Genomic DNA, 144179 nt, shown 5'->3' with positions numbered 1-144179 from the left:
TGGAAGCTCACATAAAAACTGGATGATTTGGACTTTGTAGATGACATAACACTACTATCCTCGACAAAACAACAAATTCAGAATAAAACAACACGGTTGGATGAAGAGGCCAGGCAAGTATGTCTTAAGATCAACACACACAAAAAACCCCAATGAGGATTAACGCAAGCAACCAGGAAAGAATTCAGATCAATGGAAAAGACATTGAAGCGGTAGAGCAGTTCACATACTTGAGAGCCACAGTTTGTAAAGAGGGAGGCAGAATGAAGGACCTGAAGAACTGATTATCAAAAGCAAGAGGTGGAGCTCTAACAGCATCACATGAAAAACAAAACTAAGACTTTCCAAGAAACTACTGGTGCCAGTCTTGCTATATGGATGTGAAACATGGAAAATAAACAAACAAACAAACAAACAAACAAACAAACAAACAAACACAGTGAACGTGTTCCATAATAGATACCGACACAAAATACTCTGTATACATTGGCAAGATCACGTCAGAACTCAAAACCTGCTAGAAAGAGCTGAGATGAAGGCTCTGAGTGAAGAAGTGAAGCTACATAGATGGAAAATTACTGGAGACATACAACTCCAATATAGCACTGACCTGGGCACCAGAAGGGAAAAGAAGAAAAGGAAGACCTGGAGATGTACTGTGGAGAAAGAAAGAAAAGCAGTAGGATGGACATCATGGGCTGAAGTGAGGACTGCAGCAGCTGTGGAAGTGCTCTGTGAAAGCCTTATGTGCCAGAAGGCACCAAATGGATAGGTAACAGGATTAATTCCCCTCTTTTGTCTGGAAACGGTTACGGCATCTTTTCCAAACAAGTATCTGAGGATCAACTATCAATCCCTACTCATCAACCCCAAATGCAAAGTACCTCAAATGCAAGATACGTGACTTTTTTGGCATTTTTTATCTCAACTAATGGAGACAATGCCAATGCACATGCCACTGCCATGGTGCATGCATTGAGAGCACATGTAGCAGGGTAGCACGTCATCAGACGGCGCATGGGTTTCCAGAAAACCGTTCATTTAGACCCCTAAAAACAAAACAAATATTTCACGTGCTGGACTAGGCCTTGATTTCGACATTGCTGCAACCTGTCAGATGGGTCAGTAATGTGGCCCAGTTTGAACAGGACCAGATACCATTTGGACCCTTGCTAAAAACAGAGTGGACAGTCAGCCTTAAAAATCTGATTTGAAGAGGAATGTGATTGGAATCAGATATGCCTGCAGTCTGAACGCAGCCATAGGGTCTGTTGTGATGGTTAGTGACGTCGTTTCTGGATGTATCAGTTGTTATGAAGTTGCTGATCCTTTATGCTTCGTCCTTTTATTATAAGTTCATTCTGTCATAAGCCTGATTCCATAAAGTATCAGTTGCTATACAGTTGCCGTTTCCCTGATATGCTTTGTCCTGTTATGTCAGTCTTTATTCTATCATATAGACCTGATCTCTTACAGTAGGGGTGTCCAAACTACGGCCCGCGGGCCAACCGCGGCCCGCGGTCCAGTTTTTATTGGCCCGCAGCAAATTCTGAAAACATAATTGAATGTGGCCCGCACAACAGCTTGAGCACTTCTCAGTTTCCACACTAGATGGAGCCCGCCACACAAAGCGCTTGACGTCCGATTAGCCCCCCCCCCCCCGGAAGAGAAGCGAACGCGCAGCGTTTGATTTGACGTCACACTAGCCGCCCCCCCCCCCCCCCCCCCGGGAGAGAAGCGAACGCGCTGCGCTTGACGTCCGATTAGCCCCCCCCCCGGAAGAGAAGGGAACGCGCAGCGTTGGACGTCCCACTAGCACCCCCCCGGAAGAGAAGGGAACGCGCAGCGTTGGACGTCCCACTAGCACCCCCCCCCCCCGGGAGAAATTGGCCCCCGGGCCCCTTCACGTTACTAAATATGGCCCTCCTTGCAAAAAGTTTGGACACCCCTATCTTACAGTATATAAGCTTGGGTTACTCTGTGAGAAGTTGTCGGAGCGTCGAGCTTTCTTCCAGGTAGAACATCTAATTTCCTTGAGTGCCCAGCCCTGCTTTCTGTTAATACTTGATAAAGACTTTTACTTTTCAACTTTGTTCTCATGTCTGCTTCTGGGTCCCTATTCTGCTCCACACGTGACAGGGTCATCGACACCGATATCTCGATTTTACTCACTTTGATCCGACATGACTTTTTGTTTAACGAGGTTTGGTCATGGACCCCAATATTTTTTTTCATAAATACAATTTCAAGTAATATTTTAAATAGATGATATAAGGACCATACGAAGCTAAATGACTAGCGCGTAAACCTTAGCACTAGTGATTCGATGAATTTCCCTGACCAATTTAAAGGCGTTAGATAATAAGAAGTCTGGCTGTTTAATCTTTATGACTGCTTTATTAGTGTTGCGGATAGATTGTTTTTGATTCGGAAAGAGGGAAGTTTGTGGAAACACCTCATCCACGCAGTCGCTCCAAAGTCAAGGAGAGTGGCCGGACACAGGAGTAGAATAAGTGGCTGCTTTACTCTCTCTTCCATCCAATTCACATAGCATCAAAATCCGCCTAATATTGTCATTCATGTATTGCTTCTCTTTTAATGAAATATCACAGACTTCGATGTGTGAAGAGCAAACGGACACCTTCTGCTGCCGAACAACATGGCAGACCTCAATTAACACAACAAAGGACCCTTTTGGCTGTCTAAAAACACGTCTTTCTAAAAAAGACCTCAATTAACACAACAAAGGACCCTTTTTGGCTGCCTAAATATATGCCTTTCTGAAAAAAAAAAGACTTTTTGGTATACAACGCGCTTTGCGGTTAACACGATTCGCAAATTCTGGACCCCAAAGTCAGCGGAAAATAGAGATTTAGGTGTAATTTGTCTCAAAAGCAAATACAAAACACAAGCTTAACCCTTTTTTTAATTGACTTTTAGTCTAGTCAATTTCTAAAAAATTTTCATGGTCCACAATGAGGACCATGAATATTCTCGGAATTCTGAATGAAAGTTTGAAGTCTTTATGATCATTTTCTACTTGCTGTCTACAGTAGTTCTGAAACAAATAGGCGAGTGAGATAACAGTGACTCATACGTAAATACATGGCTTTTGCAGGTGGCAGTAGCAGAGAACATCAAATTGTTTTCAGAAGATAATTGTCCATGAAGCCATGCGTCTTTTAAACTTGAAATCTTACACATTGAAAATGTTTCAATATATAGATATATATTAATTTAAAACTGCCATCAGCTGAGTCTTGTCAAGAAACTACCAAATTCAGGAAAACTTGCAACTTAAAGAATCTATTTGGCATGGCAACAGTACATGCCATTCAAACTAAAGTGCTTTGACAGCAAACATAGGAAAGCCAAGACTTTGGTTTCTCTGACATGTTTGCTGTCACTTGAGGTTTTAAAACACTGTTATAGCTCTGAGAGGGAAGGAAAATTATCTGGAGCTCAAATATAGAAAGTTTAACTTTGCAATATACAATCTAGCTTCTCTGTGGAATTTCAACACTTTGTAGTGCTACCAAGGGTCGTTATTATCACCTTGTTACATTGACACACAGCTGACTTTGCAATGTTGTTATATTTTTGTTGGTATCAACTTAGTCCGTACTGTAGGCATATTTATTGTGCACTTTCCTATAGGGCAGTTAGTTTATTTGTAGTCAGCGAGTTTATTTGTTGTCAGCACCGGCGCGCCCGATACGCGCACTACGCAGTTAGCGTTCGGCCTCGCGACTCACGTGACGTCATCATTCTGTCACGTGTTGTAACTTGTCTAGACGAGTAGCGCTGTATGCAGGGGTGGCCAACCAGTCAGAGACTAAGAGCCACATTTTTTACTGTGTCATCGCAAAGAGCCACATCATACACATGAGCACACACGCACACAAACACGCACGCACACGCACGCACACACACGCACACACACCCCTCTGCTCTCTGCCAAATTTATTGTGTGACATTATTATGTCACGCACCAACATGATAATGACAAATTGACTCCTACAGTACTAAAACCACAGACCAAAGACCACATTTTCAACAATGAGCATTGTGTGCATTGTCTCACACAGACAAACTCTCAGTTCAACAAATTCCACAAACAAAAATATAATAAGTTTTTTCACTTACTATGTGTGGCGGGACATTTCGGGACCATTCGTTTTAGTTTGTCGTTTTCAGGAGACAAGATTTCAATAACGTCACTGAGGCATATTTTAACGAACACTTCATTGTATGGCTTTTTAGCCCGTGCAATGTTCCAAGCCAGTTGAAACAATGCAAGTGTGACAGTCTCTGAGTGCTTCGTAATTTTTTTGAAAAACTGTACCTGTTTTTCTGCCTGACTTTTCAAAGTCTCCAAACTTGTGCTTGCGAAATTCAGTCCCTTTTGCAAAGTCCTTATCGATATTGGCATGAAGTGAGCTGAAGTGGCGCTGACCATTTGAAGCTTTTAAATGCGCCAATGACGTCCGACATATCAGGCAGAATGGCTTGCCATAGCGTTCAACAAAAAACAACTTTAACTCTGTTAAAAACGTCCTGTGTTCGTCGTCATATATTCGTTTAGCTGTGCATTTTTTCCTTGCCATTTTGGCAAGCGTCTTGTCAGCCTTTCTGGACCTAATGGGCCCCCGTAGTCACAGTCGCCATTCATAAAAAAAGCGGGCAAAACCAATTCACCTCACGCGCATGCGCGTTTGACCAAAATACCATATTGAACTCAAGCGAAGCAAATACGCACGAAAAATAAACACAAATGTTGATATGAACGTAAAAGAGCCGCATGAAACTAGCCAAAGAGCCGCATGCGGCTCGCGAGCCCCGGGTTGGCCACCGCTGGCTGTATGTCTTGCAGCAGCGTGTTGTGGTAGAGTATAGACTCGTAGCCTCAAAGATGTCGTGGCATTTTAAATCAGGTAATGACAAAAGAAAGAGGCGTCTTCATGACAATGAGCAAAGACTACAGCAGTCAGGTAAGCAAGGCAACGTAACCCCTCTCTTTTTATGGTTAGGCTACCCATTGCCATTAATTAATTTTACATATTGACTTCTTAACATATTAATTGATATAAAAAGCGTTTTAGACCAGTTTACTAAAAAGCAAGTTACTATTAGGGGCAGTCTATAAACTGAGGAAATAATGATAAATTAAGTGTAGCCAATTTGTTACCTGTCGTTGCGCAAACCGACAGATGGAGACCATGAGGGATGTATTTTGTGCTGATTCTTTGAGTCTTATTCCCTTCCGTCTTCCATGAGGGTGATGAAGAAGAAGCGCTGCCTCGGATGTACTTGCGACACTTTTGCTTTGAACAATAAAATTAACAAGGTGCTCTTTAAACCACTGGGATTGCACCTGTGGCTAAAGATGTTGAATTACAGTTAAGGTAAACTGTCTCAAGACAAACTCACAAAAACTACAAGTTATTTGTTGATGTTTCGTCGTCCTTATACTGTGGTGGGTGCTCCCGTCCCATCCCCCTGAATGCAACTGTTATCTGGCTTATTATCCCTCGCCAGACTGACTGGCACAAAGGCACATTTGAATCACGTTCAAATTTTCCCAACAGAATGACACCTAAACAAAAGTATTCGGAAAACAGCGAGGCCACAAAAGGTGAACCGCGATATAGCAAGGGAACACTGCAAAAGACTGTCCGTAAAGCAATGACCAGAGTTTAACCTCTGATGTGAGAGGTCAGACTCAGACTCTTAGTTTCTCTATTTTTAAGGCTTCAGTCATTGTAGTATTCAGACTGGATAAATACCGGATGCTTCTTCACATTACTCTATTTTCAGGAACTATTTTGTCTTTCAAGAAGCAAAAGATCAAAGATGCCTTTCCCAAAGTGAACTAAACAGTTGCATCCTCTTAAGCCTTTAAACCATCCTCTTTCACTGTCCAGCAGGTTGGACAAAGAGACTGACGAGACATCCATCGAGACAATCTGATGTGACCTGAAAGCTCAGGTTCAGGTATGACATGGTGAATGGAGAGAGGTAGTGTTGGACCTCAGTGACTAACAGACGGAAAAGGATTGAGTGTGTACAAGGCCTGTCCCCGATCTGAACTTCACTTGATCAATTAACTCCATTATGTTTATCTGGGATGCACTCCATGTTCCTGTTGGCTCTGAGTTCACATAGAAACCCTGAAGATGAGCCAGCACAAGGGACAGAAGGATGAGTTCATTTCCTGCCCATCATTGAATCGGGTCAAATACGGAGCCCGTGGCTAACCGTCCTCGGGTGAGCTCACATCTTTCTGTACGGCTAAAACATGCAAGATAACCACTTCAATATCTGTAAAGCAATATCAATTGATTTGATCAGCCACGATTTAGTTTTTTTCTTTCATTTTCCAAGACATTCATGGGCCCCAGCTTCCTTCCGTAACATGTAAACCAAGTGCACTGGAGGGCACACTAAAATACACAATTTAGGCAGTTTGATTCCACCCTATCCAAGTGGGGAATAAGGAGCTTTAAGATGAATTAAACAAAAACGTGTGTGTGTGTGTGTGTGTATGTGCGCGTGTGCGTGTGCATGTGCGTGCATGCGTGTGTGTGCGCACGCATGCATGCGTGCTGCCTGCTTACCTGTGCAGTTTGCGTGTACATGCCCGCAACGACAGGACCTGAGACTTCAGGACCCAGACTTCATTTCTTGGACTTGGCAAACACCTGAAGACCATTTCAATGACCAAGCGGTGTGACTAAATATAACCTGGCATAAGGTCCAAGAAGTAACATGGCATGAATGGCGAGGAATGATTTACTGCTGCGAGATGCCATGATAACTACACATCTAGTTGGATTACAGTGTGGGTTGTGTGTGCAAATTGGTACCAGCTGTGTGGTATTTAGTTGTACTGTAGACAGAAAAGATGTTGATGAATCATATTGTCTTATAGGTCTTCCGATCCATGGTAACTGAACATTGAAGGAAGCAAAATGTCAACTTGACATGTTCAAGTGGATTTGAAAATTCCAAGATTTATTTAGTAGACAGATCCTCAAGAAGAAAACAGAGCCCTTAGAGTTAATTTGAATTACATGGCTATTTGGTTGTTTAATTCACCATACTTTGTTGAACAAAATTTGAAAATTATTATCCTGTTCATTGAAGTCAATTCGATTAAAGGGCTAGAAACATCACGCACAGATTTTGCTTTGCACTAACAATAGTTCTAATGGGAGCAGGGAGTGCATGTTGGCACACAACATATTTGTGGCCTTTGTAATCATCGAAGGAAACCATTTGTTGTAGATTGAAAGCTTGGTGAAGAAATTGCCTTAGAAGGAATTTTCTCAAAACATGTCCTCAAGTGCACCTCTCTATTATATTACAACCTTATCCAGTGACCGCCCAGAGGAGTCTATCTGTTTTCAAGCCACTTTTGTGGAGAGGCACACTTTTGGGTTTCACTTGCATTCCTGGAATTAAGTATTGACTACTATTGGAAGAAACATATATTCTGGCAAATGCCTATTTAGGCAATGTTCCACAATACACCTAAACCTTGATTTCTACATGACAATATTAGGCGAACTGAGTCAGTCATTTTGATGCTATGTGAATTGGATGGAAGAAAGAATAAAGCAACCACTCACTACTACTACTGCGTATGGCCACGCTCTTTGATTTGTGAGTGACTGAGTGGATGAGGTGCTTCGGCAAACTTCCACCTTTCTGAATCAAAAACATTCCTGGCTTTCCGTAACACTGTAATAAGGCATTCATAAAGATCAAACAGCCCGACTTCTTATTTTTAAACTCCTTTAAATTGGTCACGGAAATTCATCAAATCACTAGCGCTAAGGTTTACGCGCTAGTCATTTAGCTTCGCTACATCATCCATTTAAATACTACTTAAAAATATATTTATGACAAAAAAATGGGGTCTGTGACCAAACCGTGTTAGATAGAAAGTCGCATGGCATCGAAGCGTGTGAAATCCAGGTTCAGGTGTAGTTCAAAGAACTACTATGTTTTTGCGGGGATGTGACAGTTGATATGAGATGAGATGATATTGTAATTTAAAGTAGTGTGAGGTTTGGCTAACAAATGAGGTTCACTGCTTTGGAAGTGCAGTCACCACTGCTTGTGTATGCTTTTCACATTCTGGATGTGTAACACTGTCTGCCAGGTCGTACAAAGGCTCTCATAGAGCCAATTTGATAATTAAACTTTTTGCACCACGATTACCCCCAACTCATTAGGTCTTTGCCTAGACCCTGTTGCGCGATAAAGGCACGATCAATTATAGTACTGTTTTTACTGGTATGTAGTATATTACCACTCTGCTCTTGCCACATCTGTCAGGCTTCGGGGTGGAGTAATGGAGCGAGGCGACCAAGTGCAGCTTGGACCAGGGTTTATTGTGGAAACCAAAGGACTCGGCAAACTGACGTGACGTAACAACAAACTAACAGGACTGACCGACCAAAACGTGAAACAAAAGACAGGAACCAAACAAACTCATGACAGTGAGACATGCATTGTCCGCACATCTCAAGCAATGCTCCGACATAGAGTGACACGCAAACAGAACTTAAATACAACACAGGTAATGAGAGGCAGGTGCGTGTGATCACACAAATCAAGGGCACACAGGAAGGGAGGGGCGAGCACACAGACACACTGACAAACTATGGACATGATCAGGGACACATACCAAAAGGGGGACGAGACATGACAGAACCCGGACAGAAACCATGGCAACCTGAACACCTAACAAAACTGGGGACGAGACATGACAACATCTGAACCAGCTGGTTTGTCATGAAGGGCTGAGAGGAATAAGAGCTAATGCTGTGGCTTAGGAATCTTCCTATAAAAACACACGCCTTTGACTCTATGACAGACCACACCACTGCTTGGACCTGATCTGTTTTATACTTAAACAGTTTGCATGGGACCCCTGCTGGGGTTACTGACAGTCCTGTCTGGCGTGTTGCCATCCACAGTTCCCGTGAGTGGGTAAGGTAAATCAATCAATCATTCAGTATGACTCTATTTTAATAACACCTGTCATTTGGATAAGTGCAGTGTAAAGGGATTCACAAATGACTGACAAGCAGGTCATGTTTTGTATGTTTAAAAATGTGAGATTTATAATCTGGTGAAAGACTATAAAATTAACATGACAGTTTTTAAAAAACAATATAAAGTCTGACCTTCAACATGGTTGTTACAGTATGCGTTCTCGCCTACTCTTAATGGGCACTTTGACTGACGTGAGCTGAAGTGCCCATAACATGTTGGTGCATATTTGAAGATAATGAACCAAAATAACCGCATCTCTTATTTTTTGTTGCCATTAACTTTCAGTGAAACTGTCAATCCACCCTCCTAATAATGCATATGGTATGGTCTCTTTCACACTATACCAGAATATATCACTGCCATGCTGCTTGTAGTAAGGAATAATTTGTTTTCTACTGTACCTGTATATCATGAGGAAAAGCTGCATAATATTGAGGAAACATATGAAACAGTTTTCCTCTCAACACAAGCTACTCGCGACAGGCCACATCATAAGCGGAAGTGACGCAGTGCTACCGCGGCATGCTGTGGCATAAGCGGAAGTGATGAAGTACATACAGCGACAACCCATCCGGCTGCCGCAAAATGCACAAGCTCTTACTGCCGTAAGCAGGTCTGTAACTGTCAGATTAGCGCTAACAATATAACGGCAGATGCAGTGACGTCACACCATCTCATCCGAGTGCGCAAATAGTTCTGAAAGTGAATTTCAATCGGTTGGCAGCTCTGTCGCGTTCTTCCCCCAATCGCACAGAAATGAACAAATGCTTCTGTGTGTCTCAATAGATGAGTTTTCATTGTCGCCAGAAATGAAATGCACACTGCGCAATCGGAAACTGGTAATGAAAAGAGACATTTTCAAAAACTTCTCAAATATCGCAAAAATAATTTTTCCGCTTTTATGTGGTCGTTTTTGAGACGTGTCTATAAAGAAGTATATCGCAAAAGTAAAATGGAAACACATTTTTCCCATTTCCACTAATCATGTGACAACACCTCCAAAAGCCACAGCGTTGAGCATTGCTTTGACTGAGGACTGGCAAGGGGTTTACCACACCCAAGCGGCGGGAGTTGCGAGCACAAGGTTGCGGAGGAAATTGAAGCCCCCCCAGGCCTCCCTGCACCACGGTTGTGCCAAGCCTTTGAAGGCCGTTGCTCAGCTGGGGGCCACTGTGCCCCGAGCTGTGGGTCACCGCAAAAGGTGACCTCGATCGCCGCTGCACCCGCCAGGTTGAATCCCCAGTGCAGATTGCTGAGTGCCTGAGGCCCACCTGTTTACCTCCCAACGGTTTCATGCTGTCACAAATATTGCTAGAACATTTAACAAGAATTAACGAGAATCACGCCTCGGAAACAAAACACTCTTCAATGAAAATACCTACACGTTGCAATTACTTTATCAACATTTTACAAATATCGCTTTAATGTTGTGAAAAATTGTAATTGAAACTGGTCAGGGTGAGAAGCTGAGTTCGAGTGAGAAGCTCAGTCATCCAAGAGGGATTCATGGGCAAGCCGCTGCTCCTCCGCATTGAGAGGAGCCAGATGAGGTTGTTCGGGCATCTGATTAGGATGGACGTCTCCCTATTGAGGTGTTCCGGGCATGTCCCACTTGACAGGAGACCCCAGGGACGACGGACACGCTGGAGAGACAGTCTCTCAGTTAGCTTGGGAACGCCTTGGGATCCTCCTGGATGCAGATGACTGGGGACAGGGAGGTCTGGGCTTCCCTGCTGAAGCTGCTGCCCCTGCGACCTGACTCATGATAAGCGGTAGAAAATGGATGGATAGATGGAATTAAAACCCAGCTAATTACAGTGATGGATTGTCTATGCAACAATTTCCCCTCTTCCACCGTGTAACCCCAGTAATCTGATGTATTTGAGATGTAACAGTGGAGATGGGATTTAATGACTTCTACATTTCCGACAGAGCTCGCCATTTCCTGAAATGTGTGTTCACACTGCTGAAGCGTGCTTCCCGTCGTACCAATCAGATGCATGGCAAAATAAGCCCAACAGTGATAATCACAACAAAGAGACATGGACAGCAAATATTATTCAATATACAAAGGTTCAACTGTAGACTAAATCGTTTACATTACAGGTTCACAGCTCGTTCATTGCTTGCCGTTTGTCATCTTGAACTCTTGTCTGGCAGTTTAATTTGCGTTGAGAAATTTGTATTCAATTACTAATTTTCAAGTGGCCTGATGCTTAAACATTGAGATAAGCTGGAACTCAGTTTACAGTTAATAGTTAATATATTCACCAAAATTCTCGTTCAAAACTATCAATGAAACCCGTTCAATGGATCATCGTTCAATGGATCACCACTTAAATGACTTTGGGTTGAAATGACCACTAGAATGACTTCAGGCTGAGGCACAGTAACAAGTAGGAGGGAAACAAATGTCATTATGCAACCGCATTCATTTACTTATGACGGCAAACCATCACAAAACTCAACTTTGCTCAATTGGCTATTCATAACATTCAAAGCCAAGTATAAACTGCTCCTGCAGCTCATGCATCATAACGGGAAGGCTATGGGTGGAACGTTTGAATTAAACATAGGCATAAACCTCAAGATTCCTTTTTGTGTCCATTCAAAAAATTTAATGTAAATACCTCTAAGCGCTAAATGGAATCCGTGAAGGAGATATAAACTACGGTGATGCAGGAATGGACTGAGTTGAAGTTCATGGAAGAAGGCCTTGGGCACAGAAAGTAGTTTACACAGCAAATGCATGGATGTATTTAGCGTTCACGCACGCACGCACGCACGCACGCACGCACGCACGCACGCACGCACGCACGCACGCACGCACGCACGCACGCACGCACACACACACACACACACACACACACACACACACACAGTCATCCTTACCACCAATCCAGGAGGAGGAATGCAAGTCCAGTAAAATCTCTGGAAGAAGAGAGATGACAGATCGGAGTCAAAAACACAATAATTACCACATACTTCCCACCACTGTGCATGTCTGCAACATCCACAGCTCCTCAGGCCAGAAAAAATCAGTCCAAAAAAGGTCCCATAGCCACTTGATGGCCCACAAAGAAGCCTTACATTACATTAAAGATTACATCCAACAGGGAGTGAAATGCCCAACAGGTAATTCAGCTGTATTGGTTTAAAATGACCCAAGTTATGTGATTCATCAAAGGTCAGACAAATCAGGAGGAAGAAATATGTGTATCAGGAAGTGGTCTCTCTTCATCAAGCCCACACGGACAGACTCCAATAGGGCGGTACTAGACACGGGTGCAACTCCTAATGACTCAACTTCAATTCTCAAGCATTCAACTCCCATCCAACCCACAGGTATGACCACAAATGTTGAAAAGGCCAGGACAGTATAATCATCAGATCGGTGTTTGAACCCATGCTGATAAGTGGCACCCACCATCCTGACAACTAAGCTACATCTCTCTGGCTCTTAAAAATGTCTCTATTATGCCATTCCTTTTGGCCAAACTAGAACTCGAGACTTGTTGCAGCAGAGCTTCGAAAGTTTACATCCAACTTTGGAGTTGAGATGATATGCAACAGTTTGCATAGTTGCACAGTTTTCTAGGAAAGCAGGCACGTCCAAGGAGCTTTGTCAAATGGATGTGCGATGTCTTAGAATTGCTTGAAAATAAATTTAGATAAAAACAAACTGTAATTTCACATACTCAAATATCTTTCTAATTACTTAACAGCATGTAAATGCAGTCATTAGAATTGTGTAAACTAAAAGCCTGCAGTTGAGGTTCTTGGAATAGAAGTACAGTGACAATGTGAAAAAAAATATACATAAAAACCACGGATGATTTAGACAATTTGGTAAGAAAAACTTACTTCCAGCGCTAAAAAAAATCAGTGTAATAATCTAGGGGCACATTTTAACGTGGCAATAATTAGTCTTCCTTAAAAACAAGCAATCATCTGTGGTAAACAGGAATTTGGTCTGGAAACTGGCCATTCCAAAATTTAAATCTCCTGTTGAATACACTTTGTTGCACTTACTTAGAGTTTTACAGTTACTTCAATCTCCTCGAAGGTTGTCAAAACCCTTTCTAGGGTTTTTAAATTAATATACAACACATGATTCCTGATAATGTGCAAAGAGACACAAAGAAAAAATAAAATAATAATTTGTGTGTGCGTGGATGTGTGCTCGTGTTAGTCGTTTCCAGATGTTTTAGGGCACACCAAGCGATACTTTCAAATCCAGCAAAGACCCAGCCGTCTCAAATATTGACTGTTGGCCATTCACCCTCAAAATTTAGGCTATTTAGCAGATTCCTTGCAATGGGAAGTGTGCAAGTCTTTCTGAGGGTTGCTGCTGTTTGGGCAATTTGTTTTACTGGCTGTATCTACCACAGAATGTTGCCGAACCCCATGTTGTGTGTTGGGTTCTTATCATGAACGAGAAAGCAGGCAAATTGGAGTGTTTGGATACCGTTTTTCCCCGGACTATAAGTTGCAGTTTGTTTCATAGTTTGGGTGCGACCTACTCAGGAGCAATTTATGTGTGAAATTATGAACACATATCATTTCACATGTTATTTTCACACTAAAGCCCCAAGAGGACACTCTAGCCTGTGGAATAATTGGAACTGCAACTGATGATGAGTCTGATGTAAGCAACGTAGAAGAGTAAGCGCCGCATCTTCTACTTACGGAGTTAGCGGAGTTGTTTAAAAGTGACATAGAGGATGAAGATTTCATTGGATTTAGTGATTTGGAGTGACACGGATGGTTTGGTAAAATTGTTAGCATGTTATTTATGCTATAGTTATTTGAATAACTCTTAATATGTTATGTTAACATACCAGGCATGTTCTCAGTTCGTTGTTTATGTGTCATATAATGTTAGCATACCGTACAATTATTCAGCCTGTTGTTGTCTCCATTCTATTTTTATTTTAAATTGCCTTTCAAGATGACATGTCTGTTCTTGGTGTTGGATTTTATCAAATAAATGTCCCCCAAAGATGCGACTTATACTCCAGTGCGACTTGTATATGTCTTTTTCTTCTTTATTGTGCATTTTATGGCTGGAGCGATTTATAGTCCAGAAAATACGATAATTACAGACCAATCGCCATGGTCAGTGTTTTGTCCATTCTGTGACAAACAAGGCGGAGCAACCAAGTGCGGCACAAACTTGTTCATTGAAAAAAGTGGAAAGGGGAGTGGGCGATTAGAACGCCGGCAGAGCTGGTGCAGCAAGGAGGCAGCGCTGACGGAGCAGGACGGCAGGTGTCGGGGCTTGGCAGAGAGCTCACGGAATGAGAGCAGGCAGGTGAGCAGACAGATAACAGATGGGTCAACTGGCAGATGAGCAGACAGGCGGGCAGGAGCAAAACGGGGAATGAGGTCGAGCTTCGCCGAGCTATTGCCAAGGGTCAGGCAATAGGTCAAGCAGAGTTGAGGAACGGGCGGTCAAACAGACAGGCAGGCAAGGTGGACAATGGGAGTCAGTTGGGGAACAGCCGGTGAGCGTGAACGGGTAGCAACACAGACAAACTGACACGCGTAGGGCAGGAGAGTTGCGCTTAAGTGGGCATCTTGATGAGCGGCTATGGAGGAACAGATGGCATGCTATGAGCGCTGATTACTGCAGGGTGTAGCTGAGAGCGATGTGTGTCAATGGGAAGTGGCTGTGAACAATGTGCGTCAGGGAAATGTACTGACCAGGGTGCAGGTAGAGCGGACACGTGACAGTCCTAGAAAATAATTTACTGGACAGACTGATTTTTTTTCATGGTACCACTGAGAACAAGTTTGGCTTCAAAGCTAAGCATGATTTATGCATCAATGCACTGAAGGGGTCGACATGTATAAAAGTCAGACCTCTTCTGCATTAATTGGTTTTATTGATGCCTCGAAAGCTTTTCATCAAGTCAACCTTAATAAGCCGTTCTAAAACTGTACTTTATATTTGTAAAGGGACTGTACATATTAATGAACATATCTCCATCCATCCATTTTTAACACCGCTTATCCTGTTCAGGGATGAACATATGTGTTGAGTTATTTGTGCTCTCATTATATTATTATTATATACGTATGTCATTGTGTTATTTGTTCGGTGTCTTATGCCGTATTTTGTGTTTACTGTAGTGACGTGGTGTTTTCTCTTTTATGTACTGTGGACACTTTACGTTGGTTTTTACCTTGTTTGCGGCAACGGGAAGTAAGAAGTGAATATAAGGAAGCGCGCCAAGAAGCGCAGGTAAAACAAATGAGAGTGTGCGAGGAACAATAAAGAAGTGAATAGCAAACGTCACCATCGTATCATGTTGTGTCTGAAGGGAAATGGACTATGAAGTTGCAAACCCAACAGGTTATGGGCCCAGACACAGCAACCAAGTGGGGAGATGGCAGCGGTTCGTTTTCGACGGAGACGAAAACAACTACGAACTTTGGGAGGTAAAATCCCTCGGCCACTTAAGAATGCTTGGATTGAAAGACACTATACTATCCACCACCGCACCGGACCCAGGGAAGAATGAAGAGTGCTACGCGGAGCTAATTCAGTTCCTCGATGACACAAGCTTGACCCTGGTAATGAGAGAAGCGGCAGACGACAACAAGAAGGTGCTGGAAATACTCCGCGGCCATTACGCGAGTCAGGGTAAGCCCAGAATTATCACCCTGTACACGGAACTGACTTCCCTAAAGAAAGAGCCGGAAGAAACTATCACTGAATATATAATTCGTGCTGAAAAAGCAGTAACATCACTGAGAAATGCAAGAGAGATAATAAGTGATGGGCTGATAATAGCTATGATTCTGAATGGGACTCCTGGAGTCACACAAGCCTTTCAGCATTCACACAACGCAAAGCAGCTTTCCCAGTTTAAGAGTGTACTGCGAAGCTTTGAGGAGACAGGGAAATTTGACTCTAATATCAAAACGGACAATGTGATGAAAGTGGATGTGTCATCAGTGACCTGCTATGGATGTGGAAATCGTGGACATATTGTGAGAGATTGCCCCCAAAAAGGGCTTAAGGAGTGGTGCAACTATCACAAAAGTGCCTCACACAGTGATGAGACATGCAGGCAAAACGTTAAGTGGAGAGACGATGCAAAACAAATAGCGAGGCGGAAAAGACATTTGTCTTCAAGATCAATCTGAAACACCTTCCAGAGGACATCAAAAGAAAAGGATTACCGTTTTTTTCCATGTATAATGCGCAAAATTTAACGAATTTATTGTCCTAAAATTTGGGGTGCGCATTATACATGGATACATTTTTTTTTTTTTGAAGAAGAAGAAAATCTCCCTCGAAATAAAACTTGAAATCACCTTTCTTCTTGTTTGTTGTCAATCGCGCATCGCATTCAGCCATCCTGCCCAACACACTTAGTAAAATTCATAATTGACGACACATCGTTTGATGCGATGATGCAATCCTTGATGGTGTGTTATTGTCAAATATTATTTGTTTTTTAATCTCCATCGCAAACCGGATATCATACGGAGGCCGCCATTACAGATGCGCAGAACGGATGCGCAAGACACGTCAGCTATATAAAGAGCGAGACTTCAGTTCTCTACCTAAATGCGTATTACAGGTAATATTTTATTTCACAACACTTTGCCTTGTTCCTTTCTTCTCTGCTGTTCACTTCAAACACGCTCCATACGAACACAATGCTCTCGTATCAGACGCTTGCTCGATCACCTGCTCGTTTGCTGTCACAATGTACCCTACACAAATCCGAAACATTTCTTCGCTATCGAGTTTGCTAGCGCATGCGCAGTGATACTGACCGGCAGAATAACATCCGGTTGTTCCCAAAGATGATCTTTTTTCTGAAATAATTTTACGTTTACGGACTTAAGTAGGAGTCAAAATTTGGGTGCATATTATACATGGGTACAGGCTTTTTTCCAGCATCGACATGCCATTTTAGGGTGCGTATTATACATGGGGGCGCATTATACATGAAAAAAGACGGTAATGGTTGATTGTGGAGCCACATCACATATCATGAATGAAGAAGACAAATTCACATTTGACGAGACTTTTAACCCAGCAAAGCACTACATGGAACTAGCTGATGGAACCAGGGAAAACAACGTGGCATTGAGGAGAGGAGATGCCAAGGTATTCCTTAAGGACAAGAAAGGAGCACGGTAAATCCAAAAGAACAATGTTTTGATGAATCAATCAGTGACATGACGACCAAAGACGATGTGATGTTAACTTGTGATATCAAAACATGGCATGAGATTTTGGGACATTGTAATGTTGATGATGTGTTGAAATTGCCAAGTGTGGTAAAGGGTATGAAAATTACCGGTATAACAAGAGGAGATTGTAATGTGTGCGCAGAGGGAAAATTCATAAACACGAGAAATAAGAAATCAGATGCAAAAGCGAATGCTCCTCTTGAGATGGTACACACTGACTTGTCAGGTCCCATTGAGCCAACTAGTCGAGATGGTTATAGGTATACCATATCATTCACAGATGATTTTTCAGGAACTGTGTCTGTCTATTTCCTCAAAAAAATAAGTGATGTATTATTAGCAACCGAAATATTTCTAGCTGACAGCGCCCCATATGGTAGTGTCAAACATATGCGGTCAGATAATGGCACAGAGTGCACCAGTAATGCCTTTCAGTCGCTCTTGAGGAATAGACGAATTAGACACGAAACATCATCACCAATGCTTTCCGCACCAAAATGGTACCGCTGAACGACAGTAGAGAAACTTTTCGAAATGACTGGCTGTATGTTACTAGAAAAGGGGTTACCAAAAGTGCTGTGGCCTTATGAGGTCCAAAATGCTGCCCATATCCGTAACAGATGTTACAATGACAGGACCAAAAACACCCCATATTATATGCGGGAAGAATGCCAGATCTTTCCAAAATGTGGGTGTTTGGATCAGAATGCTATACGTACAAGCAGGGCTGTGGACTCGGTCGGATTTTTGCACCGAGTCCGAGTCCGGCCTCTTGACCACGAGTCCGAGTCCGGCTGTCCATTTTTTCTGTTAATTCATGTGACTGCTTAGTCTTTATTCAAGGCTAATTTAGATCAAAATGTAAATAATTACAACAGTTTTGTGATGGCTTTGTCTTTATTAAACATATAAACGAATACAATAAACAGATACTTTCAAGTTTTAATCATTAGACTTAGACTTAGACAAACTTTATTGTCATTTTGTCAACACTAGGTGTACACAAAACGAAATTTCGTTGCATACGGCTTTCAACAATGTAGTGGTATTGCGGCTGGTTAAAAAGTGACATTCTATATAAAAATATGAAATAAGATAAGTATAAAGTACAAAGTGCAGCAGTGATAAAGTATGTAAACAGTGCAGGAGACAAAAGCAGTATTTACAAGTGTGCAGAGGAATGCTACGTTTGAATGTTCAACAGTCTGACGACAGCAGGGAAAAAACTATTGCAGAACCTGGTGGACCTGCAGCGGATGCTGCGAAACCTCTTCCCAGAGGGCAGCAGGGAGAACAGTCCATGGTGGGGGTGTGATGGGTCACTGATAATATTACGGGCTCGGGACACGCAGCGCTGGGATGACAAGTCCTGAATGGAGGGAAGAGGAGCCCCGATGATCCTCTCTGCTGTCCTCACCACTCTCCTCAGGTTCTTCCAATCGGAGGCGCTGCAACCTCCACACCACACCGAGAGACAGCTTGTCAGAATGCTCTCTATGGTGCTTCGGTAGAACGTCCTCATGATGGGTGGGGGCAGGTGGGCTCTCCTCATCCTCCGCAGGAAGTACAAGCGCTTCTGTGCCCTCTTGACCAGTGTTGTGGCGTTCACAGTCCAGGTGAGGTCGTCTGTGATGTGGACTCCCAGGAATTTAGTGCTGCTGACCACCTCCACAGCTGAGCTGTTGATGATCAGTGGAGCGTGGTGAGGCTGGTTCTTCCTGAAGTCGACGATGATCTCCTTCGTCTTCTCCACATTCAGGATCAGGCTATTTTCTCTGCACCAGCCCACCAACTGCTCCACCTCCTCTCTGTAGTCCAGGTCGTTGTTGTCCCTGATGAGGCCCACCACCGTTGTGTCGTCTGCAAACTTCACGATGTGATTGGTGGTGAACCTGGGGGCGCAGTCGTGTGTCATCAGGGTGAACAGCAGGGGGCTCAGGACGCAGCCCTGAGGGGAGCCTGTGCTGAGGGTGATGACATCTGAGGTGTTCTGTCCGACCCGGACTGACTGAGGTCTGTTGGTGAGGAAGTCTAGCAGCCAGTTTCGAAGGGGGGTGCTGAAGCCCAGGTGTTCCAGTTTTTCCACCAGATGTTGTGGAATGATGGTGTTAAACGCTGAGCTGAAGTCCAGGAACAGCAACCGCACGTGGGTGTTCCTCTCCTCCAGGTGAGCCAGGCTCAGGTGAAGAACGGAGGAGATGGCATCCTCAGTAGAGCGGTTCTGCCGGTAGGCAAACTGGAACGGATCGAATGTTGGGGGGAGTCTGGAGACGATGTGTTCTTTGAGCAGCCTTTCGAAGCACTTCATCATGATGGGAGTCAGTGCCACAGGTCTGTAGTCATTCAATGAGGTGATTTGAGGTTTCTTCGGCACCGGAATGATGGAGGCAGCCTTGAAGCATACTGGCACTTTGGCTTGGTCCAGCGAGATGTTAAAAATGTCTGTGATGACACCAGCCAGCTGGCCTGCACATTCCTTGAACACCCGCCCAGGTATGTTGTCGGGGCCTGGGGCCTTACGTGGGTTGACTCTTCTCAGAGTCTTCCACACGTCGGCTGAGTCAAGGCAGAGGGCCTCCTCTTCCTGGTGGGGAACAGTTTTAACTGCAGGAGTGCTGTTTAGTGCCTCAAAACGCCCAAAGAAGTTATTTAGACCATTTAGGAAGTCAGCATCAACCTCACCCACCGGGGGGGAGGGTAAGTTGTAGTCCGTGATCGCCCGTATGCCTTGCCACATACTCCTGGTGTTATTGGCGTCGTGGAAAAAATCCTGAATTTTTCGACTGTGGCTTCGCTTCGCTAGCCTGATGGCACGGTTCAAGTTGGCTCTCGCTGTCCTCAGTGCCTCCTTGTCGCCAGACTTGAAGGCTGAGTTCCGTGCTCGTAGCGTATGACGTACCTCCTCAGTCATCCAGGGTCGTTGGTTGGCTCGGGTGATGATGTTCTTAGTGGTGCTGACGTCCTCGGAGCACTTGTTGATGTAGGCTGACACAGTCATGGCGTACTCATCAATGTCGATCTGATTGTCATATGTTGCTGCTGATTTGATCATGTCCCAGTCAGAGCACTCAAAGCAGTCCTGGAGTGCCTCGATGGCCCCCTCAGACCACACCCTCACCTGCTTCACTGTGGGTTTTGCTCTGATCAGCAGGGGCCTGTATGCAGGGATTAGCATAACAGATAGGTGGTCTGAAGAGCCGAGGTGGGGGCGGGGGGGCTGCTCTGAATGCATCCTTTATATTGGTGTAAACCAAGTCCAGAGTGTTCTCTCCCCGAGTTGGAAAATCCACGTGTTGGTAAAAATGAGGGAGAATAGTCTTCGTTAGCCTGGTTGAAGTCCCCAGCAATGATGAAAACCCCCTCTGTGTGCGTGGATTGCAGCTCACTGATTGTCCGATAGAGAACCCTCATGGCCTCTTTAGTATTAGCGCTAGGAGGCACATACACAGCCGTGATGCTAACAACAGTAAACTCTCTGGGCAGGTAGAAGGGTCTGCAGTTAACAGTCAAAAGCTCGATGTCCGAAGAGCAGAAGCTGGCGACAGATCTAGCATTTTTGCACCAGTTGTTGTTGATGTAGACACACAGCCCACCTCCTCGGGATTTACCGCTTAGCTCGCTGTTTCTGTCGGCGCGGAATGTAGCGAGCCCCTCCAGGCTAACGGCGTTGTCCGGTATTGATGAGTTCAGCCATGTCTCCGTCAGGATGAGAGCGCAGCAGTTTCTAACCTCCCTCTTTGAAGAGAGTTCCAGTTGTAGATGGTCCATTTTATTATCCAGTGAGCGGACGTTGGAGAGGAAGATGGATGGAAGCGGCGGTTTGTAGGGGTTAGCTTTAAGCTTAGCCGTTAGCCCACCTCGACAGCCGCGCTTTCGCCGCCGGTCACACCGCCTACGCTTACTCCTCCTCCGGCGTGTGCTGCCCGGCGAGCCCGCTGCATCGTGAGCTTCTGGGGCTAGCGCCCTAAGCACTCCGAGGCTACGTAAACAGACTAGGGTAGTTGTGGCTACGAGTCCGAAAACACTTGATGACCGTACCTCCAGCAGGCGCTGGCGATCATACACTAATCTACTGGATGGATAAACTAAACTTTGTGTTGTTTGTAGTGTCCTAGGCGACATATTTTGTGAAAATACTCGTCGGTTGTTGAGCGCCGGGCGGCCGCGGCCAACTGGGGCGCCGCCATCTTGGATTAATTACACCATTATAGCTCAGACATTTATCTAAACACAAATAATTAGTGACGACCCCACAACTATCGAAACACATCAATGATATAAGCTGGGTGACATAATCGTCCTTGACATTGGTACATAATGTAAACATTAGCCTAAGTGCAACTCAACGTGGCCGCATTGATCGTAACTTACGCTCCGTTTCCCCCCCAAATCTAGAGGCAAAACATTGTTCTCTCGCTGCTCCCGGGTTCTTCCATCTTGGCTGCGCGCGGGGCATTGTGGGTCTTGTACGTGCACGCACGCAGGCGCGGGCGCGCACGCAACAACTAAATTTGTCTTCATAACAAGCAAGCAGGGCTGTGGACAGTATTCCTACGCGCATTGTCAGCAGCATAATGAAAATAAAATTGAACGTATTTTTTTTATTGTCGGACTCGGTGGACTCGGTCAAAATCAGCACCGAGTCCGGCAAAAATGACCGAGTCCGACGAGTCCGAGTCCCCGAGTCCGAGTCCACAGCCCTGCGTACAAGCATGATCATAAGAAACTAGATGCTAGAGGTGAGAAAGGGATATTTGTTAGGTATAATAGGAGTCGCCCAGCATATCTGGTCTACAACTCACAGACAGGAAAAGTATCAAAACACAGGCTAGTGAAATTCATCAAAAGCTCAGCGTTGACAGTCAAATACAAACAGATGACGACTATGATTCAGAAACCATGGACATCAGGAGTAGAACCACTGAAACTAGGATTGGTGAGGAGACATCAAATCAAATCAAATCAATTTTTATTTGCCAAGTTTGAGCATGCCAAACAAGGAATTTGACTCTGGTACATCTCGGCTTCTGTACAACATTTAGGTAGCTAACAACATTCAGGACAGCATGTGCAAAAATGGACAATTATTCTCAAACATCCCCTGATCATAAACTCCCAGGAGGGCAAGGAAAAACTCAAAACTCCTACTAGGAGAAATGAGAAACCCTCTTCCAGGATGACCAGGCTGCAATGGATGCAGAGAGGACACATAGTACACATAATATGGACAATCCAAAGGTAAAGCATAAAAAGCAGGATGTTATTGCACAGTCATGACTCTGTGACTCTATGAGTGGTGTGAGTTCATCAGAGCGACAGCCTGGGGGAAGAAGCTATGTCTGTCTGCTGGTTTTGGCGTACAGTGCTCTGTAACGCCGTCCGGAGGGGAGTAGTTTGGACAGACTGAAACCAGGGTGAGAAGGGTCTGTAGAGATGTTACTTGCACGTTTCCTGGTCCTGGACAGGTACAAGTCCTGGATAGATGGGAGATTGCTCCCGATTATCTTTTCTGCAGTCCTGATTGTCCGTTGCAGTCTGTGCTTGTCTTGTTTGGTGGCCGATCCAAACCAGACAGTGATGGAGGTGCAGAGGATAGACTGGATGATGGCAGTATAGAAGGTCTTCAGCAGCTCCTGTGGCACGTTGAACTTCCTGAGCTGTCTCAGAAAGTACAGCCTCTGCTGGGCCTTCTTCCGGACAGAGTCTATGTGGCTGGTCCATTTCAGGTCCCGAGAGATTGTGGATCCCAGGAACTTGAAGGTGTCTGTGGAGAGAATAGTATTACTGTGGATAGTGAGGGGTGGAAGTGGTGAAGGGTCTCTCCTGAACTCCACTGTCATCTCCATGGTCTTGAGCGGGTTCAGCTCCAGGTGGTTTTGGCTGCACCAGTGGACCAGCCACTCCACCTCCTGTCTGTACGCAGTCTCGTCACTGTCTCGGAACAGTCTGATGAGAGTGGTGTTGTCCGCATACTTCAGGAGCTTCACACAAGAGTCGCCTGAGGAGCAATCGTTAGTGTAGAGAGAGAAGAGCAGTGGGGAGAGGACGCACCCCTGGAGGGCACCAGTATTGGTGGTCCGGGTGTCAGATGTGATGGTCCCCAGCCTCACATGCTTCCTCCTGTTGGTCAGGAAGCTGGTGATCCACTGGTGGAGTCAGGAACCGCGAGCTGGATGAGATTTTGGTGAAGGATGTCAGGAGCGATGGTATTGAACGCCGAGTTGAAGTCCACAAACAGGATCCTGGCGCACGTCCCTGGGGTGTCCAGGTGGTGCAGGATGTAGTGCAGTCCCATGTTGACCGCATCATCCACCGACCTGTTTGCCTGGTAGGCAAACTGCAGGGGGTCGAGCAGGGGGCCCGTGAAGACCTTCAGGTGTTTCAACACTAACCTCTCGAAGGATTTCATGACCATAAATGTCAGGGCGACAGGTCTATAGTCATTCAAACCTGTGATGGCGGGCTTTTTGTCCACCGGTACGATGATGGAGCTCTTGAAGCACGAGGGCACCTCACACAGCTCCAGGGAAAGGTTGAAGATCCATGCAAAGGTGGGTGCCAGTTGTTCAGAACAGACTTTCAGGCAGGAGGGTGACACCCCGTCTGGGCCTGTTGCTTTCCTGACCTTTTGTCTCTGGAACATCTGACACACCTCCTCCTCGCGAATCTGAAGTGCGGGTGCGGCTTCTGTAAGACAGAGAGTAGGTGATAACGATGATGGAGGTGTGGACAAGGGGGTTGTGGGGGGAGGTGTGTATGGTGTGTATGTTGATTGTGATGCAGGAGGTCCTGTTGTGTGGGTGGATCGTTCAAACTTGTTTAGCTGGTTTGCAAGCCTTGGGTTCTCCACAGGACGGGGGGTTGGTTTCTTGTAGCCCGTGATGCTCTGCAGACCTTTCCACACTGTCGAGGGATCAGGAATGGCAGAGAGGTGTCTCTCCAGGCTCTCCCCATAACACCTCTTGGCTTTCCTGATCTCTTGGTTCAGTGTGTTCCTGGTCTGCCTGAAAGGGTCCCGGTCCCCACTCCCGTAGGCCTCCTCCTCGGCTTTGCGCAGCATCCTGAGGTTTGGTGTAAACCAAGGTTTGTTGTTGTTGTACGTGCAGAAGGTCTTAGTCTGCACACACAAGTCCTCACAAAAGCTGATGTATGATGGGACAGTATCAGTGAGTTCATGCAGGTCTGAAGTTGCAGCTAAAAAAAAAAACCCAATCGGTGCAGTCCAAGCAGGCTTGGAGGTCCTGCTTTGACTCCACTGTCCACTTCCTCACAGTCCTCACCACAGGCTTAGAAGTTTTTAATTTCTGCCTATAGGTTGGGATCAGATGAACTAGACAGTGGTCCGAGAGTCCTAAAGCTGCACGTGGCACAGAGCTGTATGCGTCCTTTATTAAGGTGTAGCAGTGGTCCAGTGTCTGCGTCCCTCTGGTGGGACACGTTATGTGCTGTCTATATTTGGGGAGCTCATGTGTGAGGTTCGCCCTGTTAAAATCACCCAAAACAATGATTAGTGAGTTTGGTAGTATTTTCTCCATGTCTGTTACCTGATCAGCCAGCAGCTGCGTGGCTTCGATCGCCCGTGTGTGTGGTAGAACGTAAACAGCCGCCATTACGATCGAGGAGAGCTCACATGGTGAATAAAACGGCCGGCAAGACTCTTTCAACACCGTGACATCAGTACATCAACGTTCATTAATGTAGAAACATAGACCACCTCCCTTTGATTTTCCGGTGAGCTCCGCGCTGCAGTCTGCCAGTAGTAGCCGAAACCCAAGTAGCTCTACGGCGTGGTGGAGGGTGTGTCCGTCAAGCCACGTTTCAACGAAGCACAGGGCGGCGGATCTGCTGAAGTCCGTGTTCCTTGAAATGAGAATCAGCAGCTCGTCCATCTTGTTCGCCAGGGAGCGGACATTTGCCAGATGAATTGATGGTAGGGGAGAATGGAACCCTCTCTGCCTCAGCTTCACGAGGGCTCTCACTTGCCATGCCGCTGTCTTCGGCATGCTAGCTTGTAGAGCGCCGCCGCTCCGGCCAAAATCTCGGTCAAACAGTCTGGGTCAGAGAATACTGGAGAGAAAGTACCAGGAGAAGACTGTCCGATGTTAAAAAGTTATTCTCTGGTAAAGGTGATCCGGGATGGGCAGCAGAAGACGCAGAAAACACACAAAATAAGACAAAGTAGCAGAGAGCGAGTCACCGAGGCGCCCATCCGAGGCGCCATCTTGAAGGTCGTAGTGAAGATAATGGTGACATGATTGAGAACAAGTGATGGATGAACACAGATGCATCACAGCATAATAAGGCAGAAGTACAACACGAGAACCAGACTGGTGTAGACACTGAGCATCACCGCTATCCAAGAAGGGAAAGGAAGACTCCAAAATACTTAGACGATTATGTAACACACAGCCGAGTTAACAATATTGTCAATACGAACATTGATTATTGTTACGGAGCCATATGTGGAATTCCCCAGACCTACAATGAAGCCCTGAGGTCTGATGAGGCAACCAAATGGATGCAAGCAATGAAAGAAGAAATCCAATCACTCCATGAAAACGAAACATTTGAACTGGTCTCTTTACCCAAAGGTAGAAGCACAGTAGGGGGAAATTGGGTGTATGCCTTAAAAGAAAATGCTGAAAGAGGAAAAGTATATAAAGCTAGATATGTAGCTAAAGGTTATAATCAAATAGAAGGCATAGACTATCACGAGACGTTTGCTCCAACAGCAAACATCACATCTATACGGGCGTTGATGCAAATAACTGTTCAAAACAAACTCATTGTCCATCAAATGGATGTAAAGACAGCATATTTGCGTGCGCCAATAGAGGAAGAAGTTTTCTTGGAGCAACCAGAGAGTTTTGAAAAGACACAGAAAGGAACAAAGTTAGTGTATAAGCTGAAAAAATCCCTCTATGGTCTCAAACAGTCTGGGAGAAACTGGTACAAACTTTTGAATGACAACTTAGAACAAGACAATTTTGTGAGAAATCTATCAGATCACTGTGTATATCGAAAACAGGTGGAAAATGATCTGGTCATTGTCATCATTTGGGTGGACGACCTAATCATTGCAGCAAGCAACACTCTTTTACTCAATCGATTCAAAGACACCTTGAAATCCAGGTTTAACATAAAAGATCTAGGAAAAATATCACATTTCCTGGGCATCCAGTTTGAACAAGAGGATGAGAAAATCAGAATGAGCCAGAAAAGATACATTCTAAAGATGCTTGAAAGATTTGGAATCTCAGAGTGTAAACCAAGGTACACACCGTGTGAAACAAAACTAGACTTGGATGAAGAAAGGGATGGAAAAGAGGTTGACAATCCTAAAGACTACTGGGAAATTGTAGACAGCCTAATTTACACCATGACTTGCACAAGACCAGATATCAGCTGGATTGTGAGCAAATTGTCACAAACATTGGCTAACCCAAAAGCTAGCAACCTAGTGGCTGCCAAACATGTTTTAAGATATCTAAAAGGTACATTGGATTACGAATTAATTTTCAAGAAAAATGATGAAGGATTACATCTAGTGGCTTTCAGTGACGCCGATTGGGCATCGTCAGTGGAAGATAGACGCAGCACAACAGGCTATTGTTTTGGCATGGCCAAACATGGACCTGGAATATGCTGGAAATCAAAGAAACAGTGGCTCTTTCGACTTGTGAAGCCGAATACATTGCTTTAGCGACTACCACTCAAGAAAGCATGTACATAACCCAATTGCTAAATGGCATTGACAATGGGACATACAGTTGCACAAAGATTTATGGGGACAATCAAGGAGCCATTGCTTTGAGTAAGAACCCGGTGAATAGACAGAGATCAAAACTCATTGATGTTAAGTTCCACTTAATTTGTGAAGCACTTAACTGTGGAAAGATTGATATTGTGTACTGTCCATCAGAAAACATGATTGCTGACATATTAATATTTCGCTTGTTATGCTTTTGTTTATTTATCTATTTATTTTTTCAAACACTTGAGAGACATTTGCCTACACAGCACTTTGTTGTACCGTAATTTTCGGACTATAAGTCGCTCCGGAGTACAAGTCGCATCAGCCATAAAATGCCCAAAAATGTGAAAAAAACATATATAAGTCGCTCCGGAGTATAAGTCGCATTTTAGGGGGGCAATTTATTCGACAAAATTCAACACCAAGAACAGTCATGAACGAGCAACAACAGGCTAAACGATAGGTATGCTAACGTGACATAAACACAAACGAAGAGCTGAGAACGGCCCTGATGTAAAATTCAGAGTTATTAAAAAAAACTATTACATAAATAACACGTTAATAAAACTATCTGTGTCACTCCAATTCATTAAATCCATCGATCGTCCTTTGTCAACAATGCGTGCGCGCCGCTGACGGCGCTTGCACTTCAAAATATTCCACAGGCCCATATAACGATATATAAATTATATATCAAATAACTATTATATAAGAAATAATATTATCAAACCATCTGTGTCACTCCAAATCATTAAATCTATCGATCGTCCTTTGTCAACAATGGGTGCGCGCAGCTGACGGCGCTTGCACTTCAAAATATTCCACAGGCCCATATAACGATATATAAATTAGATATCAAATAACTATTATACAAGCAATAGTATTATCAAACCATCTGTGCACTCTAAATCATTAAATCCATCGATCAAATTCCTCGTCCTTCGTCAACAACGCCGCGCGTGCGCCCTGACGTCAGCCTGGTCGTCATTCCACAGATCTACTCTATAACTATATTGTAGCGTTAACAAAGTTCAAGGAAAGACGTGGGTTTGGTAAACGGCTCTTTATTTAACAAAACAAACTTCCAGGCGTGTGGCGGCGTGGACTTCCAGCCACGGAAGTGGAAGAGCGCTCCATAGAATAGGACCGGGCGTGCGTAAAAGCCATGACCGAGCCCCATCCACCGTCCCCGGACAGCCACCCGGCCAAGCGCTGGCCTTCGACTTCCATCCACGGAGGTGAAAGACAGCTCGGTAGAGTAGGACCGGGCGTGCGTAAAAGCATTGTCCGAGCCCCATCCACCATCCCTGGACAGCCACCCGGCCGAGCGCCGGCCCCCCGACTTCAATCCACGGAAGTGAAAGAGAGCTCCGTAGAGTAGGACCGGGCGTGGGTAAAAGCCATAATAGTTTTTCAAACCTTCTGTGTCACTCCAAATACTTAAATCCTTCAAACTCTTCGTCCGCCGTGTCACTTAGAAACAAAGCCGCTAATGATGGCGGTAGTACGTGGGGCCCTTCGTCATCTTTGTCATCCCGTGATCAATCTTTGTCCTTTATGTAAACAACCGCCGCGCCACGCCGCGTCGCGCTGCTGACGTCACTTGAAATTCAAATTACAGTAATCCCTTGCTACATCGCGGTTCGTTTATCGCGGTTTCACTTTTTTTTTTTTTTTGAAAATCTTTGAAAATTTTTGGATAAAAACACATATAAGTCGCTCCTTATTATAAATCGCCCCCCCACCCAAACTATGAAAAAAAACGCGACTTATAGTCCGAAAATTACGGTATATTTAACAGGAGTGGAGCTCTCTACAAGCCCTAGGCTTCGTCTCCCTCCTTGCACTGTTATTGCTGTAATAATATGTGCTAAACAATAAACGAAACCAAACGAAATTAACAAAACCTGTATCTAGGATTAGAATTAACACATTCAAAAGTTGTTTTTTTGGAAACTGAGGAAGCATTCAGTGAAAAGGTTTTGGGATGATGAGAGCAAGGGGAGGTGTTGAGTTATTTGTGCTCTCATTATATTATTATTATATATGTCATTGTGTTATTTGTTCGGTGTCTTATGCCTTATTTTGTGTTTACTGCAGTGACGTGACGTTTTCTCTTTTATGTACTGTGGACACTTTACGTTGGTTTTTACCTTGTTTGCGGCAACAGGAAGTAAGAAGTGAATATAAGGAAGCGTGCCAAGAAGCGCAGGTAAAACAAATGAGAGTGTACGAGGAACAATAAAGACGTGAATACTAAACGCCACCATCGTGTCGTGTTGTGTCTGAAGGGAAATGTACTACGAAGCTGCAAACCCAACAATATGGATTGTATGTAAATATGACAGATTATATCCAATGGCCCCCTCCGTGAGTCGTCACCTTACCGTGGTGGAGGGGTTTGCGTGTTCCAATGATCCTATGAGCCATGTTGTCTGGGGCTTCATGCCCCTGGTAGGGTCACCCATGGCAAAAGGGTCCTAGGTGAGGGGCCAGACAAAGCACGGCTCAAAAAGCCCCTGATGACGAAAAAAAATAATATGGACTCAGATTTCCCTCGCCCGGACGCGGGTCTCCAGGGCCCCCCTCTGGAGCCAGGCCTGGAGGTGGGGCACGAAGGCGAGCGCCTGGTGGTCGGGCCTTCGCCCATGGGGCCCGGCCGGGCACAGCCCGAAAAGGAAACGTGGGTCCCCCTTTCCATGGGCTCACCACCTGTAGGAGGGGCCAAAGGGGTCGGGTTCAGTGTGAGCTGGGCGGCGGCCAAATGCAGGGACCTTGGCGGTCCGATCCCCGGCTGCAAAAGCTGGCTCTTGGGACATGGAATGTTACCACTCTGGCTGGAAAGGAGCCCGAGCTGGTGTGCGAGGCAGAAAAGTTCCGACTAAACATAGTGGGATTTGCCTCCACACACAGTTTGGGTTCCGGTACAAGCCCTCTCTCGAGAGGGGCTGGACTCTCTTCCACTCTGGAGTTGCCCACGGTGAGAGGCGTCGAGCAGGTGTGGGTATACTTATTGCCCCCCAGCTGGGCGCCTGCACATTGGGGTTCACCCGGGCGAACAAGCGGGTAGCCTCCCTCCGCATTCGGGTGGGGGGACGGGTCCTGACTGTTGTTTGTGTCTATGCACCAAACGGCAGCTCAGAGTACTCACCCTTCTTGGAGTCCCTAGAAGAAGTGCTGGAGAGTGCTCCTTCTGGGGACTCGATTGTTCTACTGGGTTACTTCAATGCTCACGTGGGCAATGACAGTGAGACCTGGAAGGACGTGATTGGGAGGAACGCCCCCCCTCGATCTGAACTCGAGCGGTGTTCTATTATTGGAATTCTGTGCTCGACATGGATTGTCAATGATGAACACCATGTTCAAACATAAGGGTGTCCATGTGTGCACTTGGCGCCAGGACACCCGACGCCGCAGTTTGATGATCGACTTTGTAGTCGTGTCATCGGATTTGCGGCCGCATGTTTTGGACACTTGGGTGAAGAAAGGGGGCGAGCTGTCAACTGACCACCACCTGGTGGTGGGTTGGCTCTGATGGTGGGGGAAGATGCCGGTCCGAAACTGGCAGGCCCAAACGTACTGTGAGGGTCTGCTGGGAACGTCTGGCAGAATCCCCTGTCAGGAAGAGCTTCAACTCCCACCTCCGGCAGAGCTTTTCCCACATCCCGGAGGAGGCGGGGGACATTGAGTCCGAGTGGACCATGTTCCGCGCCTCAATTGTTGAAGCAGCCGACCGGAGCTGTGGCCGTAAGATCGTTGGTGCCTGTCGTCGCGGCAATCCTCGAACCTGCTGGTGGACACCGGCGGTAGGGGATGCCGTCAAGCTGAAGAAGGAGTCCTATCGGGCCGTTTTGGCCTGTGGGACTCCGGAGGCAGCTGACAGGTACCGGATAGCCAAGCGGAACGCGGCTTCGGCGGTTGCTGAGGCAAAAACCCGGGCGTGGGAGGACTTTGGCGAATCCATGGAGAATGACTTCCGGACGGCTTCGAGGAAATTCTGGTCCACCATCCGGCGTCTCAGGAGGGGGAAGCGGTGCACCGTGAACACTGTTAACAGTGGAGATGGCGTGCTGCTGACCTCGACTCGGGATGTCGTGAGTCGGTGGGGAGAATACTTCGAAGACCTCAATTCCACCTACACGCCTTCCATTGTAGAAGCAGGGCCTGGAGACTCTGAGGCGGACTTTCCAATCTCTGGGGTCGAAGTCTCTGAGGTAGTTAAAAAAACTCCTCGGGGGCAAGGCTCCAGGGGTGGATGAGATCCGCCCGGAGTTCTTAAAGGCTCTGTATGTTGTGGGGCTGTCATGGCTGACACGCCTCTAAAACATTGCGTGGACATCGGGGACGGTACCTCTGGATTGGCAGACTGGAATGGTGGTTCCCCTCTTTAAGAAGGGGGACCAGAGGGTGTGTTCCAATTACAGGGGAATCACACTCCTCAGCCTCCCTGGTAAGGTCTATTCAGGGGTGCTGGAGAGGAGGGTCCATCGGGAGGTTGAACCTCGGATTCAGGAGGAGCAGTGTGGCTTTCGTCCTGGCCGTGGAACAGTGGACCAGCTCTACACCCTCGGCAGGATCCTCGAGGGGGCATGGGAGTTCGCCCAACCAGTCCACGTGTTTTGTGGACTTGGAGAAGGCGTTCGACCGTGTCGCTCGGGAAGTTCTGTGGAGGGTGCTTCGGGGGTACGGGGTGCCGAGCCAACTGATAAGGGCGGTTATCACCGATGCCAGAGGTTGGTCCGCATTTCCGGCAGTAAGTCGGACTCATTCCCAGTGAGGGTTGGACTCCGCCAAGGCTGCCCTTTGTTACCAATTCTGTACATAATTTTCATGGACAGAATTTCTAAGTGCAGCCGAGGCGTTGAGGGTGTCCGGACTACAAGCCCGCGCCGCAGAGCTGTGAGGGCGACGTCCGTCTGCTCAACGATCTTACCCGCTTCTTTGCTCGCTTCGACGCTCAGAGCAGCACTTGCCCGCTGAAGACCCCTCCCCCTCCACACGAGCAGCCCCTGTGCCTCTCTGCCGATAGCGTGAGGAGGGCGCTTGCCGCTATCAACACCCGTAAGGCGGCGGGCCCTGACAACATCCCAGGTCGAGCGCTGAAGGACTGCGCTGGGGAGCTGACGGGTGTCTTCACGGACATCTTTAACATTTCCCTGCAGCAGGCCATCGTCCCTTCGTGTTTCAAGGCTGCCACCATCGTACCTGTGCCGAAGAAACCTGCTCTGTCCTGCTTCAATGACTACCGCCCCGTGGCACTGACGCCAATCATCATGAAGTGCTTTGAGCGGCTTGTCATGGAGCACATCAGAGCCATTCTCCCCCCCCACCATAGACCCCTTCCAGTTTGCGTGCCGAGCCAAACGGTCCTCTGAGGATGCCATCTGCTCTGCCCTCCAAAGTCCTAATCTAGGTTCTTGTGAAATGCGCTCAAAGGTTTGTGTTGATCTTAAACATTCCTTAAAATAATTCTTAAATGTTGTCCAACTTGGAGCATCCCTTACGTAAGTTGGCAAACTATTCTATTGCACACAGCCCTTGTATGATAATACATGTTGACCAAATGCAGTTGTTCTAACAGGTTTATCTCACAATCACCTCTGCTCATGATTTGTCATCCGTGTCATCCTATATTTTATGTAATCTTGTATGTTGGACACACTGGTGAGCACATCCGCCTCACAAGTCAGAGGTGAAGGATATGATTCGGCTCTGGCCTTCTTGCGTGACATACAGAATCAGAATCAGCTTTATTGGCCAAGTTTGTGCATGCCAAACAAGGAATTTGACTCCGGTTGATCTCAGCCTCTGTACAACATTTAAGTGACTAACAACATTCAGGTGACTAACAACATTCAAGTGGCAAGAGCAGGATGTTATTGCCCAGTGATGTCTCTGAGACTCTATGAGTGGTGTGAGTTCATCAGAGCAACAGCCTGGGGGCAGAAGTTGTGTCTGTGTCTGCTGGTTTTGGCGTACAACGCTCTGTAACGCCGTCTGGAGGGGAGTAGTTCGAATAGACTGTGACCTGAGTGAGAAGGGTCTGTAGAGATGTTACCTGCATGTTTCCTGGTCCTGGACAGGTACAAGTCTTGGATAGATGGGAGGTTGGTCCCGATTATCTTTTCTGCAGTCCTGATTGTCCGTTGCAGTCTGTGCTTGTCTAGTTTGGTGGCCGATCCAAACCAGACAGTGATGGAGGTGCAGAGGATAGACTGGATGATGACAGTGTAGAAGGTCTTCAGAAGCTCCTGTGGCAGGTTGAACTTCCTGAGCTGTCTCAGAAAGTACAACCTCTGCTGGGCCTTCTTCCGTACAGTCTATGGGGCCGATCCATTTCAGGTCCCGGGAGATTGTGGATCCCAGGAACTTGAAGGTGTCTGTGGTGGGAATAGCATTACTGAGGATGGTGAGGGTTGGAAGTGGTGAAGGGTCTCTCCTGAAGTCCACTGTCATCTCCACGGTCTTGAGTGGGTTCAGCTCCAGGTGGTTTTGGCTTCACCAGTGGACCAGCCGCTCCACCTCCTGTCCGTACGCAATCTTGTCACCATCCCGGATTAGTCCGATGAGAGCGGTGTAGTCCGCATACTTCACCAGCTTCACAGAAGGGTCTCCTGAGGAGCAATCGTTGGTGTAGAGCAGTGCTTCTCAATTAATTTCTGTGATGCCCCCCCAGGGAGAAGAAAACATTTCGTGCCCCCCAAGTTATTAACATTAGAGAAAACAAAAAATAAATAAAAAAGAAAGATCAACTCACAATAAAGAATAACTTTATTGATAACATTGTTTTTTTTAGTCTGTAACAGAACAGATTCAAAGAGCACTTTTCCTTAAAATAAAAAATAAATTATAATTATTCAAACTTTAAACATTCTTGACCAACTGCCATTTTATGCTGAAAAAAATACAATAAAATAATAATAAACATACATAATATTAAATTAAATAAAAGCAATAAATAATATTCAATTCAAAGTAATCAGCAACATTAACTCAGGAGCACAATATATAAAACATTTTTACCTACAAAACAAAAATGAATAAAACAATTTGTGCTGTTTTTTAATCAAAATGAGGCAACATTCCACGGCTGCAGGTAGTATCAGCTCTTCTGCAATGGTGGTTTTTTTTGCACTGAGCAATATGGTACGCTGCTTTATATGATACTTACAGTGCTTGCTGATTGACTGAAGTAGCATTCACAAAGTGGGATGATTGTTGGCAATATTCAGCCCGTTTTCACTGAAAAACCTCAAGCATCTTATCAGCGTGATTGGGGTGCAATGACTTCATAAGTGCCGCCTTAATTTATTTGGCTTCATACTGTCCGCTGCCAACATTGTAACGCACAGTAAACAGTCTTTCCTCGTCTCCCATCGTAGTCGCACTGAAGTGGAGCGCTACGTACGCTTCGTCATATTTCCTTGGCTTAGCTTTCGTGTGACTCTCAATTCTCTTATCTCTGTCTCTCTCTGTCGTTCTTTTCAACCCAGTTCAATATTTTTCCATGGTGTCCCACTGCACTTATTATCGCCTGCTCTGTGCTGTGTGTGCGTATGTTCCGTGCGCTCTACACTGTAGAGCGACTATTCCTTGTGCACACTCTTACAGTGATACCACCACTCCCACCTACTGCAGTGGATGTCTAATTACCCTTTAATCTAGTACAGCCAAAAGAAGAGCATGTTCCCTGGTGTCAAACGCACCCCCCCTTGGTATCGCGCCCTGGGGGGGCGCGCCCCACTATTTGAGAAGCACTGGTGTAGAGAGAGAAGAGCAGTGGGGAGAGTACACAGCCTTGGGGGGGCGTCAGTACTGGTGGTCCGGGTGTTGGATGTGATGGTCCCCAGCCTCACCTGCTGTCTCCTGTTGGTCAGGAAGCTGGTCATCCATTGACAGGTGGAGGCAGGCACCGCGAGCTGGATGAGCTTCTGGTGGAGGATGTCGGGAGCGATGGTGTTGAACGCTGAGCTGAAGTCCACAAACAGGATCCTGGCGTACGTCCCTGGGGTGTCTAGGTGGCGCAGGATGTAGTGCAGCCCCAGGTAAGCCTGTCGGGAGGCAATCACAGACTCATTGTCAGTGGCGGCACCAATTACTTCACAGGCCTAGTGGGCCTTCATGCGGTTTAAAGTGACAATAACATGTGAAGTGATCAACTATAGTATATTACCGTAATTTTCGGACTATAAGTCGCGTTTTTTTTCATAGTTTGGGTGGGGGGCGACTTATAATAAGGAGCGACTTATATGTTTTTTTTCAAAACTTTTCCCAAAAAAAAAAAGTGAAACCACGATAAACGAACCGCGATGTAGCAAGGGATTACTGTAATTTGAATTTCAAGTGACGTCAGCAGCGCGACGCGGCGTGGCGGTTGTTTACAAAAAGGACAAAGATTGATCACAGGATGACGAAGAGGACGAAGGGCCCCACGTACTACCGGCAGCATTAGCGGCTTCGTTTCTAAGTGACACGGAGGACGAAGAGTTTGAAGGATTTAAGGATTTGGAGTGACACAGAAGGTTTGAAAAACTATTATGGCTTTTGCGCACGCCCGGTCCTACTCTACGGAGCTCTCTTTCACCTCCGTGGATAAAAGTCGGGGGCGGGCGCTCGGCCGGGTGGCTGTCCGGGGACGGTGGATGGGGCTCGGACATGGCTTTTACGCATGCCCGGTCCTACTCTACGGAGCTCTCTTTCACCTCCGTGGATGGAAGTCGAGGGCCGGCGCTCGGCCGGGTGGCTGTCCGGGGACGGTGGATGGGGCTCGGTCATAGCTTTTACGCACGCCCGGTCCTATTCTATGGATCTCTCTTCCACCTCCGTGGCTGGAAGTCCACGCCCCCAAACGCCTGGAAGTTTGTTTTGTTAAATAAAGAGCCGTTTACCAAACCCACGTCTTTCCTTGTACTTTGTTAACGCTACAATCTAGTTATATACTATAGGGCTGTGGACTCGGTCGGATTTTTGCACCGAGTCCGAGTCTGGCCTCTTGACCATGAGTCCGAGTCCGAGTCCGAGTCCGGCTGTCCATTTTTTCTGTTAATTCATGTGACTGCTTAGTCTTTATTCAAGGCTAATTTAGATCAAAATCTAAATAATTACAACAGTTTTGTGATGGCTTTGTCTTTATTAAACATATAAACGAATACAATAAACAGATACTTTAAAGTTTTAATCATTAATTACACCATTATAGCTCAGACATTTATCTAAACACAAATAATTAGTGACGACCCCTTATTTGGAAAGCGAAAAACCCATGTCGTACGGCGTCAGCACTATGTTGTTTTCAATAAAAACATGAAGAACTCACGTTTGCGTCAGTCAATTTTAATTTTTATAAAGGATTATTCTCATTTGATGTCTTTAAATTCATCCGCGTTCTGCCATTGAAGCGGGGTGCATTCAAAGACCAGTCGTACAGACGGAAACGTTTTGTGATCAAATCTAGTATATTATACTAGGTCTGTGGAATAATGACGAGGCTGACGTCAGGGCGCACGCGCGGCATTGTTGACAAAGGACGAGGAATTTGATTGATGGATTTAATGATTTAGAGTGCACAGATGGTTTGATAATATTATTGCTTATATAATAGTTATTTGATATCTAATTTATATATCGTTATATGGGCCTGTGGAATATTTTGAAGTGCAAGCGCCGTCAGCGACGCGCACCCAAAGGACAAAGGACGATCGATGGATTTAATGAATTGGAGTGACACAGATGGTTTTATAAACGTGTTATTTATGTAATAGTTTTTTTTAATAACTCTGAATGTTACGTCAGGCCCGTTCTCAGCTCTTTGTGTTTATGTCACGTTAGCATACCTATCGTTTAGCCTGTTGTTGCTCGTTCATGTCTGTTCTTGGTGTTGGATTTTGTCGAATAAATTGCCCCCCAAAATGCGACTTATACTCCGGAGCGACTTATATCTGGGTTTTTTTCACTTTTTTGGGCATTTTATGGCTGATGCGACTTGTACTCCGAGCGACTTTTAGTCCGAAAATTACGGTAAGTAAGTAATATGTTAATGATCAAGTAATAATATAATATACCGTTTTTTTCCGTGTATAATGCGCCCCCATGTATAATACGCACCCTAAAAATGGCATGTTGATGCTGGAAAAAAGCCTGTACCCATGTATAATACGCACCCAATTTTTTTTATTTATTTTTTTATTTATTTTTTTTTTTTAAGTCCCAATGATCGTCACACACGCAGGGAGGCAATGGGTCCCATTTTTATAGTCTTTGGTATGGTCTTAACTAGGCTGGATGTATTTTCTTTTGTTGGCGTTGATTTCTCCGACTGCCCATAAAGGCACCACCGCGATCAGATGAAGAGAGAGGAAAGTGACGTGCGGACATGTGAAAAAGGCGGCTCTGTATGGGAGAGACGTTGAAGAGGAATAAAAACACCCTTGGAAACCAAAACTTGCCCCTCGTCGTGACTCGGATCCGCAACAAATGTTTCGGATTTGTGTAGGGTACATTGTGACAGCAAACGAGCAGGTGATCGAGCAAGCGTCTGATACAAGAGCATTGCGTTCGTATGGAGCGTGTTTGAAGTGAACAGCAGAGACGAAAGGAACAAGGCAAAGTGTTGTGAAATAAAATATTACCTGTAATACGCATTTTGTTATTTGCTGATTGTATTAAACTATCACATTCATTGTCAGTCAAGAAGAGAAGAGGACTATTATCCCTTCTTTGACGAAATGACCAGAGCACAGTACAAACACACTATTGTTCTTGTAACGTGTTTTGTATTTAAGTCCTGTCTGCCCCTCGCTCACCGTCGGATCATTGCATGTGTTACTGTCATGATGTCTGTTTGGTTTCTGTTCCTGTCTTTGGTAATGTCACCCTGTCTTTTTGTTCCACGTCTTTGTCGGTCAGTCCTGTTGTTGGTTTTGTTGTACCATGATTTTCTTAAAAAAAAAAAAAAAAAAATTAAAAAAAAGAAAAAATGTAAAAGAATTTGTACCCATGTATAATGCGCACCCCAGATTTTAGGACAATAAATTAGTTAAATTTTGCGTATTATACATGGAAAAAAACGGTAATATATCCATCCATCCATCCATTTTCTGTACCGCTTAGTCCCCACGGGGGTCGCGGGCGTGCCGGAGCCTATCCCAGCCGTCATCGGGCAGTAGGCGGGGGACACCCTGAACCGGTTGCCAGCAGGGCACACAGAGACAAACAACCATACCTACCAAGCATGTTTTTGGGATGTGGGAGGAAACCGGAGAGCCCGGAGAAAACCCACGCGGGCCCGGGGAGAACATGCAAACTCCACACAGGGAGGGCCGGAGGTGGAATCGAACCCACACCCTCCTAACTGTGAGGTGGACGTGCTACCCAGTGCGCCACCGAGCCGCCTAATATAATATAATATAAAATAATATAATATAATATAATGTCACATATAAGTTGTTCTGATTATAAATCGCACCCCTGGCCAAACTATGAAAAAACTGCGATTTATAATCCGGAAAATACAGTAATAACATTTTACAACTGTTTTTTTCCATGGCAAATATAACTCTTACAATAAAGCTCAATAACCATCCAAATGAGAAATGTAGTATTTAAGTTAAGAAGCTTATCCAACTTCCATGTGTGCATCACTGCATTCTCCTACCAACTCTGTACTTTTATCAATTGTGATCCATCATTACGTTAGGACTGTGCTCCACACATTGTTCCATAAGAAATTCCATTGTTGACGCAATATACATACACTTGTATCGAATTTCACTGCTTGTCTTTTTCTCTCTTTTTGGTGAAGATTGGTGGTGTAGGGAGAAAAAATAGACTACCATTAGTATAGGACAGGAATTCATCAGCTGCCCAGAATCTGAGAGAGAACCACAAGCTGCTTTCACAAATGCTTATGTCAGATGTTATAAATTTCCCATGTGGACCTTATGAAGGAGACCTGTATGCCATCTTTAATAAAGGGTCCTTGTATCCCCAGAGCTCCTCCGAGTTGTCTGGTGAGGGCCTCTGTGCTAAAAATGAATACACATGTATTTGCATTTTAGGAGTTTGTGCATTTATACAAATTCACATGTCCTGATATTTAAACATGACTGTTCATTTACAAATAAACAAGAGGACATTTTTATTCAAATGATTCAGGGCCTTATAACAGCAACACTATAAAAAACAGGCGCAGTTTCCAGACAACTTTGGGAGGAGGCTGGGAACATGTTGGTCAGTTTTCAAGGTCCTAAATTCATCTCCACACTGTGTCACTTGATGTATTATCAAAATAGTTGCACTTAATCAGTGAGATTTCCCTCACCAGCAAAACATTCTTAGTTCATAAACAAAGATTACACTGGAGGGTTTGTGTCTCCAGCTCCTCCTGCAGCGAGGAGCCTGTCAAAACATTTAACCATCCCTGCATTTTTAAGGAAATTGAGCTATTTCCCTCCTTAACATAGCCATGATTAATAGCCGAATTATAGCTTGCGGTTGTATGAGTATTGTGAACGGTGACGATTGTATGGAGGATTCCAGAGGCAAGTAGCAGCTATTTACAGTGTAATGCAAAAAGAAATCCCACAAGCACAAACTGTCAGACACCAAAAACACAGACAGATTTAATCAGCAAATTGTGTTGAAAGATGGACTGAAACCCCAATTCATTAAAATGGTTTGAGTCAATCAAATCAGGACACAACCCGCAAGTGAATCAAGTGTTCAGATTTCATGGTCTAGCTAGCCAGTAAAGCACAACTACGTGGTCTAAGGTCTTACCAAAGTCTTGGCAGCAAGTGTTTTAATGGTTTCCTGTGTGCTCACTTTAACCACCATGTGAAAGGAAAGAGCCATGTACATTCTTTTAACTCACAAAATGAGCATAAATTAGCGAATGCAAAAGTTGCATCATTCAAAGGCGTATTATAGAGTTGTCTATAATAAATCAATGGTAATGGAAGGGGGACATGGTTGGGCGTGGTCAGGCTCTGATTGACAGCAGCAGATGACATTAATAATTTCTTTACTATGACAAGCTATATACTAAGGGTACATTGGAAAATTTACTCCTAACACACAAGTTCAAGTGTGACCGGTTGTAAGTTCAGTGCATTGCTTGATTTTTGCCGTTCAAAAATTCAGAGTGCGCCAAATACAGAGTGGCAGTGTGCGCACTCGGCACTCTGACTCGGGACATGGTGCGCCAGTGCGTCCCGAAGTACAAGGGTAGCGGCGCACGCACTCTGCCTCTCAAAACACATCCACTCGCAGAGTAGTGCATGGGAGTCAGTGTTAAACATGCTAAAAAAAATATCCATATGCTGTGCTAATAAATCCCTAACCTGAAAAATCAATGTTAAAATGTTCGCAAATGCTGCTAGTCCAACTCGCTATAGAAGCGTGCATGAAACTGGGCCCCTCATACACCACCATTTTGTTCGTAGCGAGCCAATGTGAAATGGCATAGTCACAGGTCAGCCATCTTGAGACAAGGCTGCTGGATCACTCAGCACCTGAACATTTCTCACACTCGTTAGTGCACCCAAAAGTCTGACATGTCAGCAACACTCTAATAAGTGTATTGATTCAGAGGCGAGGTGGCAATGTGGAGGTTGGGAGGGGGGATACGCAGAGCAGATGTCAATCTTGCATCTACAGAGAAAATTTAGAGCCTCTTTAGCTGAGTAAATTCCATGTTTTCAATTTATTATTTTAGTATAATTACTTGGTAGACAAAAGTTTAAAAAACACTGTTAAATTTGAGTTTGACTGGCGACTAGTCGAGTCAAGTCGCCTCGTTAACCATGCAACCTTGGATGCTACTTTACCCGTTTTTTATCAGGCTGTTGACTGTTCTACGAGAAACAACAGGACAATTGACCTCCTGACGTCAGTGCCTCCCCAGTCATGAACCTCACTGCACGTCACTGAGTCATAGTCATACATAGTGACCGGAACCGGCCCGCCAGGGGGTTTAGTCCGGCGCGGGGATAAATTTGCATTATTAAAAAATATATATATATTTTTGTGACCGGAACCGGCCCGCCAGGGGGTTTTGTCCGGCCCGGGGGTACATTTGCATTATTAAAAAAAATATTGTTATTATTTTTTTTTTAAATCTGCAGTTCCTATGTTGTTCGCTAGAGGTGTTGTGTTTTAGTCAGTTCAATCGCTTTACCCGCTTTTTCTCTTGGAACGGGCACCCCATCAGCGAAATGTCTTTGTCAAAAAAGAGAAAAGTGGACACAGAGTGTCGGATTTTTCAAGAAAAATTGACTTCTTCCTATGTGTTCACGGAGGTGAATGGGAAACCCGTGTGCCTGGTGTGCATGCAGCAAGTTTCGGTGCTTAAGGAGTACAATATTCGGCATCACTATGAAACTCAGGGGTGATTTCATTGCATTTTGCATCAGGAGGCATTATGCTGCAAGTCCTTAAAAATGGATCACGTCATGGAGGTGGTTATACGAACTGTTAATGTAATCCGAGCTAGAGATCTCAATCATCGTCAGTTTGACAGCCTTCTCAGTGATTGTAACATTACCCATGGTCTGCCATACGACACTGAGGTAAGATGGTTAAGCAGAGTTGCTGTGGTGAAGTGCTTCTTTGATCTACGTGGGGAAATCGGACAATTTATGGGGAAAAAAAGGAAAACCTGTTAAGGAATTAGAGTGCCCACCTTTGATGCAGGACCTTGCATTTATGGTTGATATTACAGAGCACTTGAATAATCTGAACAGAATGCTGCAGGGACGCAAAAAAATTGTAACATTGTATTATGACAGCATACGTGCGTTCAAGTTAAAGCTCGCGTTAGGGGAGACGCAGACATTCAAGCGTAGACCCTGCTCATTTTCCCTGTCAACGAGATGTGTGCACAGCAAGCGTTAATCCTGACTTGAAATAGTACAAAGTCGAGATTTCAGGGTTGCCTAGGGAATTTGAGAAACAATTTCAGGTCTTTAGCGAACTCGAGACTAAATTCACAGTTTTTCGCTCACCATTCATAGTCAGAGCTTCTGATGTGCCTGTTGACATGCAACTTGAAATCATTGATTTGCAGTGTGATGTAGAATTGAAGGACAAATTTGCCTCTGTGAGCTTGGACACATTTTACAAGTATCTTCTACCACGCTATCCTAAATTGACAGCACTGGCTGCAAAAATGTCCATGTTTGGGACTACCTACCTTTGTGAGCAAGTTTTCTCACTAATGAACATTAATAAAACAAAGCTTCGCTCAAAGCTCACACATAAGCACTTATATGAGATTCTGAAACTGGCTTCTACTCAGGATATGATGCCTGATATTGATGCACTTGTGCAAGCTAAAAGATGCTAAGTTTCAGGGGCAAATACTGTGCAAGACTAAATTCTATGGAATGCTGCTTTGAACGTTGCACTATAAAATAAACAAATGTGAATATTTGCTCTCGTAATTGCTGTGAAAGTCAGTGGTAGTCAGAAACAGATTTACAAGAGAAGAGTATTGTTAAGTAAAATATTGTCTTATGCATGCCACATATGTTATCTATATGAGGGGTTTTATTGGTTTACATTTTATGTATTAACAAGGAAGGGGCCAAATTTACTTGATCAAATGTCTGTTTAAAACAGCTGCCACTTAAGATTTCAAGTGTGTGGCCTCAATGTCTATGTTCAGAATTGCTACCTAGATGTGGAAAATACATTTTAAATTCCTTCATTTCTAAATTTCGATGTGGTTGATGTATTTTATTTGTTTTTAAGTTCCACAAAACATTTTGTTGACAAAATGTTTTAAAACATTGTACAATCACTGTAATCAGTTTTTTTTATGTATAATGCACTTAAATAAATGTTAAACTGAGTAAAAGTGTAAAATGACAATTAATTGAATGTAATGTATTTTTATAATCTATTTCTTCTTTGCACTAATAAAAAGAAAAAAGTGGACTTACTGTTCTATATAATTTTGGAATGAGTTTACTGGTCTGGCCCCCTTGAGATGAGATTAATTAAGCCGTATGCGGCCCCCAGACCAAAATGAGTTTGACACCCCTGACATAGTCACTGACACACTGCCTGAAGGACTATTTGAACCTCTGCACTGACATGGTCTCTCCTGTTGAGACAGTCCGCTACTACCCAAATAATAATCCCTGAGGAACGTGGGAATTCAACGCTGTCCTGAACAGGAAGAAGGCTGCCTTCAGGAACAGGGACATGGAGACCATGAGCGCAGCCCAGCGGGAGGTGAAACTGTGTGAGGGTGGCCAAAGACGCCTACAGGAGAAAGGTGGAGCAGAGGCTGAGGGCCATGTGGGATGATGTGAGGACCATAACGGGCTACAAAACGGAGTCCAGGTCTGTTGAAGGGTCAATGGAGCTGGCAAATGAACTGAATGTCTTTTTTAACAGGTTTGACCAGCAGGAGCGGAATTTAGACCATATGTCACACACTCACGATGTCACTCTACAGTACTGGTATAGGTCCTAGTTTTTGATGAAAGCAGCCAGCCTTCTGCTGTCTTTGTGCTGTTCAAGACAAATAAAGGCTATAGTGGAATTATGAAATTCACAAATAAATTATAAATAACGTTCCATTAAGATATCCCATTTCTGTTAAAAAAAAAGTTTTTTTTTTTTTTTTTTTTTTAAATCGATGATTTGGTTTCGTTGGTACTTTTTAGGTACGAACCGTGCAACTCTGACAGCAGGTCTTCAATTAGCATTAAGCAGTGGCTTTCAGGCGTCATGGCCTTATGAGGTCCCCTCATATCCACTCACTATTTCTCTTATGAGTAACGACAATGACGGACACCCATCCATCAATCCATCCATCCATCTTCTTCCGCTTATCCGGGGTTGGGTCGCGGGGGCAGCGGCTTTAGGAGGGACTCCCACACTTCCCTCTTCCCAGCCACTTCAACCAGCTCATCCTGTGCGATTCCAAGGCGTTCCCAGGCCAGTAGCAAGTAGCAAGAAATGGCGCAAGACCAACTTGTGAAACGAATGTCGTCAACCAAACGTCGAGCTCGTCGAGCTCGAGCTGGCAGGCTTAGGACCGGCGGACGGGCAGTCATCCCGACCGTCGAAAACCGAGGCCTGTCAGTGCTTCAACTCAATGTCGAGGGCCTAACAACCGCCAAACTCGAAGTCCTGCGTCACCTGGCTGACTCCAACGAGGCAGCGGTTCTGCTCCTGCAGGAGACACACTGCACATCCGACAACATCCTCAAGATCCCTGGGTTCCATCTTGCTGGGTCCATCTACAGCAAGCAACACGGTGTGGCAACGTTCGTCAGGACTGAATTGGCCAGCAGCCAATCCCCACCAGGCTCTAACATCGAGTGGCTGGTTACAAAAATCCAGGAAACATCAGTCGTCAACGTATACAAACCCCCACCATCGGAGCTGTCCGTGACATCACTCCCATCAACAACTGCACCTGCCATCTATGCAGGTGACTTCAAATGTCAGCACACAGACTGGGGGTACAACCACACAACACCTAATGGAGTGGCGCTGAGTGAATGGGCCTCCAACACTGATGCTCTGCTGCTGTACGACCCCAAGGAGCCTCCAACGTTCTTCTCTGCACGCTGGAACACCTCCACCAACCCGGACCTGGCCTTCGCCATCTGCCACAGTAACGACCCGAAACCGGAGAGACGCATCCTGGATAGGTTTCCCCGATCACATCACTTCATTCCCCATCCATCATTAAAGTCCCAGCACTGGTGGAACCGGTACCAGGGAAACCCGTCAAGCGATGGAACTTCCGAAAGGCCAACTGGGAGTCGTATGCTGAGGAGACTGAAAGAAGGTCAGCTGGCCTGCCAGACCCAGACACAGCCGACCTGGATGCGGCCTATGCAGCCTACTGCCAGGTCCTCCTGGGTGCGGCAAAGAAGACCATCCCACGGGGCTATAACAGGAACTACATCCCGGGTTGGGACAAAGAATGCAGCCGCCTTCTGTGTGATCACCAGAGGGCTAGCTCCAGAGAAGAGGTGGACATGACTGCAGCAGCACTGCTCCAGAAGCTGGACATCACCCGTAGGGCCAGATGGACAGAAGTCGTCGAATCAATCGACTTCACCCATTCTAGTCGCAAGGCGTGGCAGACCATCAACCAGCTCACAGGCAGAAATACAACACCCCACAGCTGCCCAGTCACAGCAAATGCCATTGCATCCCATCTCCTGAAGAACGGCCGCTTCCCGGATGCTGACAAAGTTTTTGCCCGACTGATATCGTGTGAGGTGTCTGGCCTCTTGGGAGCGGCCAGTGTCGATTCCAACCTCTCGGGAGAATTCACAGCAGAGGAACTCAGTGAGGCCTTGAGCAAGCACAAGCCAGGCAAATCCCCTGGTCGTGACAACATCCACCCAGAGTTTGTCATCCACCAGAGCACAACAACATCTGGTTGGCTCTGTGCTTTCTTTACATCATGCTACCGGAGATTAAAGCTCCCAAAGACTTGGCGCCGTGCCTCTGTCATAGCGCTGCCGAAGCCAAATAAACCTGCAGAAGATCCTAAGTCATACAGACCAATCTCGCTGCTCTGTGTCCCATTTAAGATCTTGGAGAAGATGATCCATAGCCGCATCGAGCCAGTAGTGGACTCACAGCTCCCACGGGAACAAGCTGGTTTCCGTCGTGGAAGATCAACAGCAGACCAGGTAACACTACTCTGTCAGGACATCGAGGACAGCTTCCAGGACAATGAGAAAGCTGGGGTAGTGTACCTGGATCTGACGGCTGCATATGACACCGTGTGGCACCGGGGACTCCACCTGAAGCTGCTGAGGACAATACCAGACCGGCACATGGTGAAGTTCATCATGGAGACAATTTCCAACCGCAGCTTCATCCTCCAGACCAGCAGTGGCCAGTGCAGTAGGCTCAGAAGACTGAGGAACGGGGTACCGCAGGGGTCTGTCCTCTCGCCGATGTTGTTCAATGTTTACATCCACGACCTACCTGATACAGCATCGAGAAAGTATGGCTACGCAGACGACCTTGCCATCATGATGAGCCGACCAACGTGGAAGGCGATGGAAGAGGGTCTTAATGAAGACATGGGCACACTGGTAGCATACCTTCGGAGGTGGCGTCTACAGCTCAGCGTCGGAAAGACAGTCGCAGCGGCATACCACCTTAGCACCAGAGAAGCCAGGAGGGAACTTGAGGTGCGCGTAGACAACAAATGTCTGGAGGTCCAGCAAGCCCCGAAGTACCTTGGAGTGCGCCTAGATCGGACATTATCGTTCAAACAACACCTGGAAGAAGTCAAGGCCAAGGTGACATCCAGAGCCGCGCTGATCCGCCGCCTCGCTGGAACAACCTGGGGAGCCTCCGCTAAGACGCTGCGAATATCCACCCAAGCCCTGGTCTTCTCTGCAGCAGAATACTGCAGCCCAGTCTGGAGCAGAAGCCCGCATCTGAGAAAGGTCGACGTGGCTATTAATACCTCCCTCCGGATAATAACTGGATGCTTGAAACCTACTCCTGTGTCCCTCTTGCCGGTCCTCGCGGGAATAGCACCGGCCGGCCTCCGACGGGAGGCTGCCACCCTCGCCCTGGCCAGGAAGGCACAAAAATATGACTGGCACATCTTGCACAACACCACAATAACACCAGCACCTCCAAGCAGACTCAAGGCAGCACAAGAGATGCTCGACTCCACCTCTGAGGACATCTCCAGAGACGCATGGTTGGCAGCAGTTTGGAAGCAGGAGTGGGAGTCGGCCGGACCCTCCCGAGTCCACCACTACATTTGGGACCCAGGAGATGGCGCCATGGGAGGAGACGACCTACCACGCCGGCAATGGACCACGCTGAACCGCCTACGGACTGGGGTCGGTCGCTTTGGGTCATCAATGAAGACGTGGGGCTTGGCGGACAGTGCGGCATGCGAGTGTGGTGACCCTAAGCAGACCGCCGACCATATAATCAACATCTGCCCCTTATATGGACCACCCTCGGAAGCCAGCCTCTTCGACCTAGGACCAGAGATGCGGGCATGGCTACGCGACACCGAGTTGGACATTTGACGTTACACGAAAGAAGAAGAAGGCCAGCCGAGAGACATAGTCTCTCCAGCGCGTCCTGGGTCGTCCACGGGGTCTCCTACCGGTGGGACATACCCGGAACACCTCCCCAGGGAGGCGTCCAAGAGGCATTCTGATGAGATGCCCAAGCCACCTCATCTGGCTCCTCTCAACGTGGAGGAGCAGCGCCCCTACTCCGAGTCTCTCCCGAGCTTCTCACCCTATCTCTAAGGGAGAGCCCGGACACCCTGCGGAGGAAACTCATTTCGGCCGCTTGTATCCGGGATCTCGTTCTTTCGGTCACGACCCATAGCTCGTGACCATAGGTGAGGGTAGGAGCGTAGATCGACCGGTAAATTGAGAGCTTTGAGTGCGATAACAGTAGATGTGGCGGACGCAGACGCTGACTGTAGTCAGCGCGCTAGCCCAGTTAGCATTAGCCCCAAGCGGCTTGCTAATCGCGATGAGCCAGGTAAGACGCATAGCCGTCCAAAGTCATCTCGGTCTACTGGCCCTCGCACTTTGGTCATAGGTGACTCCATTACCCGAAATATTACGCTCCTTGTGTAGACTAGAGCGTCACAGTTTGAATAGTGCTACAGTACACGTGAACACACTTTCTACTGAGGTAGTAGACAAATCCAATCACTCCACCCCGACCGGTATCACTGATTAAACGATGCCTGTTTCAGATAATATTACATGTGTAACAAATATTTACTATCAAATTCCCACGGTCGTATCATCCCACCGTGCTAATAAACATTTGATAGGTGATGTCAGGCCTAGAGAACACAATCTTACTCGCATTTCGTTTAAAAATCCTTCGATAGATACGAACCCTGATCGACCGATTACACTTAAACTCGGTTTTATGAATATTAGATCGCTTCATACGAAAGCAGTTCTCGTTAATTACCTCATCACAGAATATAATCTAAACGTTTTTGGTCTTTGCGAGACCTGGTTAAGACCTAATGAACTGGTGCCGCTTACTAAGGCCTCACCTCCAAATTTTGTGAGCTCGCATGTGGCGCGTCCTCGAAAAAAGGGTGGGGGTGTCGCCCTCGTCTCAAATTCCGATCTTAGATTCAGGCCTCATTCGATAAACGTACCGTATTTTCCGCCCTAAAAGGCGCACCGGGTTATAAGGCGCACCTTCAATGAACGGCCCATTTTAAAACTTTGTCCATATATAAGGCGCACCGGATTATAAGGCGCATAAAATAGAAGCTATACTGCATCAAACTGAGGTTGACTAGGGTTGCGGTATGCATCCACTAGCCAATAACCAACGAGCCCTCTGTAAACAATCGCGTTTCTCAAACGATCTCCTATAAAATGATCAGAACTGACTAAAGTTCGATCTAACGCATTGGTACTACTTACCTATGTTTCCCTTCCATATCGATCCGTAGATTTACTCGAAACATTAACAGAGCAGCCTATTTTGACATGAAATAGCCTGGTACGTATAGCAGCTATCGCAATAGCATTAGCCATCCGCAAAGTCTCACGAGCCTCAGCTCGCAATCTCCCATGAGCCTCAGCAAAGTGTAAACAATCGCGTTTCTCAAACGATCTCCTATAAAATGAGAAAACTTGAGGTTTTCCATCAGGCATGGCAGGACAGCCTCCGGAAATATGACAAATATGACATGAAATAGCCTCGCGGGTACAACAGCTATTCGGTGACGCCCCCTGACTACAGTTGCCGTAATGCTGGGAAGCGATGCGACCTTGTAATTTACTAGTCGTACTAAAACGTACTGAAACATTTTGGCAGAGCACTGTGTACAACCAGTATGGATTAACAAATTCATCAGTTGATCCATATATAAGGCGCACTGGCCTATAAGGCGCACTGTCGGCTTTTGAGAAAATTTTAGGTTTTTAGGTGCGCCTTTTAGGGCGGAAAATACGGTATTTAAAACATTTGAAGTTCTCACTGTCCGATCCACCGCTTTACTGTCATTTTATCTTGCTGTTATTTACCGTCCACCCGGGGCTTACTCTGGCTTCCTGGATGAATTTTCAGAATTCGTGGCTGATCTAGTGACAAATGCGGATAATATAATAATCATGGGCGATTTCAATATCCACATGAATTTACCGTCAGAGCCACTTACTTCGGCGTTTCAGACTTTAACTGATACGTTTGGTTTTACACAAGCCGTACAGGCAGCAACGCATAAGAATGGAAATACCTTAGATCTGGTATTATCTCGAGGATTTGCAACCTCAAATATAACAGTACTGCCATACACTACTGTTTTGTCTGATCATTACTTAATAAAATTTGAAATTTTAGTTCTTTGTCAAAGACAAGAGAGCAATCAGAATTATAGCAGCCGTAATATTAACTCCATGACTGCAACTGCGCGATCTGAGTTACTGTCGCCGGCAACTGCCATATTTCCCGCATATATCGGCTCTATTGATAATCTTACAAATTAATTCAATGCGACATTGTTAAATGCTATCGACTCCGTGGCGCCGCTACGTCTGAAAATTCGCCGTAGATTGCCTACTCCGTGGTTCACAGATGAAACACGTACGCTTAAGCAATTATGTAGAAAGCATGAGCGCAGATGGCGTTTAACCAAACTTGAGGTTTTCCATCAGGCATGGCAGGACAGCCTCCGGAAATATAAGACTATTATTGGTGCTTCACTCCCCTCCTTGATGGACATTTACACCTCCCATCTCACCCGCAAGGCGACCACGATTGTGAGTGATGTGAGTCACCCCGCTCACTCTTTGTTCGATCTTCTGCCCTCTGGGAGGAGGTACAGGAGCCTGCGCTCCCACACCACCAGACTCACCAACAGCTTCATACTCCAGGCTGTTAGGATCCTGAACTCTCTCCCCCCTTCTGCGTAGCGTCCTGTACTTTTGCGCTATATTCTGACTGTCTGCTGTGTGCACACTTGCTCCGTTTTGCTCCTCTTATTTATTGTGTTATTTGTTTATTTATTATTTAGTCATCACTCTTATTATTCATTGTTTGTGCCTTCTTGTTTTTATTTTGTGTTGTTTACTTGTATGTATATTGTGTACTATGTCTTGTCACCGTGGGATAGTGGAAACGTAATTTCGATTTCTTTGTGTGTCTTGGCATGTGAAGAGATTGACAATAAAGCAGACTTTGACTTTGACTTTTTAACATTCTACATTGTTCATACAAATTACAGCTGGTTGGGAGTGGCTGATGGTGTAGGGCAGGGGTCACCAACACAATACCCGCGGGCACCAGGTCGCCCGCAGGACTGTTCTAAAATTGGCACTTGTCAGTGAGCTGCATCTATTTATTTTACAGTCAAACCTCGGTTTTCGAACGTCCCGGTTCTCGAACAAATCGGAATTCGAACAAAAAAGTCGAGATTTTTTTGCTTCGGTTGTCGAAAACTCATTTTTCGCAAGTCATTAATCTCAATAAAAACAGTCCTAAATACCGATTTGATACAGTGGCAAAGCTAACACTACGCCAGCCGACCCTCGATAGCTCCTTCCACTCAGCTGACGAGTTCATGAAATTCGACGCTCGAAAGATTGAATCCATTAGGGATGAGATCAAGATGACCATTCCAATCGCTCATTCGAGAATGCCGATTACCGGCGCTGACGATCATGCAATAACCCTCTCAAATTTTAAAAGCGTGTCCCTTGAAAGGCTTACACAATTGGTTAGTGTGGCTAAACAAACAACATGTTTACTCGACCTGCTTCCAGCCAAACTATTTAAAGAATTATTTCAAATTTTAGGACCGTCCGTCTTAAATATAATTAATCTGTCTTTCTCCTCTGGGATAGTGCCAACAGCCTTTAAAACCGCTATCATTAAACCGTTACTTAAGCGACCAAATCTTGACCCAGACTGTCTCAGTAATTATAGACCAGTTTCAAACCTCCCATTCATAGCAAAACTTCTTGAAAAAGTAGTAGCGCAACAGCTTATTGATTACATGGTCGCCAATAATCGATATGAATCTTTTCAGTCTGGTTTTAGAGCTAATCATTCCACTGAGACAGCACTTGCTATAGTGACTAATGATCTCCTTATAGCTATGGATTCAAACACTTCATCAGTATTGTTACTACTCGATCTTAGTGCTGCCTTCGACACTGTAGACTTCGATATTTTATTAGAGCGTCTTAAAAGTTGTGTTGGTATTTCAGAGTCAGCACTAGGCTGGTTCTATTTCTATCTATCAGACAGGACGCACCGAGTGGTCCATGGCAATACGTCCTCTGAGCTCTATAATGTTACATGTGGTGTCCCACAGGGATCGGGACTCGGACCAATTCTATTTAATATTTATATGATTCTGCTTGGGGACATAATACGTAAATATAATATTAGTTTTCAATGTTACGCGGATGACACCCAATTATATATGCCGTTATCGATGACAGATCCGCGGGACTGTTGAGGCGTGCCTTGCGGAGATCAAGCAATGGATGTCTCAACTTCCTTCGTCTTAACCCAGATAAAACTGAGATATTGATAATTGGTCCAACCCGTCATCAACACTTATTTAAGGAAACCACTATATCTAGAGATAACTGTACTATCACTCAGAGCGATACTGTAACTAATCTCGGGGTAATATTTGACCAAACGCTCTCCTTTCAAAAGCACATTAAGAATATAACCAGAATTGCGTTTTTTCACCTTCGTAATATTGCTAAGATTCGTCCGATCCTCTCGACCGGTGATGCGGAAACTATTATACATGCGTTCGTCACGTCGCGCCTGGACTACTGTAATGCATTATTCTCTGATCTTTCTAAGTCCAGCATCAAAAGTCTACAGTTAGTACAAAATGCTGCTGCGAGGTTGCTCTCACGGACAAGAAAATTTGATCACATTACCCAATATAAGCCAACTTACATTGGCTCCCGGTCCATTGAAGATGTGACTTCAAGGTTCTTCTATTAACCTATAAATCACTGCATGGCTTAGCGCCTTCATATCTTGTCGACCTAGTTGTTCCTTATGTTCCGTCTCGTAACCTTCGTTCGCAAAACGCTAGTCTTTTAGTGACACCGAGGGCCAAGAAAATGTCTGCAGGGTCTAGAGCATTTTCTATTCGGGTTCCAGAGCTTTGGAATGCCCTACCAATGGATATTAGAACTGCTACCTCACTAGAAACATTTAAGACACGTTTAAAGACACATTTCTATGATATGGCCTTTAATTAACCTGTAGTGGCCGATTCGGCTGGAGTTTGTTTTCACTCCCTCTGCGCCTAGATATTCTGTCCATAAAAGTTATGAACAGAACCGGTGACAAAGGGCAGCCTTGGCGGAGTCCAACCCTCACTGGGAAAGAATCCGACTTACTGCCGGAAATGCGGATGAAACTCTGGCATCGATGATACAGGGACCGAACCGCCCTTATCAGTTGGCTCGGCACACCGTCCTCCCGAAGCACCCTCCACAGAACTTCCCGAGGGACACGATCGAACGCCTTCTCCAAGTCCACAAAACACATGTGGACTGGTTGAGCGAACTCCCATGCCCCCTCGAGGATCCTTCTGAGGGTGTAGAGCTGGTCCACTGTTCCACGGCCAGGACGAAAGCCACACTGCTCCTCCTGAATCCGAGGTTCGACCTCCCGACGGACCCTCCTCTCCAGCACCCCTGAATAGACCTTACCAGGGAGGCTGAGGAGTGTGACTCCCCTGTAATTGGAACACACCCTCCGGTCCCCCTTCTTAAAGAGGGGAACCACCACCCCAGTCTGCCAATCCAGAGGCACCGTCCCTGATGTCCACGCAATGTTGTAGAGGCGTGTCAGCCATGACAGCCCCACAACATCCTTTAAGAACTTCGGGCGGATCTCATCCACCCCTGGGGCCTTGCCCCCGAGGAGTTTTTTAACTACCTCAGTGACTTTGACCCCAGAGATTGGAAGGTCCGCCTCAGAATCTCCAGGCCCTGCTTCCACAATGGAAGGCGTGTAGGTGGAATTGAGGAGGTCTTCGAAGTATTCTCCCCACCGACTCACGATGTCCTGAGTCGAGGTCAGCAGCACGCCATCTCCACTGTAAACAGTGTTGACGGTGCACTGCTTCCCCCTCCTGAGACGCCGGATGGTGGACCAGAATTCAGAGGGTTCAAATCTTAGCTTACACCCTCCTGTGTGGAATTCATTTATCAATTCTTCATAGGTGTGAATGGTTGTTTGTGACACTATACTCATGCCTGCCAACCTGTCTACAGTGTATCCTAGCAAAGGTCAGTCAGAATGGGCTCCATCTCACCCACGTCTGTAATGAGGACAAGCGGTAGAGAAAATAGCTGAATAGTAAACGTAGTAGATGTAGAAATGTGTTATGTGCTGAAGCACATAACAATAGAAATCTATAAATGCAAGACGACATATGGTAAAACTGTACTTGAAGTGATTGTCACAGAGATTTGCTCTCCATTTATTCCCTCTTTCTTCTCAAAAGTTCTACATCCAATCTGCTCTTAATTTTGCTTGTCACTATCCATATGTGTTGATGTTGCTAGATGAGTAATTGGAATGTGCACATGTGTTTGTACGTGCATGCACATGTTCATTCGATGAGTGCTGGGGTTGCAATGGTCCAAGGAGACTTTTCATCTGCGGCACAGCCCCCGCTGCTTTCAACTAGCTTTGCGGAAAAATCCAATGAGTCCCGACACGCACATCACAGCGATCAATTACCCCTAACTTTGTAACACACATTGTAAACAACAAATATTCCAAGACATCCTACAATTGAAACATTATGGCATTGTGGTTCAGAAGCATATGGGAAATGTCAGTTTGATCACGATCGACCACTAATTCATGAGCTGACTAATTAACCACAGCTATTCTAAATATATAGTGTGCTTTATTTATATCATGGCCAGTCTCCCGCTTGAAAAGCATATGTTTTTCTTCAGATAACACTGAAAAGGAATTATATGGGACCATTATGCTACAGCTATAAAAGTTTTTTTTTTGTTATCAGAAATGCCAGAATTTATATGAGTGTTCTCCAAAGAGGCCACATCAAACAACACGTTCCCAATGGGAAACCCAACAAGGTCATTATTATTATTATATTGTTATGATATTATTATATTATTATAAGGTCTGCAGAAAAGATAATCGGGACCAACCATCTATCCAAGACTTGTACCTCTCCAGGACCAGGAAACGTGCAAGTAACATTCAAGATTCAAGATTCAACTGTTTTTATTCGCCATGTTTGAGCGTGCCAAACAAGGAATTTGACTTCGGTAAATCACACCCTCTGTTCAACATTTAGGTGACTAAGAACACTCAGGACATGTGAAAAATGGCAAATATTCTCAAACATCCCCTGATCTTAAACTCCCAAAAGGGCAAGGAAAAACTCAAAACTCCAGCTAGGGGAAATGAGAAACCTTGAGAAGAGACCACAGATGGGAAGGTCCCTCTTCCAGGATGACCAGGCTGCAATGGATGCAGAGAGGACACATAGTACAAACAGTGTAGACAAATTCAAAAAGGTGTGGAGAGCAGGATGTTATTGCACAGTAATGACTCTGAGACTCTAAGTTAAAAGTGGTGTGAGTTCATCAGAGCAACAGCCTGGGGGAAGAAGCTGTCTCTGTGTCTGCTGGTTTTGGCGTACCGAGCTCTATAACGCCGTCCGGAGGGGAGTAGTTCAAACAGACTGCAACCTGGGTGAGAAGGGTCTGTAGAGATGTTCCTTGCACGTTTCCTGGTCCTGGACAGGTACAAGTCTTGGATAGATGGGAGGTTGATTCCAATGATCTTTTCTGCAGTCCTGATTGTCCGTTGCAGTCTGTGCTTGTCTTGTTTGGAGGCCGATCCAAACCAGACAGTAATGGAGGTGCAGAGGACAGACTGGATGATGGCAGTATAGAAGGTCTTCAGCAGCTCCTGTGGCAGGTTGAACTTCCTGAGTTGTCTCAGAAAGTACAACCTCTGCTGGGCCTTCTTCCGTACAGTCTATGGGGCCGATCCATTTCAGGTCCCGGGAGATTGTGGATCCCAGGAACTTGAAGATGTCTGTGGTGGGAATAGCATTACTGAGGTCTTCAGAAGCTCTCGCGGCAGGTTGAACTTCTTGAGCTGTCTCAGGAAGTACAGCCTCTGCTGGGCCTTCTCCCGGACAGAGTCTATTTGGCCGGTCCATTTCAGGTCCCGAGAGATTGTGGTTCCCAGGAACTTGAAGGTGTCTGTGGAGAGAATAGTATTACTGCGGATAGTGAGGGGTAAAAGTGGTGAAGGGTCTCGCCTGAAGTCCACTGTCATCTCCACGGTCTTGAGCGGGTTCAGCTCCAGATGGTTTTGGCTGCACCAGTGGACCAGCCGCTCCACCTCCTGTCTGTACGCAGTCTCATCACCGTCCTGGATCAGTCCGATGAGAGTGGTGTCGTCTGCATACTTCAGGAGCTTCACAGGAGAGTCACCTGAGGAGAAATCATTGGTGTAGAGAGAGAAGAGCAGTGGGGAGAGGACGCACCCCTGAGGGGCTCCAGTATTGGTGGTCCGGGTGTCAGATGTGATGCCCCCCAGCCTCACACGCTGTCTCCTGTTGGTCAGGAAGCTGGTGATGCACTGACAGGTGGAGGCAGGCACCGCAAGCTGGATGAGCTTCTGTTGGAGGATGTCAGGAGCGATGGTGTTGAACGCCGAGCTGAAGTCCACGAACAGGATCCTGGCGTACGTTCCTGGGGTGTCCAGGTGGTGCAGGATGTAGTGCAGTCCCATGTTGACCGCATCATCCACTGACCTGTTTGCCCGGTAGGCAAACTGGAGGGGGTCAAGCAGGGGGCCCGTGACATCCTTCAGGTGGTTCAGCACTAACCTCTCGAAAGATTTCATGACCACAGATGTCAGTGCGACAGGTCTATAGTCCTTCAAACCTGTGATGGCGGGCTTCTTGGCCACTGGAACGATGGTGGAGCTCTTGAAGCACGAGGGCACCTCACACAGCTCCAGAGAACGGTTGAAGATCCGTGCAAAGGTGGGCGCCAGCTGCTCAGCGCAGACTTCCAAGCAGGAAGGTGACACGCCGTCTAGGCCCGGTGCCTTCCTGGTCTTTTGTCTCCGGAACATCTGGCGCACTTCCTCCTCGCGGATCTGGAGTGCGGGCGCGGCCTCTGCAAGAGAGAGAGTGGGTGACAACGATGATAGAGGTGTGGACAGAGCAGTTGTGGGTAGAGGTGAGTATGTAGATTGTGCTGCAGGAAGTCCCGTTGTGTGGGAGGACCGATCAAACCTGCAGTAGAACCTGTTTAGCTGGTTAGCAAGCCTTGGGCTCTCCACAGGACGGGGGGTTCGTTTCTTGTAGCCCGTGATGCTCTGCAGACCTTTCCACACTGTTGAGGGATCAGGATTGGCAGAGAGGTGTCTCTTCAGGTTCTCCCCGTAACACCTCCTGGCTTTCCTGACCTCTCGGTTCAGTGTGTTTCTGGTCTGCTTGAACAGGTCGCGGTCGCCGCATCTCTGCAGACCCTTCTCACCCAGGTCACAGTCTGTTCAAACTACTCCCCTCCGGACGGCGTTACAGAGCGCTGTACGCCAACACCAGCAGACACAGACACAGCTTCTTCTCCCAGGCTGTCGCCCTGATGAACTCACACCACTCATAGAGACTCAGAGACATCACAATGCAATAACATCCTGCTCTCACCACTTAAATGTTGTTAGTTACCTGAATGTTGTCAGTCACTTAAATGTTGTACCGAGGCTGAGATCAACCGGAGTCAAATTCCCTGTTTGGCATGCAGAAACTTGGTCAATAAAGCTGATTCTGATTCTGACAAACCTGATGTCAAAGTAAACATTAGCCTTTTCAAATCAGTTCTCACTATAATACATCCCATCCTCAGTGAGCCGTGGCATGGGTGCTGTTGTCAGAGGTGGCAGGTTAACGCTTTGAGTTTCACACAACATTTTTAACATTATGTAAATAATAACTACCGAGTTAGTAAGTTGCTAGCTTTATTATAACGAGCTAGCTAGCTAAACACTAGTTAATGCTATTAACTAATTCTTGCTAGTAACTGGTGTTGCATGTTGTTCGGGATGTCCGTTGTTGAGCCAGGAAAAACAAAGAGTAAGAGTTGGTTCTTTATTGGCAAGATCTTGGGTTGTTTAATGGCGGACAGTACACGAGGCACGGCAGCAGATGAAACAACGGTCTCCTTCTCGAGTTCACAAGGTTTTATACTGTCCAGAAAAGGCGGGAAAGTGTCACCTGACCATTTGGTACCTATGTGTATTGGGAGGTTACCGCCCCTATATGTGTGTGTGTGTGTTGTGTCCACCGTCTGTGCCCATGTGGCCACAAAGTTCTTGATGCTGTACCCGTGTTCTGATTGAACAGTTATGTTTGTATAAAATAATAAGATTTGCCCACATATGAACATGAAAAAGTATATGAGTTTGTCTAACTCAGGGGTGGCCAACCGGTCAGAGACTAAGAGCCACATTTTTTTACTGTGTACCGCAAAGAGGTTGCCATAGTTTTTGTTCGCGTCGCCCCTCCCTTCCTGTGTCACCTCAATCAATGTAACCGCGGTCACCTGCCTCGTGTTTCGTGTTTTGTATTTAAGTCCTGTCTGCCCCTCGCTCACCGTCGCATCATTGTGTTGTTGTCGTCAGGTCCTGTTGTTTTCTTGTCTTACGTCCTGGTCAGTCAGTCTAGTTATTGTTGTGTTAATGTCATGATGTCTTTTTGTTTCACGTCTTTTTCGGTCAGTCTTGTTGTTAGGTTTTGTTAGTGCGTTATGTCAGTTTGCCGAGTCTTTTTGTGTTTGTTTCAATAAACCCTGGTCCAAGCTGCACTTGGTCGCCCTGCTCCATTTCCACACTCCGAAGCCTGACACACAGCCTGGATATGTAAGTTTACTGAGCACTACTGCCTCTATAGGATCATGTTCCCTTTTCTCTCTCTCTCTCGTGTAACGTCAGAGCTCCAACTTGGTGTCGTGGAGCCATGCCAGCATCTCTGGTCCCAGGTCGAAGAGGCCGGCCTCCGAGGGTGGTCTATATAGGGGGCAGGTGTTGATGATGTGGTCGGCTGTCTGCTCGGGGTCTCCGCACTCGCATGCCGCACTGTCCGCCAGTCCCCACTGCCGCATAGACGTGTTGAAGCGCCCAACAGCAGTTCTTAAGCGGTTCAGTGTGGTCCACTGCTGGCGAGGTAGTTCGTCTCCTCCTATGGCGCCGTCTCCTGGTTCCCAGACATAACGGTGCATGAGGGAGGGGCCAGCTGCCTCCCACTCCTGCTTCCAAGCTGCTGCCAGCCAGGCATCTCTGGAGATGTCTTCAGGGATGGAATTGAGCATCTCTTGTGCTGCCATGTTGTAGGGGTGGCGTGCCTTGAGTCTGCTTGGTGGAGCTGGAGTTGTTGTAGTGTTGTGCAGGATGTGCCAGTTGTTATTTTTTGCCTTCCTGGCAAGAACGAGGGTGGCAGCCTCTCGCCGAAGGTTGGCCGGCGCTATTCCCGCAAGGACAGGCAGGAGGGACACAGGGGTGGGTTTCAGGCATCCTGTTATAGTTCGGAGGGCATTGTTAATTTCCACATCCACCTTTTTGGCATGGGGGCTTCTGTTCCAAACTGGAGCGCAGTACTCTGCTGCAGAGAAGACCAGCGCTTGGGTTGATATCCGCAAGATCTTAGCAGAGGCGTTGTTCCAGCAAGGCGGCGGATCAGTGCAACCCTGGATGTCACCTTTGCCTTCAGATCTTCGAGGTGTTGTTTGAAGGATAGGGTCCGATCCAGACGCACGCCGAGGTACTTCAGGGCTTGTTGAACCTCCAGGCGTTTGCCCTCAATGCTCACTGCCAGTTCTCTCCTTGCTTCCCTGGTGCTGAGATGGTATGATGCACCAACAGTCTTTCCAACGCTGAGCTGGAGACGCCACTTTTGAAGCATGTCTTCATTCAGGCCGTCTTCCGTCGCCTTCCACGTTGGTCGACTCAGCATGATGGCAAGGTCGTCTGCATAGCCATACTTTCTGGATGCTGTGTCCGGTATGTTCCCTTTGAGGCAAATGGTCACAATACATTGCAATTACCTTCTTCGCCATTAGGAACTGATAACACCTTCAAGCAACTATAAACTGGGTAAGGGCAAGCAACCCTTTGTTTTCTTGACTTGCAAGTCGCCAGAAGGTCTATATGTAAATCAATTTACATATCAGACTGTAACTTAAAGTTTACTAACTATTGTGAATGTCATACTAAATGTGCATATGGGGAATATACCTCAGAAACAAAAATGAATCTTCATTTTTTATGTCTAAAGGGTTTGTGGCTCTTGTGGGTTTTTTTTATGAAACGTGTTCATATTGCCAATTTCAATAAAATATGTTCCTCATCACTTGCCGTACAGTGATTGTGCCAGGGATGGTCTAAACAACAAATTAAAAAAATAAACTGCAACCAAAATTCATGTTGACGTCTCCACTTATGCACACATCAATCTCTGAAAATATTACAGGAATCACCCCTATATTATAACTATGTAGCATTTACCTTTCTGTAGCGCACTACAGAAGCTTTTGTTGCTTAAGCATTAAAGCGCTCTGTCCTTAAAATACAAAATATTGGGCTGATTTTTGTCATGTATTCTTAGGTCGATGTACGTAGGCATAAGTAGTGATGTCCACATACCGTACAATTTGGTGACGAGTGATTGCAGTTTTATGTTATTTTAAGCAAGATAATCTTTTCTTATGCTTATATTGAGTTTTACGCTTTCCCATGTGCCAGTCCACCGCATTGTCCTCGGGTCTGTACATATCTCACAGACATGTCTTGTCTACAGACATTACACAAGGCCACAAAAAAGGTGCACTTTGAAAAACGTGCGGAACTCTTGCATGCCAGCATTGAAATTTTCGCCACGTAGAGGCTTATGCAGTTAACATCATTTTCAATGAGGCTGATAGGCTGTATATTTTTATTTTCTTAGTGAGAAACAACTTACCATAACATTATCATTTCACAACACAAATTTAGCTGATATGATCAAATATATTTATTAAAAAAATCCATCTATCCATTTCTGAACTGCTTATTCCCACTCATGGGGGTGGGGGTGTGTGTACAGGCATCTTCGTGGGCGGGCGCGGACCCTTATGGCCTGCTTGCGGGATGCATCTGAGTAACAGTATTGCTTTAGATGAGCATGTAATTATTGACTGACTTTGTTTTACTAACCAGTGAATCCATAAATAGATAGCTGGTGTCACAAATCCCTATAAGCACTCATCAGTCCCCCCCACCCCGTTTTAGAATTACAATAGACAGAGGTATTGTCCCACTGCAAGAATACTGTGAGCGGGCTTGTCTTCTAACACGGTCTAATGATGCAGCAACAAACGTTTCTCCGCTAACACTCTTTGTCTACGTGCACTTCCCTGAATATTGTCAATCATCCCCCATGGGTTGGCTGACCTGACTCTCAATGTGGGTCAGAGGCCGCACAATCACCTGGTAATTAACAGAGAGTAAACAACCCAAGCCAATGGAGAGCTTTTAATGATTGTCAGGCTGCCACAAAGGGCCCTTCATCTCTAATGAAAAGTAAGTGTGTCATATTATATTGCATAATTGTTGGACCTGACCAACACGATAAATATAGTATCTCTGGCTGCAATGTTATGGGATCAGGGAAAATTTGAGGGCTGATGTGTGATAGGAGTGTAACTCTGGCCCCTGTGATCTGGTGGTGTGGTGTGATCTGAAATGACCTTACATAATAAGCCCTTTGCCCAGTTCTTGAATCAGATGATTAATTGCTCAGCAGTCTTTCAGCAGCTATGACACCATGTGCCACCCATGGAGTGTGTTTTGGCCTCCTGTCTCAGGCTCATTAAATGGGGCCTTTGTCTACAAGCTGCTCCTCATTTGTCCCAGCGCGTCCACCTATCAGAGAGGTCGACCCCTGTGTCTCTAGTCGAGATGACATCACCTTCTCATCAAGGCGAAGGTGATGTCTCTCTGTGGGCCATCTCTTTCCCCTTATCACTCAATCACTCCTTTGTGCTTGCCAGGCCTGCGGGATTATATGGACGGTAATGAGACTTTGCAATGTGCCAGCGCAATATAAACCAAACAAAGCAACGTCCATAATAGCACATTGTTTTAAGTGAGGTTCATGGGATGAGGTGCGCTCTAGTGTTGTCGCTCGAGAACGATTCGTCCAAAAAGAACGAATCTATTCAGTGAACGCGAGTGAACGAATCACTTCATTTGACCTCAACCAACATGCAATTATGTAACTTATCCAACACAGTAGGTGGCGGTAAAAAAAAAAAGTTAAAGTCCCAATGATCGTCACACACACATCTGGGTGTGGTGAAATTTGTCCTCTCCATTTAACCCATCCCCGTGTGATTTTGATCCATCCCCTGGGGGAGAGGGGAGCAGTGAGCAGCAGCGGTGCCGCGCTCGGGAATCATTTGGTGATCTAACCCCCCAATTCCAACCCTTAATGCTGAGTGCCAAGCAGGGAGGCAATGGGTCCCATTTTTATAGTCTTTGGTATGACCCGGCCGGGGTTTGAACCCACAACCTTCCAGTCTCAGGGCGAACACTCTACCACTAGGCCACTGAGCTGGTAATGCGCCTTTAAGCTGGTGCCTCTCTGCCGTAAAACAAAATGAAGAAGAAGTGACGTAACTTCCCGTTCACGAAAGAGTCAGTGAACTGCATTTCCCGTTCATCAACCGAATGGATCAGTGAGTGAACTGCCTTTACCGTTCAACAACTGAACGGATTAGTGAGTGAACGACTGAACATGCTTACTTTCCCGTTCGTTCGTTCGTTCGTTCGTTCGTTCGTTCGTTCGTTCGTGAGTGAGTGAGTGAGTGAACTGCCTTTCCCGTTCATCACATGAACCAATCAATGATTGAACGACTGAACGTGCTGACTTTCCTGTTCGCGAAAGAGTCAGTGAGTGAACTGCCTTTCCGTGCATCAACAGATCACTAAGTGAACCGATCAGTGAGTGAACAACTAAACGTGCTGACTTTCTTGTTAAAGTTAAAAAAGTTAAAGTCCCAATGATCATCGTCACACACACATCTGGGTGTGGTGAAATTTGTCCTCTGCATTTAACCCATCCCCATGTGATTTTGATCCGTCCCCTGGGGGAGAGGGGAGCAGTTAGTAGCAGCGGTGCCGCGCTCGGGAATCATTTGGTGATCTAACCCCCCAATTCCAACCCTTAATGCTGAGTGCCAAGCAGGGAGGCAACGAGTCCCATTTTTATAGTCTTTGGTATGACCCGGCCGGGGTTTAAACCCACAACCTTCCAGTCTCAGGGCGGACACTCTACCACTAGGCCACGAAAGAGTGCATGCATGTTCGCGAAAGAGTCAGTGAGTGAACTGCCTTTCTGTGCATCAACAGATCAATAAGTGAACGTGTTGCGTCTCCAGGCGTGAACAATTCAGTGAGTGAACAAGATCTGTGTAGGCCAGATCACAGTCAGTAAACGTAGATACATAATTCGGCAAGGAAGGAAGGAACCACTCACCGAAACACAACTGCTTTTGTGCTTGCGTTCTCCAAGCTTACGGCTAATGTGGCGTCCATCCAAGAACTTGGGGCAGCTTGCAAGCGCATGAACATATAAGAGAGAGTGACTGACTGACAGTCTCTTGTCAGTACATGAAGGGATTTTTTTGTTCTCCCCAACTTTATTACATGAAGAATGCGCCGATCTGCAGCAGCGGGGAGATTATGTTGCTCTTTGGGAAGAGTTATTATAAAACATATGAAATAACACACGTATGTATAAGTACACCTAAAAATCATCAGATAATATCCTCTCTGTCTTTTTCATTTTCATATTATAATGCTTGAATGTTTGAAATCAAACTTATTTTAATTCTTGTCTGGTGGTTGAGTGTTTTATTTCTTGTTTTTATTATTGCGCAAGAAAACGTAAAAATCAGCAATGTAAGTATAAGCTTTATATGGCATAATTTATATAATTTATATATTTTATGATGTCATTCCTGACTGAAGGTTGTGGGATCGATCCTCAACCCTGATGACCATGGCAAAGTGTCCTTGAGCAAGACACTGAACCCCAATTAGCTCTCAGAGTGGACCTGGTAGCACCTTGCATGGCAGCAGCCTCCCATTGGTGTATGAAGGGGGGGGGTTAGGGTTCGGGTTACGGGGGGGGACGATTTGGTGAACGAATCTTTTGAACAATTCTTATTAACGAACTGATTCTAAAGATTCAGTTCACTCAAAAGAACTGTGATGTCCATCACTTGTGCTCTCACACTTCACAAAACTGGCTTGCAGAGCAAGGACAGTAAAACCTCTCTATTCACTGGGCAGGTGAGTGATTTGGCCAAACAGTTCCTCACTAGTGGAAAGCAATTAATGTATAATAACCTTCATGAGCTTTACTAAAATCTTTACCAAAATATTTCATTATCATGTATACTAAATAATGATGAAATTTTGCAAGAATTTCTGTTACGCATTTTACGTTTCAGTTTTTATACCGCTTGTGGGTACAAGCGGTATGACAGGGGTTATGGGCGTGCATCGGGCTGTAGTCAGGGACACCCTGAACCGCTTGCCAGCCAATCGCAGGGCACACAGAAACAAACAATCATCCGCACTTGCACTCACACCTAGGGGGAATTTGGAGTCCTCAATCAGCCTACCATGCATGTTTTTGGTATGTGGGAGGAAACCGGAGAAAACCCACGTGTGCACAGGGAGAACATGCAAACTCCACACAGGGAGGGCCGGAGGTGGAATCGAACCCACACTCTCCTAACTGTGAGGCAGACGTGCGCCACTGTGCCGCCCCATAAGTTATACAATATTGGGTATATGGCGATCACAGATAGGTGAAGTGGACACTTGTGCCACAGCAAATGGGATCATTTTAAAAATATATAGTAAATATGGTAGTAATAATAATAATAACAATACAATCATTAAAATTTCCTGCAATGATTCAGAGGGTTCACTGCACACTGTTTTCACATGTATGAAGGGAATACAATGACATCCACCACGCATCCAGTGAGCTTAAATCTTTCTGCGCCATTCATTAGATGTGGTTCCAGCACTTAGAGAAGTGCACACTCAAGTGCAGCGGTCTCTTCTCCAAATATGCTGCCTTTTATCTTTAGGTTTATACTTACTGTAATATTGACCAGCTTGTCATTACCAGCTCATATGCTCGTCCACCCCAAACATACTATATTTTTATTATCCATATGACTTGTTAAACATCTTTGAGTCATTATTATTATTATTCTTGTTCCAAATTGAACACTGATGCAAACTTCAACAGAGTGTGTGCATGCGTGCGTGTGCATGTGTTAACATAAACCTAACAAAGAAGGCTGCATTTACTGTGTCAATATAGAACTGTTAGTTGCTAGAACTTCAAAACATATCTGCTCTAGATATGCAGTTAACAAAGACTCAACAGTGGGACAACAAGATAATACAGTGGAAATTTCAAAATCCAACCGAATTCTGGTTGTTGAAACTAGTTGACTTCCACGTTGTTTCATCAAAGTGTTTGTTTGAGGACTTGTACTGTTGCCACCATAAAACCTTCAATCATACAGTGATTGGTTTTACAGTTCTATTTTATTATTCTTAAGTGTATAGAGAAATTAACCTTTGTTGAACAACTAAATAAAAATAAAAAACAAAAAATATGTCCAATTACTTTCCTTTTCAAGACAATGTTAGTTTGAGGGAAGTGGAAAATGAAAGTGTTGGCTGTGAAAAAATATATAGAACCTTTTTAAGCATTGTAAAAAGGTGCTGTTTGTTGGCACGTGTCTCCGGCCATTTTTATTGGTAGTGACTGTGTTTTGATTACATGACGTAGTAGGAATGCAGCCGGGGGTGGGCTGGCCATCTGTAGTTTTGGGAGATTCCGGCCGGTCTATTTCAAGGCTGGCTGAACACCGGCTGTGATGTCATTTTCACTCGACAACAGTTGGCAAAATGGCCGTCCCCTGAGATGGATAAAAATAGGTGGATTTTAGTTCTTAATTCATATTTCACAATTGCAGAATTAATTACAATGCCATGTTTAGACTTGTGGGGCGGCAAAGAACATTACAATTACAATAATTTTGTAATTTTAAATTTTGTGAAAACGGAAAGTTTTTCGAATGAGAAAAATGCAAGCGCTCATCACGTGAATATTTGGAATACGTCAAAAGTGGAATGGAGTGAATCGGATGAATTATGTGGAAGTAGTAGAAGGACAAAAAAGTGAGGAGAATAAAATAGAAGAAGAAGAAGAAGAAAGTTTTGGTGTGGAATAACATATGTGTGAAGGTCTTTACCTTCACACATATAAAGTGAATGGTGTAGAGCAGTGGTCCCCAACCTTTTTTGCACCACGGACCGGTTACGTGTCAGAAATATTTTCGCGGACCGGCCTTTATATAAATAAACATATTTATATATTTATTATTTAAATATTTATATATATAAATAGGATGAAATAAAATGATACTACTGGCATAAAAACAAATATAAACCACATAAAAATAAAACGTTGAATTAGTGGGAGCACCGAGCTCTTTTCTCAGAAATGAGCCGTTCCCATCTAGGCGTAATCAGAGACAATGACACCCGAAGTGGTTAAGGTTTGTCTTTAAATGCAGGATGCTTGGTCTCCATGTGCCGAAGCAGGTTTGAAGGCTTCAGGTGGAAGCTATGACCACAATGCGGCCCGCGAAAAAAATGAGTTTGACACCCTTGGTGTAACATAAATGTGAAGGCCTTTGCCTTCACACTAATTAAATGAATCATACTTTAGATAGTAAGACGAATTTTGTCTCACATTTTTCTTCTTAATGAACAAAGTGATGGAAACTAAAAAAGGTAGAGTGTGTGACTTTCAGAAAGGAGTTGAGACAGGCTCTGGGTGGGCATTAGGCGCTTCCAGATGACTGGACAACTACAGCTAATGTGATCAGGGAGACAGGCAGGAGGGTACTTGGTGTGGAAAGTCGATAAGGAGACTTGGTGGTGGAACGAGGACGTGCAGGACTGCATATGTGGCAAGAGGTTAGCTAAGAAGAAGAAGACACTGAGAAGACTGAAGAGAGTATACAGGGATACAGGGAAATACAGCGTAAGGCGAAAGCAGAAGTGGCAAAGGCCAAACAAAGAGCATACGAAGACCTGTATGCCAGGTTGGACACTAAGGAGGGAGAGAAGGATTTATACAAGCTGGCAAGACAGAGAGACAGAGATGGGAAGGACGTGCAGCAGGTTAGGGTGATGACAGAAAGACATGGAAATGTTTTGACAGATACTAGAAGTGTGATAGGAAGATGGAAAGAGTACTTTGAAGAGTTGATGAATGAGGAAAACGAGAGAGAACGAAGCGTAGAAGAGGTGGCCACTGTAACCAGAAAGTTGCGAAGATCAGTAGGGATGAAGTGAGGAGGGCACTGATGAGGATGAAGAGTGGAAAGGCAGTTGGATTGGATGATATACCTGTGGAGATTTGGAAGTGTCTTGGAGAAGTGTCTGTAGAGTTTTTGACCAGACTGTTCAATGACATCTTATAGAATGAGAGGATTGCGGGTGGAATGGAAGACAAGTGTATTGATACCGATCTATAAGAACAAGGGGGATGCGCAGAGTTTGTCAGGCTTGGAGCAGGGAGAGGACTCGAATGCAGAGTTCCAACAAGAGGTGTTTTATTCTCTTAAGCGGAAGACCGCACAAAAACAAAAAGCGCCTCACGATGAGGGACAAAAAGGCAAAAACCAAAGCGCCTCAAAAACGAGGAAAAAAGGCTGGGAACAGCAAACAAAAGGCGCCTCAACAATGAGGGAAAACAATGGCAAAAACCTAACTAAACAAAAAACACCGAGCTCACGCTGGGCAACGGGTATCTTCTATTTATAACTCTCTGGGGATGACTGTGACAAAAGTGATCGCTAGTGTGCATGACGAGGCAAGACGCACTGGCACAAGACGAGGGGAAGACGCAGGCTATATACACACACAGAAGGAGGAGGACACAGGTGCAGACAATTAGGGTCAACGACACTGGTGCACACGGTTGGGATCAGGGAAGTCAAGTGGCCTGACGCGCAGAGGAACTGAAACGAGAGGAGAGTTACAAAAAGAAAACAGGAAGTGACAATACGAAGGACAGGACAAGACAAAAACAACCCACAAAACACGACAGCATGACAGAGTTGTGGCAACTACAGAGGAATAAAGTTAATGAACCATACAATGAAGTTATGGGAAAGAGTGGTGGAAGCTAGACTAAGAGCAGAAGTGAGTATCTGTGAGCAGCAGTATGGTTTCATGCCCAGAAATAGTACTCCAGATGCAGTATACAGAGAGGGTCAGAAGGAGCTGCATTGTGTCTTTGTAGATCTGGAGAAGGTATATGACAGGGTGCCCAGAGAGGAACTGTGGTATTGTATGAAGAAGTCTGGAGTGGCAGAGAAGTATGTGAGAGTGATACAGGATATGTATGAAAGCTGCAGGACAGGAGTGAGATGTGCTGTAGGAATGACAGAGGCGGAGGTGGGACTGCATCAAGGACAGGAGTGAGATGTGCTGTAGGAAAGACAGAGGTGGAGGTGGGACTGCATCAAGGCTGAGCTCTGAGCCCCTTCTTGTTTGCTATGGTGATGGACAGGCTGACAAATGAGGTCAGACAGGAATCTCCATGGACCATGATGTGTGCAGTTGACATTGTGAACTGTAGAGCAGGGCTGTGGACTCGGTCGGATTTTTGCACCGAGTCCGAGTCCGGCCTCTTGACCACGAGTCCGAGTCCGGCTGTCCATTTTTTCTGTTAATTCATGTGACTGCGTAGTCTTTATTCAAGGCTAATTTAAATCAAAATCTAAATAATTACAACAGTTTTGTGATGGCTTTGTCTTTATTAAACATATAAACGAATACAATAAACAGATACTTTCAAGTTTTGATCATTAATTACACCATTATAGCTCAGACATTTATCTAAACACAAATAATTAGTGACGACCCCACAACTATCGAAACACATCAATGATATAAGCTGGGTGACATAATCGTCCTTGACATTGGTACATAATGTAAACATTAGCCTAAGTGCAACTCAACGTGGCCGCATTGATCGTAACTTACGCTCCGTTTCCCCCCCAAATCTAGAGGCAAAACATTGTTCTCTCGCTGCTCCCGGGTTCTTCCATCTTGGCTGCGCGCGGGGCATTGTGGGTCTTGTACGTGCACGCACGCAGGCAGGCAGGCGCGGGCGCGCACGCAACAACTAAATTTGTCTTCATAACAAGCAAGCAGGGCTGTGGACAGTATTCCTACGCGCATTCTCAGCAGCATGATGAAAATAAAATTGAACGTATTTTTTTTATTGTCGGACTCGGTGGACTCAGTCAAAATCAGCACCGAGTCCAAGTCCGGCAAAAAATGGCCGAGTCCGGCGAGTCCGAGTCCCCGAGTCCGAGTCCACAGCCCTGGACTAGTGAGAGTAGGGAGCAGGTGGAGGGAAATCTAGAGAAGTGGAGGTATGCCCTAGAAAGGAGAGGAATGAAGATTAGCCGAAAGAAGACAGAATACATGTGTGTGAATGAGAGGGATCCAAGTGGAACGGTGTGGCTACAGGGAGAAGAGATCCAGAAGGTAGAGAATTTTAAGGACTTAGGGTCAACAGTCCAGAGCAACGGAGAGTGTGAAAAAGAGGTGAAGAAGCGCATCCAAGCAGGGTGAAACTGGTAGAGAAAAGTGTCAGGGGAGATGTGTGATAAAAGAGTATCAGCAAAAATGAATGAAAAGGTGTACAAGACAGTGGTGAGACCAGCAATGCTGTATGGTTTAGAGACAGTGGCACTGGGGAAAAGGCAGAAGGCGGAGAAGGAGGTCGTGGAGATGAAGATGCTGAGGTTCTCTTTGGGAGTGACACGGTTGGATAAGATCGGGAATGAGTAAATCAGAGGGACAGCGCATGTTAGGTGTTTCGGAGATAAAGCCAGAGATGCAAGACCGGGCTGGTTCGGACATGTTCAGAGGAGGGATAGTGAATATATTGGTAGAAGGAACCTGAGGATGGAACCACCAGGCAGGAGGTCAAGAGGAAGACCAAAGAGGAGATTTATGGATGGAGTGAAAGAGGACATGAAGTTAGTTGGGGTGAGAGAAAAGGATTCACAGGATTAGGTGAGATGGAAGCAGATGGTTCGCTGTGGCGACCCCTGAGGGGAAAAGCCGAAAGATTTATACAAGACTATCCCTGGCACAAAATAAAAGAATAAATAATATTACATGTGCGAAAAGCAGAAGTCATTAATTTTATTGTGATGTCATGCACTAATCTTCAACCTCTCTTTGAAATTTTTGATTGACCTTAAATTGACCCAGTAATTTTTCCAGGATATCATTACTGAAATGCCAGGTTTACCACTTTGAGGATATTCAAGGTTCTACTGTTAAAAAAAACTACTGTTATTGCTGAAGTGTTTCCAAGGCAACCTTGTGCAAAATGGTTTGCGTGTTCTTCAAAAGTGTGAAAATGTTAATGCGTTTGGCATCAAAAGAAGCATGTCTTTAAATGATGAACATACTTGTCTAGATCCATCGCATTAGTTTGGATTTGACCACATTTTTTCCCATGGATTGTGAATGCAGCATCAGACAGAGGTGACTCGCATTAGTGGCCTGTGGTCAAATGCAACTCACTGATTGGATCAAATTGAGGGTGTGTTTATAGCGAGGGTGGGTTTCAACCGACATCAGTTGAGCAGGAGATTCCAGTTTGTGGTTAAAGCTCGAGTGGAAACATGCAAACCCTCCCGAGATGTGTGCCATGGTGCGTTACACTCTCCTAATGTGAGTTACCCAAATACAGCAGACTAAATATTGCTGCATTGCAATTTCCACTCTGCTCCCGTCAACCTAAAACATTTTGTGGTGCATAGACTGGAACTTTTTTTCATTTTTTGTTTGAGCATTATGTGACTATTAAAAGAGTATTTTAAGAAAGTCCATCATGTGATTATCTTATTGAAAAAAATATGAGGGTGAATAAATACCAGGATTATTTTCCTACATTTCCCTAAATATTAAACCCATCTATTTTCTATATTGCTTAACCTCAATCGGCTCGATAGTGAAGCCGAATCTAAGAAGAGGCGGCGTGCATTTTGACTGAGGTGACTAACCACGCACCCACCATTCCACCCCAAATAAGACAATGAGAAGGAAATTGAAATGCTGAGGTTTTGAAAGCATTAACTAGCTAAAATACACAATTGCACATTCCACTAATTAACCTCCATTAAAATGATGGATATTACCATTATATATATTTATTGACACATTTGTGTTATGTTAAACCCATAATCCATTTCCAACCATGAGATAAATCCAATAAATTTTATAACCAGATTTTTCAGAGAATGGAATGCTGCCCAAGATTGCTTTTCTTGGGTGCCTCAGTGGGGGTAGTATGTGACCTTTTACCGGGCCAGATGAAATCAAAGAATGCCAAGACCCGCAGATCAGCAGAGGTTGTTTATTTGTTCAAGTATCAAAACAAAAAGAGCCTAACTAATCTATTCACATAGACAAATCCACACAATTGAAATTCTAATATACCAAGGAAAGCAATCATTATAGTAGAATAAACAAATTGCCAAATTATTATGTAAAGTTTTCTTTAATAAATGTAAAATGGTTCAACAGTGTTTTGTTTTTTTTAACTTACAGTAATAGACAAAAATCACCAAAATGGAGGTTAGCATCGCAGAGTGTGGAGTTTCTGGGACCAACCAGCAAAATAGTATTGTCATAAACCAAAACATTTCATAGCAGCAGTGACCAGGATTGGACTGTATTCAGGCAAGGCAAAGTTTTTGGGCTTTTTTTTTGGGGGGGGGGCTTGGTGTGTATGTTATTAACACCATTTATTGTCACTTCATTTGACTGAGTGGGATTTTTCCTGCGTGGGGACCCTTCACCATATAAGCAAGTGGAGTACTGCTAGTGCAAGCAAGTACTGAAGCTGTTATACAGGCAAAGGCTTGTGCCTTTCCATTTCATATAAATAAATTCTTTTGTTCAGACAATAAAAATTTTAGATGTTACCTGCTGACAGATTCGACTGCTACTCCAATCTTCTTCAGAGCCGTCATCTGACGTGCTGCAGACGTGTCAATTATCCATTGGCCGGCTCGGCAGACCTGTCAAAGTCCGCCGAGCTGGCCCCTCTGCCTTTGGTGGTCTTTGGAGAAGGGAATCCCAGGTGTGTGACCGGATATACGTCCCCTTGTCTCTGTTGATGGTCCCGCTTACTCGTTTCCTTATTTCTATGGCCTCCAACGAGCAAGTGGGACCATCAACAGAGACGAGGGGGCGTACATCCTGTTACACATCTGGGATTCCCTTCTCCAAGCAAGTAGCAGTCGAAAGTGTCAGCAGGTAACATTCTAAAATGTTTATTGTCTGAACAAAAGAATCTGTTTATAGTATTACAACAACATGATGAATCTCATCGAAACTTTCCATTTCATGCTTGTTTGAAAGTACGTAGTATGTACTAATTTTCCCAATAATGTCATTTCTTTTGAGTGGAAATTCTTTATAGTTGCTACTATTTCGTCCAATCTTTCACAAATACAAAATAAACCGCGCACCAGGGAAGAGCATGACTGAATTCCGAAGTGTTGTTCCACCATCGGGCCAAATTTCTCAGACCGTCATACTCAAATGCTGTATGAGACAATTGAGCAACAATTTGTATCTGTAGAGCCCCCTGGAGGATTATAACCCAAGTGCACTTTGCCGACCATTCACTTTAGTTGACAATCAGTCTCCATTTGGTGGCACGCAAGCAGTATGGAGATGGATTGGGGTCAAAAGTTCTGTACTTGGAAAAACAAAACTCATACTTGAAAAGATAAAACTTGAAACGGAAAATAAACGTGTTGAGCTTGAAACTTGAAAAATAGAAACATTTATTCAAAATAAAAATGCTTGTATGAAAATATTTTTCGAGTTGAAAATAGTTTTGCTTCGCATTGGTAAATTACTATTCATATAATATTTAAAACTATTTATTTTCAGGTTTCACCTCCATTTATTTTTCAAGTTTTGAGGTCTTTTTTTCCAGTTGCATGTTTTATATTTTCAGATTCACATCTCTTTTGTTCAGGTTCAACTCTTGTTTTTTCAGATTATTATTTTTTAGGTTTAAATCTTTCTTTCGAGTTTCACACTTTTGATCCGAATTTGACGTGGGGGGCGAGGTACTGGCTAAGCGGGGCGTGGCATCACGAGTGACAGCCTATTTTCAACCGTTGGTCCGCGGTCCTTTAGTGGTTCGTGGTGGTATTGCAGGTGGTCCACCATATTGGAAATGGAAAATAATCATAACTTTTTTAAAAAGTTTCTTTTTTATTATTGAGACTTGATTTATTTTCCAGCTAATTTTGTAAATTGTTTACCCGTCCAAATTATGTCAAATGTATCTGCGATTCCTTCTGTATTCCTTCAGTGCAAAACAAAAATAATATTCCGCCAAAGCAGTGAGTGGTCCCTGAGTTGCCTCTTAGTTATAATGGTGGTAACTTGGACAAACCAGGTGTAAATAGTACAATTTCACTTCACATGTAAAATGATTCATATAACTATAACTTCATATATTTTAATATAACTAATATATAACTACTACTTTATATTACTTCATATAATATAAGGGTCAGATCTGAGTAAGGTTAAATTAATATGTCTAATTCGTTGTCCAACTTGTCGCATGTACTATATTGTTTTTCTGACATTAAATGTAGGTTGAAATTTTTGCCATAGACTCACCGGCGTTCCAAATGCTGCTTAGTCATCCAAGCGGCAGCAATGCCAGTCAGTCGCGGTTTTGGGCACGTTTTTCTTTAATTCTAACACTTTCGCGGGTCACAAGTTACTTTTATTCAGTAATTCAATTAATAACTCAGATACTTATTTGAACAAGTAGTGAGTTCCCAACACTGTAAATTAAAGGGTAATAATAATTTGTGATATAGCCTACCTTTTACGTTTGTTAGCATTCTGTTTAAGTTAGTTTTCTGCCCTCCCTTATGCTTGCTTTGCTTATAGGCTACAACATATAATTTGGTTTTAACTCGACAAACATGAGATATAATTTGAAGACCATAAGATTGTGCTTTGCAACAAAACTGTTACAAGTTGGTTATTAGGCCTACTTATTTCCCTTTGGTTAATGTTGGCCCGTAATTAGCTAATGTTCATACCTGAAACGAGTTCCACAGACATACATTTGTCATTTGCTCGCACAACTATATTTCGTGACAACTGTTTTTTGTGTCACAACTGGAAGTGGGCTAAGCATAGAATTCGGGGCAGTCACCAAGGAGCTAATCGGTCCTCCTTCCTTGAAAGACTGATTAATGTCGATTATGACATTTATTACATTATTATTTTAATTATTCCTTACATTATTATGGTATTTACGTGAATGATATTTACCTTGTAAACGCATGTTTATTTAAATTCATAATTCAAGGAGGGATGTTTTGTACAAGAGTTATATTGTGGTATATCAAGTTCAATTATAATTGCATTTACAGGAGCTCTTTTAAAATATTTTGGTGCATATACTGTTCTAAGAAAAAAACGTCTGTGTGAAATAAAATGCGGTTTTTCTTTTGGGGGGCGGGGGGCGGAAGTAGTCTCGATCAGTGAAGAACCGCCACTGATTCCAGTTCACTGTCGAGCGTTTCTTTATTAGACCCACAGTTTTGTGTTAAACTTTATGTGGCCACGCCCCCTCCAAGCAACGGACTTGGATGTCGAGGCCTCTGATTGGCTGAGAGGGGCCGAGCGACAACACCTGCTTAACTCCTTCATCCAAATTGACACGCGCGACTCTGAGAGATATAGCAGCATCCAAGGGAGCGCATGCATTCATTTCGACACCGAGCCGCAACTGCGCGGTTCCCACATCTAAGGTGAACTATCACGTGCCATCCAGGCACGCTTTCCACGGATACTGGCGGATCTTTGCCGGAGAAGAGGCGGAGACGCGATGTTTCTTAAAGTGGCCGTAGCGCTGCTGGTTCTCTCCGTACTGGAGCAAGTGGTGGGCTCGGATAATATCGACATTTACGACACCCCGCCGGAGAAACCTGCCATTCCCAAAGGACGCCTCTCCTTGCAAAATACAGGTTAGCAACAGAGTGCAATTAATTAAGAGGCTATACGTGGTGGAGCCAGTAGGACACGTGTGTGTAAAGCGGAGCGTAGGAGTCGAGTCCAGCCATTAGGATATTTCTTTACAGCTTTATGCTGGAATGCGTAATCTAGGAAGACGCAATGCAATATACTGATGTCCAAATAATTGTGCACTGGAATCTAGTATGTTGCCAATCAAATCATAGTTTGTTCTAATGCAAATACGTTACCCAACCTTTATTGAGCAAAGGCATTACATTAAAAGAAAAATCCCGACTGCACACCAACAAACACAAACGTCACAAACAGGAGATACACAGGTTAATTGTGTACCTTCTGCCATCTAGTGGAAGATAATTTCATTTTTCCGCATGTACGTCGCCGACATAGATGGGTAATCAAAGCGTTACATGTGTACTATATGTGGTCAATAATTTCAGTGAGTATAATCTTTTCGCAGATTGACCTCAGGCAATTGGTCATGTGTAAGATGGTAGTTCTAGTCAAAGACAGTGTGACATCCTCACAACTAATTACTTATTTTATGAGCTTGCACCTGTATACATTATAGAATGCAGCCCCAATCATTCGCTGTAGCCGAGGTATTGGAGGCTGATTTTCTTGGTAAAATGACAAATTCCACAGCGGGTTTAATAGTGGACCCCCACCCCCTTTCCCCTCCAAGTCCCGCAACAGCAGTGTGTAACTCAATGCTCGTATGATCCAAGCACATTCCCCTGATGCCAAAACAAGCACTGCCATCAGCGGCTCACTTTTCCTACGCTCTTAAGTTCAACTAAGGCCTATAAACCAGGTTGTTTGTGTGGCGATTTTGCACACAAAGCTTTCCGAGCTAACTTACCATTGATCACGCTTACTCGAGTCCAACAAGTGTGAGGCAGAACAAAAAATCTCAAGTGATTGACTTTCAGCAGTATTTATGTGGCTTGTCCGTGTCATTCACGACTGTAGTGAGTCAGAAAGTGTGATGCAGAACACAAAATCTTAAGTGATTGACTTTCAGCAGTATTTATGTGGCTTGGTCGTGTCATTCACGACTGTAGTGAGTCAGAAAAGTAACAACCAGTAGGCAGTTTTCACCGAGTTTGCTCCTGTTTACAGTTGTACATATTCTCTAATTATTGCGTAATATTTAGCCAACTTAAATGATGGCATGCACAGTGGAGTCTACCAGAAGAAATTAAGCCTGCATGCATCTGTAATGCACCATCCAATGTTGAATTCAGCCATAGCAGGTGGACCATGGTGCAGTTATTTCAACCGCCAAGGGAAATAAGACCTTAGCACCTCTTGTGTCCTGCTTGTATTTTTCTTTTTCAGGCTAACCATTCACTTACATTTGTGCAAATATTTGTATACGATGTGTCCAGCAGCTTCACTTTCAACTCACTGCTGCTGCCACCTCACACAACATGTTCTTTTTTTATTCCAGCTGAGATCCAGCACTGTTTGGTGGGCGCAGGCGACGTCGGCTGCGGCGTGTTTGAATGCTTTGAGAATAACTCCTGCGAGATACGAGGGCTGCAGGAGATCTGCATGACGTTCCTGCATAATGCTGGCAAATTTGACTCTCAGGTATTACGGGACTGTTTGCAACAATTGTGTAACCAGAGGGCAACATTCCTGAACACTGACTCGCTCCAGACTCATCTGCGAATAGATTTATTTTTGTTTGCGCATGCCTCAAAAGAGGGGATTGTTTTTGTAAAAATGCAACCATGGCATCACCTTTTCTAACTGCTTAAGTTGATCCACATAGCAGTTATGACTAAGTCTCAAGCTGGCTGGCCAAAAGTCAATTAAGCCAGTTTATTCAGAGCTGTTTGTAATAATTCCACACGTGCATGGTGGGCTGGTTCTAACATTCTTTACCATTATGTGAATATTTTTACTTGGCACAGTGTGCCTGTATTACCTCCGAATGTGACATGATTTTGTATTGTCATTAACTATATTCTAGTGTGACATCACTTGCTGTTAGTCTATGTGATTTGCTTAATTGTAGTTATTGAAATTGTTCCCCTTTCTTCACCATTCTGTGGCATTTGTTTAACAACCACAGAGTGAATGTTTGTGTGGACAAAGAATTGCAGTGTCAGCACTATTTTGGGGCTGAAATGATATGTTTGGCTCCCATTGTAATTTAAATGGAGAGTACGCCATTAATGACATGCCTTTGTGGTGGGTTTTTCCCTCTTTTCCAGGGGAAATCCTTCATCAAGGATGCTCTGAAATGTATGGCCCACGGTCTTCGCCATAAGTTTAGCTGCATTAGTAGAAAGTGTGTTTCCATTAAGGAGATGGTGTTCCAGCTGCAAAGGGAGTGTTATGTCAAACACAATCTGTGCTCAGCTGCTAAAGAGAATGTGGCCGTCATGGTGGAGATGATCCATTTCCAAGATCTGTTTCCCAAAGGGTAAGCGATTGGACAGTGTGGTTTGAAATAAAGCCTGACCTTTCTAGATTATCTTTTGCCATTCCTCCTTGTTCAGTCAAAGTATTTGACCTTTATTTGTCCAAACATCGTGTAATTTATTGGTTGTGTGTGTGTGTGTGTGTGTGTGTGTGTGTGTGTGTGTGTGTGTGTGTGTGTGTGTGTGTGTGCGCGTGTGTGTGTGCGCATGTGTGTGTGTGTGCGTGCATATGTGCGTGCATATGTGTGTGTGTGTGCGCGCATGTGTGTGTGTGTGTGTGTGTGCGTGTGTGTACCAAGTCCTTATGTGGAGCTGGTGAATATTCTACTGGGTTGCGGAGAGGAAGTGAAGGAGGCATTAACTCGTAGTGTCCGGCTTCAGTGTGAGCAGAACTGGGGAGCTTTGTGCGACAGCCTCAGCCTCTGCTCCTCCCTGACGCCCTCGCCCTCAGCTGCCGAGCAACGCCGCCCCTCGCCATCCCACCCACAGCTTGAGCACCATCGCCACGCACGCCACGGCGACAGGGACAAAGCCGGCAAGGCTGGATTCCATACCCACCCTCGCGGTCGCAATCAGGGACTGCGCCGCCAGGGTTCAGATGTTGGTGTTGCAGTAGAGCAGGAAGACCCAGAGCCAAGTGACATTAGGAGGTGAAAAAATGTGGGAGATTACAACACTGATAACCCTTATCACCATTTAATAGCACACTTGGACATTGGCGCATGAACACACACACACACACACACACACACACACACACACACACTGAGGAGAGGGAAACAAATCATTTTTCTATGTTTATTTTTTTCACCTTCTCCAGTCATTCCAGCAGTCCCACGTGGTAAACTTGCAGGGCAATTGTGGCATATTTGGCATAATTGTTACGCCTGACTGTAGGCCACTTGGGTTTTTGTTTTTCTAACAAATGATGGTTGTTATTATCGTGATTATTTCTATTTTTAGGACTGTTTTTGCTCTAATCTAACATTTCTTTAATCCTACTTAGTGTCAGATTTGACTCTTTCTATTATTTATTTTCTTCTTTATGCAATGTTGAAATATACAAATGTAAATAGGTGGGAAAAGTTATCTATATTTATATGAACATGTATAAATATAGTAAAATCTAGGCTTTAGAGGTAATATATAGTGTTTTCCTTACAGTATTGCACCTATCTCACATTGTTCTGTAGATATGTAACATATACAGTCTTGTTTGGAAGTGGAAATGTGTCTTGTAATTATATAGCTACTTGATAGTGGAATACCAATTGTACATGTTTGAAGTCCACTTCTGGCACATATTAATCGCTGCGCATTGACACCAACAGAAAAGTTAAATTAGAAAACGACCATACAATTAATTGATTCCGCATCACGTAAAACTGCAAATTGTTGAAAAAATTAACTCCCTGCAGACATGAGTAATTAACTGGGATTTTCTTTTTTATTTCTATGCAGAAAAAAGTCAGATCGTTCATTGAACAGAACAGACAGATGTCACTTTTAAGCTGTTCTTGAGCACCGGCAAATGTTTCACCATTCTCTTCATCCTTCTTTTTCATGTAGCCATTCGCACGAGTTACATCTCACAGCTGAACTATCAGGCAATGAAAGGGCGTTTTATTAAAAAAAGTGGGGTAACTGAGTGTTCTGTCTTTATGATTTTGAGCGACAAATGTCTTTGCTGTTGTACTTTCGTTAGCTTTTGTTGGACTGCTGAAAGTTTAAGAGAACAAACCATGTGACCCACCATCAACCCTCTCAACAATCCACTACTTAATTCGACCAAGCATCATCTATCACCAAGTCCTGTATGTGTGCTCATTGATCTGGGCTGGATTGAGCCATGTCACCCATTGCTGTGCCCCCCCCACCACCACCTTGCATACACCCTTGAAAGTAGTCCCCCTCTGCAGCAATGTGGGGGACTGTTATTCTGTCTGTTTAAGCTGCAGGCAATACATCAAGGACCCGGGAAGAGGGTTACATCCACACATGGGGTATGTTATTATAAATGTTATATTTACAGAGGCCACCAGAGCATTCCTCTGGGCCTCACCCAAGAGCCAGCAACTCCAGGAGGCAGGCCTGTGTAGGAAGGAGCCGATAAAAACCTTTTTTTCCCCACCGAGATACTTCTCTCAGACACAGGCTGCTGACCTTTTAAGGCCAGCCATGCTTTTGCAGTAGAAATGAAGTTCAGAAGCATGTCATAAATTACTTCCAATCACAATGGCAATGTACAATCAATACAATTTCACTTTTCATTTTGTTAGCTGTAATGTAAAACCCTGTAATTTAGAAATAATACAAACTCAATTTTTAAAAGTTTTCTCCCCTCCATTCTGTTAGAGGTTGGCGACCTAAGGAGACATAAGCTATTTTTATTGACTATGTACTGTATATGTGTAACATGACATTCTTTGTAATATAGAGGCTTTTCTTTATATATTTATATGTACATGTATGTATGAATGGTTGGAGAACAATAAACTAACCTGTTCCTTTTATCATCACCCAATGATGTATTTTATGTTCCTTATATACCAGTGGTTCACAACATTTTTGTGTTCACAAAACCTATCTGTTGGAATAATTGTTTTTGCAGAAGCGCTGGTCGGCCTGAACCGGAGGCCTCATATGTTCGCTCAAGCAAACATATGTCTAGCTCTGGGGAGTTCTTAGACTCCCTTCCTTTTCTTAACTGTGAGAGGCCCTCACTAGTTATGAACAGAACACCTTTGTTCTTTGTTTAGTTCAAGACAAGTTATTTCCCTTTTATACCTTGTAGTTTCTATTCATAAATTGTTGTTGACCGGGACAGTTTTTAAGTTATCCCATATTTACTCAATGTTTGTTTAAGTAGACTTCATGCAAGTTATCTCACTTCAACTTAACGTTTGTTGGAGTGTATGCACGAGAGGTATCTGATTATTTACTCATTATTATTATTGTGTGATACTTAGCAAGAAAGTCTGGAGCGTTGTTTTACAGGGACACGGCACCCAGCACGTTTGAAGATCGCAGCCTAGGAGGAGACTGCCAACCAACTAAGGACTGACTGCATTGCTGGGGTCACATATCGGCCAAGGCCTCGCACCACACAACATCCTTTAGTTAGCTAAATCAGCGTTGCTACAGCCACAATCTCCCCTCCCTTTTGTGTAGCCTCTTGTAACCAGGGCAACCCAAAATAAAAAGAGGAGATCACGGAAGAAGAGTCCAGAATTGGTGGAGGACTGTAACTGGGCCTTCTACGTAATTCTCATCGCGAGCAAAAGGAATACTGGTTGTCTTCTCCTCTTCTTTCAGTGTATAAAATAATGTCTTGTGGTACTTAGACCTGACACTATCATACAATGAATACGCCCTCACTCATATGGGTTGATGATTCGCCAAAAGTAGAATGTAACACTTATTTTATGTACTAAGTCATCCATCCATCGATTTTCTGTACCGCTTGTCCCCACGGGGACTAAAGCCTATCCCAGCAGTCATCGGGCAGTAGGCAAGGGACACCCTGAACACGGTTGCCTGCCTATTGCAGGGCACACAGAGACGAACAACCATCCGCACACGCACTCACACTTAGAGGCAAGTTGGAGTGCTCAATCAGGTTGCCATGCATGTTTTTGGGAAGTGGGAGGAAACCCGAGTGGCCGGAGAAAACCCACACAGGCACGGGGAGAACATGCAAACTCCACACAGGGAAGGCTGGGGGTTGAATCGAACCCGCACCCTCTGAACTGTGAGGCGGATGTGCTAACCAGTGCGCACCGCGCTCTGAGAGTCATTATTTTTTAATTCTCAGGCATCACTGTATCTTCTTTTTCAAGTCAAGTGAATTATATTTATATAGCCTAAACTTGTCTCGAAGGGCTTCACATGGCCTCAGTTGACAATAAATCTCGACATCCGCTTATCTTAACTCCCAGGAGGGCAAGGAAAAACTCCCAAAACCTCAACTGGGGAAAACTTTTATGAAATAATTATAAATAATTAAACAACTTTAATTAATTAGTTTTATTTAAAACTTAAACATAAATTGATCACCATCCATCCATCCATCTTCTTCTGCTTATCCGGGGTCAGGTTGCAGGGGCAGCAGCTTTAGGAGGGACTCCCAGACTTCCCTCTCCCCAGCCACTTCATCCAGCTCATCCCGGGGGATCCCAAGGCGATCCCAGGCCAGCCGAGAGACATAGTCTCTCCAGCGCGTCCTGGGTCGTCCACGGGGTCTCCTACCGGTGGGACATGCCCGGAACACCTCCCCAGGGAGGCGTCCACGAGGTATCCTGATGAGATGCCCGAGCCACCTCATCTGGCTCCTCTCAACGTGGAGGAGCAGCGGCTCTACTCTGAGTCTCTCCCGGATGACCGAACTTCTCACCTTATCTCTAAGGAAGAGCCCGGACACCCTGTGGAGGAAACTCATTTCGGCCGCTTGTATCCGGGATCTCGTTCTTTCGGTCACGACCCGTAGGAGCGTAGATCGACCGGTAAATTGAGAGCTTTGCTTTTTGGCTCAGCTCTCTCTTCACCACCACGGACCGGTACAGAGTCTGCATTACTGCCGACGCTGCACCGATACGCCTGTCGATCTCGCGCTCCATCCTGCCATCACTCGTGAACAAGACCCCAAGATACTTGAACTCCTCCACTTGGGGCAGGATCTCGTCCCCGATCCGGAGAGGGCATTCCACCCTTTTCCGACCAAGGACCATGGACTCGGATTTGGAGGTGCTGACCCTCATCCCGACCGCTTCACACTCGGCTGCGAACCGCTCCAGTGAGAGCTGGACATCACGGCTTGAAGAAGCCAACAGCACCATGTCGTCTGCAAAAAGCAGAGACGCAATGCTGAGGTCCCCAAACTGGACACGCTCAACGCCTCGGCTGCGCCTAGAAATTCTGTCCATAAAAGTTATGAACAGAATCGGTGACAAAGGGCAGCCTTGGTGGAGTCCAACCCTCACTGAGAACGAATCCGACTTACTGCCGGAAATGCGGACCAAACTCTGGCATCGGTAATACAGAGACCGAACCGTTCTTATCAGTTGGGTCGGCATCCCGTACTCCCGAAGCACCCTCCACAGAACTTCCCGAGGGACACGGTCGAACGCCTTCTGTGTGTGATTCCTTGAAACTAAACTAAAGATGTAATAGACATTTAAAAAAGAAATCAAATATTCTGAAGATGAATGAATGAATGAATGAATGAATGAATGAATGAACGAACGAACGAACGAACGAACGAACGATTTGAGTGAATCCCCTTTAAGCTGGCTTTTAAAATTTATCACAAACGAAACTTGTTTCTCCAGGGAAATAAGTTGTAGAGCACCATATTATTAACGGGTTTATGAAATAACAGTGAATAATTAGTTATTTTTAACCCAAATTTTGTTATTTTTGAACCAGCAGTTTTAAGAGTATTTTCGCATTCACGAAGTCATACCTTCCCACCATTAAAATGTATCTTTAGTTTGTTCAGCAAACGGTGTGTTGGTATGCGTGTGTCTGTTTTTACAATAGTTCAATATGGAGTAATCGCATCAGTGGTATTGGTAACGCAATCAAAGTCAAAGTCAAAGTCTGCTTTATTGTCAACTTCTTCACATGCCAAGACACACAAAGAAATCGAAATTACGTTTCCACTATCCCACGGTGACAAGACATAGTACACGACATACATACACAATCAGGTCAGCAGAGAGCGTTCATCGTCTCAGGTGACCACACATGTTAAAACATACCCAATTGTCGTCTGATTTGCCATCATTGTAGTGAAATACTGCCTGTGTTATACGTTTTAAAGTCTCCAGTACCGTACTGGAAATAGCTGCTTATGGAAGGGTCATGACATTGAAATAATTACACAAAGTTGTAAATCACAACATACCAAACATACAATCGCAAAATACCAAAACTGTTTATGTGTATCAACCTCCATCCGATCACTCTGAGTCAAAGCGTCATGAAGAGGGTGTGGTGATAGAAAATGACCACTAAGTGGAGGCATTTGTCAGCTGTTCCTCAGAGGGAAGTTGAAGCAAAGCCGCAAAGTATTTAAAGGGAGGGTAAAGCGAGCCAACATTGGCACTTACTATGGGAAAGAAATGTATTAAAATATGATGTCAGTGCTAAGAGATTTAACAATATTTGGGAACAGAAGAGCTGTACACTTGACGCCCACCTTTTTGGCGGAGTTTGACGGAAGGAAGAGATCACAATTTCCCCATTGGAAATCATTGTAAAGACTAGCCCAGTTTATATTTTATCAGGAAAATGAAAAAAGTTAACATTTTCTATTTTATCAATTCATTTTGGAGAAATAATGAAACAACGAATGCCTTTAAAAACGCCCACTTTTAATGAGGAATAGTGCCACACACCCCGCCCCCCATGTATTTGTTGATGACGTCACGGAAGGAAACGATCACAATTTCCCCATTGGAAATCAGTGTACAGTTTCCCCTTTGGAAATCAATTGGCACCAAAATTTACATGGACATCTCTACTTATCACTTGGCCTAAAATTTGGTTTAAAGAGAAAAAACAAGACTATGAAGTCAGATTCAGTCATTGAATGTACAATCTCACCTCTCACCCCCTCCATGACATTGTGCGATCCCTAAGCAGCTCGTCTAGCAGCAGACTTTTACACCCACGGTGTAGGAAGGAACGGTTCCGCAGGTCATTCATTCTCTCTGCTGTCAGACTTTACTACACGCGTGGCACCTGATAAAATTGTGTTTCGTCTCTACTAGCGGCACTTGTATTTGTCCTTGTCTGTTATTTATCCTTTTTTGAAATTTTGGCACTTGTATTCTTGCACTCCCAACAACCTTTATTACGCTGCAGACTGGTTTGTTTGTACAAGTCCACATGTTTCGCAGACAGGCCACTATTAATCGACGACCCAGGCTTGGGGAGCTAATGTTACAACAATAAATAAAGTAAATGTTACAGCCAAGCCCACAAAAGGTACGTGCGGTATACGAACCAAATTGTGCCGTTGCACATGACTGTGTGAGGGATGACACCTTAGCCAAACATGCTGCTGGCTGGATTCAACTCCACTACACTCATTTGGTTGCTATGGCAACTGAGCTATATCAATATTGAGATGTGCAGAGACCTCTGAAAGTGTCCTCTCAATTGAGAAACCTGAGATAAGCAGCTTTGGCTGCATGTAACCCTCTCTGTGGAAACTAATAAATATATAGATGACTTGGTGTCCGGATGAATGAATAATTTTAGTAACAAATGGATGCAAACTGTCTCATTTTGAGTCTTAAAACACAATGTCTTAGATTAGGGGCCACCAACTTCGGTCCTCAAGGGCTCTCATTCACAATGTTTTAGATGTATCCCTCATCCAACACACCACGTTTACCATTTTATTCAGATAAAGATTCAGGTTCAAACAACTCTTTGTATGTACCACTGTGAATATTAAAACCAGGAAGCACCTGGACCTCGAGCTTTAGTTCTTAAAAGAAAACATAAGCTCAAAGCAGTCTGAGTTGTTAAACCACCCCAACAGGCCCTGCAGCACATGGTGAGGCACGGCTTGGGTGGTGAGTGCAGCATAGAAGGGACATAAATGAGTGGTGGCTGGTTGGCCTGGTATTAAACATACAGAGGAGACAATATAGCTAAAGAAAATGACCTATAAAAAATCTTATTATCTCTAGATATTTTGCATCTGTACTAACAAATCAACATATAAAGCATTGTTGCAGAATTGCAAAGGCATTTACATTTGGTCAGAATAGGCAGCATCAGTAACTCCAACTGGAACTGGTGAAGGAATCATGTTTTGGTTGAACAAGTTTAATGCAAGTCATTTTACTCCAACATGAATAATGTATAATGCAGGCCAGTGCCGGCTCTACGCAGGGGCAAGAGGGGGCAACGCCCCCTCAAACAGATGTCCTGCCCCCTCGAATCAAACTTCTAGAAGTGAAAAATCCGCTGATAGAAACACACGTTAATCAGCCCCCTCTCTTCTCTCATGTCGGTGCAGTGTGTGTCCTCCCTCACACAGCCTGCTGTCAGGACTCCGCGCCCCTCCGTAAACATCCAATCACTGTGAGTATGCAAATGAGGCAAGACGCAGCCAGAGAGTGTCAAGTTACAGTCAGCGCGGTAGGAGTTGGAAGAAGCAGTAAAAACTCCACCAAACTCGTCGTAATGACCCGTGATATAACTAATGATTAGCAACAACTCAAATAATACTTAATATAACATTCATATTATATGTTTCCCCCCCCCCCTCCTGAGAGATTGCCACCTTATTGTGGTCAGGGGGTTTGCGTGCCTCAGTGACCCTAAGAGCAATACCAGCAGAAGCTTTAATCTTCAGGTGGGACACCCAAGCTGGACAGGTCTTAGTGTAGAGGCCTGACAGAGTGCAATCCACTTCTCCAGGTTGAGATCTGGACACACAGCTAACAACTGCCGTGAAGAAAACACTAACAGTGTTAAAAATGTGTAAAAAAAAAAATATGAAAAAAGAACATGCCCCCTTCACATTTCTGACTGCCCCCTCTTATGTGCATTCCTAGAACCGGCCCTGATGCAGGCCCTCATTTGAAGAACTTCTCTGTTAGAGTGAGAGTGGAAAATGAAAATCAAGCCTAGCAACATGCACACATGTATGCTTTTCGACACAAACAAAAGATTTTAAAAATATATTATAAGAGTGAAATGATTCTGGAGAAAATTATGAGGTAGTGAATTTCCTGATCTGTCATGAGCTGCTGGGTGAGGTGGAGGGCCGACTTTGTTTAATCAAATCGTGCCCACTGCATTTTTCACTAAATTGCTGAAAATAGTGCACCATTCTGCTTAACCCGTTTATTTTGCCTGAAATGACCTCATTCCAAAAAGGTCTTTGACAAACATTACAGCAGGATATCTACATTTGATCATTAACGTGCTCCCCTGCAACTCCTCCCTTTAATTTCAATGCATCCTTATGTGGGTGGAGAACATGTGCCATTTGTTGAATTAAGGCGTGCCATAGCGCGGCTACACGATAATTATCCAATCAAACGGAAGATGACGGGGCGGGACTAAAGTGAAAACCCTGACGCTCATTGGCTTCCTGGTCGCAGTCAGGGCGGGGCTTGGACTCGGAAGTGTCCGCCGACTGGCTCAGCTGTCATCTGGATGAAAGAAGAAACCACTTACACCGACCGTCTGTGAAATGCAGAAAAAGTATAAACGCTGAAATATGGCAACATCAAAACGAGGTCATGACGCCGAACTGAAGGTAGTTATGACCAAGTTGCTACCGATTTACTCTTATTCTCGGTACTTTAGGGAAGCAGAGGCAGTTGCAATGCGTTGTTTCGGGGTGAAAATTTGATGGCTTTGCTGTGTGACATTGAACATACAGGGAATGAAATAGACAAGGGCGTTTAAATAGCCAAGCTCCATTTCCCACTTGTCATCCCGGGAAATTTCCACCGAGCTTTCGTCCGTGATGGTGTCGCGTACATTCGTTCGTTTCGTTTGACACTGTTATCCGCAGAAAGCGCTTTAATGCTAGCCAGCTGCTGTGCAAATATGCTAGCGTTGTGTCAACGTCCCTTGAGCTAGCATAGCGGATCCAGTAAGGGAACTACCCTACATTGAGTACCGACGATAGACGTCATCAGCATTTTCCTGTATTTAAATGGCTACGTGTGAGGAGGTCATTGCTTAGAAAGGAAAATTTCACGGTAGGTGTCCACGCTGGTGCCCACCTCGGCGCAGACCGGTTCTGTCACAAATACACAGTAATGCTGCGGGGTGCTTTAAAATAGCTTGGTTCGTGTGCATGATGAAAAGGACACATGCAAGGTGGTGGAGTCGATGTTAGCTTTGCCGCTAGCTGCGCAACGACCTTTGTAGGCGTCAAGCCGGCCGTTTAGTTGCTGCCTATGCTGGTTCTGTTGGGTGTTATCCCTATTTGCATTTACCAGCATTATCACCCCAGCTAGACGCATCTTTCGTTTCTGTTCTTGCATTAGAAAACAGACATGATGCGATGTAAGTACTAATCCACTGCCATACGTATATGTTGTTTTTAATAACCAGACTCATTCAAGGTGTACTTTGATGTGAGATTTTTGATCATTCTAATCCAATTGTGCAATTGTCCTCTTTTTCAGGATTAAAAAAAAAAATTGGTGAAAGCCTAAACCTACTGAATATTTACTGGGTGTCCTAAATGGGGGACTACGGGTTTGGAGTTCTGGTGAAAAACAGCAGTGGTAACAAATCTGCTTTCCCTGTAAGGATCCCTCCACTACTCCAACCCCAGCACCCTCACCATCCCTCCAACCCTCCAAGCCCCCCCTCCTTTGTAAACAACACCTGCTCCACCAATGGGGGAAGTGGTTGGCTGTTCCCTGCAGTAGCCCAACAAAGTAGCATGCAAGATGAGATTCTGGAGTCGGACAAGTCCAAGGCTTTAGACCTCCAGGAAATGCAGGAAAAGTCTCAGGTCCAGGCTCAGCCTCAGGCCCTCTCTCCAGGCCAGCAGGAGGCTGGTGCTTCCTTAGGAGATCAGGAGGGAGCTCTTCCTGAAGACAACTTATTGGAGAAAGGTTCTCTGGAGAGCAGTGGTGGGAAGGAGAAGCTAAGGATGGAGTCACCAGTGCTAAGTGCGTTTGATTACCAGGATACCCTGGGAATGGGTACAGGGTGCACACAGTCCCCCACTTCCTCACTGACGAGCTTCAACAACTGGTCCCCTGCTGTTCCTTGTACCCAGTCTCCAGTGGTAGGTGATGATGTTGGGGGCTTCTTTGGGCCTGCTGGCTCCAATGGCAATGCACCTCCCCTGCTGTTCCAGAGCTTCTCCCACCACGCCGGGCCTGGCTTTGGTGCAGGTGGCAATTTTTCCCCACAGATCGGACCAGTCTCCCAGCACCATCCTCCCGCACCCCAGCCCCCGCCCTATCATCCTCACGGACAAGGCGTTCCACCGCAGCACCGGCGCTCTCCGGCAAGCCCTCATGCTCCTCAGCCCTCCTTTCCTCCGCACGCTCATCGGACCGGAGGCTTCCCCCAGCTGCCCCACCTCACTCCTGCCCAGAGCAAACACCCTTCACCCTGGGGAAGCTTCCAGAGCCCCCCCACACCCACATCAACCACCTGGAGCCCGGGCAGCTATGGAGGCTGGGGGGGCACACATGGGGTTCGAGAATACCGACGTGGTGTAGGTGGAGGAATGACTGGCCTTAACTCCATCTCTCCGCTAAAGAAGTCCTTCCCCAACAGTCAGGTAGATTCAAATGTCCCGAGTCATCAAAACGTGTGTACATGTAAATCTGCAAAGTGGATGTTGATATTTTTTTTGCATAGTAATTGACATTGAATGGCTACTATGATCGAGTGGTATTTTATAGGGGTTGCTTAACTTAATAAGTTGGACATTGGTCCACAGGCAGTACAACAGCACTCGTTTTGTGGTTGCTTTGTCTCAATATTGTATACTGTTTTATACACGTAAATATTAGGAATTAAATGTTTCAATATGACGCATGCTATATTCCAGAAAGTTAGATTATTTTAAAACATCATTTCCGTCACTACCGTATTTAGTGCATCTGAGTAGTTGTCTTTTAGCTGCTAGTAGTTATGTAAGCATGTGCCTGATTAAAAATATGTTATACAATTTCATATTAAGAGTAGTATTAATACAAAATAATGTTGGCCTGTGGATGAAAGTCTTCCTGTTCCTCAGGTTCCTTCCCAGAAGTTTCCCCGAAATAACTCTGGCTTCAATCACAAGGGTTGGGTGGAGGATGCTGTGACCCGCAGTGATAATGTCTACCCTTTCCAGGTGAAGCTATCACAATATATCCATTAATTTTGTTTAGCTGGTTGTGACGCTGTGGTCATGTCTTCCACTGGGGTTCCTGTAGGTCACAGGTGTCAAACTCAAGGCCAGATACGGCCCGCCACATCATTTTATGTGGCCCGCAAAGGCAAATTGTGCATCAAATTCGTGTCATTACTAGATTGCAAATTGTCTTCACTATAATATCTTTTTTTTTTTCAATATTTGACCAGTTTTTACTTGTCTGATCTGAAAACAAGTTATTTGTCAGTTTGTTTTGTAACTTTTACTGTATATATGTGCTTTTACATTTATTTGGGTTGACAGTCATAATGGCCCTCCGAAAGAAGCTATGATTACAATGCGGCCCGTGAAAAAAATGAGTTTGACACCCCTGCTGTAGGTCATCAGTGATAACTAGTATGTCCTCCTTGGGTCTTATAATTCTCATACTATTGACTACATTCGTCTGCAAATGCATTAGCCATTGAGCAAAACAGGATATGTGATGGTCATGTGTACGTCACTTGGCCGGAGGGAATTATTCTCATTCCCTGGCTTGCTTACGCTCATTTCAGAAGTCCTGTGCTATATGTAAGTATACTGATGCTTTGTCTGCTTTCAAGCCTCTTAGATGTACAGTCGGCATCACGCTTTGCAGAATTTGTTTCAAATGCCAAAAACATGCTTGGTAGGACAATTGAGTACTCCAAAATGCCCCTGGGTGTGAGTGTGCCCTGCGATTGGCTGGCAACCGGTTCAGGGTGTCCCCCGCCTACTGCCCGATGACTGCTGGGATAGGCTCCAGCACGCCCGCGACCCCCGTCGGGACAGGACAGGACAGGACAGGACAGGACAGGACAGGACAGGACAGGACAGGACAGGACACGACCGACCGACCGACCGAAAACATTTTGTTTAGTGTCATTGACTCCCCCAGGATAAGTAGGGTTAGGGTTATTTTAGTTTGTGAATTTTCATTCATGCAGTGAATGTTGCCAGGTACCTATTGTTGCAGTAATCCTGCCGTCCATGCATTCATTATCTGAACCGCTTCACGAGGGTAATTTTCAATAAAGAATTGCATTTTTGTGTAACTAAATGTGAACGAAAGCTCACCAAAAGTACAAAAACAAGATGTCTGTAGCACCCCACCCCCTACAATGGTTGAACAAATCCCTGTCCTGGTACGTTTGACCTACAGCTACAAAAATTGAGCGTAACATGGCGCTTCTAGACGTACAAAAATGACTGGTCATTTTATGTTTTCAGCATAATATATGATAGAGGCCGGGCATCAAAATTTGTTGTTGTACATTTCACTGAGACCTACAAAAATTGTGAGGCATGTCACAAGCCACGACGTACAAAAAAGGTCTTCCACTTTGATTTACTTTGACATTTTCCACCATTTTTGGGGACCTTTCTATAGAGACAGCTAGAGATTTTTGTTTGATTGTTTTCAAACTTTGTATGTTTGATTTAAAATGGAAGTCATATTTCAACAAACTCCAACAGATTTAATCCGATTCTCTTCAAACTTTGAGCGTTTTTAACAAGTTTTAACATGAAGCATTGCCAATACAAAATAATGATAAAAATTAATATTTTACCTTTTTTGTTGCCATTTTCCCCCCAAACATGGCTGTATAGCCCCCCCTCCACACACACACACACACACACACACACACACACACACACCAAATTTTAACAAAGTACTCCCAGTTCTACATTTCACGTAGATCCCTGAAAATTCAGCTACATACATAACAGCCCAAGACCCACAAAATGTCTTTGGGAGCCACATACCAAACTTAACAGGCAGGCCACCAATTTGACTTCATTTTGGAATTGTGAGCCATTGTGCTGTTTTTTTTTTTTTTTTTTTTGGAAGATCTAAACAGGCACATTCATGAAACTGTGCACACATCAGGCCTGGCTAAAACATTTATATTTTAGAGAGATTTTGTGCCAGGACCCCAATGAGGCCAGTGTTGCGAGGACCCTTTATAGCTCCTTGCAGTTGGTTTTCATTACGTTTTTGGGGCAATGTTTAATTTTGATGATTTATTTTTTTGTAATATTGTGTATTTGTTAGGTGAGAGACGTTTTGAAAAGGCCACAATAAGTATTTTTTATTAAAAACATGGAAAAAGATGATTTGAAAAATATTAACTTAATTATCATATAAATAACCAACAAATAATACTTAACAGTCCACTTAGAGTTCAGTGCAATAAGCCCAAACAGAAGAAATCTGAGGCTGCTGTTCTGAGAATGAGCTTTTTATGTATAAATCAACAAAGATCCATTTATGGAAAGCTGTGATGAATGCAGTGTTGTCTTTAATTATGTTCAACAATATAACACATTTGACCACTTTTAATTGATTGAAGTTGAATACACTAAAGTTAAGGCTATATACCTAATTTCTAGTAAGTGGCCCATCCCCTCCTATATGTTTATAAACGTGGCCCTCATCGAAAAAAATGTGGATACCTTTGGCCTATGCAGTTTATTATAACCTTGCCAGCCACTAGCAGCTAACTGTGTCAGGGCTGACAGTGCCTCAGGTGGTGATGGGAAAACTGTGAGGAGGCTAATTGTTTCTTCCTCTCTTTTTAGCAAGAGAGAACCCGCTCCTTTGATGGTTTCAACATGCACTCTCTGGAGAACTCCCTGATCGACATAATGAGGGCTGAACAGGATTCCTTGAAAGGTTAGTTCTCACAATAACAATAGTGAGGATGAGCTCTGTTGCCGTTGGCTATAAAAAAATAGAGCCTTTATATGACAGAAGTTTTAGGTGTCTTCGCATAGCATGCAGTTCAAAGTGTAGAAAGACAGTAGAGGAAAAAATTGAAAATGACAATTGTCTTTTGTACGTAATGTACAGGACGTTTTTTTAATGTATTTATTTATTAACGGTAACACCCAGATGTTCACGGTTTGGCATTTGGGAATTCAGTTATTCGCAGATTTTTGCGAGATTCACCCATTTGCTGTTTTTGTTTTTGTTTTGCTAATAAGTATTGCTTTGGCGACATCTTGAATTGTGAAAGTGAGTTTTAGTGCTTTACTATCATCCTATGAGGATTTAAAACAAAATTCATGCTTTGCCACCATCTTGTAACATTTATAAGGCAATTCTTTTTTTTATGGGGGGGATTACTTCCAGATTTTTGCTATTGGCGTCAGAGCTCTGTATACTTTTTAAAAACTTCAGTCACATACTATGTATTATAGTAGATAAATTATGAATAAAATAGGACATTTAAACAATGATGAATGAATTTTTATTCGTCTCAAACATGTAAACAATACATCAATAAAGCAAAAAACCGAAGTGAAAGTCATGTAAATTGACTTTGTATGAGTGCTAGATGCAAACAATACAAAATACAGCACATAATGGGCAGTATTTACATATCTGAAAAGGAGTGGGAAGAAGTAGGAGTTATTTAATCCCACCCCCTATCCAATTTAAAAGTAATTTTTAGTTACCTGTAACAAAGTTGTTACTTTACATATTACTGTACGTTTACTTTCACATGTACAGAAAAGAGGAAAAACACAATAACATTATTGAATTTCAATGTGATCATAACTCATAAGTATCAATTCCTTAAATTTCTTTTTAAACATCACCATACTTGAGCATTGTTTCAGGTTTTGATTCAGATTGTTCCAGAGTTTAACACCTGCAATGGAGATACAAAAGCTTTTTATTGTTTTTCTGTGTTTGAGTAGAGTAAATTTGCTGTCATTATCCCTTAGTGTGCAATCACTGTGATGTTGGTGAAAATGCATATAAATGTTTTTAGGCAAGGATTTTTGCTGCGCTTTTAACACCATTTGAGCAGTTTGATAATCTACAAGATCCTTGAATTTAAGAATCAGTCATTAAAAAAAATAGCATGTTAGTGTGTTCTAGATACCGTACTTTTTGCACCAAAAGGCGCACTGGATTATAAGGCGCACCCTCATTGAATTGTTTATTCCAGAGATTATTTCATATAAAGGGCGCACCGTATTAAAAGGCTCATAAAATAGAAGTTATACTGCAACAAACTGAGGTTGACTAGGGTTGCAGTATGCATCCACTAGCTAATAACCAATGAGCCCTTTGTAAATAATCGCGTTTCTCAAACTATCTCCTATAAAATGATCGGAACTGACTAAAGTTCGATCTAACACATTGGTACTGCTTACCTATGTTTCCCTTCCATATCGATCCGTAAATTTACTCTGAACATTAAAGGAGTAGCCTATTTTGAAATGAAATCGCCTCGTGCGTATAACAGCTATCATTATAGCATTAGCCACCCGCAAACTCCCATGAGCCTCAGCTCGCAGACTCCCATGAGCCTCAGCAAAGTGTTGTGGCAGCCACCTGTAAACAATCACGTTTCTCAAACCCTCTCCCATAAAAGTGATCGGAACCGACTAAAGACTGATTTAACACATTGGTGCTGCTTATTTATGATTCCGTTGGATATTGATCCGTAAACGTACTCGAAAACATTAACGGAACAGCCGATTTTGAAATGAAATAGCCTCGCGGGTACAACAGCTATTCAGTGACGCCCCCTGACCACAGTTGCCGTAATGCTGGGAAGCGATGCGACCTTGTAATTTACTAGTCGTACTAAAATGTACTGAAACATTTTGGCAGAGCGCTGTGTACAACCAGTATGGATCAACAAATTCATCAATTGATCCATATATAAGGCGCTCTGCATTATAAGGCGCACTGTGTTTTTTTGAGTAAAATTTAAGTTTTTAGTGCGCCTAATAGTGTGGAAAATACGGTAATCGGATTTATTTATAATTCGAATGGCCGCCTTCTGTAAGCGAGTGATTTGTACTACTGAGCTTTTATAGTTGTTTCCCCATGTCTGCGCAATAGCTCAAGTATGGTGATATCAAAGAAAAATATAATATATTGAGTGATTAGTGATCAAGAAAATGCTTTGCTTTATAAAAGATTGAGATATTTTTTGCCAGTTTGTTTTCAATGTATTTAATATGGGGGACACCGCTGGGAATGTTTAAACACGAAGATCTATATTGACCTATTTTCACAAACTGCTGTCTGTTACGTATATAACTTTTGACACAGTTCAAAGCAACTCCTCTAATACCATATTGTTCCAGTTTATTGGCTAAAATATCGTGCTCTATGGTGTCAAAAGCTTTTTTCAAGTCAATGAATATTCCGGCAGTGTGTTGGTTACTGTCAATAGAGTTAGTTATTTCCCCTATTTTGTCAATTATTGCCATGGAAGTTGATAGATTTTTCCTAAAACCATATTGGCTATCTGTTGATGTTATTTTTGTGTAAATGACTCAAGTCTGGCATCAAATAATTTTTCTAGTATTTTTGAAAACAGTTTGTGAAAAGGTGCAAATCTGAGTTTTTGTAAAATGGAATTACTTTTGCTGTTTTCATCTGAGGGAATTTGCCAGACATAAATGATAAAGATTTATGTTAAAGGCTTGGCAAAACCCCCAATAACCCACTTTACAGTTTTCATATCAATTTCATCATAATCAGTAGACAGTTTTGGCTTACATTTGGAAACAATGTCGATAACTTCCTCCTATCTATTAAAGACTAATCAGTATCAGTGATTTCTACAGCTAATTTTTGACCAATGTCCACAAATTACTCATTAAACTTAGTGATTTCATTCATACTGTCAAGTATTTCTTATTCTCAATGAAATAGGAGGGGTACATTTTTTGTGTAGTATTTAGATTTTTAATAATGGAGTTGAGGATGGGGCGCCTCGGTGGCACAATGGGTAGCACGTCCGCTTCACAGTTAGGAGGGTACAGGTTCGATTCCACCTCCGGCCCTCCCTGTGTGGAGTTTGCATGTTCTCCCCGGGCCCTCGTGGGTTTTCTCCGGCCACTCTGGTTTCCTCCCACTTCCCCAAAACATGCTTGGTAGGCCGATTGAGCACTCCAAATTGTCCCTAGGTGTGAGTGCGAGTGCAAATGGTTGTTTGTCTCTGTGTGCCCTGCGATTGGCTGGCAACCGGTTCAGGGTGTTCCTCGCCTACTGCCCGTTGACGGCTGGGATAGGCTCCAGCACACCCGCGACCCCCGTGGGGACTAAGCGGTTCAGAAGATGGATGGATGGATGGAGTTGAGGATGTTCCACATGCCTTGTACATTGTTTCTGTTCTCTTGTCTTATAGTAATCTATGGTATGGAATATACTATAAGCTTTATCAACATCATTACTGCAATAAACCTCATTCCAATTCTGATCATTTAAGTCATTTTTCAGAGTATTAAGAGTCTCTTGTGACTTGACTCTTTTCCAAATCATATTCTTGTTCTCTTGCAGTTTAGATTTGGTATTAAAAGTGGTAAATATTAAAAGTGGTAAATATTGGCAAGTGATTGCTGATATCAGTGACGAGAAGTCCACTAACAGAGTCATTGGCTACATCATTTGTAAATATATTGTCAATCAATGTGGCACTTCCAGTTGTTATTATGGTTGGTCGTGTAATTTTAGGGTACAAGTTTAAGCAATGCATGGTGTTTAGAAAATCCTAGATGGGTTTATGTTCATTTGCTTTTAATAAATCAATATTGAATTCCCCACAAATATACATAATTTTATCTGAGGTGAGCGAAAAGGTAGTCTATCCAATTAATGTCTAAATGTCTCAAGGCTCATGCCAGTAACCTGATACACACAACTAATAATAATATTTTTCTTTTTTTCATAACTGATTTAAATTGAAATGCACTCCAAAACATTTTCGATAGCAGTTGACATTCTCTTGATGATTTTATATTGATGAGAGCTCTCAATAAATAGAGCAACATTTGGTCTATTTATATATTATATACAGTGCCTTGCGAAAGTATTCGGTCGGCCCCCTTGAACCTTTCAACATTTCTCGACATTTCAGGCTTCAAACATAAAGATATAAAAGTTTAATTTTTTGTCAAGAATCAACAACAAGTGGGACATAATCGTGAAGTGGAACAAAATTTATTGGATAATTTAAACTTTTTTTAACAAATAAAAAACTGAAAAGTGGGGCGTGCAATATTATTCGGCCCCCTTCCGCTAATACTTTGTAGCGCCACCTTTTGCTGCAATTACAGCTGCAAGTCGCTTGGGGTATGTCTCTATCAGTTTTGCACATCGAGAGACTGGAATTCTTGCCCATTCTTCCTTGCAAAACAGCTCGAGCTCAGTGAGGTTTGATGGAGAGCGTTTGTGAACAGCAGTCTTCAGCTCTTTCCACAGATTCTCGATTGGATTCAGGTCTGGACTTTGACTTGGCCATTCTAACACCTGGATACGTCTATTTGTGAACCATTCCATTGTAGATTTGGCTTTATGTTTTGGATCATTGTCCTGTTGGAAGATAAATCTCCGTCCCAGTTTCAGGTCTTTTGCAGACTCCAACAGGTTTTCTTCCAGAATGGTCCTGTATTTGGCTCCATCCATCTTCCCATCAATTTTAGCCATCTTCCCTGTCCCTGCTGAAGAAAAGCAGGCCCAAACCAAGATGCTGCCACCACCATGTTTGACAGTGGGGATGGTGTGTTCAGGGTGATGAGCTGTGTTGCTTTTATGCCAAACATATCATTTTGCATTGTGGCCAAAAAGTTCGATTTTGGTTTCATCTGACCAGAGCACCTTCTTCCACATGTTTGGTTTGTCTCCCAGGTGGCTTGTGGCAAACTTTAAACGAGATTTTTTATGGATATCTTTGAGAAATGGCTTTCTTCTTGCCACTCTTCCATAAAGGCCAGATTTGTGCAGTGCATGACTGATTGTTGTCCTATGGACAGACTCTCCCACCTCAGCTGTAGTTATCTGCAGTTCATCCAGAGTGATCATGGGCCTCTTGGCTGCATCTCTGATCAGTCTTCTCCTTGTTTGAGATGAAAGTTTGGAGGGACGGCCGGGTCTTGGTAGATTTGCAGTGGTCTGATACTCCTTCCATTTCAATATAATTGCTTGCACAGTGCTCCTTGAGATGTTTAAAGCTTGGGAAATCTTTTTGTATCCAAATCCGGCTTTAAACTTCTCCACAACAGTATCTCGGACCTGCCTGGTGTGTTCCTTTGTCTTCATGGTTCTCTCTGCGCTTTAAACAGAACCCTGAGACTATCAAAGAGCAGGTGCATTTATACGGAGACTTGATTACACACAGGTGCATTCTATTTATCATCATCAGTCAAGTCAAGTCAAGTTTATTTGTATAGCCCTAAATCACAAGCAGTCTGAAAGGGCTTCACATAGACAAAAATTGACAATTATTCTCAAAGCATCCCCTGATCTTAAGCTCCCAAAAGGGCAAGGAAAAACTCAAAAACCCCTGCCAGGGGAAAATGAGAAACCTTGAGAAGGGACCACAGATGGAAGGATCCCCCTTTCAGGATCACCAGGTTGTAATGGATGCAGTCATTTAGGACAACATTGGATCATTCAAAGATCCTCACTGAACTTCTGGAGTGAGTTTGCTGCACTGAAAGTAAAGGGGCCGAATAATATCGCACGCCCCACTTTTCAGTTTTTTATTTGTTAAAAAAGTTTAAATTATCCAATAAATTTCGTTCCACTTCACGATTGTGTCCCACTTGTTGATTCTTGACAAAAAATTAAAATTTTATATCTTTATGTTTGAAGCTTGAAATGTGGCGAAATGTTGAAAGGTTCAAGGGGGCCGAATACTTTGGCAAGGCACTGTACGTATATTGCATATATTGCAATTCATAACCATCCAAGTCAACATCAGTCCCTCTTTCATCATCCATCAATGTTTCTGTCACATCTATTACCGTAATTTTCGGACTATAAGTCGCGGTTTTTTTCATATAGGGTGTTTCATAAAGTACGCAGTTTTTTAATTGCGCGGGATTTTTTGTTTGAAGATTGTCAGCACTGTTCCTATCATTTTCGTTATCTATTATCACTCCGATTAGAAGACCATTTGTCGTTTTTCCATTTTGTAGCCATGGAGCGGTTCAGTATCGAGCAACGCATTCTTCTTGTGAAAACTCATTACAAAAACGGGGAGTGCTACGCAGAGACTGTCCGTAAACTTCGCGCGATCTTTGGACGTGACAATGCCCCGACCGCAACAACAGTTTCGAGGTTGGTACAGAAATGCGAAGAATCTGGGTCAGTTGCAACCAGAAAATCGCCCGGTCAAAACCGTAATTCCCTGAGCGTCTGATCTCACTTCGCGGCGGCGACCAAGAATGGCCTCCGAGGTCATGTGACCTCACACCTTGTGACTTCTTTTTATGGGGATATGTGAAGTCACAAGTTTACGTGAACAAACCTCAAACGATTACCGAACTGAAGATGGAAATTCAACGGGTAATCGGCGAAATCGACAGGGACGTCTGCAAAAGAGTTATCGTTAATTTCAACGATCGGATGACTGCCTGCAGAGAAAGTGGAGGTGGACATATGCTCTATCATTTTTCATTATTAAATTGAAGTATATGTTGAATGAAATTAAATAAAAATTGTGAATTTTTCATCGATTTTGGCTGATTTATTGCATTTTTAAAAACTGCGTACTTTATGAAACACCCTATAGTTTGGGTGGGGGGGCGACTTATAATAAGGAGCGACTTATGTGTTTTTTTTCAAAAATGTTCAAAAAAAAAAGTGAACCCGCGATGTAGCAAGGGATTACTGTAATTTGAATTTCAAGTGACGTCAGCAGCGCGACGCGGCGTGGCGATTGTTTACATAAAGGACAAAGATTGATCACGGGATGACGAAGATGACGAAGGGCCCCACGTACTACCGGCATCATTAGCGGCTTTATTTCTAAGTGACACGGCGGACGAAGAGTTTGAAGGATTTAAGGATTTGGAGTGACACAGAAGGTTTGAAAAACTATTATGGCTTTTACCCACGCCCGGTCCTACTCGACGGAGCTCTCTTTCACTTCCGTGGATTGAAGTCGGGGGCCGGCGCTCGGCCGGGTGGCTGTCCAGGGACGGTGGATGGGGCTCGGACATGGCTTTAACGCACCCCCGGTCCTACTCTACCGAGCTGTCTTTCACCTCCGTGGATAGAAGTCGAGGGCCGGCGCTCGGCCGGGTAGCTGTCCGGGGACGGTGGATGGGGCTCGGTCATGGCTTTTACGCACGCCCGGTCCTATTCTATGGAGCTCTCTTCGACTTCCGTGGCTGGAAGTCCACGCCGCCACACGCCTGGAAGTTGGTTTTGTTAAATAAAGAGCCGTTTACCAAACCCACGTCTTTCCTTGAACTTTGTTAACACTACAATATAGTTATATAGTAGATCTGTGGAATAACGACGAGGCTGACGTCAGGGCGCACGCGCGGCGTTGTTGACGAAGGACGAGGAATTTAATCGATGGATTTAATGATTTAGATTGCACAGATGCTTTGATAATACTATTGCTTATATAATAGTTATTTGATATCTAATTTATATATTGTTATATGGGCCTGTGGAATATTTTGAAGTGCAAGCGCCGTCAACTGCGCGCACCCATTGTTGACAAAGGATGATCGATGGATTTAATGATTTGGAGTGACACAGATGGTTTGATAACATTGCTTATATAATAGTTATTTGATATATAATTTATATATCGTTATATGGGCCTGTGGAATATTTTGAAGTGCAAGCGCTGTCAACGGCGCGCACGCATTGTTGACAAAGGACGATCGATGGATTTAATGAATTGGAGTGACACAGATGGTTTTATTAACGTGTTATTTATGTAATAGTTTTTTTAATAACTCTGAATTTTACGTCAGGGCCATTCTCAGCTCTTCGTTTGTGTTTGTCACCTTAGCATATCTGTCATTTAGCCTGTTGTTGCTCGTTTATGACTGTTCTTGGTGTTGGATTGTGTCGAATAAATTGACCCCCAAAATGCGACTTATACTCCGGAGCGACTTATATATGTTTTTTTTCACATTTTTGGGCATTTTATGGCTGATGCGACTTGTACTCCGGAGCGACTTATAGTCCGAAAATTACGGTATGTTGTAAGGTTTAGTGAACTGGTTAAGATATTCTTGAATTTGACCAGCTCAGTGGCCTAGTGGTAGAGTGTCCGCCCTGAGACTGGAAGGTTGTGGGTTCAAACCCCGGCCGGGTCATACCAAAGACTATAAAAATGGGACCCATTGCCTCCCTGCTTGGCACTCAGCATTAAGGGTTGGAATTGGGGGGTTAGATCACCAACTGATTCCCGAGCGCGGCACCGCTGCTGCTCACTGCTCCCCTCTCCCCCAGGGGATGGATTAAAATCACACGGGGATGGGTTAAATGCAGAGGACAAATTTCACCACACCCAGGTGTGTGTGTGACGATCATTGGGACTTTAATCTTTAATTTGGGTAAAATTTGTAATTTTCATGAATCCACTGTCATTCTGTTTTTTCCTCTATTTCGTCCTCTGCCTAGGGAATTCCTGAGCTGCTTAAGTTATCTTGCTTGCTTTTAACAGAGCTTGCTTTTATTCTTATATTTTTTCAGGTATTGCTTTTATCTTTACTATGATCTAATCTTTACTTTTGGGTGAAATTCGAAGACATCTAAGTATTCTAGTACAGCCAAGCCTTGATTTTACGCGGACTTTGGGGTTCAGAATTTGGGAGTCGCGTTGACTCTGACAGCACGTTATATAGAAAGTCTTGGAAGAGGAAAGAAATTCAGAGCCATGCATACGAGTGTATCGGGAAATAGCAGTAGGGTAATACGTACTAAGATACACATGGTTGCATTTGGGGAATAACATCATTGTTCTTGGTGAAAATCTATATGATATAATTATTAAAAATGATAAGTCTGTATTTGGACTCAAACATCGTATTATTACAGCAAAACCACACTCACCGAATAGTAACAAAACAGAGTACTCGAGAAATAAAAAAGAACTAGAACACATAGACATAAGAAACGTTAATAAAAATGAAAGTTTTGATCTCTGAAACAGAGCTCGTCCATAAACTGTGACGTGTAATGTTGCGTTGTTACATTGCACACGTTCGTGACTTTAAAGTAATCCCAAAAGTCGTTCTTAATCACAAGCAGTCTCAAAGGGCTTCACATAGACAAAAATTGACAATTATTCTCAAAGCATCCCCTGATCTTAAGCTCCCAAAAGGGCAAGGAAAAACTCAAAACCCCTGCCCGGGGAAAATGAGAAACCTTGAGAAGGGACCACAGATGGAAGGATCCCCCTTTCAGGATCACCAGGTTGTAATGGATGCAGAGAGGGCACAAATAATACATAATATGAAAATCAAAAAAGTGGATGTCCAAGTCAGAGCGAAGGGCTGCCGGAGGAGCCCTCTACTATCCTGTTTAAAATAGTCAATAATGCGCTTTTGCTTTACAGCTTTAGTCCGTTGCTTCCTTGCAAAATCTAGGATGTCTCAAAGATGCATCACGTACATGGCGTCCACCTCCTGAGTTTCTAACTATTTACGGATAGCAATCATGTAGGGACATCCTATCCTATTAGCATTAGCATAACAGCCCTTACCTATCGCTGTCTCTGTGGTAGTTGCGTGTTGTTTTCCAAATGTTATAAAGTTAGTAGTAAAATGTATTTACAACAAAAAAATTGGGGTGTTGTTTTCCAAATGTTATAAGGTTAGTAGTAAAATGTATTTACAACAAAAAACTTGGGGTCCCCAACCAAGTCGCATTAGACAGAAAATCGTACAGAATCGATGCGTGTAAAATTGAGGCTTAGCTCTATTTGGCCACTAGGAGCAACACTAGTCAACATTAGTCTTTAGGACTATGGATCACTAAGTTTCAGTCAATGGAGCCAGTGATATCTGTTTTTTTTTTATGAAGTCTCATTGAACTCCTGCAGAATAATAAATACTAGGAATCTCTCATCCACGCCTTCATCTCATCCCGGCTTGACTACTGCAACTCCCTTCTCACTGGAATCACTGCTCACTCAGTCCATAGACTTCAACTAGTCCAAAACTCTGCTGCCCGCCTCCTTACCCACACCCGGTCCCGTGAACACATCACTCCTGTTCTCCACTCTCTTCACTGGCTCCCCATTAAGGAGCGTATCATTTTCAAGATACTCCTCCTCACCTTCAAAGCCCTTCACCACCTGGCTCCCACTTACCTATCCGACCTCCTTGTCCCCTACTGCCCCAACCGTCCCCTCCGATCCTCCAATACTTCACGTCTGACAGTCCCAAAATCTAAACTCAAATCCTTCGGTGACAGAGCCTTCTCCTGCACATCACCCCGACTCTGGAACTCTCTCCCTCAGTCTGTCTGTGACTCACCCACACTCCCCATATTTAAGTCCCGTTTAAAAACTTACCTCTTCTCCCAAGCTCATGACCTCCCCTACCCATAACTGGTTTCCTCTTCTTAATTTTATCCGATTGTTTCTTCCCCGTCCCCCTCCCCTCATGTATGTCTTTGCCTTGTTCCCTGTAAGCGTCTTTGGGTTTTTGAAAAGCGCTATACAAATTTAATGAATTATTATTATTATTATTATTATTAGTCTCTTTTATTACTCATCTTCTTTGTATCACATGTTGCATGATGCATGAACTGGCAACTGTGTTTTGTGCTTGTATGTTGCTTAACAGTAAAGTGTCTTCAATAACATCAATATCCTTAGAATTATCAGCGCTCAGGCTGTTGGTTGCAGATACTGCTTCTTGTTACATTGTATTTGGATGAACAAACACTGGCTCTTGCTGGGTAACTTCAATGCTCACAATGGCAATGACAGTGAGATCTGGAAAGGGCATGATTGGGAGGAATCCCCACCCCCCCGCCGCTCCATCAAGTTTTGTTTCTAAACTTAATGTAACGGATTGTCCATAACAAACACCTTATTCAAACATAAGGGCATCCATGTATGCCTTTAGCACCAGGACACCCTATGCCCCAGTTTGATGCTCGACTTTGTAGTTGTGTCATTAGATTTTCTGCCACATTTTTTGGAGCTACCAACTGATCACCACCTAGTCAAGTCAAGTTTATTTGTATAGCCCTAAATCACAAGCATTCTCACAGGGCTTCACACAGACAAAAATTGACAATTATTCTCAAAGCATCCCCTGATCTTAAGCTCCCAAAAGGGCAAGGAAAAACTCAAAAAACACCTACCAGGGGAAAATGAGAAACCTTAAGAAGGGACCACAGATGGAAGGATCCCCCTTTCAGGATCACCAGGCTGCAATGGATGCAGAGAGGGCACAAATAATACATAATATGAAAATCAATGAAAAAGTGGATGTCCAAGTTAAAGCGAAGAGCTGCCGGATGTGCCCTCGACTGTCCTGGCAGTGTCTTCGAGGAGGGTGAGCTGCAGTTCCCTCATCCTGAATTGGTCCACGAGAATCCAGATAGCCGCTGTCAGCTTGGGTGCCACCTAACCACCTCCCCAGCCGGGGAGGGATGGGGGGGAGGGTTGGTTGGTTTAGAGGGAGTGAAAACAAACTCCAGCCGCATCGGCCACTCCAGGTTAATTAAAGGCCATATCATAGAAATGTGTCTTTAAACGTGTCTTAAATGTTTCTAGTGAGGTAGCAGTTCTAATATCCATTGGTAGGGCATTCCAAAGCTCTGGAGCCCGAATAGAAAATGCTCTAGACCAGGTGTCTGAAACTCCAGTCCTCGGGGGCCGCATTCCTACATGTTTTCCAAGTTTCCCTCGTTAAAAACACCTGATTCAAATGATCAGTTCATCCTCACGTTCTGCAGGAGCCTGATAATTGAATCAGGTGTGTTAAACGAGGGAAACTTGGAAAACATGTAGGAATGCGGCCCCCGAGGACTGGAGTTTGAGACCCCTGCTCTAGATCCTGCAGACATTTTCTTGGCCCTCGGTGTCACTAAAAGACTAGCGTTTTGCGAACGAAGGTTACGAGACGGAACATAAGGAACAACTAGGTCGACAAGATATGAAGGCGCTAAGCCATGCAGTGATTTATAGGTTAATAGAAGAACCTTGAAGTCACATCTTAAATGGACCGGGCGCCAATGTAAGTTGGCTTATATTGGGGTAATGTGATCAAATTTTCTTGTCCGTGAGAGCAGCCTCGCAGCAGCATTTTGTACTAACTGTAGACTTTTGATGCTGGACTTAGGAAGACCAGAGAATAATGCATTACAGTAGTCCAGGCGCAACGTGACGAACGCATGTATAATAGTTTCCGCATCACCGGTCGAGAGGATCGGACGAATCTTAGCAATATTACGAAGGTGAAAAAACGCAATTCTGGTTATATTAATGTGCTTTTGAAAGGAGAGCGTTTGGTCAAATATTACCCCGAGATTAGTTACAGTATCGCTCTGAGTGATAGTACGGTTATCTATAGTTATAGTGGTTTCCTTAAATAAGTGTTGATAACGAGTTGGACCAATTATCAACATCTTAGTTTTATCTGGGTTAAGACGAAGGAAGTTGAGACATCCATTGCTTGATCTCCGCAAGGCACGCCTCAACAGTCCCGTGGATCTGTCATCGATAATGGCATATATAATTGGGTGTCATCCGCGTAACATTGAAAACTAATATTATATTTACGTATTATGTCCCCAAGCGGAATCATATAAATATTAAATAGAATTGGTCCAAGTGCCGATCCCTGTGGGACACCACACATAACATTATAGAGCTCAGAGGACGTATTACCATGGATAGATAGATAGGAATAGAACCAGCCTAGTGCTGACCCTGAAATACCAACACAACTCTTAAGACGCCCTAATAGAATATCGAAGTCTACAGTGTCGAAGGCAGCACTAAGATCGAGTAGTAACAATACCGATGAAGTGTTTGAATCCATAGCTATGAGGAGATCATTAGTCGCTTTAGCAAGGGCTGTCTCAGTGGAATGATTAGCTCTAAAACCAGACTGAAAAGATTCATATCGATTATTGGCGACCATGTAATCAATAAGGTGCTGCGCTACTACTTTTTCAAGAAGTTTTGCTATGAATGGGAGGTTTGAAACTGGCCTATAATTACTGAGACAGTCCGGGTCAAGATTTGGTCGCTTAAGTAATGGTTTAATGATAGCGGTTTTAAAGGCTGTTGGCACTATCCCCGAGGAGACAGACAGATTGATTATATTTAAGACGGACGGTCCTAAAATTGGAAATAATTCTTTAAGTACCGTAATTTTCGGACTATAAGTCGCGGTTTTTTTCATAGTTTGGGTGGGGGGGGCGACTTATACTCAGGAGCGACTTATGGTTTTTTTTTTTTTTCAAAAAATTTCAAAAAAAAAAAGAAAAAGAAAAAAAATGAAACCGCGATAAACGAACCGCAATGTAGCAAGGGATTACTGTAATTTGAATTTCAAGTGACGACAGCAGCGCGAAACCATCTGCGTCACTCCAATTCATTAAATCCATCAATCGTCCTTTGTCAACAATGCGTGCGCGCCGCTGACGGCTTTTGCACTTAAAAATATTCCACAGGCCCATATAACGATATATAAATTAGATATCAAATAACTATTATATAAGCAATAATGTTATCAAACCATCTGTGCACTCTAAATCATTAAATCCATCGATCAAATTCCTCGTCCTTTGTCAACATCGCCGCGCGTGCGCCCTGACGTCAGCCTCGTCGTTATTCCACAGATCTACTACATAACTATATTGTAGCGTTAACAAAGTTCAAGGAAAGACGTGGGTTTGGTAAACGGCTCTTTATTTAACAAAACAAACTTACAGGCGTGTGGCGGCGTGGACGTCCAGCCACGGAAGGGGACGAGAGCTCCATACGATAGGACCGGGCGTGCGTAGAAGCCATGACCGAGCCCCATGCACCGTCCTCGGACAGCCACCCGGCTGAGCGCCGGGCCTCGACTTCCATCCACGGAGCTGAAAGGCAGCTCGGTAGAGTAGGACCGGGCGTGCGTAAAAGCATTGTCCGAGCACCATCCACCGTCCCTGAACAGCCACCCGGCCGAGCGCCGGCGCCCGACTTCAATCCACGAAAGTGAAAGTAAGCTGGACGCGCGACAGCAGCGCGACAGCGCGACAACAGCGACGCGACGTCGCGGTCGCGCGTCAGCAGCGCGACGGTTGTTTACATAAAGGACAAAGATCGACTCGTCCAGCTTTCTTTCACTTTCGTGGATTGAAGTCGGGCGCCGGCGCTCGGCCGGGTGGCTGTCCAGAGACGGTGGATGGTGCTCGGACAATGCTTTTACGCACGCCCGGTCCTACTCTACCGAGCTGCCTTTCAGCTCCGTGGATGGAAGTCGAGGGCCGGCGCTCAGCCGGGTGGCTGTCCGAGGACGGTGCATGGTGCTCGGTCATGGCTTCTACGCACGCCCGGTCCTATCGTATGGAGCTCTCGTCCCCTTCCGTGGCTGGACGTCCACGCCGCCACACGCCTGTAAGTTTGTTTTGTTAAATAAAGAGCCGTTTACCAAACCCACGTCTTTCCTTGAACTTTGTTAACGCTACAATATAGTTATATAGTAGATCTGTGGAATAACGACGAGGCTGACGTCAGGGAGCACGCGCGGCGATGTTGACAAAGGACGAGGAATTTGATCGATGGATTTAATGATTTAGAGTGCACAGATGGTTTGATAACATTATTGCTTATATAATAGTTATTTGATATATAATTTATATATCGTTATATGGGCCTGTGGAATATTTTTAAGTGCAAGAGCCGTCAGCGGCGCGCACGCATTGTTGACAAAGGACGATTGATGGATTTAATGAATTGGAGTGACGCAGATGGTTTTATTAACGTGTTATTTATGTAATAGTTTTTTGAATAACTCTGAATTTTACGTCAGGGCCGTTCTCAGCTCTTAGTTTGTGTTTATGTCACGTTAGCATAGCTATCGTTTAGCCTGTTGTTGCTCGTTCATGACTGTTCTTGGTGTTGGATTTTGTCGAATAAATTGCCCCCCAAAATGCGACTTATACTCCGGAGCGACTTATATATGTTTTTTTTCACTTTTTTGGGCATTTTATGGCTGGTGCGACTTATACTCCGGTGCGACTTATAGTCCAAAAATTACGGTAGTTTGGCTGGAAGAGGGTCGAGTAAACATGTTGTTTGTTTAGCCGCACTAACCAATTGTGTAAGCCTTTCAAGGTACACGCTTTTAAAATTTGAGAGGGTTATTGCGTGATCATCAGCGCCGGTAATCGGCGGTCTCGACTGAGCGATTGGAATGGTATTCTTGATCTCATCCCTAATGGATTCAATCTTTCGAGCAAAACATTTCATGAACTCGTCAGCTGAGTGGAAGGAGCTATCGAGGGTCGGCTGGCGTAGTGTTGGCTTTGCCACTGTATCAAATAGGTATTTAGGATTGTTTTTATTGAGATTAATGACTTGCGAAAAATGAGTTTTTGCTAAGATAAGCACATCTTTATATTTCAGGAGGCTGTCCTGCCATGGCTGATGGAAAACCTCAAGTTTGGTTAAACGGCATCTGCGCTCATGCTTTCTACATAATTGCTTAAGCGTACGTGTTTCATCTGTGAACCACGGAGTTGGCAATTTACGGCGAGTTTTCAGACGTAGCGGCGCCACAGAGTCGATGGCATTTAACAATGTCGCATTGAATTCATTTGTAAGATTATCAATAGAGCCGATATATGCGGGAAATATGGCAGTATTGTCAACAATGGGTGCGCGCCGCTGACGGCGCTTGCACTTCAAAATATTCCACAGGCCCATATAACGATATATAAATTAGATATCAAATAACTATTATATAAGCAATAATATTATCAAACCATCTGTGCACTCTAAATCATTAAATCCATCGATCAAATTCCTCGTCCTTTGTCAACAGCGCCGCGCGTGCGCCCTGACGTCAGCCTCGTCGTTATTCCACAAATCTAGTATATAACTATATTGTAGCGTTAACAAAGTACAAGGAAAGACGTGGGTTTGGTAAACGGCTCTTTATTTAACAAAACAAACTTCCAGGCGTGTGGCGGCATGGACTTCCAGCCACGGAGGTGGAAGAGAGATCCATAGAATAGGACCGGGCGTGCGTAAAAGCCATAATAGTTTTTCAAACCTTCTGTGTCACTCCAAATCCTTAAATCCTTCAAACTCTTCGTCCTCCGTGTCACTTAGAAACAAAGCCGCTAATGATGCCGGTAGTACGTGGGGCCCTTCGTCATCTTCGTCATCCCGTGATCAATCTTTGTCCTTTTTGTAAACAACCGCCGCGCCACGCCGTGTCGCGCTGCTGGAGTCACTTGCAATTCAAATTACAGTAATCCCTTGCTACATCGTGGTTCGTTTATCGCGGTTTCTCCTTATTATAAGTCGCCCCCCCACCCAAACTATGAAAAAAAACCGCGACATAGTCCGAAAATTACGGTAATACTAATTTGTCATATTACTTTACAGCAGTGGTCCCCAACCACCAGGCTGCGGACCGGTACCGGTCCATGTGTCACTTGGTACCGGGCCGCCAAGTCACACAGAAAGAAAAAAATATTGTTTTTTATCGACGATCAATTAATTCAGGTCAAGACGCTCATCCCGGTCAGGTGACATGTTTCCCCAGTCGAGCCCGCAAAGCTAGCAAAAATTAGTAAAAATTTATTTTGAAAAATATTAAAATATTGGCGATTCTTTCCCAATTACATCCGTCGGTTCAGGTCAAGACGCTCGTCTCGGTCACGTGACGTCACCTCAGTCGAGCCCGCGAAGCAAGCAAAAATGAGCAAGAAACAGAGATGTTTGTAAAGCTTCTTCGGAAAGGGAAAAAAGCCCAATGAGGAGACGGAAGAAGAAGAGGCTACGACTTCTAAGAAAAGGAAAGCTGCATTTAAAAGAACATTTCTGGAGTCCTACTTAAAATATGGATTTATCGCCACAGGTGACTCTTGACGCGCCAAGCCCACTCTGCATAATATGTGGCGACAGGCTAGCTAACGAGGCAATGAAGCCTTCAAAACTGCTCCGGCACATGGAGACCAAGCATCCTGCATTAAAAGACAAACCTTAACCACTTCGGGTGTCATTGTCTCCGATTACGCCTAGATGGGACCGGCTCGTTTCTGAGAAACAAGCTCAGTGCTCCCACTAATTCAACGTAATGGTGAGTTTTATTTTTATGTCGTTTATACTTCTTTTTATGCCAGTCGTATCATTTTATTTCATCGTATTTATATATTTATTATAAATGTATTATTTATTTATATAAATGTATTATTTATTTATATAAAGGTCGGTCCGCGGAAATATTTCTGACATGAAACCGGTCCGTGGCGCAAAAAAGGTTGGGGACCACTGCTTTACAGGATGACTAAAAAGGATTGATAATTGAAAACCATTCATGTTCTTTTGTACTACTGTACAGTCTTATACAATTCGTAGTGCAGTTTTTGTTTGCTTCCACATGAATGAATAAATGTTTGTAAATAAGGGATTATTCGTCTATTGAATATTTTGTAAGGTCAGATTGACTGCAAACTATTGAGCTACAAACGATCCTTAAGGGAAATAAGGTAATTCCTGTTAGTTACATGATTTGAAGCCTTTCCTGTTTTTGTCAATCAATCAATCAATCAATCAATCAATCAATGTTTTATTTGCCAAGTTTTAGCATGCCAAACAAGGAATTTGAATCCGGTAGATCTCGGCCTCTGTACAACATTTAAGTAGCTAACATTCAGGACAACATGCGCAAAAATTGACTCTATGAGTGGTGTGAGTTCATCAGAGCCACAGCCTGGGGGAAAAAGCTGTCTCTGTGTCTGCTGGTTTTGACGTACAGTGCTCTGTAACGCCGTCCGGAGGGGAGTAGCTCGAACAGAATGCAACCTGGGTGAGAAGGGTCTGTAGAGATGTTATTTGCACGTTTCCTGGTCCTGGACAGGTACAAGTCCTGGATAGATGGGAGGTTGGTCCCGATTATCTTTTCTGCAGTCCTGATTGTCCGTTGCAGTCTGTGCTTGTCTTGTTTGGTGGCCGATCCAAACCAGATAGTGATGGAGGTGCAGAGGATAGACTGGATGATGACAGTATAGAAGGTCTTCAGCAGCTCCTGTGGCAGGTTGAACTTCCTGAGCTGTCTCGGAAAGTACAGCCTCTGCTGGACCCTCTTCCGGACAGAGTCTATGTGGCTGGTCCATTTCACGTCCCGAGAGATTGTGGATCCCAGGAACTTGAAGGTGTCTGTGGAGAGAATAGTATTACTGTGGATAGTAAGGGGTGGAAGTGGTGAAGGGTCTCTCTTGAAGTCCACGGTCATCTCCACGGTCTTGAGTGGGTTCAGCTCCAGGTGGTTTTGGCTGCACCAGTGGACCAGCCGCTCCCCCTCCTGTCTGTACGCAGTCTCGTCACCATCCCGGATGCGTCTAATGAGAGTGGTGTCGTCCGCATATTTCAGGAGCAACCACAGAAGAGTCGCCTGAGGAGCAATTGTTACTGTAGAGAGAGAAGAGCAGTGGGGAGAGGACGCACCCCTGGGGGGCATCAGTATTGGTGGTCCGGGTGTCGGATGTGATGGTCCCCAGCCTCACATGCTGTCTCCTGTTGGTCAGGAAGCTGGTGATCCACTGACAGGTGGAGGCAGGCACCGCGAGCTGGATGAGCTTCTGGTGGACGATGTCAGGAGCGATGGTATTGAACGCCGAGCTGAAGTCCACAAACAGAATCCTGGCGTACGTTCCATGGGTGTCCAGGTGGTGCAGGATGTAGTGCAGTCCCATGTTGACCGCATCGTCCACCGACCTGTTTGCCCGGTAGGCAAACTGCAGGGGGTCGAGCAGGGGGCCGTGATGTCCTTCAGGTGGTTCAACACTAACCTCTCGAAGGATTTCATGACCATAGATGTCAGGGCGACGGGTCTATAGTCATAAACCCGTGATGGTGGGCTTCTTGGCCACCGGTACGATGATGGAGCTCTTGAAGCACAAGGACACCTCACACAGTTCCCGGGAACGGTTGAAGATCCGTGCAAAGGTGGGTGCCAGTTTCAGACTTTCAGGCAGGAGGGAGCCACGCCGTCTGGGCCTGGTGCCTTCCTGACCTTTAGTCTCCGGAACATCTGACACACCTCTACCTCCTGTCTGTACGCAGTCTCGTCGCCGTCCCGGATCAGTCCGATGAGAATGGTGTCGTCCGCATACTTCAGGAGCTTCACAGAAGAGTCGCCTGAGGAGCAATCGTTAGTGTAGAGAGAAGAGTAGTGGGGAGAGGATGCACCCCTGGGGGGCGCCAGTATTGGTGGTCCGGATGTCGGATGTGATGGTCCCCAGCCTCACATGCTGTCTTCTGTTGGTCAAGAAGCTGGTGATCCACTGACAGGTGGAGGCAGGCACCGCAAGCTAGATGAGCTTCTGGTGGACGATGTCAGGCGCAATGGTATTGAACGCCGAGCTGAAGTCCACAAACAGGATCCTGGCGTACGTCCCTGGGGTGTCCAGGTGGTGAAGAATGTAGTGCAGTCCCATGTTGACCGCATCGTCCACCGACCTGTTTGCCCGGAAGGCAAACTGCAGGGGGTCGAGCAGGGGGCCCGTGATGACCTTCAGGTGGTTCAACACTAACCTCTCGAAGGATTTCATGACCACAGATGTCAGGGCGACAGGTCTATAGTCATTCAAACCTGTGACGGCGGGCTTCTTGGCCACCGGTACGATGATGGAGCTCTTGAAGCACGAGGGCTCCAGGGAACGGTTGAAGATCTGTGCAAAGGTGGGTGCCAGTTGTTCAGCACAGACTTCCAGGCAGGAGGGAGACACGCCGTCTGGGCCTGGTGCCTTCCTGACCTTTTGTCTCCGGAACATCTGACACACTTCCTCCTCGCGGATCTGAAGTGCGGGCGTGGCTTCTGTAAGAGAGAGAGTAGGTAATAACGATGATTCCTGTTTTGTCATTTACTGTAGGACGCTTCAGCTTCTCTCACCAGGGTGGAGATGGGCCTCTGCCTATGAATGGTATGTAACTTGCATGCATGAAAAGCACCAAGGCATAATTGAAATTGATACCTGATACACTTCCCACTTAATTTAGAAACTGATGCATTTGCGTATTTTAAGAGCATCATTTTTAATTTGAGGCAGCTGTATAACCCCAGAACTTTAAGGTTTTGTTGTGATGTTTTACATGCAGCGAGAAGCTATGGCAGAAGACGAGGTAAATCCTGTAATGTACTTGTTGGAAAAAAGAAAAAAGCTTTTTGAAATAATTGAACTTTGCTGCGGCAGCACCGCAGCCCCATGTTTGCTATGAAATCTGCCTTCAATTAAGCATACTTCAGTTTTCATTTTATTTTTATTTATCCACTTGCTAGGCCATTCCTCTCTGTTCCCCATGGAGGATGAGCGCTCTTTTGGGGAGGATGAGACCACTGACCAGGGGCTCGGGGGACTTGGCTCGGCACACTGTTTCCCTCACCTGAATGGGGAGCGCATAGAACGCTACTCTCGCAAAGTGTTTGTCGGAGGGCTGCCCCCAGACATAGACGAAGGTACAGCGACGATCCGAAAGACACTATGCTAGTGTCAGGGTTACTACGCCAGTATGGAAATAAATGTGATCATTTGTCTTCCAGATGAAATTACAGCCAGTTTTCGTCGTTTTGGTCACTTGTTTGTTGACTGGCCTCACAAGGCAGAGAGCAAATCCTATTTCCCCCCAAAAGGTGAATACTGCTACACGCCTGTTCTCTTTTGGATGCCACAGCACTTTGATGGTCACTGCTCTTCTCATCACACCTCCCCAGGATACGCCTTCCTGCTCTTTCAAGATGAGAGCTCTGTTCAGGCTCTGATCGATGCCTGCATCCAAGAGGATGGGAAACTGTATCTGTGTGTCTCCAGCCCCACCATCAAAGACAAGCCTGTAAGTATTTGCATGCTCCTTATGTATTGTACGTTCCACCTCGCGACATGCTGCGTTGACCGCTATTTTGGCGTGATTATACTGACGTTAACCTTTCGTTGTCTTGATTCGAGATACCACATTTCCACTGTAATTTGTTTTATTTGTATTTTGTACAATAATGAAATGAGTTTTGGGCTTCTTTCACTGCATCCTTCACAAAGGCAACCTTCATGTTGAAAATAGTATATACCGTGTTTTTCCATGCATAATGCGCCCCCGTGCATAATACGCACCCTAAAAATGGCATGTCGATGCTGGAAAAAAGCCTGTACCCATGTATAATACGCACCCAAATTTTGACTCTTACTTAAGTCCGTAAACGTAAAATTATTTCAGAAAAAAGATCATCTTTGGGAACAACCGGATGTTATTCTGCCGGTCAGTATCACTGCACATGCGCTAGCAAACTCGATAGCGAAGAAATGTTTCGGATTTGTGTAGGGTACATTGTGACAGCAAATGAGCAGGTGATCGAGCAAGCGTCTGATACGAGAGCATTGTGTTCGTATGGAGCGTGTTTGAAGTGAACAGCAGAGAAGAAAGGAACAAGGCAAAGTGTTGTGAAATAAAATATTACCTGTAATACGCATTTAGGTTTAGAACTGAACTCTCGCTCTTTATATAGCTGACGTGTCTTGCGCATCCGTTCTGCGCATCTGTAATGGCGACCTCCGTATGATATCCGGTTTGCGATGGAGATTAAAAAACAAACAATATTTGACAATTCAAGATTCAAGAGTTTTTATTCGCCATGTTTGAGCGTGCCAAACAAGGAATTTGACTTCGGTAAATCACACCCTCTGTTCAACATTTAGGTGACTAACAACACAGGACATGTGAAAAATGGCAAATATTCTCAAACATCCCCTGATCTTAAACTCCCAAAAGGGCAAGGAAGAACTCAAAACTCCAGCTAGGGGAAATGAGAACCTTGAGAAGAGACCACAGATGGGAAGGTCCCTCTTCCAGGATGACCAGGCTGCAATGGATGCAGAGAGGACACATAGTACAAACAGTGTAGACAAATTCAAACAAGGTGTGGAGAGCAGGATGTTATTGCACAGTAATGACTCTGAGACTCTAAGAGTGGTGTGAGTTCATCAGAGCAACAGCCTGGGGGAAAAAGCTGTCTCTGTGTCTGCTGGTTTTGGCGTACAGAGCTCTGTAACGCCGTCCGGAGGGGAGTAGTTCAAACAGACTGCAACCTGGGTGAGAAGGGTCTGTAGAGATGTTCCTTGCACGTTTCCTGGTCCTGGACAGGTACAAGTCTTGGATAGATGGGAGGTTGATTCCAATGATCTTTTCTGCAGTCCTGATTGTCCGTTGCAGTCTGTGCTTGTCTTGTTTGGAGGCCTATCCAAACCAGACAGTGATGGAGGTGCAGAGGATAGACTGGATGATGGCAGTGTAGAAGGTCTTCAGAAGCTCTCGCGGCAGGTTGAACTTCTTGAGCTGTCTCAGGAAGTACAGCCTCTGCTGGGCCTTCTTCCGGACAGAGTCTATGTGGCCGGTCCATTTCAGGTCCCGAGAGATTGTGGTTCCCAGGAACTTGAAGGTGTCTGTGGAGAGAATAGTATTACTGCGGATAGTGAGGGGTAAAAGTGGTGAAGGGACTCGCCTGAAATCCACTGTCATCTCCACGGTCTTGAGCGGGTTCAGCTCCAGGTGGTTTTGGCTGCACCAGTGGACCAGTCGCTCCACCTCCTGTCTGTACGCAGTCTCATCACCATCCTGGATCAGTCCGATGAGAGTGGTGTCGTCTGCATACTTCAGGAGCTTCACAGGAGAGTCACCTGAGGAGAAATCATTGGTGTAGAGAGAGAAGAGCAGTGGGGAGAGGACGCACCCCTGAGGGGCTCCAGTATTGGTGGTCCGGGTGTCAGATGTGATGCCCCCCAGCCTCACACGCTGTCTCCTGTTGGTCAGGAAGCTGGTGATCCACTGACAGGTGGAGGCAGGTACCGCAAGCTGGATGAGCTTCTGTTGGAGGATGTCAGGAGCGATGGTGTTGAACGCCGAGCTGAAGTCCACGAACAGGATCCTGGCGTACGTTCCTGGGGTGTCCAGGTGGTGCAGGATGTAGTGCAGTCCCATGTTGACCGCATCATCCACTGACCTGTTTGCCCGGTAGGCAAACTGGAGGGGGTCAAGCAGGGGGCCCGTGACCTCCTTCAGGTGGTTCAGCACTAACCTCTCGAAAGATTTCATGACCACAGATGTCAGTGCGACGGGTCTATAGTCATTCAAACCTGTGATGGTGGGCTTCTTGGCCACTGGAACGATGGTGGAGCTCTTGAAGCACGAGGGCACCTCACACAGCTCCAGAGAACAGTTGAAGATCCGTGCAAAGGTGGGCGCCAGCTGCTCAGCGCAGACTTTCAAGCAGGAAGGTGACACGCCGTCTGGGCCCGGTGCCTTCCTGGTCTTTTGTCTCCGGAACATCTGGCGCACTTCCCCCTCGCGGACCTGGAGTGCGGGCGCGGCCTCTGCAAGAGAGAGAGTGGGTGACAACGATGATAGAGGTGTGGACAGAGCAGTTGTGGGGAGAGGTGAGTATGTAGATTGTGCTGCAGGAAGTCCCGTTGTGTGGGAGGACCGATCAAACCTGCAGTAGAACTTAACACACCATCAAGGATTGCACCATCGCATCAAACGATGCGTCGTCAATTATGAATTTTACTGACTAAGTGTGTTGGGCAGGATGGCTGAATGCGATGCGCGATTGACAACAAACAAGAAGAAAGGTGTGATTTCAAGTTTTATTTCGAGGGAGATTTTCTTCAAAAATTGTTGTACCCATGCATTATGCGCACCCCAGATTTTAGGACAATAAATTAGTTACATTTTGCGCATTATGCATGGAAAAACACGGTAAATGAGGACTTTTTTTTTTTTTTTTAAACAAAATTTTGTAAGCAACCCAAATTGTTAATTAAAAAGGGATGGATGCTATTCCACTGTATGTACATTTGTACCTGAAGATACAAGAAACTGGTCTTTCTCTCCCTCTACCCGTTATTCCACTATGTAGTACATTTGTTGTTGTTTGTACAAGAGACTGGTCCTTATTTTCACAACATGTTTTACAATAAGCAATGCTTTGACAAATAACACTTCATCGAAGAGGCTTCAAGCTTTTAGTTGCCACTCCCAGTGGGCTGTTACCCTGTTACAACATATAATGCCCCAAAAATTGTTTTGGGGGGGTATTAATAGTTTGGCCTTAATCATCTTCTCATGATGCTGACCACCTCTGCTAAAATTACTTACATTCACAGTTTACAGATCTTGCAAAATATTTAATATTATTTCTTATGAATGAATACAGTCAAACCTCTACATACGAATTTAATTCGTTCCGGGACCTACTTCATATGTTGAAATAATCAACAATGATCAAATATTCCCATAGGAATGCACTGTAATTCGTTTAATTTGTTCCTTAATAAATACTGCAGATAATTACACATAGCAATAAAATAAATGCATTATATCAGGGAGCTGTAAAATGAAATAAATTGCAAAGAAATAATAAAAAATGTTTTATTGTCCGTAACTTACTGTAACCTACAGTATGTGAACTTTTTTTTAATTTTTATATTTTATATATGTTTTTTCTATTTTTCAGTTTTCATTTTATCCAACTTGCATAACGTTAACATAACCCAATATATGGCCTTCTCACATGTGATTATTTCAGTGGTCGTTTCGCCAGCAATCTCCTTGTCCTTTATCCATACAAACAGAAGGCGTTCCAGCTCTTCCAGGGTAGGGCTGTGGCGACGTTTAGAGATGATGGTGATCCCCTTGGATGATTTGACCGCTATGAGGGCTTCCTTCTGCTTAATGATCGTTGAAACTGTTGACACGTTTTTACGGCCATATTGTTTCACAAGATCACTCCGCGCTCATGGTTTCTTATGATTGCTTGTTTTAATTGTAAGGAAATCATCACTTTTGTCCTTTTTTCACCACTACTACCATTTGCGTTAGCCTTCTTGACGTCATCCCAACGTGCTGCTGTCTAGCGGGCTAACTATGATGGTGTCGTATGTTGGGAACATTTGTATATTTAAGCAATCGTATGTTGAGGTTTGACTGTATGTTATATTCATTCTTTAAGTTGCTTGTGTTTTCTGAAAAAAGAACCGAAAGAAACTAAAGCTATGAAACAAAGAATTACACTTTGTGTATTTAAAATAGACCAAAAACTGCCAAATAAAAGGCCCTGCTAGCTTAATTCTAATGTCATAGATCAGTGGTCCCCAACCCGCGGACCGGCCGATCTGTGGATCATTTGGTACCGGGCCACACAAGAAAGAATAAATAACTTGCATTATTTCTGTTTTGTCTGAGTCTGAACGAGCTTTTATTTTGAAAAATGGACCGGATTCTCCCCTACACCTCAGTGATGTGAACATAACATTACATATATTATGTTGTTGACGCGATGTTATGAGGATGCTGCTAGTAAAGTTGCATAGGAGTACACAGTGGATTCATGTTTATTATTATACCATTGTTTTATGCCGGTCATATTAATTTTATTTTGTTGTATTTATCCGCCACACCTTAAAAGCCAGTCCGTGAAAATATTGTCTGACATTAATCCGGTCATTGGTGCTAAAAAGGTTGGGGACTGCTGTCATAGATCATCTTGTTGTAGTTCTTCAACCGTTTTCAGAAACCGATGAGCACGAATGGTTCAACAACAAAGGCTACTGTCACCCCGCAGGTCTTAAAACTCAGTTCAGATTTTTGGGTGAAATTTTGATTTATTTATTATTTTTTTGGGGGGTGATGGGAGTTAAGCGTTCTCAAGGTGATTTGATAGTGTTTCAAGTTCCAAATGGCAAAATGGCCGGGTTGGTAAGAGACCTGCTCGTTCTGTAATCTGTGGTTCCCTCTGTTTTGTGTAAACACGACCTCAACAACATTGCAAACACTGGAAACTGCTTTCACACACACCATCTAAACCTGCTGCATTTCTGTAATGTTTATATTTTATATATTCCAGGTCCAAATCAGACCCTGGAACCTAAATGATAGTGACTTTGTGATGGATGGCTCTCAGCCTTTGGACCCAAGGAAGACCATCTTTGTAGGAGGTGTCCCTCGCCCTCTACGAGCAGGTACATTTGGATAATGGCCTCCTCATGCGGTACACTGCCGTCGTTACACCGACTCAATTTGTGTGTTGCTGTCCTTCCAGTGGAGCTGGCCATGATCATGGACCGTCTCTATGGTGGAGTGTGCTATGCTGGTATTGACACTGACCCTGAACTGAAATACCCTAAGGGGGCAGGGCGAGTGGCTTTCTCCAATCAGCAAAGCTACATTGCAGCCATTAGCGCCAGATTTGTTCAACTGCAGCATGGGGAGATTGACAAAAGGGTAAGTCAACTTGTGATTAATTTTAGACTTAACACCAACCTAATTGGCTAGATTAGATTGGCTAGTATATTGCATATTTCTGTTTTCTTTTTTTTGCATTTTACCAGGGTATGGTGGATGGGTTTAGTTTGCATGCTTCTTCTTGGGAGCTAGTTACTGTGTGCTAGCATACCTGTTAAGGGAAAAAAAGATGCAAATTCACTGTCAAAAATTTGAGAAGACTCAAACATGAAGCTACCAGGAACCCATTATCCTTCAGAGCTACAATATTCCGGAACTTCAATCTACCTGGAGTGCGCTGGTTTAAAAGGTTTAAAACAGGTTTGAAAAACCAAAATAAAACTGTTTTGTCTGTCACGCAAAACGTATGCGAGCGTGTGTGTGTGTGTGTGTGTGTGTGTGTGTGTGTGCGTGCGTGCGTGCGTGCGTGCGCGCGCGCGTGTGTGTGCATATGTAGGTATGGTATCCATGATAAGTGATGAGAAAAATGACGGAGGACCCGGGAGAGTCATCTCAGCGGGAGTCGAGCGATAGGTCAATTACTACATTAACTGTACTGTTATAAATGAGCGGCCTGAGTTCAGTTGAATGACATTCTGTGGTGTTCTCTTGATTTCAGCTTCAATATACGTAGTCCTTCCATTTTAACACTCAATACATTACTGTACGTCTCCAGGTGGAAGTGAAGCCATATGTGCTGGATGACCAGCTGTGTGACGAGTGCCAGGGCACACGCTGCGGGGGGAAGTTTGCGCCTTTCTTCTGCGCCAACGTGACCTGCTTGCAGTACTACTGTGAATACTGCTGGGCGGCCATCCACTCCCGGGCCGGTCGCGAGTTTCACAAGCCCCTGGTGAAGGAAGGTGGCGACCGACCGCGGCATATCTCCTTCCGCTGGAACTAAGGCAAGGGAGAGAGAACCTAGGATTAGGGAGGGTCTGAGAGAAAGGGGTAGCTAAGGAACGGGGTTATTGGATGACCTATGATATGAAAAATATAAATGCACTTTTCTTTTAAGTTAAAAAAAAAAATCTACTTAATTTTTGTATTTTTTTAAATTGGGCCCTCCAAATGGTAACTGCTAAGAAAAGAGTAAAATCCCATTTATGTTGTGACTTAAAGTGTGCATGAACATATGAATGCATTCTTTTTGGATTTAGATGTTTTCTTACTTGACTGTAGTTTTGTTTGGTGTTAGCTGGCAAAGCTGCTTACATTTGTTATCAAGAGTAACAAAATTTAATTAAGATTCATCATAATACCTAAATCAGTATACTGACTATGGAAGCTACATTACAGAGAGCATTTTTTTTTTTTATTTAATTTTTTTGTGCAGAATTTGAGAACAAGTACCATTTACCAAAGTTTGAGTTGGATTAGAATAGAGGAGGAAAGATTGTTTTAGATGCTGAGTTGATTTGTCTGGAAGCTGGCCAACGTCACATCAGTCTCCCCTGCGTCTGGCAAAAGCTGCGCTTGTATCGCTTTCAATTGTTTGAGGTCTCTGATTAAAGTTGACGCTTTGTAACAGGAAAGGGCAAACCAAAGATTGGCATGAAACGCATTGTCGAGAGCAGACGTCAACGCGGGGTTATGGCGTCCTCTCGTCACGCGGCAGAGGAAGTACTGGTAGTCTTCTGGAGTTTAAGCTCATTAAGGCTCAGCCCTCGCGGCTCAGGTATTGGCAGTAGTATTTGCTCGCTTTATATTGTCAGGGATATTAGCACTGGAAGCTAACATGCTAATGTAGTACGAACTATGGGAATGCACAGTCCATTCTCCCTGAGCTGTCTTCATGGTGTACCACTGCACGCTCTACCTGGATTGGGGCTTCTCTCACTAATGTTGTGATTGGATATGGTTGTAGCTCAAATTTGCTGTCACAGAGAAACAGATATTATTTTATACATGGCCTGCTGATTTTTGTACAGCGTTTTATAGCTGATTATTTTGTCATGGACATATATACATTTATTATGCACTACTTTTCTAAATATTTTTTTCAATAGTCATTTAAGGCACATTTTTCACAGATGGGAGAACTCCTTTTGCAATACCTCATTTTTTTTCACTTGATGAAAAATAATTTTGTACCTTTGTTACTAAGAGATCTGCAATTATGGTAAACTTAATTTAAGAAAAGAAAATGAATGATAATATAATTTTCAATTAGCTTTTATATATTTAAGTGCTGGTAAATCTGAACATTGTCTGGTGTATTGGTGTGATTCTGGAGCTTCAAAATAGGCTGTCATTAGCCAGTCATACATGCGTAGATTCTCCTCTGCCCTGATTAACATTATTACGGGATCCTAAGGCATGGCAAGACCTTTGTAAAAGATTTTGATAGTCTTGAAAATACATATATATTCTGGTATTTCACTCGTAGGTGTAGTTGATATGATTATGAGTAAAATAAATGTTTTGGCTACGGTCAACATGTCATCCTTCTATCACCTGAGTGGGTTTGAATATTTAGCTCCTCTTTCTGGGACTGCCTGTAAGTTCTACTTCTTGGCATGCATACCGTAATTATGTACTACAGAAACTACATGGCTAGTGATAATGCAGGACCTAATGATCTAATGCACTGGCGCTCCTTCCTTTTCATTGTCTCTTGGAGATCACCTCTCTCTACACGATGGAGTCTGCCTTCCTAACACAGAAATGTTTATGCAATCTACACTATGACAACACTTTTGTAATGTAGAGAACACATGGTGTAGTACATAGGTGAGAAGACTTGATGATTTGACCCCTTTTGTGATGTGGCATGCTTTGGGACATATCCTGAATGTGATGTAATGTTGCAAGTTAACTGTGAGCCATTATGTGCAATACTTATTTTTCTTTCCAAAAGCAAGTCTTCGCAGTCAGTCATTCAATCCATAAATCATGCAGTCATATTATCGTTCCCTCCTTTTTGTTCCCTCATTCGGATGTCTGCGAGACATAAATATAATATATATATTAAAAAAGCTAATTTATATATGAATTTATTTTTAAACATTTAGTTTTGTGCTTATGTACTTATTTTGCTACTACCATGCAACTGTGATTGAAAACATTGTATAAACAAGATTGATAATGTATTACATTTGCTATATTTTCAATTGAAATGTATGACTATGAATTGGATCAGATTTTTGTTATATTTTTGGGTGTGTTTAACTTGATGTCTAGTTTTTCTAATTGCTGTTTTGTGCTCTGCATTTTCAGATGCAATTGAATATGTCCCTTAGTATTACTTGATTGCAAATGTTCAATAGTTTTTAATTGTATGCTGGGAAAGTTATATTTATTAACTTTTTTTTTTACCTAATATAATTTGGATTTTTATTTAGTAGTTTCACATTTATAATTTGGATTTTTAAATAATTTCACATTTATACACAAGTTCTAATTTTTATATTTTCCTCCAGATTATTATATGCTACAATACAGACATCTGTTTTGATTGCTGATTTGTAGAAGTGAAGTAAAAACAAAGATCCAATGTCATTCATTAGCTGCCAACCTTGTTTAACTGTCTGCATACATTTGAAGTATTTGTAACGTGCGATGTTGAATGAATAAAAGAGCTGTGAGGAAGAATCAAGTACTTTGAATTTAATGGGGGGCTTCCGTGAAGAAATGTATTTTTATATATATTATAATATTATAAATATATATATGTATATATCTATATATATATACATATATATATATATATATATATAGGTAGACAGACAGACACATATACAGACAGACCGACACATATACAGATAGACACAGATACAGACACATATACAGATAGACAGACAGACACATATATAGATATATAGACAGACATATATAGACACACAGACACATATATAGACAAACACATATATAGATATAAAGACACATATATAGATATACAGACACATATATACATATATAGATATACATATATAGATATTTGCCGAATTGGAGATCCGATTTCACGAAGAGGGTTGATTAAGATTCTGACAAGTGCAAATTCCCACATCCGTGTGACATAAATACATCAGTTGTATCACAACATGCGCTAAGCTTGCTCCATATCCATCCCAATGGAAGAGGAACGTTAGTCCTCTGTTCACTGGAGATTTACACATTTGATATTTGCCGAATTGGAGATCCGTTTTCACGAAGAGGGTTGATTAAAATTCTGACTGGCAAGTGCAAATTCCAACATCTTCCATGTAACATAAATGTATCACGTGCTAAGCTAGCTCCTTGTCCATCCCAATGGAAGAGGAACGTTGGTCATCTGTTCACTGGAGATTCACACACACACACACACACACACACACACACACACACACACACACACACACACACACACACACACACACACACACACACACGCACACACAGGTACACAAACGTTGGTAATATAGTATTGGAATAGCAACGCTATGGGTGATATGTAATAGAACATTTTCAAGGTGCGCTAGTAGGAGTGGATGGCTCATACTTTGTGTGATTTTAAAATGAATAAATCCTCATTATTGAAAATGAATAAATCCTGAATGTGGTCCAAACAGTGACCACTTAGTGCAGGGTTTTTTAACTGGTTTTGTCCAAGGAACCACCATTATACCCAAGAAGCAACGGGACCACTGCTTTGGTGGACTAATATTTTACTTTTCACCGAAGGAGGATAGACCCATATAGGCTAGTTATTTGCATCTGTATGTCTATTTTGAGAATCTCCGCTACATTTGACATAATTTGGATGGGTAAATTATTCACAAAATAAGCTGGAAAATATATCAAGTCTAAATACTAAATCAATTTTATTTTTAAAAATGTTACAATTATTTTCCATGCCCAATTTCGTGGACCACTTGAATACCGTCACAGACCACTAGAGGGCTGCGGACCACAATTCTCTGAATTGGTGCATTCCCTGTGTGTGGTTTTAAATTGCCCGCTTTTGCCCGTGTCGGGCTGCCCTTAACCTCATTAAAAGAAGCGCCATCACTTGTACAAAATCACATAAATCTCGTGTTTTCAGAAAAATGGCCATTGTCAGAAATCAGAATCAATCTTTATTTGCCAAGTTTGAGCATGCCAAACAAGGAATTTGACTCTGGTAGATCTCGGCCTCTGTACAACATTTAGGTAGCTAACAACATTCAGGACAACATGTGCAAAAATTGACAATTATTCTCAAACATCCCCTGATGTTAAACTTCCAGGAGGGCAAGGGAAAGCTCAAAACTCCTACTAGGGGAAATGAGAAACCTTGAGGAGAGACCACAGATGGGAGGATCCCTCTTCCAGGATGACCAAGCTGCAATGGATGCAGAGAGGACACAATATGGACACTCCAAAGGTAAAGCATCGAGAACAGGATGTTATTGCACAGTAATGACTCTCAGACTCTATGAGTGGTGTGAGTTCATCAGAGCCACAGCCTGGGGGAAGAAGCTGTGTCTGTGTCTGCTGGTTTTGGCGTGCAGTGCTCTGTAACGCCGTCCAGAGGGGAGTCGTTTGAACAGACTGCAGCCTGGGTGAGAAGGGTCTGTAGAGATGTTACTTGCACGTTTCCTGGTCCTGGACAGGTACAAGTCCTGGATAGATGGGTGGTTGGTCCCGATTATCTTTTCTGCAGTCCTGATTGTCCGTTGCAGTCTGTGCTTGTCTTGTTTGGTGGCCGATCCAAACCAGACAGTGATGGAGGTGCAGAGGATAGACTGGATGATGGCTGTATAGAAGGTCTTCAGCAGCTCCTGTGGTAGGTTGAACTTCCTGAGCTGTCTCAGAAAGTACAGCCTCTGCTGGGCCGTCTTATGGACAGAGTCTATGTGGCTGGTCCATTTCAGGTCCCGAGAGATTGTGGATCCCAGGAACTTGAAGGTGTCTGTGGAGAGAATAGTATTACTGTGGATAGTGAAGGGTGGAAGTGGTGAAGGGTCTCTCCTGAAGTCCACTGTCATCTGTACGCAGTCTCGTCGCCGTCCCGGATCAGTCCGATGAGAATGGTGTCGTCCGCATACTTCAGGAGCTTCACAGAAGAGTCGCCTGAGGAGCAATCGTTAGTGTAGAGAGAAGAGTAGTGTCCAGGTGGTGAAGAATGTAGTGCAGTCCCATGTTGACCGCATCGTCCACCGACCTGTTTGCCCGGAAGGCAAACTGCAGGGGGTCGAGCAGGGGGCCCGTGATGACCTTCAGGTGGTTCAACACTAACCTCTCGAAGGATTTCATGACCACAGATGTCAGGGCGACAGGTCTATAGTCATTCAAACCTGTGATGGCGGGCTTCTTGGCCACCGGTACGATGATGGAGCTCTTGAAGCACGAGGGCTCCAGGGAACGGTTGAAGATCTGTGCAAAGGTGGGTGCCAGTTGTTCAGCACAGACTTCCAGGCAGGAGGGAGACACGCCGTCTGGGCCTGGTGCCTTCCTGACCTTTTGTCTCCGGAACATCTGACACACTTCCTCCTCGCGGATCTGAAGTGCGGGCGTGGCTTCTGTAAGAGAGAGAGTAGGTGATAACGATGATGGAGGTGTGAGCAGGGGGGTTTTGGGGGGAGGTGTGTATGGTCTGTATGTCGATTGTGATGCAGGAGGTCCTGTTGTGTGGGTGGACCGATCAAACCTGCAGTAAAACCTGTTTAGCTGGTTTGCAAGCCTTGGGTTCTCCACACACCAACAAATAATTCTGTTGGTATGACTAATTTATTTAAGGCTCTAATTATGTCATGTGAAATTTTGCAATTTATCTTTTTTTTTTAATGCGGATACAAATTAGTTCTTTATCATCTTTGTGCATGTTTTTACTTTTATTGTCCATGGGGGGGTAGAAGGAAAAACAAAAACAAATATGGTGTGATGCCCCTGAACATTTTGAGTGATTGAAAGCAAAAATATTTTCACAGACTTAGTTATCACATCAGGCAGTGACATTTTCTGGACAAAATTGACGGAACTATTTAAAAAAAAAAAAAAAAAAAAAAACACCCATGGGTTTAACATAACTTTTAAACTAATACAAGATCCCGCGGCCTGAATGGCTCATGGTCACCCAGTTTGGTCATGATATCCTGGCTATGACTATGGCCCATTGAGCGATATTTCGACTATTTATTCACTTGATGCATAACTCCGGACAAAGCTTGAAAGCAGCCGAGGACTCAAATCAACAACTGCCTTATCCCTGCATCAAGATGGTAAAGCCTAATTCACACTGACCGGATGCTTTGCGGTGTCCATACGGGAGATGTACGACTGCAATCCACACCGACCACAAGATCGTTGGTGTTCACGCTGAAGAGTTGAGCTCACACGATAACAACTATTTGTAAACAATAGCCATCCTTTTTGTTCACACTGATACGCCTTTTGGAGAATATTTACAGGAATGTGGCTCTTCTACCATGGTTTCCGTGTTCTTTAATTGAACAAATATAAACGTGGGACAACTGCTTACTTTATCTTAACCGCTTCAATGCCAAGCGCATACAACACGTCACGTCAGGTTGTGACCAAAGATCATCTGTGTTATTTCGTCATGTTTAATGTATTTCCAGCTCATTTTCTGTCTTTCAAATGTCCGACTCATGTCAAGCTATGTAGTTAGCTGTTTGTTGTAGAAATTTGAGATATCCATCCATCATCTGAACCAATTATCGTCACGAGGGTTGCGGGTAGGGATGGGAATTGATAAGATTTTTCCGATTCCGTTTTCGATTCTGTTTAACGATTCAATTAATGATCAATTCTCTTATCGATTCTCACTCTCAAAAAAGAAACACAATTATGATCATTTTGTTTTATATATAGTAACTTTGTGTATACGTATATGACATTATAAACCTATGAGTGAAGAATACAGATATTCTCCATCCATCCATCCATTTTCTGTACCGCTTTGTCCCCACGGGGGTCGCGGGCGTGCTGGAGCCTATCCCAGTTGTCATCGGGCACCCTAAACTGGTTGCCAGCCAATCCCAGGGCAGACAGAGACGAACAACCATCCGCACTCACACTCGCACTCACACTCACACTCACACCTAGGGGCAATTTGAAGTGCTCAATCGGCCTACCAAGCATGTTTTTGGGATGTGGGAGGAAACCGGAGTGACCGGAGAAAACCCACACGGACACGGGGAGAACATGTAAACTCAACACAGGGAGGGCTGGAGGTGGAATCGAACCCACACCCTCCTAACTGTGAGGCAGACGTGCTAACTACACCAGGCACCACAGCGACGTAGCCACGCCGATCTGGACCGACTTTGTCAGCTTTTCTGCTTCGAGGAAGCTGACAAAACATCACCTCATTTGAACTCGACTGTTTAAGTCCAGAGCTCTGCAACGACTTTGCACAACTGCATACAAGCCGTCGTCCACGGCAACAAAGGAAAGGTGTTTGAGACACAACCTTCAGGAGCCCGGTAACACGGAAATTAGCTGCAGCGGCTAGCTGGTCTACATTTCCAAACTTTACGCTATGCCGCCCAAAAAACAAGAGGGCTACAATGAACTCAAATCATCCATTGACTTGATACGGCAAGACCTTACCACAGTCTTAGAGCAGCAAGCCACCCTGCTCCAGCTAACGACTGAACTAACGGAGCTTAAGAAATTATCCAAGGAGAAAGATGAGAAAATCTTGTCGCTTGAACGGAGAGTAGATGCACTGGAGCAGTACTCCCGACAAGAAGACCTCATAATTACTGGTCTTAAAACATCACACCGCTCCTATGCCAGGGCGGCGGGTGTTAGAGTGGTGCTCACTCTAACTTATTTTGCAAGAACCACACGGGAGACAATTAAGTCTTCTGAGACACCTGCAGGTGGAGAGTCCATTCGTCGCTGTGCATACAGCGATGATCGAATGACGTCTGACTCTCGCCTCCTGCATGAGCATTTTTATTAAGGAAAACAGGGTGGGGGTGAGAGTGGACTGGATAGAGAAGAGAAAGCCCTTGACCTCTAGTCAAAGCATAGCAAGGGAATGTTTTACGACATTGTGTAGGATGGGACAAGCTAGGTTATTTATTACTGGTTACACACCAACATAAGCATAAAACTAATCTACCTAGGTTATTTATTACTGGTTACATTCCAACATAATCATACGATCAAGATAGTTTGGAAAACCCTGACATATCCCTCCTGTCTTATCATATGATTATGTCAACCCGACCAATCAAACATAAGTAAGAAAATATAAAGAAAAATAGTAAAAATAACAAAAACACTAATAAAAAAGATCGACAAAAAAACTGAGACGACAGCGGACGGGTTGGGGATCGTGTAGGGTGAAACATGACAAAAACATCAAACAACGATAGCAATAATCTCCAGTGAAGATGAGGATTTTCCTCAATACTCCAGTTCAAACTTAGTGTGTGATCTAAAAACCTGCTGGCCGATGTTAAATCGCAGGAAAAGTCTCACGGTCCCTCTGCCTTAGGCGACCAGAATGCTATCAATAAAAAATAATAAAATAAAAACACAGAAACAGTACATCATTGTATCCATCACTTGCGAAGCATTTTTGATGGTCAAATCATCAAGTTTCTGTAAAACATGCACAGTATAACAGCACCTACGCAATCCACGTTTCATTATGGTTATCACATCCGTCACGACTAAGAAGTTGTATATGTACTTGCGCTACGGTAGAAGAGACAACCCTCGTCACAGCAGACTTCAAACATGGGATAACACAGGTCGTAAACAAGCACAACAACACCAGCACAACAAACACAGGAGACACAATTTTCAACAGCAGTTGCCACCAGTTGCCAGAGAATAGCCATGAAAAGAAACCCCACTGTTGTGGAACTTTGTCATTCGACATGGCCTGCTGTAAGTTCTTCAGTGAAGTCATGGCGTCGTAGATGTGTGTGTCATTTTCTCCCGGAATGTATGTGCAACAGGAAGTCCCAATGACGTGGCACACACCACCTTGTGCTGCCGTCAACAAGTCCAGAACCATCCTGTTTTGCAAGACCATCAGCCTAATAGCCTGAATCTCTCTATTTTGTCCATCGTTGACTTGTATTGAGAGATTCGCAAAGGATTGAAAACGATAGTTCAGTGTCTCGATGAAGAGCGAATGTTTTCCAACTCCGACCCAGGGAAAAAGCGCATGAACAACTTTGTCTCCAACGGACCATACTTTATGGTCGTCTGGAACATTCGCACCCCAGACAGGGTCGTGGGGGTCAAAGGTTGCCACCGCCCTGCGTTGACGTCCAGAAGAGTTGTGTGCTGTCGCCAGCTGACGATGTCGTATCCTGTAGGTGCGGTCTGTCACCCACACTGGTGCACACACTCCTGTCCAGTTGGCGGGCAGCATCGGATAAACCTTGTGACCACAAAGCCACCAGCCATTCTGTATGAAGTATGTTCCGTTCGATGGTGCAGCCATGTTAGTCGGAGAGCCCTCCCCAACTGAAATGGCTCTCCTATCCTGACACTCAGCGGCGATGTCCAAAGCTCCCATACAGTTTCCTCCTGGAGAGCAGTCTCTGTCAATGCATTTGTGGGTCTTACTTCCTTGGATGTAACACGTATAGTTCACTCCAGGTCGCCGCTCTGTGTAGGCCACCTGCGGCAATGTTCGTCCTTTAACAGTCACATTGAGATTTGTCCAGAAAAGCTGATCACAGGTACCTTCCGCAAGTCCAGGGCGGGAAGGGTCGTCATCTCTCACTTTGACAGCACGGTGTTGATATCCAACTCCTCCCTTGGATGCCATACATTTCGCTTCGGTGACATTCATTGCTCTGGCCTCCAAGTGAACTTGCGTGGAGGAAGGGGGGAGTTTTGAACACACATAACACCCCTCCTGTGTGTGGGCTCTCACAGTGAACTTGACGTACCGGTACCACGTGTTGGTTTCGTATGGGTTTTTGGGGTCCCATGACCAGTCCTCAAAGTTCTCATCGTGTGACCATCGTTTTCCACGGTCAACATTATCACTTGGTCTGTTCAAATGAGTCCATAGACCATAGCACGCTCCAACCACAACGCAGCAGAGGATCCATCTGGCATATGGAGCCCCGTTGCTACTAGAATGGCAGAGACACCGGGACATCCCCTCACCTAGCGGAGTGGGGATCGTTGTTTTCTTCACCAACATTGAGACGTCCCACCCTAAACGATAGGACCCCTTTGAAGTCAGCCTTCCCCACCACTCCGAATTAGGGGTCCAGCACTCTCTGCAACTTGCAGCGGCTGAGGTGAATCCAGCTGGGCCGTTCAGCGATCTTCACTGCGGTGGGGGTAGTCAGCAAGACTTGGAATGGTCCCTCCCACCGTGGGCTGACCCAGTTCTTTCTTTTAATGACCTTGATGTAGACCCAGTCTCCTGGATTGATGGGGTTGTCGACCTGTGAGGAGGAAAGATCAGGCGGCAGTAAATTTGCATTTGACACATCTTTCAGTTTGAGCGCCCTTATCATATAATCTGCCAAGGACTGTTCTTCATCTGCTTTTTGCAAATCTGCAGGGAACACAGGTAGTCTATATGGTCTCCCATGGATGATTTCAAAAGGTGTTAGCCCTTCTGAAGTGGGAGTAATTCTCATATAGAGCTTCACTAAGTCCAGGCACTCTGGCCAAGATCTGCCTGTTGTTTCCATGCATTTTTTCAACCTGCTTTTGATAGTGGAGTTTGCTCGTTCAACCAGGCCAGCGCTCGCAGGATGCCAAGCGCAGTGGTTTTTTAATGTTATCCCAAGGTGTACAGCCATGTTCTTTACAACTTGGTTCACAAAGTGTGGACCATTGTCACTGTAAATGGTTTGGGGGATGCCATGAGTCGGTATGATGGCTTTGCAGATGGCTTTTGCCACTGTTAAGGCATCTGCTCGTTTAGATGGAACTATTTCCACCCATTTGGAAAATGCATCAATCATCACTAAGCAGTATTTGTGAGGTCCACTTTGTGTGAGCTCAATAAAATCCATGTGCATGATTTGAAATGGGTAAGACGGTTTTGGAAATGAGCTTAGGTCTCATGTTTCCTTGTGGATTATGTTTCACACAAACAGGACATGCTTTACAAAATTGTTTTAAGTAAGCATCTAAACCAAAGGTAGTGAACTGTTGATGTATGATGGACTTCATCCCTCCTGTCGACACATGGCAAGGCCCATGTGTCGCAATTGCTGCCGCCTTAAAAAGTGATTTTGGTAAAACAGGTTTGTCATTGATGTGGTGGATATTATCTGTATCCATTATTGCGCCTTTTGTCGTCCACATTCGTTTTTCCACCATTGGAGCATTGCCCTGCATATCTGTCAGTATAGTCTCATCTATGAGTTGCGTGTCCTCTGAATCCATTTTAAAAAATTCCTGCCCATGTTTCCCTGCTGCTGCTTCTTTAGCAATTCTGTCTGCTAATCTGTTTCCATTTGAGGCTTCATCTGTGCCTGTGGTGTGAGCAGCACATTTACACACAGCTAGTTTAGCAGGTAAATGAATGGCCTGCAACAAGTCTTTTTACAAGGAGGCATGGGTAACCGGCTTACCGGTTGATGTTGTCATCCCTCTGCGCTCCCATTGTTTCGCAAAATAGAACAGAGTAGAAAACGCATACTGACTGTCTGTGTATACAGTGACTTCCTTATCTTCCGCTAATTGACAAGCTCTTGTTAGCGCAATTAGCTCAGCAGCCTGCGCTGACCTGTTGTATGGAAGCTTCTCTGCTTCAACAATCTGGTTTGGCAATTTCACAATTGCATAACCACTTTTATTGTTTCCTTTAGGATCCTTTGAACATGATCCATCCACAAACCACTTTTCCCCTTTGTCAAGTGGCGTGTCACTTAAATCTTCTCTGGGCAGCTGTAGATGTTCTGTGGCATCCAAACAGTTATGTGGGGTACCATCCCCTGGCAACGGGATCAACGTTGCTGGGTTAAGGACTGTGCACCTCTTTATCACAATGTGTGGTTGTGACAGAAGTGTAGCAGTGTAAGACAGGTGTCTGGCTGGTGACAAAAAGTTCATTTTACTTTGCAGTAGCAACACATCTACAGCATGTGGAACTAGCAGCTCCATTTTGTGAAAGAGCACCATATCTGCAGCTTGTCTCACTGCAAGCGCTGCCGCGCATACTGCTTGGACACAGTCTGGCAAAGATTGAGCCACTGGATCCAATTTTTTGGAATAAAATGCAATTGGTCTTAGTTTGCTGCCATGACTCTGCAGCAACACTGAGGTCATGAAACCATTCCTGCAGTCTGCTGTTTGCACAAAGGTTTTATTGTAGTCTGGCAAGATAAGAGTTGTAGTTTCCATCAGAGCCTGTTTCAGCACTACAAAAGCATCATCTGCTACTGGTGTCCACATTATTTTTTCTGTCATTGCCATGGGGACTCCATGCACAATATTCAGCAGCGGTTGTGTCTTTTCCGCATAATGTGGGATCCATGCTCTGCAGTAATTGCAGAGCCCCAAAAATGACATCATTTGTTTTTTTGTTTCAGGTTTCGGTGCATCTGCAATGATCTGCTTTCTGGTTCTTTGTATCTGTCTTCCAGAAGCTGACAAAGTGTGACCTAAATAGTTCACTTCCTGTCTGACCCATTGTAGCTTGTTCTTGCTCACTTTATTCCCTGCTTTGCAGAGAAAGTGTAACAATGCTAAGGAGTCTTCCTTGCAAGCAGCTTCAGTTTCAGAGGCTACCAGGAGATCATCTACATAAACTAGAAGTTGGTTTTGTTTGACATCTGAAAATCAGCCAAACAGGCCATGATAGCTTGAATGAAAATAGTTGGACTATCAGCAAATCCCTGTGGCAATCTGGTGTACGTATAGCTTTGTCCTTTAAAGGTAAACGCAAACCAAAACTGTGAGTCTGGGTGAATTGGCACTGAGAAAAATGCATTGCTAAGATCAATTACTGTGAAAAACGTCTGGTTAGGTTTCAAAGTGTTCAGAAGTGTGTGTGGGTCAGGCACATTAGGTGCTCTTGTCTGCACTGCATCATTCACTGCTCGTAAATCTTGTATCATTCGCCAATCAATTTTATTGGCCTTTTGGACTGGAAAAATAGGAGTGTTGCAAGGAGAATCCGAGCACTTCCTAATGATTCCTCCTGTCAAAAGATCATTTATAACAGGGGCAATCCCATTTATTGCCCCGTGTTTTAAAGGATATTGCTTAACTCTTGGACGCCACTCTGATCTTGGTTTGATCTGTACTGGGGGAATGGACGTTAAAAGCCCTACATCAGATGGGCCCTTTGTCCACAGTTTTTCAGGAAGCCCAGCCAATTCTCCCTCCTCCTCTTCATTCAAACAAATGTTTGCACAAGCGCATGCCCTACCAACAGCTACTTCACACACTGTTTGCTTCCACATGTCACAACTGGTACTGTAGCTCCACCCATCACCTTTGTCCTCATAATCAGTGACAGATCCAGCAAGTTTAATTCGGCAACCCACATCTGCCCATGTTACACTGTGAGGTTTGAACAATGAAATGTGGGGTACAGCCGACAACTTGTATTTGTCTTTCTGAGGAGCGGGCAGGAGCACAGCAGCAGCTGCAAATGACCTGCGGTCTGTGTACAGAGCAGTGATTGTTAAAGTTACTTCTGTGTCACTGAGAAAACTTTCAATATAGTCATCATGTGGATCAGTGAGAATATTCATGGTGACATGTAACTGATTACAAGTCATTTCTGATTCAGGTCGGGACAAATGTTTTCGAGCTTCACCCAGCAATCTGCTTGGTAGCTTGGGATTCCGTTCAGGAGTGATGTCATAGGAGCAGCAAATCTGTTCACCTGCTCGTGCAGCATATGAGTCTACATCTCTCACTCTACATGCTCGCATGCCATCCTTTACTGGAATTATTGCAATTCCCAACCGAGTCATCAGATCTCGTCCCAGCAGGTTTATGGGACATTTTGGGGATAGAACAATCGAGACTGAAGCTATGACTCCCGTTTCATCATCTCTCACTACAACTGGATTGGAGATACTCTCCTTGTGTACCTGCCCATCAGCAGATTTCACCCAAATTGTATTTTGGGAGGCCTTTAGATTAGGGACTTTAGTTTTTATTACGGTTTTACAAGCTCCGGTATCACACAAAAACTCTACTTCACTTCCTCCAATGTTTAAGGTAACATATGGTTTTTCTTTGAATGCACTCAGAATGTCCCATGCTGTATGGACATCTACTATTTCTTCCTCTGTAGGAGCACAAGAGGTCATAGGGGAGGAATCTAGTCATGCTGAGAATTTGGCTTTCCCTCTGCCCCTTCCTCCACCCCTTGATTGGTTTTGTTTTGCAAAACGACACTCTCTTGACCAGTGTCCACGTTTCCCACAGTTCCAACAGTTGTCAGAATCTGGTGGGGGTTTTGAATTGTATGGTGGCCTTCGACCTTGTTGGCCTCTACCTCCTCTTCTGATCCGCTGGGACCCTTGGAAGAAGACTGTTGTATCTTCATCTAGGTCATCAACGTCTAGATGAAATACATCAGAACTTTTGCCTTTTTTGATCACTTTTTCAGCATGTCTGGCCCATTGCATAGTTGTTGTCACACTTGCAATATCTACTTCCACCAAATGTTTACTCACCCAGTTGCCTATTTCAGGGCGGAAATTAGTAAGGAGCGCATTTTTAAGCTGTTGCTGATAAGCACTCTCAGCTGCATCATTGAATGGGATGCCACTATGCACCCTGAATTCTTTTTCAAATCTCAAGCGAAAATCATCAGTATCTTCCCCAGGCTTCTGTTTTATTCCTGCCAAATGACCATAATTCGCTCGTCTTTGAAATATAGTTCGCACTCTTTGCACAAGATCATTCCATTGTGCTGCATACTCCCCTCCCAATCGATTTCCCTCAACGGGATAGGGAAAAGGCCCTTGATTATTTCTACCTGTATAATTTCCTCTAACCTTTGCCCAGTCTTTTCCCAAGGAAGACATTGCAGCTTCTCCTGCCTCATGCCCATTTAGTCTATAGGAATGTATGATTCCAGCCATGTCTTCTGCCCATTTATCTGGGTCTTCAGCAACAGGGGTAACCCCTTCAACTGCTTTCCTTGCCTCTTCCAAAGTCCATGGCCGAAAAACATATGTATGTGGAGGTTGGCCTTCCCCTACAATAGGGTTTGGCACCTGTATCATTGGGCACACATCAACATTGTCTAAATTTTGGGAAAATCTAGCAGCAGTGGTCAAACTTCTTGTTTGTACAGGGCTTCTAATAATTTGACCCTGACCTTTTTTGCTGTTATATGGGGGAGGGTGCAGGTCTGTTAAGCTTGGATACAAGTTTTGCGCACGAGCGGAAAGCCCCTCTTGCTCCTCTGCTTGAGGTGCACCTGGGACAGTGCGCCTGCGCATTGTGGCCTCATTGTCTTCCGGCCTGACAAACATAGTCGCAGCCTCATCACTTTTCATCTTTCTATCTTTTGTCTTTTGGATTTGTTCTCTTCTCTCTTGTGAAGCATTCAACCACATTCTAGCACAAATCAATTCTCTCTCTTTTCTCTTCTTTTTCAGTCCTTTTGACTTCCTATTCACACTCTCCTCCAAAACATCAACCACTATCTTCCACACTTCAACTTCCCTTCTACTCCATACTTTTTCTTCCACTTCGGCATGTATTGCATACAATTAACAAATTTACTCGCCATGTACTTCTCATCTCCGTCAAGAGCTAGGGATTTACCGTTTTTATTTCCCATCTTAACTTGGTATTTTAGGTTTATACAATTTTGTTTCAAAAATGTATACTCTTTCTTTGAGGATCCTCAATGCAGGTTTAAATTGACCTTTCAACAAATTCTCTTTCTAGTCAATTTATCCTACCAGACACACTCTCAACCACACAAACTCCAGCGCTTTTTATTTTTAGGCCTATCCAGGATGGGTGTAAAACCCTTCCAAACAGCTTGGAAAAACGGACAAAAAAAAAAGAATATACGCCCTTCTTCAATTAGGAAAAAGAAACTCTGTTTTTTCTTAGCCCGTTCCTTCCACTGGGACTTGAACCCAAGCTGTTCTTTGGCCGGAAAAACGTACAAAGAAAAATCTACACTCTTCTTTGATTAACAAAAAAGAAGCTCCGTGTTTCTTAGCACGTTCCTTCCACTGGGACTCTAACCCAAGCCAGATCCCTCAGCTTGGAAAAACAGACAAAGAAGAATCTACACACTTCTTCGATGAACGAAAAAGAAGCTCTGCTTTTCTTAGCCTGCTTCTTCCCCTGGGACTTGAACCCAAGCTATATTCCGTGCACCTCTACCTTTTACGCGTTTCACAACAACACAATCACACAACTTTAGGGCTTTAACTTACTTGTCCCCTGGCTCGTTGCACTGCCGGGTCCCGTCAATCCACCCCTGTCAGACGAAGGCAGACCTAAGATGCTGGCCCAGCGAAGAATTTCCTTCCCAGGTCTTTCTTTACCAGGTCCGGCTAAATGGACGCTGGCCAGTCGACGGTGTACAGCGTGTCGTCCTCCGTCAGCCAGATGGCGGGTATGAGAGGTCCTGGGTTTTGGCACCAAAATGTTAGAGTGGTGCTCACTCGAACTTATTTTGCAAGAACCACACGGGAGACAATTAAGTCTTTTGAGACACCTGCAGGTGGAGAGTCCATTCGTCGCTGTGCATACAGCGATGATCGAATGACGTCTGACTCTCGCCTCCTGCATGAGCATTTTTATTACGGAAAACAGGGTGGGGGTGAGAGTGGACTGGATAGAGAAGAGAAAGCCCTTGACCTCTAGTCAAAGCATAGCAAGGGAATGTTTTACAACATTGTGTAGGATGGGACAAGCTAGGTTATTTATTACTGGTTACACACCAACATAAGCATAAAACTAATCTACCTAGGTTATTTATTACTGGTTACATTCCAACATAATCATACGATCAAGATAGTTTGGAAAACCCTGACAGCGGGTCCTCCGGATCCCTCGACAGATGACTCTCCATCGGACAAACTGTCAACACTTGAAAATCAGGTAGTACAGTTTTTCGAGAGTAAGCATATGGAACTCCAGAAAGGAAACGTTGCCGCTTGTCATACATACACTCCCAAGAAACCGAAAACGACCAAAAGATGCTCCGAAAATTATCATTCGGTTCGTCAATAGGAAACATAAAGTGGATCTTCTGAAGCAAGGGAGGAAACTACAAGGGACGGGTGTTTACCTAAATGAGCACCTCACTAAGAAGAATGCTGAGATAGCCTGGAACGCACGCAAACTGAAGAAGGAAAACAAGATTCTCGCAACGTGGGTCAGAAACTGCAAAGTATGGATCAAAACGAACGGAGCAACACCAGAAGATGTCAAGAGTCTCGTTGTGAGTGAACTGGAGGAACTGAAGATGTATGGCCTGGTGGTGGGGGAACCTAACATCTACAATGGCTGAACTGATGACCATTAACTGGTCCCTGTGGACCCTCCTGACGAGAATGGTGGATTACAGCGGAGCACAACATGGCAAACAGAGACTGGCGGGGAGGACATTCATCTCAGGTAGACCGTCCCCTTACACCCTTCATGACATCCAGTGACACTCTCACAAATGCAGGGATTTCTGTCCCACCGGATCTGGACTCTTTATTATTTCATTTATTTAACCTAGAGAACGTTAATGCTGGTATCTATGAGTACTTCTTTAACCCAGATACTAATTACACTCCCCTAAAATCTGTTGAATTGTCATGTGAATATTTTTCTGAAGATATGTTTAACAAACTGTGCAATACTCCTCCTGGCCACTGCCAAACAAATGTATTCTCCACTGTCCACTTCAATGTACGGAGTATCTCTAAAAATCATGATGGTCTGAAAACCTATTTATCAACCTTAGCACATTCTTTTTCAGTAATAGCTCTTACTGAAACCTGGATGGTTGATAATACATCTAGCTACCCTCTCTCTCACTACACTCAGTGCCTTTCGTAAGCCACCTTGCTCCCTCCCCCACCGTCTGTTGTCTTCCGGGTTAGAGCACGCTGGCGTCAAACTTGTTGACTGCCGCTTCTGTCCTGGACCGTGTCCGTTACTTGTTTTTCGTTTTCCCGTTTTCAGTGCACCAATCTCTTCTTTTATTTTTCTCGTGTTGTCTTCCGTCCACTTCGCATTCCCGCAGCTCCGCTCTCACCTATCTGTTTCCTCTCCCTCGGACTACCAGCTACGTTAGCCAGTTAGCCAACAGCCAACTGGCCAAAACCACCACCGGACCCTCCTGCCTCCTGACTCTGAGCCTGTGGCCGCCTGCTGTGCTGTGCTTGCTGTGGACTCTACGGCAGCTCTGGCCTGGCTCTCTGGCCTTCCGTCCGGCGTTCTCGGGCGACGGGCTCCACTCCCTGCGGGCTCGCCAACCGTGGCTCTGCTGTGTGCCGCCGTGGTGCGTTGGGGCCTGCCGTTCGAGCGGGTGCAGTCGAGGTCGACCGGCATCACCGTCTGGTCCAACATTTGGACCGGCACTTCCCCGATGGCTCATCCATCTCCTCTTTTTGGACTACCAACCCCCCGTCACTCCCACCTCCCGTACTGCCAACTTCAACAACCTCCGCTCCCGCCCCCCCTGCTCCTCCATCCATCTTCTTCGCACTGCTGACCATGTCCTGTTATTAACTATATCCTACTGTCTCCCCCCCCCCACCCTATACGTACCCCCCCCCCCTTTTTTGTTCCCTGTAAAGCGTCTTTGGGTTATTGAAAAGCGCTATATAAATTGAATGAATTATTATTATTATTATTATTACTCCTATACACTCCTGTAGACCAAACAAGCAAGGTGGAGGAGTCTCACTGTATGTGATTGATAACTTCAATTTCTCTCCCAGAAAGGATCCAAGTGTTAACTTTGATATGACTGTAGCAGAATCTGTGTTTATAGAACTCTCATCTTGTTCACTCATTAACAATAAAAATGTGATAATTGGATGTATATATAGACCACCAGACTTTGATAAAATCACCTTCAATGAAGCCCTCGACTCTACTCTAGAAATCATAAACAAAGAAAACAAATTGTGTGTCCTACTTGGTGACTATAATATTAATTTGCTTGAAACTAAGCAGTCACATACAACAGACATCCTTAATACATTATATTCCAGTAACTTTTTCCCCCTTATCAACAAACCCTCCAGGATCACAAGCTCAACGGCCACTCTCATTGACAATGTTTTATTTAATTCTCTAGACTACAAAATAACATCTGGCCTGTTGATCTGTGATGTATCTGATCATCTTCCTGTCTTCCATTTCATCCACAATGATAGTGGTCCAAAAATCAAAGGTCATACTGGTGATCAAATGAAATTCCGCAAATTTACTGAGAAAAACATGGTATCCTTTATATCTATCATCAGCTCTGTGTTATGGGATGAGGTTATCCTGTTGCAAGATGTCAACAAAGAATATCAATATAGAAACATACAAGAAATGTAAAAATAAATTTACAGTATTACTAAGGAAAACCAAACAAACTTACTATGCTGATAAATTTACTCAAGCCTCTGGTGACATCAAAACAACATGGAATCTTATCAACCATTTATTACATCGCAAAACATCTAAAACATCTACCCCAAGTGAGATGCTGGGGAAGAATGGAGCCCATTCTAACCCAATAGATATTTCTAATGGTTTCAATGATTTCTTTGTTAATGTTGGTGCTACCTTGGCATCTAGCTTCTCAACCTCTGATACAAGCCCCTGTTGCCTAATTAAAGGGCAGTTTCCTTCGCTCTCCATTCTTGACCCTCCTAGTGTTGAGGAAGTTTACAGCATCGTCATGAGCTTGAAAAACTCGGCCCCTGGCCATGACGAGATCAGAAGCATACTTATTAAGAAAATCATTCATTCAATAATAATCCCACTAACACACATTTTCTTCTTATCTTTAAAATTTGGCATTGTACCCCAAGAACTAAAAATTGCTAAAGTCATTCCTATTTTCAAAGCTGGTGAGACAAATGAATATGGTAATTTTCGGCCTATATCCATTCTTCCATGCTTCTCCAAGATTCTAGAAAAATTGGTTTATTCAAGATTGGCAAATCACCTAGAAACAAACAATATTCTCTACAAGCGTCAATATGGTTTCCGCAAAAAGTTTTCCACTGAGCATGCACTGCTTCAGCTTGTCAGCCATATCTCAACAGCTCTTGACAATAAGAAATTCGCTCTTGGTGTCTTTCTAGATCTAAGCAAAGCGTTTGATACTGTCGACCATAAGATTCTCATTGCTAAGCTAGAGAGATATGGAGTGAACGATTCTGCCCTGAAATGGTTCACAAACTACCTCGCCAACAGAGAACAATATGTATGTATAAATGGTTGTTCTTCCAACAGATCTAAAATTCTATTTGGGGTCCCGCAGGGCTCAATATTGGGTCCTCTATTATTTTTGGTGTACATAAATGATTTCTCCATGTCTTGTTCTAATTTTCTCCCTCTGTTATTTGCGGACGATACCAACCTCATTGCCACCCACGATGATTTTAATTCCCTCATTGCAAGTGTGAATGCTGAGTTGTCCTCTGTTACAAAATGGTTCAAAACAAATAAGTTGACACTCAATATAAAAAAATGTGACTTCATGATCTTCTGCAATATTAATTAATTTTAAAGATTAAAGTCCCAATGATCGTCACACACACACCTGGGTGTGGTGAAATTTGTCCTCTGCATTTAACCCATCCCCGTGTGATTTTAATCCATCCCCTGGGGGAGAGGGGAGCAGTGAGCAGCAGCGGTGCCGCGCTCGGGAATCAGTTGGTGATCTAACCCCCCAATTCCAACCCTTAATGCTGAGTGCCAAGCAGGGAGGCAATGGGTCCCATTTTTATAGTCTTTGGTATGACCCGGCCGGGGTTTGAACCCACAACCTTCCAGTCTCAGGGCGGACACTCTACCACTAGGCCACTGAGCTGGTTATATATAATATAATATAATATATATATATATATATATATATATATATATATATATATATATATATATATATATATATATATATATATATATATAATATAAATAAATCTTACACCAAAGGAGACCAAAATTTACATAAACAATAACGAAATCCAACAAGTTACTAGCACCAAATTCCTAGGAGAGTAGACGAACACTTAAACTGGTCTGAACATATTGATTTGGTTTGCAAAAGATCTATGAAAATGCTAGGTATTTCACGAAAAGTTTGTCCCTTGGTCCATCCTTCTGCTCATCTCACTCATATTATAGCTAAGGCTGTGGACTCGGTCGGATTTTTGCACCGAGTCCGAGTCCGAGTCCGGCCTCTTGACCATGAGTCCGAGTCCGAGTCCGGCTGTCCATTTTTTCTGTTAATTCATGTGACTGCTTAGTCTTTATTCAAGACTAATTTAGATCAAAATCTAAATAATTACAACAGTTTTGTGATGGCTTTGTCTTTATTAAACATATAAACGAATACAATAAACAGATACTTTCAAGTTTTAATCATTAATTACACCATTATAGCTCAGACATTTATCTAAACACAAATAATTAGTGACGACCCCTTATTTGGAAAGCGAAAAACCCATGTCGTACGGCGTCAGCACTATGTTGTTTTCAATAAAAACATGAAGAACTCACGTTTGCGTCAGTCAATTTTAATTTTTATAAAGGATTATTCTCATTTGATGTCTTTAAATTCATCTGCGTTCTGCCATTGAAGCGGGGTGCATTCAAAGACCAGTCGTACAGACGGAACACTCATTCACTTCACCAAAACACAACAATATAATTACGTGAGCTCTTTGCATAAACCTCGATGCAAAGAAACTCCTCTTTTTGGGTACAAGGAGTATATATTACAAAGGAGACTTTATACTTAATTGTGATCATCATTCATCCATCCATCCATTTTATTTTATTACTCAGGTATTTTCAAAGCAAATTAATATTGTTGCATTTATTAATTTGCTTTAACATGACAGCGCAATATAATTAAAAGCTGACACGATAGCAATGTCAAACGTGTTCATTTAAGAAAAAGCCACACACGTTTTGTGATCAAATCTTTCATAACGAGAATGATTTGAGTGAATTGATTTTACAATTTTTATCCCCCCTCCCCACCATCTGTCACTTTGCTTGGGACAAAAGGAGCCTTCAGAACAGAAATTTCTTCTCAATTATTCATTCAAATCAATTCACTCAAATCATTCTCGTTATGAAAGATTTGATCACAAAACGTTTCCGTCTGTAAGACTGGTCTTTGAATGCACCCCGCTTCAATGGCAGAACGCGGATGAATTTAAAGACATCAAATGAGAATAATCCTTTATAAAAATTAAAATTGACTGACGCAAACGTGAGTTCTTCATGTTTTTATTGAAAACAACATAGTGTTGACGCCGTACGACGCCGTACGACATCGGTTTTTCGCTATAATTCGGTATAATTCGAGGTAGTCCACCCTCACCCAAAGTTAAGGTTTCATGGGAATATTATTGTCATAATTGTCTGGACCATATATGATAATTGTTTAATGGTAGTTATTGATAGATCTTGAAGATGTCAAGTTATAGGTGCATAAGACTATGTTGTTCATGCATATAGCACGTTCATTGTAAGAGGGGAAGAGATGTTGTGTATTTTGGGCTAACTCAAATTCCGTAGTAGAAAAACCCCGGAAGTGGGATGGGCATTCTGTGTTGTTCTGGTACGCCCTGTGAACGCACTGTGAGTAAGGAATAAAGCAGTTATCATTCACGTCGTTGTCCGACCTATTCTTGCTATCTAAGAACCTGGAAAATAGTAAGGATATAACATATATCACGGGTCATTACGACGAGTTTGGTGGAGTTTTTACTGCTTCTTCCAACTCCTACCGCGCTGACTGTAACCTGGCACTCTCTGGCTGCGTCTTGCCTCTTTTTTTTTATTGTCGGACTCAGTGGACTCGGTCAAAATCAGCTCCGAGTCCGGGTCCGGCAAAAATGACCGAGTCCGTCCGAGTCCCCGAGTCCGAACCGAGTCCACAGCCCTATAATTTATAGCTTCCTGTTTCCTTTACTCAATTACTGCAACATAGTCTGGGCAGCCACATATCAGGACATGTGAATAATGGCAAAAACAGTGTAGACAAATTCAAAAAGGTGTGAAGAGCAGGATGTTATTGCATAGTAATGACTCTGAGACTCTATGAGTGGTGTGAGTTCATCAGAGCAACAGCCTGGGGGAAGAAGCTGTCTCTGTGTCTGCTGGTTTTGGCGTACCGAGCTCTATAACGCCGTCCGGAGGGGAGTAGTTCAAACAGACTGCAACCTGGGTGAGAAGGGTCTGTAGAGATGTTCCTTGCACGTTTCCTGGTCCTGGACAGGTACAAGTCTTGGATAGATGGGAGGTTGATTCCAATGATCTTTTCTGCAGTCCTGATTGTCCGTTGCAGTCTGTGCTTGTCTTGTTTGGAGGCTGATCCAAACCAGACAGTGATGGAGGTGCAGAGGACAGACTGGATGATGGCAGTGTAGAAGGTCTTCAGAAGCTCTCGCGGCAGGTTGAACTTCTTGAGCTGTCTCAGGAAGTACAGCCTCTGCTGGGCCTTCTTCCGGACAGAGTCGATGTGGCCGGTCCATTTCAGGTCCCGAGAGATTGTGGTTCCCAGGAACTTGAAGGTGTTAAGTTAAAGTTAAGTTAAAGTTAAGTTAAAGTCCCAATGATCGTCACACACACACCTGGGTGTGGTGAAATTTGTCCTCTGCATTTAACCCATCCCCGTGTGATTTTAATCCATCCCCTGGGGGAGAGGGGAGCAGTGAGCAGCAGCGGTGCCGCGCTCGGGAATCAGTTGGTGATCTAACCCCCCAATTCCAACCCTTAATGCTGAGTGCCAAGCAGGGAGGCAATGGGTCCCATTTTTATAGTCTTTGGTATGACCCGGCCGGGGTTTGAACCCACAACCTTCCAGTCTGAGGGCGGACACTCTACCACTAGGCCACTGAGCTGGAGAGTATAGTATTACTGCGGATCGTGAGGGGTAAAAGTGGTGAAGGGTCTCGCCTGAAATCCACTGTCATCTCCACGGTCTTGAGCGGGTTCAGCTCCAGATGGTTTTGGCTGCACCAGTGGACCAGCCGCTCCACCTCCTGTCTGTACGCAGTCTCATCACCGTCCTGGATCAGTCCGATGAGAGTGGTGTCGTCTGCATACTTTAGGAGCTTCACAGGAGAGTCACCTGAGGAGAAATCATTGGTGTAGAGAGAGAAGAGCAGTGGAGAGAGGACGCACCCCTGAGGGGCTCCAGTATTGGTGGTCCGGGTGTCAGATGTGATGCCCCCCAGCCTCACACGCTGTCTCCTGTTGGTCAGGAAGCTGGTGATCCACTGACAGGTGGAGGCAGGCACCGCAAGCTGGATGAGCTTCTGTTGGAGGATGTCAGGAGCGATGGTGTTGAACGCCGAGCTGAAGTCCACGAACAGGATCCTGGCGTATGTTCCTGGGGTGTCCAGGTGGTGCAGGATGTAGTGCAGTCCCATGTTGACCGCATCATCCACCGGTAGGCAAACTGGAGGGGGTCAAGCAGGGGGCCCGTGACCTCCTTCAGGTGGTTCAGCACTAACCTCTCGAAAGATTTCATGACCACAGATGTCAGTGCGACGGGTCTATAGTCATTCAAACCTGTGATGGCGGGCTTCTTGGCCACTGGAACGATGGTGGAGCTCTTGAAGCACGAGGGCACCTCACACAGCTCCAGAGAACGGTTGAAGATCCGGGCAAAGGTGGGCGCCAGCTGCTCAGCACAGACTTTCAAGCAGGAAGGTGACACGCCGTCTGGGCCCGGTGCCTTCCTGGTCTTTTGTCTCCGGAACATCTGGCGCACTTCCTCCTCGCGGACCTGGAGTGCGGGCGCGGCCTCTGCAAGAGAGAGAGTGGGTGACAACGATGATAGAGGTGTGGACAGAGCAGTTGTGGGGAGAGGTGAGTATGTAGATTGTGCTGCAGGAAGTCCCGTTGTGCGGGAGGACCGATCAAACCTGCAGTAGAACTTGTTTAGCTGGTTAGCAAGCCTTGGGCTCTCCACAGGACGTGGGGTTCGTTTCTTGTAGCCCGTGATGCTCTGCAGACCTTTCCACACTGTTGAGGGATCAGGATTGGCAGAGAGGTGTCTCTTCAGGTTCTCCCCGTAACACCTCCTGGCTTTCCTGACCTCTCGGTTCAGTGTGTTTCTGGTCTGCCTGAACAGATCGCGGTCGCCGCTCCTGTAGGCCTCCTCCTTGACTTTGCGCAGCCTCCTGAGGTTCGGTGTAAACCAAGGTTTGTCGTTGTTGTACGTGCAGAAGGTCTTAGTCTGCACACACAGATCCTCACAAAAA

General features: G+C 44.3%; 3 protein-coding genes and 1 long non-coding RNA gene across 6 annotated transcripts; 2 read left to right on the top strand and 2 right to left on the bottom strand.

Annotated features, from left to right (window-relative positions):
* The first annotated feature begins 73973 nt into the window (after positions 1–73973).
* On the top strand, positions 73974–79253 carry stc2a (stanniocalcin 2a). The gene is made up of 4 exons (XM_037260995.1): positions 73974–74292; positions 75753–75895; positions 76525–76736; positions 77034–79253. The coding sequence occupies exons 1-4, from the start codon at positions 74154–74156 to the stop codon at positions 77386–77388; spliced, it is 849 nt and encodes a 282-aa protein (XP_037116890.1). The 5' UTR covers positions 73974–74153; the 3' UTR covers positions 77389–79253.
* A 6637-nt stretch (positions 79254–85890) lies between these two features.
* LOC119128510 (cytoplasmic polyadenylation element-binding protein 4-like) lies at positions 85891–121455 on the top strand. 3 transcript variants are annotated; one of them, XM_037260988.1, is made up of 12 exons: positions 85891–86020; positions 86904–88021; positions 88484–88582; positions 91205–91298; positions 111468–111518; positions 111694–111717; positions 111875–112051; positions 112136–112225; positions 112307–112425; positions 117485–117599; positions 117680–117861; positions 118538–121455. In XM_037260988.1, exons 2-12 carry the CDS (start codon positions 86963–86965, stop codon positions 118763–118765), a joined length of 2238 nt encoding a protein of 745 aa, XP_037116883.1. In that variant the 5' UTR covers positions 85891–86020; positions 86904–86962; the 3' UTR covers positions 118766–121455. The 3 variants fall into 3 exon arrangements, with proteins under 3 accessions (XP_037116883.1, XP_037116885.1, XP_037116884.1); XM_037260989.1 differs by lacking the exon at positions 85891–86020 and adding an exon at positions 86385–86471; XM_037260990.1 differs by lacking the exon at positions 111694–111717.
* On the bottom strand, positions 119730–122305 carry LOC119128314 (putative uncharacterized protein C18orf15). Its single transcript, XM_037260557.1, has 3 exons — positions 122183–122305; positions 121596–121673; positions 119730–119738 (listed from the first exon to the last, which is right to left on the bottom strand). The coding sequence occupies exons 1-3, from the start codon at positions 122303–122305 to the stop codon at positions 119730–119732; spliced, it is 210 nt and encodes a 69-aa protein (XP_037116452.1).
* Positions 122306–128104: 5799 nt separating this feature from the next.
* LOC119128522 lies at positions 128105–128587 on the bottom strand. The gene is made up of 2 exons (XR_005099034.1): positions 128543–128587; positions 128105–128437 (listed from the first exon to the last, which is right to left on the bottom strand). It is a non-coding gene; the product is annotated as an uncharacterized LOC119128522 (long non-coding RNA).
* Between the last annotated feature and the right edge of the window lie 15592 nt (positions 128588–144179).

This window comes from Syngnathus acus, chromosome 10, assembly GCF_901709675.1.
Source record: "Syngnathus acus chromosome 10, fSynAcu1.2, whole genome shotgun sequence".
Classification (NCBI taxonomy): Eukaryota; Metazoa; Chordata; class Actinopteri; order Syngnathiformes; family Syngnathidae; genus Syngnathus; species Syngnathus acus.
This window is presented reverse-complemented; position numbering and strand designations above follow the sequence as displayed.

Excerpts from the sequence above, each read along its gene's own strand:
- stc2a (XM_037260995.1), top strand. The coding sequence starts at position 74,154 with ATGTTTCTTAAAGTGGCCGTAGCGCTGCTGGTTCTCTCCGTACTGGAG. Across the intron at positions 74,293-75,752 it reads CCTCTCCTTGCAAAATACAG|CTGAGATCCAGCACTGTTTG; the intron begins GTTAGCAACAGA and ends TTTTTATTCCAG. Across the intron at positions 76,737-77,033 it reads CAAGATCTGTTTCCCAAAGG|TCCTTATGTGGAGCTGGTGA; the intron begins GTAAGCGATTGG and ends GTGTGTACCAAG.
- LOC119128510 (XM_037260988.1), top strand. The coding sequence starts at position 86,963 with ATGGGGGACTACGGGTTTGGAGTTCTGGTGAAAAACAGCAGTGGTAAC. Across the intron at positions 111,718-111,874 it reads AAGCTATGGCAGAAGACGAG|GCCATTCCTCTCTGTTCCCC; the intron begins GTAAATCCTGTA and ends TCCACTTGCTAG. Across the intron at positions 117,862-118,537 it reads ATGGGGAGATTGACAAAAGG|GTGGAAGTGAAGCCATATGT; the intron begins GTAAGTCAACTT and ends GTACGTCTCCAG.
- LOC119128314 (XM_037260557.1), bottom strand. The coding sequence starts at position 122,305 with ATGTTCTATTACATATCACCCATAGCGTTGCTATTCCAATACTATATT. Across the intron at positions 121,674-122,182 it reads TGTGTGTGTGTGTGTGTGTG|ATATGTGTCTGTCTGTCTAT; the intron begins TGTGTGTGTGTG and ends CTATATATCTAT.